The 144,179-nt window shown below is 39.1% G+C and overlaps 1 protein-coding gene across 1 annotated transcript; it reads left to right on the plus strand.

Moving 5' to 3' along the window:
- Nucleotides 1–201: 201 nt before the first annotated feature.
- On the plus strand, nt 202–78,967 carry PUDP (pseudouridine 5'-phosphatase; the record flags this gene model as incomplete). Its single annotated transcript, XM_084279693.1, has 4 exons — nt 202–274; nt 35,170–35,388; nt 49,111–49,340; nt 78,116–78,967. The coding sequence occupies 4 exons, from the start codon at nt 202–204 to the stop codon at nt 78,290–78,292; spliced, it is 699 nt and encodes a 232-aa protein (XP_084135819.1). The 3' UTR covers nt 78,293–78,967.
- Nucleotides 78,968–144,179: the final 65,212 nt, after the last annotated feature.

Here is a 144,179-nt window from a genome sequence, read left to right on the forward strand (position 1 = left end):
TAATAATAGCGCTCCTCAGCCCTGCTGGCTGCCGGCCAGCCCAACGGCGCTCCCTGCTCCGAATCCCCCCGCCCCTCCGTGCCCGGCCTCTCCCCGCGGCGGCCCCGCGGCCCCGGGCACCCTTGGCTCCGGCCTCCAGAGGAGCGCGCTTGCGCCGCCACCGCCGCCGCCACGCGAGCTGCCGGCTGCCGTGGCCTCGCCATGTCGGGTCCTTCCGCGGCCGCTCTGCGGCCGGTCACTCACCTCATCTTTGACATGGACGGCCTCCTGCTGGGTGTGTAGCCTTCGACCCTCTCCCCTAACGCGGCATGGCCCCCGCACGGCCCCGCTGCGCCGAGAGGCCCGTCCTGGCCGCTCGTGGTAATGAGGGGCCGTAGCTGGCGGCCGGTAGCCCCCCTCCCCCCCGGACGTTGAGACGCGCCGCCCCTCCGCCGAGACGCCTCCCGGGGCTGGGGGAAGCAGGCCGGGCTCGGCCGGAGCCGGCCTGCCCCCTGCGGCTGCTCACCCACAGCCTCCTCGCTCCGGGCGGGCAGCCGGCGTGCCCGTGGCGGCATTGCTTAAGCCCGGCTGAAGGGATTAAAGCAGCAGGAAACGATTGATTTCCTCCTCCGCCACCCCCTGCCTCTCGTGGGCAAGTTTCGCCCGAGTTACAAGACCGGGGGATGAGATGGGAACGGGAGCTCTCCCTTAATGGTGGCGGGCTGGGTGAGGTCGGGATGGCTGTGGGGCGAGAGGTGAGGTGAGGTGAGGTGAGGGGCGGGCAGGTGTCAAGAGCCAGGGGAAGCGCGTTCTGGAGAACGGGTTTGCAGCATAAACGGCTGGAGGAGCCCAGGGGCCGCGACAGCGTCCCGGCACCCGGAGGTCTGCGGGAGAGCGGCCGAGAACAGCGAGCCCCCCAGCCTGGGTGCTGCTTGTGGAGAGCAGGGTACGGGAGGGCGTTTTTAAGCGTTCGGAGTTGCGGTCTCCAGCTGCGGAGCCCGCCTGCAGTGGCTGGGCTGATCGGCTCTTGAGGTTTGGATAGGCAGCATTACAGGCGCAGTACGTGTGCCCGCCCTTAGCTACGGGATGAATCAGGGCCTTCAGCTGCACGCCTCCTGTAGAGTAGTGGAGTATTTTTGTATGTGATTTGCTTGGGTTTTTTTGAATAGTCAGCGTGGATTATCATACAGGAAGCAGCTCTGGATGTGGGTCAATCTTAAAAAGTGTAGGCTTTGAGGCATGTGCCATCCTTCTGCAAAGCCCCAATTGTTCTAGTCTCTGGAAAGACTGTGGTGAAGTCTGATGAGTTACTCTGTTCCCAAGAAATGGGCGCTTTTCCCCTCCTGTAACAGGTGAAGGCAACTTAGTTACCCTGACTTAAAGCAGAAGTGACTTTGCTCGCACTGTCAAAAAGTTTCAAGCCTTTTAGAACCTTTGGTTCCTGTTTGGCATGCGCTCACAGTATGCTATGCAAAACAGCGAGTTGTTTCAGTTTCAGTTTCACCAGGGGTAGTCTCAAATAGTCTGTGGATATGTTGTTGTTGGTTGTTTTGGGGGAGGGGGTGGGGGTGGTTTTTGTTTGTTTTAATCCATAAACAATTATTTTAATTTTGCTCTTATTTATTTAGAAGTTTTAGGGAAACTTTTTTAGTTACTACTGCATTCTAGCATGATTTTCAAATCAGCTTCACACAGAGTATTTGCCTGCACAGAACAGTCTAAGTAAGCAACATAAATATTTAGGCATTGATGTGGAAATACATAATATTTGTTATCAGTTTAAAGTTAATTTATTATGCACAGGTATTTACAGGATAAGTGCTCTAGCTTTGGACAGTATTCTAGGACCTAAATACATTTTCCTATATGCTATCCTGTGTATCTTTAGAAATTGCCTTTTTGTAACATTTCAAATAGGCAAAACCAATGCATTGAGGTTCTGACTTGTGTTCAGTTCTTCAAACCCCTGGGGTTCCTACAGTGAAGAAACATTAAAAATACTCTAGATTATGAGCTGTACCTCATACTGGGGAAGTAATTATAAAGGATCCATAATTCTTGGACCTAAGTTTGCCAAGATCGAGACACTCAATGTATAAACCTACTCCTTGCTGTTATTAAATTTATCTGTTGTGAAGTACAGCTCCAGAGAAATACTTTGTCACTTTCTGGATTCAAATAAAATAGCAGACATAAATTATGGCATTTCATATGTTTCTATATAAAATATTCTTACATGAAGTGTTTATGCATGCTGGTATAATTTATTTTTATCCCTATGTATGAGGCATCCTTTCAACTGATAAATATTTGTTGCATTTCCATTCCCCTAGTTACTGTTGTGCTACAACATAGATGCAATTTTATTTCAAAAAGTTGCATAGGAAGAATGTGTTGTGTTTCAGTAATTGTTCAGCTGTGATACAGTTATCTATAAAATTAAATGAAAATACTCTTCAATGTCTTTCAGTATGGAGACATAAAAGGCACACCACCTTGATGCTTTTCGTAATGTACAGTGTCTTTCAGAGGACTTAGTATGTTTCAGCCTCTAAATACTTTGAGTTCTGTGACAACTTTTACATAATTTTTGGTGAACCTGTTTGGTTCATAATGAGTTGTGACCCTGGGGAGGTGAAAAGGTAGTCAGGAGACTGCTTGGACTTACCCAAGATTCCTAAATTCTTGAAGAAATTTGGAACAGTTTCTGGGAAGCAAGGAAATAGGGGATTCACAAGTTAGGTTCTTTCTGCACAACTTGTCTGCTGGAAATCTGGGATAAATGGTTGTATTGATGTAAATCTACATGAAAAATAAGATACTTCTTTTGAATTTTCCTATGAATTTTTTAATGTCTCACAGAGTGCTTATTGAAGATGATAACATAAATTACCTATTTCTAGAAGCTCCTCTTTTGAAAGAGGACAACAAAAAAATTCTATACCTATAACTGCACTTTTCTAGCATTTGAAAGTACCTCCATAGCTGATTATATTTTTCAGATTTTGAAGCTTTAGGTATGGCAGTAATTTTCACACCAAGGTAGTATGTAAAGATGTATGTGACTGGTTTTGGAATTTTTCATCTAACCCTTGCTGATTTTATAGGAAAAAAAAATATTGACTGATCTATAAGTGATGAAAAATTGAACATTAAGTTGAATGAATGTAAAGTCCCATGAACTTGCTTTCTATAGCTGACATACCTGCTTCTGATTAAGGAAGGTACAATATCCTCTGACAGGAAGATACCCAAAATATTTGTCAATACTTTATGAATGTGAAATCCTTGAGGTCTGAGGCACTTACAAGGCTCTGGACTTTGGAAACAATCTAAGTGTTGCCCCATAGAACCCACATCCATATACTTCAGTGACTAACACTAGTCTATGTGAAAGTGTTGCCGAGTCTGATCCTCTTTGACTTTATCTCCCCCATCGCTTTAACATAATTGAGACTGATTAAGTTGTCCTTGAGTCCCACCTTGATATGTTAGCTTACCTTCAATATTGAAATTCTTGCCCCTGAACTGCCAGTGGAAGTACATCATCCCTTTCATTCTGAGTCCCATTATTTGAAGGGTTATCTAACACTCCTTTTTCAGCACTATATAATTAATGGGGTTTCAACCCTTCTGGAGTTTTCTCCTTTTTGGATTACCTTTTCTTTCCATTCCAGCTGCGGGGTGAAATCTAGGATTTATTTTTTTTTCTCTCTTGTTACAGTTGCCAGGAAATTAGCACACTGGTAAATAGTTCTCTAATTTAGTAAGTAAAATATGTACACAGCATTTCTAGACAGCTTGATATTTGATAGGTAAAAGTAATTGAAAGACATTTTTATTTTTGTAGAAAATTGCAACTGCAATAAAAAACCCACATCCTATGTGCTAGCATACTACTGGTACATCCTACTTTATTATACATACGTAGCAATATTTAGCTAAGGTGGTTTATAAGTGGTGTTCTGTTCACTGTGAAGTATAAACCCGGGGAAAATGAGTAACTACATTTTAATTTTTTGGTGTACTGTCTGTACTTAAAAGAAAATAAAACAAAACAACAACAACAACAAAAAATCCCAAAAAACAACACACACCAAAACAAACAAAAAAAACCCCAAACATTTTTGCTGTTAAATTGTTAAAGTGTTTTCCTACAGCAAATCCTAAAAATAAATGCTAAGAACTTCAACAGTAGTTTGCTTTTCCTTAAAATGCTTTAGTCTTTTCCTACACAAGACTACTGCTCTAGATTCTAGTGTGCAGTATAATTAAAACTATTAAACCTACTTATATGTGTGCTTATCTGACACATACAGTACAGGGTTAGTTGCTAAAATAAAATATAATGAAAAACCTTAACAAACCAAAAAGAACAGAAGTTAGAGATCTTTGATACCTAAATAAATAGGTTATTACAGTAGTACTGTTTAATAGCCGACACTAGCCTTTTAGCATATTGTAAAAACATTTAAAAAACAACACTAAAAATGCAGAAGGAAAAGTCTATTGAATCTGTACAAAATATACAACTAGAATAATGCCCCCTAGGATCTTTCTTCTCAACTTACTGCATAGGTTGTATTTTGAGCTATGGCAAGTGGATTTGTTATATAATTGTGGCCAATAGTTACCTCATCACCAGAACACAAATAGGATTGAATGTTGTCTTTGTTGATCTCTGTGTGAATTTTTAGAGGACCAAAACTATTTTAAATTAGAAATTATATTCTCTACAAGCTCCATTTATAATATTAAGCTTTTCTAACTGACAAATGAACTTAGGAAAACTTCTGCAAAGATAATATAATTCTTAACATTGTGCTTAAAGCTGAACTAAAGCTAAGTTAACATGCAGAGAACATGACACTGTAGTATAGAGATGTTAGTCGTATTTAATTTTGTTTAAATTTTTGTTAGGTGGAGTGACCACTTTATCTAAATCGCTACCCTTGCTGGTGTCCCTTAGTGCTGGGAAACAGCATCTTTACGTAAGACAGCATATACAACTAGATCTCAGAGAAATGGTTTCTAAAGCAGTTTACTTTTGCATGATACTTTAAAGTCATGTTGGGCTGTATGGGCACAGGCATGCCAGCTTGTTCTGACTGTTTTCAGAGGTGTGAGAAGTAGGTGAGGCAACGGCGATCAGAGCTTCTTGTCTTTGAAGACACTGTCTCCTCTGGAGAAGGCTGCTGGATTAATTTGTACCACTTCATCTTCTGCATGGCTGGTCATACAGGTAACCTCTTGTCTATGGTAGTCCTGGCTTTTACTGTGATAGAGGTAATTTTCTTCATAGCAGCTGGGATGGCACAATGGTTTGGATTTATGCTGAAAAGAATGTTGATAGCAAAGGGGATGCTTTTTGTCACTGCTGAGCAGGGCTCACACAGAGCCAAGGCCTTTGCTGCTCCTCACCCCACCCCACCAGGGAGGAGGCTGGGGGTGCACAAGGAGTTGGGAGGGGACACAGATGGGACAGCTGACCTCATCTGACCATATCAGGACATTATGCCCCATACATAAGGGGCTGAGGTAAAAAGGAGAAAGAGGGGGAGGCTTTGGAGAGATTATGTTTGTCTTCCCAAGTAACTGACGGAGCCCTGCTTTCCTGAGGATGGCTGAACACCTGCCTGCCCGTGGGCAGTGGTGAATGAATTCCTTGTTTTGCTTTGCTTGTGTGTGCAGCTCTTGCTTTTACTATTAAACTGCCTTTATCTCAATCCATGTGTTTTCTCACTTTTGGTCTTCTGAATCTTTCCCCAACCCAGCCAGGGGAAAGTGAGCGAGCAGCTGCCTGGTGCTTAGTTGCTGCCGGGGGTTAAACCACAACAACAGTATAGAAGAAATTAACTTGCAGTTAAATTCATTGCAGTGTTGTGAGATTCACAAGAGTTTTCTTTCTCTCCAGTGTTACTTACTGATTGTCAGAAGGTCAGAAGTCAAAAATGTACTCTTACTTTCATTTCATTGCACAAGTTGCCTAGGAGATTGCTGTTACAAGAAAACTGCTAAGAGTTCTATGCTGGAGTTTGCTTATGTACATGCTGTCTTTTATTTTACAGCGTGAATGGAAGGTTAAAACTGCTTCCTATTTCTTCTGCATCAGAGCAAATAGCACCAATTCAACTAAACATCAGTCCTCTCAAGATTGTCCTCTATTACAGTTTAAGTGGAGGAATTAATCTTCTTAGGCTATAAACTGGCAATCTTGTAAGCCTATTTTCTGCTTCTGGGTAGTCGAAACTTACTTTCTTGCCATTCTCCATTTCCATCTGATTTGGGGAACAAAGAAGTAAAAAAATTAGTGTATTGCCCCTGTGCTCTGTACTTACATCTTGTTGCAAAAACAAAGAGATTAAGGATATTATGACATTAAAATGCTTCATAGATGCTTCATAAGCAAATCTTGGAAATAAGTAAAACAGCTCCTTATTGAGAACTAACTAACCATAAATAGAGTAAATAAGATTTGTCATATGCTTGAAAGCTAACATTTTAATTTAACAGCAAGGAAAATTTTTTAAACATAATGAATTTGCTAACCTAGAGTCTAGTTTATATTGTTCCCTTGATTGATTTGAATATTGTCCATCCATGTGTTGTTTGTGGTTATAATAATCATAGAATCATAGAATGGTCTGTGTTGTAAGGGACCCCAAGGATCACAGAGTTCCAACTCCCCTGCCACAGGCAGGGCCACCAACCTCCAGGCCTGGATCTACACAACGCTGCCCAGGGCCCCATCCAACCTGGCCTTGAACACCTCCAGGGATGGGGGATCCACCACCTCTCTGGGCAGCCTGTTCCAGCACCTCACCACTCTCTCTGTAAAAAAACTTCCCCCTAATACCTAGTCTAAACCTTCCCTCCTTTAGCTTTAATCCATTCCCCCTTATCCTGCCATCATCTACCCTTTTAAAAAATTGATTCCCCTCCTGTTTGTATGTTCCCTTCAGGGATTGGAAGGCTGCAGTGAGGTCCCCCTACAGCCTTCTCTTCTCTAGGCTGAACAAGCCTAGAGAGGCTGAACAGCTTCTTCAGCCTCTCTTCATAGGGGAGGTGCTCCAGCCCTCTAATCATTTCCATGGCCCTCCTGTGAACCCTTTGGAATTGGAGCTTAATTCAGCATCTGTAGAACAGGTTGTTTGGGTTGTGAGGGGTTTTTTTAGCATTTCTGTAATGGTTACCCCATTTCAAAATGCCATAAGCAATATTAGCACTGGTCTTTTTCTTCTCCCTGGGGAACTGACAGAGGAGTGCTCCCAAGATGAAAAGATCCATGGTGTGATTTTGATATTACACATAAACTACACGCAAAAATGCAATTTTTGGTGCTTATTAATTTATTTGTTAATTGCACCAGACCAAAAACATTTGGTTTTGAAAGAAAACACCCAGCATGCTAAATAAATAAATAAATCCCATTTCGAATTTCCACTGTTGTTAATGTGGCTTTCGTTTTTGATTACACGTGTCCAATTGTGTAGAGGGCCTTTAGCAAGTGGAGACGTATGTTTTGAAGGTGCTGAGAGTCTACAGTTTCTGTTCAGTGGTTTTAAAGCTGCATGTAGCAGTTTGGCCATTTGTAAAAATTAGTCCCTTTCTGTGCCTAATGCAGATTTTCCAATATGTTTGTAGTTGATAAGGTTTTATATTTGTTGTCTACATACACTGTTTTGTATATAAAGTTCCAATTATTTTCCTTTGAATGTGAATAATAACATGCCATAAATGGAACAGAATTTCACACAAAGAAAAGGTGCATAGAGTTTTCCCTTATAATAACACTATTTCCAGCTGCTGCATTCCAATTTTCTTTTCACTTAAGAAGAAAAACTACATTAACAACCCTGGATTTATTATTCTGCATACTGGCAGTAGTTACAGTGTATGCCATCTTAGTCCCAACTCTGCAGCTGTTGTTCTGACTAGTTGTAACTCATTCATGTAGCCTTGTTGTGAGTTGGTTAATTGAACTCTTGAGATTGGAATTTTTAAGGACACCTTAATTTGTCTGGGTAGGACAGTTTACCAGCAAAATTCTGCTCAGTTCTACTGGTATATTTTCTCTGAGAGACAATCTTATTCTTGAAAACTTGGAACATAGAGGGATTGTCTTGGTGGTTATTGTTTTTAACTAAAATTTGATACTTTGTTTATTTTTGTTGGCAACAGACCTTAACGCTGATGATAATTTTCTCAGAGTGATCGTTGCTCTTTTAAAGACCAGGAGCTATATTAGCTAACAACAACCAACCAACCAACAAAAAACCCTCAAACACTACCAGCCCCCGCCCCCCCCCCCCCCCCCCCCAAAGAAACCCACCCAAAATAACCCCCCAAAAATCTAATTAAGCTAAGTATCTTCTCCATTTGTAATTGATATCTATTGCTTTCATTATGGACAATGGATTTCTTTTGCACAATGCAGAGATAGCTCATGATTGTTGCTACTTCTGTTACAAGGATCAACAGAGAGGTATACGCATTTCTTTCACAAGAGATTGTTTTTATATCTTATAATGTTTCTGAGAGTGACTCCTAACCTTGATTTATCCTTTCCCCTGATAGTAGTAATAATAATAATAATAATTAAGAGTGTTCCTATCCAATGTTCATTGATGTACTGCCGACCTTTATCAAGATTTTTCTTTGTACTTAGATGGGAGAAAGCCATCCTGTTTTATTTATTTCACTTTTGACTTCCTTTCCTTCAATAAGCAGTAAGGAGTGCTTGTGTCTGTGTCTCGTGGCTCTTTTTTGATGGCTGACAGCTTTTTTCATGTTTGCTCTATTTCTGCTTTCTACTCTTGTGCAACTTTTAATAATTTTCCATAGTGGTTTGGCAACGAATCTGATACTGTAATTTAGAAAAACTTGCATCTAACTGGATGCTGCTGCTTCCCACGTATGGATTTGCTGTTGTTAGATATAGTATCTGGTTCTTCTCTAAAATATTGTCTTGGTTTTCTTCTTCCTTCCCTTTTGAGGTATATGAAGTATTTTTTGTAAAAGTCAAGGAAGTCCTACTCCTAGTAGACTATGTGTCTGATGAAGCAGGTTTATTTCTGGTTCTTGAAAGCTTTCCTTTGGGCACCAGTTATGTATCAGCACTCCATATATTTTTTCATTCTGCTGTTAGTTTTCACATCTGCTGTGCCTGTGTTTGGTTCTTTTGGGCAAGTTTCGCACTTAGTTTGTCTCAAGATAATATAATACAACTGAGGGGAAAGCCCAGGTTATTATTTTTCAGCTCAGTCTTTCTATCTGACATCTGTAGGAATTTACTCATGACCTTTGCATAGTGTAGTATGTATGGCATTATACAGTGTCTCGTTCTCCTAGCTCATTAATATGTGTTCTCTGACCTGCTGTAATAGGTCCAGCAGCCCCTGCGTAACCTCCGCTCTCCAAAGGATAGATTCGTGCCAGTCCTCCGCAGCAGTCCTGTGCCTGTGGGTGCTGAACTGATTGGCTTTGCTGCCAAGCAGCTCAGCCCTCTTGTTCACTCCTGGGCACTGACTGTCTGCTGTGCATTCATATCAGTTCGCTTAGGTTCTCTTTTGCAAAATTGCCTGCTGATTTTAGGGCATCTTTTTGAACACAATGTCTTTAAAATTGTGTTCTGTTTAATGAGTCCATTTAGATACAATATAAACTGCCACAGAGTGTGTATTCAAGCTAACAGACCCTTATTTCATTACTGACCAGTCATGAGAGGAAGTGTCTTTGTTTTATGAGTTTGATGCTGGTACTGTTCCTTTGGGAACATTTCTAAGTAAGAGGAAAAACTTGCAGTAATACTAGAAGAATGGAATGAAAGATGATATTTTATGAAGTGTTTAATGAAGAAATTGGGATTATAGTGTATTGGAAGGTCTGAAGTGGGGAAAAATAATGGATTTAAGGTGGAGCAGGAATACACTGAGACAATATCATTTGAATGAATTGTTCAAAGGCTAAGGTTTTTATTTGTTTTTAATATAATTTACATAAAGAAAGCTCCTTTGACCTGTCTCTGTAAGGCAAAATAGTAGCTCCGTGCATGCCTGTAAAGTGTCATAACCTTTGATAATCTCATCATTCTGCTGCAAGACCATTACTGCAAAAAATTACACCATGTGAAATGGTGGATCTTTTTATTCTAGGACTGAATCTTCTCTCTAGCATTGTATTATTGGACTAGCAAAACGTTCCTTGCTTTGTGGCTCAGGGGAGATGGAGCCACAAAGAGCGTATCACAATGCAATAAATTTCTAGTCTTTAAAAATTAAAAACAGTGCTTCATAGGGAACATATCTCAGGAAAATGAAAATATTTGAGCCACTAAGGTATTGTAGCATATCTAATTGCTACTCTGCTGCCTAATAACTTGCGTTGTTATTATTATTGTAGATCATAGTTTTATGATACTTATCCCTCTGACATTTTTAATTTGAACATCGCCATTTTCCATGAATGAAGGCAACTAAGAGTAAAGAGCAAGAATTAGTGTTACTATTCTGGTTTTGTGTGCTCTAGAACTTTTAAATTTTTATGCAGCAGTTGACTGCAAATTGTACAGTATTATAAAACTTAGTTTCTTAGAATGTTTGAGTCACTCTTGACTTTGCATAGTTTTCAGTTTATCATGGCTTTGCCTTTTTTCAAAAAGGAAGTGAACTATTTCCCTTATCTCCTTTGGAACTTGTTACAGAGAGCAGGTAATTAGCATCTGCTCTTGAAAACACTGTGGAATAACAAAAGGAAACTTGAAGGTCTAGGTTCTGAGGGTTAGGGTAAAAACCATAAAAGTTTTCCATCTTTATACCAGTTGGTAAACAGTTTTACCATTTTTTCATTAAAATCCCCTAGAGTTCTTTATCTTAGAGGTTAAAAAAAAAGGTTTTAGTTTTACCTACTAATTGTGCTAGTCATAGATTTAAAGAACTTTTGGTGGTGGGTTTTTTTTAACTGCCTACTACCTGAGTCTTCATACCTTTATGAACAACATGCATATCCTAAAATTCTTGTACCACCAAAATTTCTGGGTGTCAGTTATCTGTCACATGAGACGTCCCCTGTCCAGGCTGGTCCCTGAACTGTCCTGAGAGAAGAACTTTCTGGTGTCTACTGTAGCACCGTTACTGCTGTTCAGACCTTTGTTCTCCTATGGAAAGCAAGATGGTGGAGAGAGGAAGCATTTGAAATAACATAGGGCTTGTGTGTTTCTAGGTTAATAGAGAAATGGCTATATGTTCTTAGAATTTACTACTAAGAGAGGAAAAAGAAAAGGCATATTTTAAGATTTATAGCAAAACTGTTATTCCCTTCTTCACCCATTCCCTTTTGTAATATTGTAGTTCAACATGTACTCAATTAATGTTGTTTGTTTTTTGTTTCTTCTTTCTGTTATAATTACAGCTTTCAGGGGACTAAAACAAGCATTCCTGTTTGACCCAAGTGTTTCTGTATTTGTACATAAAGAAGAGAAAGGCAGAATATTTTTTTCCTCTGTGTATTATTCAGTAGATATTCAGTTTGACTTTCTTTTCATAGGGTACGATGAAATACCTACTGAAATTGTGAGCTTCAGTTCTCTGCTTTATATTCTAATCATAGGTACTGCTTTATATTCTAATTGTATGAGCAAGAAATTATGTTTCATTGATGTTCTAACATTATTCCTGAGTATATCTCAAAAGAATTACAGTAAGAAAAATGCTTCTGTTATAAATTTGAGACATACTCCAGTTGATAAAGCCAAACAACAATTTATTAATTAAGCAAGCCCGCAAGATATAGGCAAATATCAGCGCTGGGCGTCCGGAGGAGACCCTTGCTCCTGCAAACGGCACGCACCTCACCCTTCTGGAGTCCCCTTTTTATAGTCCCGTAGTTCCGGGTACACGTGGCATATTCCGGTGTTTTTCTGTAGCTGTGTAAGCTGGTAGTGGGGGTCGTCCTGGTCCCCCGTAGTCTTCCTCTACGTTGTGTTCTGTGTCTTATTTGGTTAACTCATTTAATCCTATCAGGATGTTGCTAGTGATAAAACAATGGTTCCCCTTTTGACCTGGTTACCTATTCACAGCCATAGTCTACCACAGGCACCAACTCAGCAAGATCTGAAGTTCTTTCAGGGTGTTACTAGTGATGGAACAATGGTTCCCCTTTGCCCTAGTTGCTTATTTACAGTCATAGAAGGTTTGAGAACAATTACTTATTACAATCCCCCCTTTCAATTTTGACCAATTTGTTTCTCAAACCGACTAACAGCTTTTTGAGATAATAGCATCGATGCCTCTTCTTTTTCTAAATCGGTTTTAGGTCATCATTCAAGAAACATTAACGTGATTACCTTCGTTACATGGGTACTTGGCAGCATCTATGTATATACAATAGCTGGTATTCAAAGAATCCATTAATTCCAGTTCCTGTGGTTCTGGACCAATGGGGACTCTATCATCCCAAGAATCATACCTTGTCATGCCCTCACTGGCATTATAAATATAAGGACATCTTGCTATTTTACTCATTGCAACCTCAAAAACTTTCCAGGTGGAACTATTCAGTGGCACTCCTACCAAACACGTGATAAATGGAGTACTTGGTGTGGCAAGACTAGCACAAAAAGTAGTAGCATTCAAAGCTTGAGATAATGTAACCCAATACATTTTGCCTTGGATCTAATGCGGTCCCAGTCCCCAAATAACAAAATACAAAATTTAAATAAATCTATAAAAATACAATTATTAGCCCCCCTTTATTTAAGGCAATTGGTGGGTTCATAATAACTATTCTAGAGTGGTGACGCTTGGACTCAATCGTTTTTGTTTGGTATTTTCTGGTTCTTGGGTATCTGGTGCCTTTTTCAGCCTTGGTGTATGGAGCCACCTTGTGATAGGACTGGAGGGCTTAATACCCCACGATTTCCTTATGCCTCTGCCTCCTTTGCCTACTCCGTTGCTTGGAGCAGCAAGGTGTTCCATCTTCTCGGCAGCAGTCATAGTCTTCAGGGGTTCTTCCTGTCCTCAGCTTACAAGTGTTATAGGCTTCCCAATTTTTATGTTTCACTTCCAGGGCTGAACAATCCAAATGTTTCACCTGGGACCGGCACACTACCCGAATTATTTTTGGGCTACCTTGTTTATATTCATTAGGATATGTACAACCTAATTTGGGATTTATCCCTTTTGTATATATCCTCCACCACTCTTCAGACCCTTGGATAATCTCTCCGATTTTTACTGCTAATTTAAGGGTTAATTCGGTTAGTTTTCTTTCTGCCCAATAACATTTTTTTCACAAATGTCTGGGGTATATTCTCTTTCTCTATAATGTACCCACCAATTGTCTTTACGCACTCGACACTCAAAACAAAAGAAAGTATAACATATACATCCAACATTTGAACAAAATAAATTGTCATTCATAGACAGTTTTACTCGCTGGTTCTTCGAAAGGTGGCGTTTAAGTTGTCAGGATTGTTTGTAGTTTCCCACCGAGATTCTCGAACTGGTCTTTATTCTGCTCGTGCGTTCAACCTCTTTCGGCCGTTCAAACCGCAGTATCTGTGGTAAGCAACACAAGAGAGGGTCCCTCCCCCCCCGGTATCTTTTTTTCTGAGTTGTTGTTTATTGACCTTCTGGCATGTCAGGCACTTTCCCACCATCCTTTTGGTGATTTTATAAATTCCAGTACACATATACTTGGTTCCAAAGTGGTCCACTAGTGCCTGTACTACCCAGTGGGTAAATAAACGGAGACCTGTTGGCAAGGGTATGTCCCTCAAGTCAGGTCACACTTTAGTATGATATTGTATTATGTCTAAGCAGTTATGCTCAAGTTCTTGGTTATTAGTCTCCCCTTTTGATAAAAAGGTGGCAGGATTGAGGCATGATTCAGCAGTTATAACTAAATCATCTTTTTCCATTAAAATTGCCTCATACTTCAAAATCCTAGAATCAGTGAGACCTCTTCCTGCCTTTTGAGTCAGAATTGTCCTTACTTGATGTGGAGTGCTTACTATAAGTGCTCTTCCAAAAGTTAGCTTTCTGCTTTCTACCACCAAGAGGGCTGTGGCTGCTACTGCCTGTACACATTCAGGCCACCCTCGGGATATTGGGTCCAGCAGTTTAGATAAATAGGCAATTAGCTGTCGTTTGCCTCCCCACTTTTGAGTAACTCCCCCCCTCCAGGGCTGTTTCCTTATCTATGGTAGCAAACAAGTGGAATGGTTTGTTAAGGGAGGGCAGTGCCAACACAGCAGTAGTGATCAAGTTTTGTTTTAATCCTTGTATTAATTCTTTTTCTTCATTACTCCATACCAAGTCATTAGGCTCTTCTAACAATTTAAAATATAATCCCTTTGTTTTTAGTACAAATGATTCAATCCATAGGCGACAATAGTCTGTCAATCCCAAAAATTTTCACAGCTCTTTCTTAGTTTTCGGGAGAAGTAACTAAACTACTCATCTTCTCAGGGTTTATTTTCTGTCTCCCTTCACTGATTAGATGTCCTAAATATTTAACTTTCTTTTCCATGTACTGCAGTTTGTTTTTTTTGATACTTTTAGTCCCTGTTTCCCTAGGAAATTTAGCAAAGCATTTGTTGTTTCCTTTACGATTCTCTTATTTTTCCCTGAGATTAAAAGATCATCTACATATTGTAGAAGGGTGACTTCAGTTGGGACTTTAAACTTTTCTAATACTTGTTTCAATGCTTGTCCAAATAAATTTGGTGATTCAGTGAATCCCTGAGGTAAAACTGTCCATCTAAATAATTTGTTGCTTTTGTCCTGTGAAAGGATCTTCCCATTCAAAAGCAAACATGTCTCTACTATCAGGGTCCAGTGGACAGGTCCAGAAAGCATCCTTTAAATCAATCACACTAAACCATCTGTGGTCATCTGGTATTTTACTCAATAGAGTGTAAGGTTTAGGAACTACTGGGTGACGCACTTGAACTATTTGGTTTAACTGTCTTAAATCCTGTACCAAAGGATATGACCCATCGGGGGTTTTGTTTGTTTGTTTGTTTGTTGTCTTTTTTTTTTTTTTACTGATAAGATTGGGGTATTAAAAGGAGACATACATGGTTTCCAAAGCTTATCTTTAATTAAACTCTCTATAAATGGTTGGAGACTTTTACAGCCTTCCAATGAAATAGCATACTGTTTTTGGCAAATAATTTCATTGTCCCTTTTAAGTTTAATCTTTAAAGTGGTAATGTTTAATCCACCTCGATTACCCTCTCGCACCCACGCTATTGGATCAATTTGGTTTTCATCTTCCTCTGTTAGTAAAGCCATGGATACCACAATTTGGTCATCCTGGGTTTTCAATTCCAATCCTAATTGTATTATCGAATCTCTTCCCAATAAATTAGTTCCGGAATCAGGGATATATAAATTGCCCACAAATTTTCTCATCACCTAATCTTAAAGTGGTATTTTTCAAACATGGGGACTGGGAATCCTTTCCCTTTTACCCCGATACAGTTATACTTTGGTCTGATAGCTTCAGTCCTTGAGGTATAAAATTTAAGGAAGTCCTAGAAGCTCAACCAGGGAGACAACATCCTCCTCCTCCTGGGGTCCCACCTTCAATTTTATCAAGGGTTCTTGGTAGGACCTTAAATTAATAAACCCCTGACTTCCCTATTCATGTTCAAAGGACATGAAGGGAATTACCCTTTCTTCTTTTCTTAGCTCAGGACATTCTCACTTAAGATGTCCCTGTTTGCTACACCCGTAACATCCTGCTGAGAGAAAACCAGCCCATAGGGATTGCCAAAGTTTTCTCCTACCTCCGCCAATTCCTCCTTCATTCATGTTTCTCACACCCCTCCCACTTCCTTTTGTCCAGCTTTTCCCTCTGCCTCTCGGTGAGACTGGCTCTGTTCTTTTCTTTACTACCTCATCAACAGCAGATACCATAATTTTTGCTTTCTGCTTCCTCTTTTCTTACTCTTTCACAAACACTTTCTGAGCCTCTCTTAGTAAATCTTCCAAAGATCTTTCACTCCAACCATCTATCTTCTGTACCTTTCACCTAATATCAGGTCATGCTTTAGTCACAAAATAAACTTTCAGAAGACCTTGTGCTACAGGATCTTCAGGATTCATACCCGAATATTTTCTCGTTTGATCTCTCAGTCGCTGTAAAAACACTGAGGGTATCTCATCTTTTTCCTGCTCAATCTCAAAGGCTTTAGTAAAGTTTTGAGACTTAGGAGCAGCCTCCTTTATACCTTCTATGATTAGGTTTCTTAAATCTCCCATGTTAAAACAGGCTGTTTCTGCTAGTTGGGGTAGCAAGTATTGTGATCAATTGCTCGCAGAATCTTTTCCTTTAGGCTTTGCACATAGATTTTCAAGCTATCAGGAAGACCCCTAATCAGTGGTTTAAGGTGTGGCAAGGGGAATGCCTTGCCTCCATGGCTCATACATGCTTGAATACACACAGCCTTTTTGCACTGATTCTGCCAGCCCAGATAATTTAATGGAGCCAGCAGTTTTTCACCCAATCCTGTCCCTGGGGTAAGGGACAAGATCAGTGCATCTCAAGATTGCAAAACTTATCTATCCCCCAGGCCAGGGAAGAAGCATCATTAGAGATACTGACTGCCTTAGAGGCGGCCATCCTATAATTACGTACAAACTTCACAGGGGCAATACATCCTGAGAGGGCCACACTGTAGTATTCAAATTTCCCCTGTTCACTCTCAGGAGGTCACACTGTAGTTACACAGTTTACGTTACCCATATCATACACTCTTTATTCTTTCATCGCCTAGACAGCTAGTCCCCTCAGTGGACAATCATTAACCCCAAAGGACTGTCTGGCGGCTTACCGTGTAGCACCGTCCTTGGGCTACCCATGGGATCAGACAGCTTGCTCTTCTTCTGTCCCATCGTCTGGAGCGCACTCAGTCAACAATATATTCACTCGCTTCCCCTGGTTCGTGGCTCACGCCCTCGCGGGCAATGAGAACCGCACTACTGAGGGTCCGCACTCGCTTGGGGAATGCGAGCTGCCGGTCCCCCTCTCATGCACACACACACTCGCCGCGCTTCCAGGATCCCCGACCCAGACCGAACGGATTTCCCCCCCAGATACTCACGCGTCCTGCGTCTTCGTCCGGACCTTTGTGCACAAAGTTTATAGGGTCTGCCGGCCTCCCTTGCCTAATATCTTGGAATTTGGGTTCGTCGGTGCAATCGAGATGGGAAATGGGCTACCAAGGCCGCCAAACAACAGGCGGGGCGCCTCCCTGATAAGACCAAGAGTCCCATCTCGCGAGTTGCATCCGAGTCACGGCACCAAATTGTTATAAATTTGAGACATACTCCAGTTGATAAAGCCAAACAACAATTTATTAATTAAGCAAGCCCGCAAGATATAGGCAAATATCAGCGCTGGGCGTCCGGAGGAGACCCTTGCTCCTGCAAACGGCACGCACCTCACCCTTCTGGAGTCCCCTTTTTATAGTCCCGTAGTTCCGGGTACACGTGGCATATTCCGGTGTTTTTCTGTAGCTGTGTAAGCTGGTAGTGGGGGTCGTCCTGGTCCCCCGTAGTCTTCCTCTACGTTGTGTTCTGTGTCTTATTTGGTTAACTCATTTAATCCTATCAGGATGTTGCTAGTGATAAAACAATGGTTCCCCTTTTGACCTGGTTACCTATTCACAGCCATAGTCTACCACAGGCACCAACTCAGCAAGATCTGAAGTTCTTTCAGGGTGTTACTAGTGATGGAACAATGGTTCCCCTTTGCCCTAGTTGCTTATTTACAGTCATAGAAGGTTTGAGAACAATTACTTATTACACTTCCAGTGCCCATTCATTCTTTATACATTGAATACAACTTTTACTTCTCTTCTCCTGTTTCTTTAAAGTGGTTTTCTTGTGCTGCAAATTAATAACAAGCTTGCTTTTGAAATAAAAATGTGCTGTAAGTTTAGGGTCAACTGAGATTGTATGTGATTTTCCTATAAATTCTCACATAAAGTCTTGAAATCCTCATCTTATCTGAGCTTTCTTAACTGATTTGATAGTGCTTATCAATAACGTTTCCCCAAAACCTTGTTCTTTCATGCCATTCTTTTTTTATAGGGGAGGGCAGCATGGAAATACATAATTCAGAAATATTGTATTTGTACTTGTGTGCAAGGTGTCCCATACATAGATGTTCACAGAATCACAGAATCATAAGTTTGGAAGAGACCTTTGAAAATCAAGTCCAACCATTCCCATCCTATGCTAAACCATATCCCTCAGTACCTCATCTACCCTTTTTTTGAACACATCCAGGGAAGGTGACTCAACCACCTCCCTGGGCAGCCTGTTCCAGGCCCCAACAACTCTTTCAGTAAAAAAAAAAATTTTCTAATATCCAATCTAAACCTGCCCTGGCACAGCTTCATGCCATTGCCCCTTGTTCTATCTCCTGTCACCTGGCTGAAGAGACCATCACCCACCTCTCTACAACCTCCTTTCAGGTAGTTGTAGGTGGTGATAAGGTCTCCCCTCAGCCTCCTCTTCTCCAGGCTAAACATCCCTAGTTCCCTCAGCTGTTCCTCTTAGGATTTGCCCTCCAGCCCCTTCACCAGCCTGGTTGCCCTTCTCTGGACTCACTCAAGGACCTCAATGTCCTTTTTACGGTGGGGAGCCCAGAACTGCACACAGTACTCGAGGTGTGGCCTCACCAATGCCGAGTACAGGGGCACAATTACCTCCCTAGACCTACTGGCCACCCTGGTTTTGATACAAGCCAGGATGCCATTGGCCTTCTTGGCCACCCGGGCACACTGCTGGCTCATATTCAGCCTGCAGTCAACCAACACCCCCAGGTCCTTCTCTGCCTGACAGCTCTCCAGCCAACCTCCCCCAGGCCTGTAGTGTTGCATGGGGTTGTTATGTCCCATGTGCAGTACTCTACACTCTACTATGGCACACTGTTGTGCCATATCAGAGGTGTAATAAAGTGTACTTCACAGATAACTGCTCCTTACTTGGATAGACGTAAAGGACTTGACACAGATATTACAAAATCCCACAGTTCTGTTTAAATAACAATACTTCTTTCCTCCAACCTATGAAAAAAGTTGTTGATAACACAGGCCCAGAAGCTTAAATTAAATATTCAACTAAATAGTTTCAGAGATCAAGGATTAGAGGTATTGTATAACTGTATTTGATGGCAGTCTAAGTTTGAAAAATGTATTGCTCTCTTGAATTGTCTATAATGGAACATTTGAAACAGTTGCAGACTACCAAGGAAATTATTTTTTCACAGAGTCGTGATGATGATGCTGATACAGTCTAATGGCTTCAGTACTGACAGTGTAGCTGCTCCCCATTTCCACTTCAAGACCTACTTATGTTCCTCTGATAGTCCATGGGAGATAGTTAGATTCTCAGGAGACATGCTAGATATAATAACAATAATGATGATGATGTAGAATACATGGTCAGGAGAAATCCCTTTCCTGAAGAAAAAAGCATTAATGCTTGTTTTATTTCATTTTATTTATTTATTACAAGTTTTAAAGCTCTAGGAAATACAAGTTCATAACTGAAGTGATGACAGGCCGACAGCCCTGTAGTAATACCACCATGAACCGGGTCAACATAGCACAAGAATGAAACCTCCAACCTCTTTGCTTCTGACAAGTTCAGTGACTAAAGCTGCCCTTTACATTTTAGAGGGTAGATTGTAGCCGTGTTACACAGTGTTCACCTCTGTTTCCTTTGATTGCAACACTTCATACAATTGGATTCTTATATTAATAGTTAGATTTGCTCTACAGAAAACAGAAGCTATAAAAGGCTTTTCAGTTTGTTGATGGAATACCAGATTTGTGGTTTTGTGTTTTTGGTCTCTTTGAAAGCTACAATCCAGAGGCTATTAGAAAGATGTGGCCTACAGTGCATTTGCCTTTCTTCAGAAGAGAAAGGTCTTTGGTGTTTTATAATTATTGTAACTTGTATACCTTCTAGTTCTTTTTTCCTTACATTTAGGACACAAGTTACCTGTTTAACTGGATAGGCAAGTTTTAACTGTATGCCTAGGACAAGGTTGTCCTTCTAACAGATTGAGAATGTATTGGGTCAAAACATATAGCCTTAGGACTGTAACATTTTGTCTAGAATCATTTAAGTTCCAATGGCTCAGTTTGGTGTATTCAGCCCATGAAGGAGATACTTTTGGGTTTAGATCAAGCAAAAGGAAATTATCAGAAAGAGGTCAGGGAAGATGTTAATTGAACAGTGTCTGTTTCAAATAGCATTTTTCAGAGTTTTTTCATGTTTGCATGTTAGTAACTTTTACTTCATTGTGTGTTAGATCTGCTTGGATACTGCTGAATATAAATGTTCATAATCTTTCTTTTCATTGTTACTGTTTACAGTTGCATAACTGATATTTACATTAATTGTTTCTAGCTGTCCTTTTTGCCACATCTAGTCAGGCTTATCAGAGACACTATTTTTTTTTCATGATTTCTGTAAAATTCTTGTCCCTTTGTAACTATGAAGCTGCCTGCAATGCACCTTCAAAAACAACTTTCATATTTGCAAGCAGAATAATAGCAAATTGTTACTATGGAGTAAAGATTATTTTTTTTTTTGTAAATCTAATTTCAGGTTAGTTACTGTGGAATTGAATATTCGTACTTTATCTGACATGTTTACATTCAGAAATTGTAAGCTTGATTGTTTCCTGCTTGTACCATTGTGACTTAATTATTTCAGCAGGTTTGTACCTAATACTGAGTAGTGAGAGAAAAGCTACTGATTTTTTTTTTCCTAATTCAGTTTTTGGATGGAGGGAATGAAGTTGGGGCTATTTTTTGAACTAAAGTAAAAAAATCTCTTTTTATTTGCTTATTGAGTACATATTTTGTCAGCCTGTCTTTTACAAGCAATAAAACTAAATACACACCAGCAAAGTAAATCCTGTGTCAAGCTTATTAAATTCCAGCCACAAGAGAGTGAAGCTGCTTGAGTCAGAAGACATAAACTTTGACCCAGCTCGGAGAACTGAGGTAGAAGGGAAGAAAGATTGAGTGAAAGTGGAATGACTCCTAGTTTGGTTCATTTTGTTTTTTATTTCTAGTACATTAATCATATGGAAGAATCAAATGACAGACTAAAGTTTTTTGCACTCTTTGAGTCTCTGAACACGTATTTTTTTATTTCATTTAGTAGCATACACAGTACTGCTTCTAACCTGTCACACTCAAAACAGAGTCGTAACATTTCCATTATGCCCAGAACCACTCTCTAGCAAAATAAAATTCAGCCTCTCCCCTTTGAGGTAGCTGAAGATATAACCTTAATAGGTACTGTCAGAAAGTCTTCTTCCAGCTTTCTATTTCTCCTGCAGTTCTCATGTGAATTGGGTTCACTGATGTGTTAGTGAGATTCTATTTCTGAATCTTTTCGTAATCACTGTATTCTTCCAGGATAGTAGTGTAGGTAAGTTTTATGTCTTTTTATAAATTATCCTTGGTACTGTTTTGTTATTTTCTCTGTTTTAAAATACAGTTTAGTTTAAATGGATTTTTATCTTTGAAGACCTTAGGCTAGTTTAGAATTGTCATAATGTGCTAAAATAGTGCTAGGTCAGTTTGATACAGTGTGGGACATAAGAGGTGGATCTGTTCACAGTCACCCCCTCTCTGCCAGAAAATGTCACTCCTGGAAAATGCTTCTAATGCTGAAGTATTTCACTTGAGGGTTGGCACTAGGACCTGTCCGTCCACCTTTACATATTTGATGTGTGCCAAATTTTTAAGTGTTCTCTATAGCACTTCTACTAAAATAAAATAATTTTCAGTGAAGAAATTGATGCTTTTTTCTCCAGATGGAGGTCCCTGGCGTGGTTTCAAACTGAGGTTGTTTGAAACTTTTCCACAGGTATTTTGCATCAAATGTTTAATTTTGAAATGTTTTCTCCATATCTTGCAGGAACTGTAGTTGATCCTTGTATTTGCATTTGTTTTTAAGGCTTCGTAGTCAGTCTGTGTCTGTCACATTATGTAGAGATGTTATATGATATAGAGTTCTTGGGCACATCACACAACCTTGTACAACAAAGTTCACAACAGAAGCTCAAAATATGCTGATAAGATTTTCTAGTTAATAAAGGCTAACATTATCTATTTTTAGTGTGATTGTATATAATGATTACTAGGTTGACTACATCATCTATGCAGAGAGGCCAGAGATTTTGTGCAAAATTTCAGATATGTACTGGGAAGAAAAGTATATGGAGCTGCAGCAGCAAAATGGAGAATTAGTGTGTAAATACTTGTGAAGAAAATAAAACAACTGTTATTGCATACTTAACTCTATAAGTGGCAGTTTATTGGGGAATATTAATACAAAGATCTAGTTCTGTTACAGTCCAACTGCAGTTGAGTGGCAGACTGGCCTAATTTCCTTTTGCTGTACAATGTGTCCTCAGCACACAGCATCCGCTGGTCAGGTGCTGAAGTGCAAATGGTGTTGGAGCTCAGAAGCTCAAAAGCACCCTGGCTTGGATGGGGCTTTCAGCAATCTGACCTAGTGTAAGATGTCTCCACCTGTGATACGGTGGATGGATGTCGTGGTTTCACCCCGGCTGAGAGCCGAGATCCACGCAGCTGCCTGCTCCTTAAAGGAAAAGAGCAGGGAAAAGGGAAAGGGAGGGGTGAGAAGGAAGGGAAGGGAAAAGGAAGGGTCAAATAACCCCAAAACCAAGAAATAAGAGGCCCGTGGGTTGGGATAAGGATAGTTTACTAAGATAACAGAAAGATACAATATAGCAATACTAACAGGACTTTAAAGCAAAAATATATGAAGCTGTTGATACACAATGCAGTTTCTCACCAAACCATACAACTCCGGCCGTGCCACCCAGAGCCGTCCCGGAACCCGACCGTCCCCCAAGAACCGTGCGTCCCGGAGCCGCCCTCGGCCTTCCTCCCGTCAGCCCCCCGATATCCTGGGCAGGACATAATTGGCATGGAATACTCTCTTTGGTCAGTTAGGTCACCTGTCCTGGCTTCGCCCCTCCTTTCTCATGAAGAGCTGAGAAAGTCCTTGACTGTCTGACAGCAACTAGAAACATCAGGGTGTTATCAGCGCTGCTTTCATTTTAACTCTCAAACACAGCATTCATCCACTGTTACAAATGAAGTTAACTCCATCCTGACCAAAACCAGGACAATGGACTAAATCTTTAAAGGTCCCTTCCAAACCAAACCATTCTGTGATTTAGGTACCCAGTGGGGCTTAGAAAAAACTTCCTCTGTCTTTAGGACAAGAGGAAATAGTCTCAAGTTGGACCAGGGGAGGTTCAGATTGCATGTTAGGAAAGACTTCTTCACTGAAAGAGTGGTGGAGCATTGGAACAGGCTTCCCAGGGAGGTGGTGGAGTTGCCATCCCTGAGGGCATTTAAAAGATGGGTAGACTAGGTGCTTCGAGAGATGGTTTAGTGGTGTAGGTCTTGATCTCAAAGGTCTTTTCCAACCTTGATGATTCTTTGATTCTATGGCCAAGTATAAGTGTTGGTCACTGTGCCGGTAACAAGCAAACTGATTATAGTTTAAAACAAATTAGAGCCTTCCAGTAGTTCTGAGATTCTACCCATGGTGAAACATGGAAAATGAAAAAGAGCTTGTGTGCCATCAGTCATGACTGCCCACAATCTCTGAGTGGTCCCACTCTGGGCTGCAGGCTTCATTTGACCTAGGAGTCAGTTAGGGCTTGTCTCTGGCTTACTACCAAGTCTCAAGGTAGGACAACTCTTGCTGTCACCAGTGCTCTGTGAGAACAGCCCTCCACTCTTTTCCTCAGCCCAGGTGGGAGGTGAGGGTGGGGGCCATGTGAGTTCAGAGAAGCCTGTAGGTTGCTGTGATATACGCACTCCTCTGTTAACGGCAGGAAGTCTGACTACAAATCAACAACTTGACGCTGTAAATATCTGCAGCCAGCAGGGCCCCTTGAGCTTTCCCTCTGTAGCAGCTGGCTATGGAGGTCATCTCCCCCCTGAGTAGGGACACCTTTTAAGATCACCTCTGGGGGCTGAGAGATCCCTTACCTGACACCAGACATCAAAGGCAAGTGATGTTATTGCATAGGTGTAACATTTAAGTTACACATAGTAAATTCAAGCAATAATCTTTGTATCCCATACTAACTTCAAGTGTAGTTAATAGTATTGACTGCCAATCCATCTGTATTTATTAAATATTTTACAAACCTAAATGTACTAATTAAAGGTCAGTAAACTACTAGCTCAGATCTGAGTGATCTCTGACTCATCTCCGGTGACAGTCACCTAGGCAGAATTCCACACTTACCACGCAGTGTTGGAGGTCCCTTAAATTGGTATCAAAACCCATGGTTTTGAGGTTTCATCTACAGCTTTCAAACAAGCAGCGATTACAGCTCGTAAACCGTAATATTCAGTTTGCTGTATTGTGTCTGCTGTGTGAATCTCAAAGGTCTGATTCTTTCTGTATTCCGGATTCTAGTTAGGATTAGGACTTCTTGGAGTACAGATATTAAAGAGATATTGTGATCAGGTCATGCAGTATTTCTCACTCTTTTCTCTTGACTATAGGCCGTCAGCTTCCATGGAGAATCTCTCTGGAAAATCAAGTGTATTGATGATATTTGGTTTTCTCCTTTTAGTGTTACCATCACAGAGAAATTACTCCATCAGCAGATTTACTTTAAAAACTTCAGATGTTCTTGAGTGGATTTATTAATCTGTAATTCTTTACCATTCCTTTGAAGTAGTATGTTTGACACATTGCTGCAATTAAGTTTAGAACATTGTCCAAAGCCCCCTGGAAAAATGTTTTTCTTTTCTATTAAAGTCACTCTGTCTTTTGAAATGTTTCCACTGTTTAGGAAACTGACTCTTTGGAAGGTATTGCAGAAGGTAATTTAGAAACATGTAACACCAAGAGTCAAACAACTTGAATTCACAACTTGCCCAAGTGGTTATATGTATACATACACACACACACACATATATTCATACATAAATATGTATTTATGAACATATATATATATAGTCTCCTGGGCAGGCAAAAGCTTTCTGAGAATAAGGAAATAGATATTAGAAGAGAACTGTGCTATGCTGGAGAGATTTCTCTCTGGTCCCATTTTACTGTTTTTTCTTTTTGAGAAATACTTTTCTGATTCTTTCCCCTTCACTTGACTGTTCTTTTTCCCATTGCTGCGGTTTTAGGTTGTGGGTTAAGCAGAACAGCTCTGGGATGCCTGTACAGAGACATTGTTTCTTATAGCTTTCCCTGGAGAAAGCATATCTTAATTAAGAAGATATATTTAGCTATACTTTTGTTAACTTCGATAACATAGTGACCCTTTTGGTTTCATCTACTTTGTGTGGTAGTTTTATCCAAGTGCCTTGGAGAACCTCATTTCAAAACAACTTTTTAAATGCTGTTTGAATTTTCTTCAGGTCAGTGAACTGTTGCCATGTGTTGTCAGTGACACATCAAGAAGAAAAGAGATCCTCTTGGTGAAAGGCCAGCTTCCTTGTGAACATCCTATAGCTGTCCTTCCTAGAGCTAGTAATTGCTCCTCTGGATGAGAACAGTCCCTGTTGCTTTGTTGTAGCAGCCTGTATGCTAATGACAGTGTAACTATTACCTGATGTCATGCACCTTTTAAGAAGCTATGTCTCTGTTAACCACAGGTTTCAGCCAAACAAGTGGGATTGTGTAGGCACCGTATCAACTCAACAGCTGTTTGTTCTGTTTTGAAAGGTTAAGGGCCTGCATGAATATCCAAGACAGCATTTCAGGCAGTTCCTATGTATCAGTAGCTTTTCTAATTTTAAAATGATGAGACACTGTCCCATAGTTAATGTTTATTAAGTACAGTTTTAGAATGTTTTAAATTAAGTCTTATACACTGACCTCTATTTCAAAGTTGGGTTCCTTCATGCTCTGGAGTTGAAATATAGACTTCTCCTTACTTTTTCATGTGCTCTCTTTACTGTTTCATATTGGTGGTGGAATATTTGTTTATAACTTCACATCAGAAGAGTGTTTGTGTGGTTATTTGGGAACTGTTGCTTTCACTTCCCTGTGGCATTAAGAAGGAGGATAAAGTGTATATATGAATACAAGATAGCATTAAAATATGTCCACTGTGTTAATGTAAATTAAAAGCCTTTTGAATTTGTTCAGAAGCTTCTTCCCCTCCCTGTAGAAGCAACATGTTTCGTTGCATATAGAATGAGAAATTGGCTTCCTCTGTAGCTGCCATTGAAGAATATTCTCCCAGTAATATAAGCCCAGAGGGGCAAATACGTGATCCTCGTTTGGGAACAGTTCTGTGCAGCTATTATTTTTTGGGCACCAAACTTACTTTCTTTTTAAGCCTGTTAGCAATAACTTGAATTCACGGTAGGATGTCTCATATCAGAGAGGGGCAGACAGAGTGACAGCACTCTGAGTTAGCCAGTGGCAGTGTGTTTCTCTGGACTTAGTGAAGTAATCGCCATGTAGCATATTTGTATATCTTGGAGTGTACTTATATTAATATTCTAGTACAACAACAACAACAGCAACAAAAAGAAATAGATTAGCAAAAATTAAAGCTCCAGAACACACTTGTACCTGCTCCCTACTAAAATGAATAATGGATCATTTCAGTGAATTTTTCTAAGCACTAATCAAAAATATAATGATTTGCAAATCATTACTCAATTAAATTGGAAGCAATAATTTTCAGCAATTACAGTAATTTTTTTTCTTTATCTTTAGAATCTGTGCTTTATCAGTCACTTAAAATGGTTTACTGAACACCTTGCTCTTCATAACTAGCTTATGATTTTGAAGTAGCCGTTATTTGATGCTTGCTGTTTATTTTAATAGAGGCTTTGCCTGCCTTTAACTTCCAGGTAACAATAGAATGAACTTAAATGGCACTGATTTTGAGAGTAGATTTGTCAAAAGGTGCAAGATATGAATACTGCAGCAGAATTTCCTTTGACTGGTTTGATGGGCCAAACTGCCTTTAGGTTCAGCCTGCTTGGCAGGGTACATCAGCCACCACCACATGCCTTGAAATCTAGGCACAGCTCAGATATTTTGGTTGAGCAGGCATAAAAGCAATGCTTATTTCCTCCTGTGACAGTGACTGAAGTGGTTGTCTCTGTAAGGTGATAAATTTAGATTTCATTTTTCTTCATAAGCATGTTCATTTGGAAAGAATGGGGGGAATAGTAGGGTAAAGAACAGACCATTCCCGTTCCTCATCCCCTGATGAGTCCAAGGTGTTTGAACTGACATTCCTTTAATGAACCCTGAAGTTGACAGGCTTCAGGTTGATTTGTATGCACTGGCTAGCACTCACCTGAGTTTTATTCTTTAAAAGGAAGCTTTTCCCTTTAAAGCACAATAGCATATATACACACATACAATATATAAAAGTATAAAAACAGTTTATATGTATATGCATGTATATAACCTCATAAAAAAATCTCATAGGATGTTAGAGAAGTAAGGTCAGGCCCTAAGGGTACATTGAAAGGCTGAATTTCATTTTCTGGACTAATCCTGTAACACAGACTGTTCTACAAAAAGTACTTTCTGTTGCCTGCTTTCCTCATCCCCACTCTTACTAAGTGCTGCAAGTGATTTTGAGGGCAACTGTTAAACCAATGTTTTTTTTCTCTTCTTAGTCATCATGAGTAACCATAGTCATGTATTTTTAAATGAGTTTTCACAGTAGTGAAAGTGTAAATGGAAGTCTGTTGGGAGGGAAGTGTGGGACTGACCTTTTGCCATAAACATCAAGATAGTTGTCTACTGAAGATCATTTATTTAAAAAACAAAAATCCTCAAATTATCCTTTCCTTTTTCTTTTGTTTGTTTTATTTGGATTTGTGATTGTTTTGTTAAATCAGGAACCTTCAGCTCTAATTCTTCAGAGCATCTGGGTGGTTTAAACTAATATTTGCAATTTCAGACCTGTTCCACTGACAGTTGTGTAGTTGCTTGTCTTTTGCATTGCTTATACTGGGTTTGTCTATCTTGTTTGAATGCTGATCTCTTTCTTTAGTGAAAATCTCAGATTCCCGCTGAAATAAATGGCAAGGTTAGAAAAAGAATGGGGAATGAATATGCACCATGCTTTATTCAGTGGCTCCCTCAGTGACCAGTTTTTATAATGCTTTTGTATTTCTATTTTTCAGTAGTTTTTCATAATATATTATTTCATTTTTTTTTTTTTTTGGTTGAGATGGAGCTGTAATTGATAAACTGTGGATAGTAATACCTTGAAATATTCTTTGGGTTGAGAGGATGTTCCTTTTTCCATTCTAAGCTTGCTGTTCAGAGGCCTTTGGCTGCCCATGCTTTTCTTTTTCCCACTTCCTAAAACCACCAGCAGGATCTTGCTATATATAGCACATATAGTTATACATAGGAATATACAGGGTATATAAGTTATGTGAGTTTTATCTTGGCAGTGACATTTCCTAAACTCTGTGACAGTCCACATACCATTTGGAAATGTGGTGATTGTACTGCTGTTTGATATTCTTATCCTCAGTTATATGGATATTTCAAGAATTGGTTCACTTGTGTAATCAATCAAGATAAGAACATGTACTGCCTGTGGGAAGAGGAGTTGTAGAGCAGCAAGCTTGATGACGGATCTCTTCAGAGCACAGACCCTTACTGAGAGACATCCGTTCCTTGGCTTTCATGCAGTGCTGTAGCATTTGTTATATCCTGAGTCTTCACAGACTTGACACAACTGGTCAGAGAGCGGGTCAGCCTGTCTTTTGTCTGCTGGAGAGGGAGGGAAGGGAACTGTGAGTTCATGATTTTGCCGATGTCGAAGTAGGTGAGCATGAGGACCACTGACTGAGTTCTACATCGGATATTCAAGACTTCACATAACCTTTCTCATGGAAAAACTGTCACTATTCTGGCTTTAAATTTACTGTGTTTAAATCCTATGCTCTTTAACACTATTCAGTTGATGTGGTGGGAGAATAAACACAGGAAGACCCGTGTTACATTTAAATCCTAAATGAGAGAAAATTTAAATGTCATTACTGTCATTATAACTCCATGAGTAGAAGAAACATCTAATACTCTCTCTGCTGTTAATTGCCCCACACCATTTTAACAATCGTGTAAATTTGTTCTCAAGTTAACACATTATACTGTACTAAATGCCACCAATTGGATTGCAAAAAGCAAGGCAGAAATTCCCACTTCATAGAATTGTAGAATGGTCTGGGTTGGAAGGGACCCCAAGGATCATACAGTTCCAACCCCCCTGCCACAGGCAGAGACACCAACCTCCAGGCCTGGATCTACACAAGGCTGCCCAGCGCCCCATCCAACCTGGCCTTGAACACCTCCAGGGACGGGGCATCCACCACCTCTCTGGGCAGCCTGTTCCAGCACCTTACCTCTCTCGCTGTAAAAAACTTGCCCCTAATATCTAATCTAAATCTCCTCTCCTTTAGCTTTAATCCATTTTCCCTTGTGCTGCCATTGTCTACCCTTTTAAAAAGTTGATTCCTGTTTGTATGCTCCCTTCAGGTACTGGAAGGCTGCAATGAGGTCCCCCCACAGCCTTCTCTTCTCCAGGCTGAACAAGCCCAGCTCCCTCAGCCTCTCTTCGTAGGGGAGGTGCTCCAGCCCTCTCATCATCTTCATGGCCTCCTCTGAATCCTCTCCATCAGTGCCACATCTTTCTTGTATTGTAGGCCCCAGATTTGGACACAGGACTCCAGATGGGGCCTCACAAGGGCAGAGTAGAGAGCGACAATCACCTCCCTGTCCCTGCTGGCCACTCCTCTTCTGATGGAGCCCAGGGTACCATTGGCCTTGCGAGCTGCTGGCTCATGTTAAGTTTCTCATCCACCAAAAACCTCGTCTATAATCGTGTTCTGGTTTATAACTATATTTGCCTCTTGTACCCCAAATCATTATTTCACTGATTTGTATGGCTTCTTACGCTGTTGCATACCCTAAAGAGATTCAAGGAATACTGTGAAAGACTGTGTGTTCACTCAGTATTGATGGTGACAAAATCTAATCAGATTTTCCCAATCTTGGGCTAAAATCTTCTTTAAAAAAATTATTAATAGTGTTTCAATTTAGCTAAATTGAATACTGAAGGTAGTTCTCTTTTACATATGGACAGAAATTTGCCCCACCAGCATGGACACAAGAAATGTAGTGCTTGAATTATGTTTAGACTCCCAGCAGAAGGATAAATCATAGGTATATTCCATCTGGGAAATACAATGCAAAGATGGGATGGATTATTCAAACAAAGAACAACTCCGAACCGACGGCTAAGATGAGCTATGGCTACAATGAGCTTTCATGCCTACTGACCTCATCTGCTTGAGAAACTGGACATTACTTTACATTTACTATAATATAATTTTAATAAATTCAGAAGGTGTATATTCTTCTGAAAAAAGTAAGTTCCACATTCATTTATGAAGTTGTAATCATCTGTCTTTAGCTGTCTTCATGTATAAGTAAATGGTTGATAAAGCTGGGCTTTAGATACTGCATTGATGCTTGCTGTACCCCTAACCTAGGTAGATCTGCACTTCTAATTCTGACTCTGTAGTGATTTGAGCAGATTATACACTCCAGTTAATGCACTGTGGCCTGCTTCCAAGTGACCTCCAGGTTTTTCTGAGTGTGTGTCAGCATGTTTTTCTGCCAGATCATAAATTGAGTAACCCAGTGCCCCTGTCATTCTTGTCAGTTTATTTGTATTTATTGTGACTGTCTTTACACACTGTAAATGGCACTAGTGGAGCTGACTTATGGTTTTTTATATAGAAGAAGGGTTGTGATAAAAGTGACCAGAAGATGGTAATTAGCTAGGAAATGGATATTACTCACTTCCAGTGAAATTTAGAGATTAGATGGATAGTATGTCGTGCTGATAATGCCCATGTAAAAGATATATTATGGGATGAGAGTTAGGAAGATGAGTATTTTGAAAAGCAGAAGAGAATGAAGCTGAGATTATATATGTACTGCAACCTCCAGGAACTAAGAAACCTTGCTTTTTCTTCGGCCACTGCCTACTGAGACCTGCTGTGTTCTCATCTTGTATAACCAATGGGAGCTAGCAGACAGGGAAGGATTCACTTCCTTAAACATATGTGTTTATTGCCACATGGGATGCTGAAGGGCATCTGCCTACTCATGCAGTAAGATATAAGTCTCCCCCAGATTACTTAATGCAAGCTGTGTATGGCTATTTTGGATATACTACAGTGTCTGAGTTACTAGTATTTGCCTATAATTAGGCAGTTGAAATTAATTTCTAATCACTCTTGCTTGTTTTATTTCATTGATATATTAATTTGTGTGCATTAGATTTAATTTCTTAGTGTATTGCAGATTCACAGTACTCTGAAATTATGATTCTTTGCTATACTTAAACTCTGATCAATAAATTGTACTATTTTATTTCTTGTTACAGTGGTGGAAAATTTAGCCTGCCTCATATTTGTTAAGCACTTTAGGTTTCCTTCATTTCAATGGGAATATGAAATCTTGAAGTTGTATTGTTATTTAGTATTTGTTTACTGCTGCCTAAATACAAGTGGGACATACAGATTTCCCCTTGTCTTCTATCAAAAGGAACATGTCTTTATTTGTTCCACATCTATGTAGGAAGTGCAGCTTTTTCACCAGTGGTCTCCTCAGATTCTGATTTTGCAGTGTGTGTCTCTGTGTTTGCTCATATCTGTGTAATTTTTTCCCCCAGATTTCGGTTTTTATTCACAAGCAAGTAAAATGTCCACATCTATGCTCTTATCATCCAGTCATGAGAGTTAAAGTCACAGTATTTCTCAAAAAATACAAATATGTAGACTCTCACAAGAGCTCATTAATCTTGAGACGATTATAATTTTCATTGCAACTGAGTTAATGTCCAGGGTCCAAAAGCCGTGACTTCAGGCAGAGTGATCTCTTTGAAGAAAAGTTGGAGGTTTTGTAAGCTAATTCTTTTAAGGGATAATTGATGAGGGGAGGGAAGGAAAGAATGCTTTCTGACATCCTGCTTGCTAAGCGTTTATGTTTCTTTGACTACTTCAGTAAGGTGTGAGACTAGCTCACATGTAAATAAAATGTAGGCAGTGATCAGTGGTGGTATGTTGATAAGTGTTTTGGGTTTTTTTTATTTGCTTATTTTGTGGTTGTGGCTTTTTTCCTCAGCACTGAGAAAACTGATTTCTAATGCATTATGAATTGGATAACAATTAACTGTTAATAGATTTGACCCAAACATTTTTCTGAGTGCACTTCAGTTGGCAAACTGCAACATTACATAACAGATTATTTTTAGGTATGAAATCTGGATGTTACTAACCATTTCTTTAAGAAGAAAAAGAAAGTCCCATTCAGAAGTCTGATATGTGGTGCATAAAATGCAGGAGGCTGTTAAATTGGGTATCTTTAGCTATACAGTAGAGTCTTTCAACTAGATTGATACGTAAAAACATAGAGACCAGTAGGAAAATTTTTGTGTTCTACAATCATACTTTTTGATTCCTAGTTTTATTTTTGCTTAATTTGGTGTGTAGTTCTTAATACGATGAGGAGTCATTTCCAGTTTCAGTTTTAAATTTAGGGTAAGAATAATGTCCTCCACCTGGTGAGTCTGAGATACAGAAGAAAATTCAAGGTATGAGGGAAAAAAAAGGAAAGAACCACGGTGAAAATGTAACACTGTGTTCTTAGTGCACATTTTTAGCTCCTGGAGAGTACCACAGAATCACAAGGTTGGAAGAGACCTTTGAAGATCATCAAGTCCAACCATTCCCATCCTATGCTAAACCATATCCCTCAGTACCTCATCTACCTTTTTTTTGAACACATCCAGGGAAGGTGACTCAACCACTTCCCTGGGCAGCCTGTTCCAGGCCCTGACAACTCTTTCAGTAAAAAAAAAAAATTTTCTAATATCCAATCTAATCCTGCCCTGGCACAGCTTCATGCCATTTCCCCTGGTCCTATCTTCTGTCACCTGGCTGAAGAGACCATCGCCCACCTCTCTACAACCTCCCTTCAGGTAGTTGTAGGTGGTGATAAGGTCTTCCCTCAGCCTCCTCTTGTCCAGGCTAAACAGCCCCAGCTCCCTCAGCTGCTCCTCATATGATTTGCCCTCCAGCACCTTCACCAGCCTTGACAGGTGGACCCTCAGCTGGGTTAAAAACTGGCTGGATGGCCGGGCCCAAAGGGTGGTGGTGAATGGAACCAAATCCAGCTGGAGGCCGGTCACGAGTGGTGTCCCCCAGGGCTCAGTCCTGTGTCCAGTCTTATTCAACATCTTTATCAATGGGTGTCACATCTGCCAGCCTCCGGTTGAGTGGAACTTCCCCAGTCTGCCAGGATTTCTGGCAATATCACACAAAGAAGGAGATTTTTATATTGTTTGTTTGGGATTTTTTGTTTCCTGGTGTTATCCAGCTGAAGGCTTTTCAAAGATCAGTTGCTTGTGTTTCTGCTGTGATACTTTTCCTGTGTGTTTTGTGAGTGTCCAGGGTTATTTTTAACTTTTTTTCAATGTGTAGTATATTAAGAAGCATTTGCTAAATGTAGTAAGAGTTGCTAGGTTTTGGGGTTTTTTTCTTTCAGTTTTAAGTGAAGAGGTTTTTGTCAGCCTTTTGCTGCCCTGTTGAACAGTCCAGGCACATAAATTGGGTCTTTAGCTGATCTTTTGGCTCAACATCCCTTCTGATGTCTGAAGGTAAGCACGGAGAAGAGCACTCTCTCAGGTGGGAGAGCATCTTCAGCACTGCTGCGTGTTCACGTGGTGCTAGGTGTGATGACGGGAAATGGCCCCTGTGTTTTCTCATTTGACTTCAGATGGGAGTCATCTGCTGATCTCGGGACCGGCAGACAGCTGTGGTTAAGTGGCAAGCGTTTGTCAGACTGCAGGGAAGAGCTTTGCACAGTATGGTGCTGGGTTCTGCTTTTCTTTCTTCGGTCTGTCTTCTTCATAGTATCTATGTCACAGCTTAAAGGTTAAACTCTGTTGAATACTTCTTATACATTCAGAAAGTGAGGCAATGTCTGCACAAATTATTTCACTATTTCATAACCCTTACGGAAAATGCTTTTACATCACAGAAAACACGTTGATAATTCGAGTCCCCGGTTTCTCTAAATAAATATTGGAAGAGCAACTACTTCCCTTCCTGAAGGGGTTTTGCCTTTCATGTCTAAAGTGTTAATGATAAACATACCTTTTGAGATACAGATGTTAAAGACATGCATGAGAAGAAAATTAAAGCATGGTTAACAGCAGCAGCTGGCCTTTCAAAGGAGACTACTTAAGAGGATAAACAGACTTGTAGAAAAGTCACCGTTGAAGATCTTTGCTGAAATGAAGCCATTGAAGTTGAAAGGACCTTTCTTCACTATTTTAGTGTTAAATTAAACATTATTGACCTTTTTCAAAGATTTGTCTGGGAGGAAGGAAAGGAAGGATTGTTTGTTTGTATTTAAAATTTTAAAAAAAGTTTAAAACTTAAAAATGCCGTAAGTATAGAAGCTCACACTTCCACTGGCAAAATTCAGCCTGAAGTTTACTCTTGACAGAACCCCCTGGAAATACAAGTGGGTGTGTTCTGCTTGAGTAATCACATGTAAATGTAGAGGTGCCAGCAGCACTATAATAATGACTGTAGTGTCTTTGAAGGCACTCTGAAGCTTCCGTTCAAAGGCACTCTTAAATAATTAAATCCTTTTTTTTTTTTCAATTTGCATGGAATATGTAATTACATCCCCCAAGTACTAGATTTCCTTCCCTTCTTTCTCATGTGAAGAATAAATAAGAGTATTTTAATTAAGACACAGCTTGCTAACCTGTAAAGAAAGGTGATGAGAGAATAGGTCCAAATAGTTCTGTGTTGTGACCTTCAGTAACCTTTTCTTTACACAAAAGTGTTAGCTTAAAAAACCTAGGTACTTCTGAGGTGATTTTAGTAGTCTGGTTTTGCCTTCCTCTATTTACAGAGGGAATTTTGTCCACTTTGGTATGCCCTCTGGCTCCTAGCAGTTCACTCTGTGACCATTTATGTGATCCTCCTTGTGAGAGTGTCTGCTCAGCTGGCTGTACATGATTTTAATTTTGTTTGTTGTTGTTGGTTTTTTTTGGCAGATACTGAGCATCTCTATACAGTAGTGTTCGAAGAGATCTGTGGGCGTTTTGGAAAGACCTATACCTGGGACGTGAAATCCTTGGTCATGGGTAAAAAAGCCCTAGAAGGGGCACAGATTATTCGAGATGTTCTAGATCTTCCAATAACCAAAGAAGAGTTGTTACAAGAAAGTAAAATGAAGCAGGAAAAGATATTCCCTACTGCTGAATTGATGCCAGGTATGTTTTTCTTCACTATTTATAAACTGTTTATGGCATTACTTAAATGCTAACTAAGGTAGAGGTTTTTAATTTGCCTCCCACAAAACAATTTCTTGTGCAGATTTAGTTTCATCACTCTTGCTTTACCAATTTTTACTCTATTCTACCTGTTACTTATCTGTTAAAGGGATATTTTATCTGTTAAAGGGTACTGAAAACTTTTCTTTCTTGTTTACTTGGAGAACAGCTTTTTTCCCTCTTTGTTTTAAAAGAAGAAAAAACTAGATACATGTGCAAACATTATGTTTTGTAAACCAGATATTCTGTGTAATTGTTGGCAGGTGAGCTGGCTATGAAGTAGTCCAGCTTTGTTAAGCACAAAGCCATTTTTAAATGTGAACGTTTGAGCCCACACGTTCTTTCAGCTGGGATTCATCTTGCCTTACCTGAATTTGAGTGTGGCATCTGAGCCAGCTGTGTGTCAGCGGAGAGGGAGGGTTTGTCAAGTTATCCTACATATCTTTTACCAGTGATTGTGCAGGAAGCCCAAATTAGTAGCTTAAAGCAGACACCTCAAGATAAGCAAGAGAATGAAACTTATCTGTGATGTGAACTCATGCTTTTGTATTCCATTATGTTTATACCTGAAATGCTTAGAGAAAAATCCGCAACTGTGCAAGATAAGCAACACCTGAAGCTAGGATTGCAGTTAATTTTTTTTGTAAAATGTTAAAGTTCTTGGAACAAATGTCAGTAAATTATGAGAAAAAAAGAAAAGAGGAGAGAGTACTGAATGGGACTACATGTCACTATAACAAGTGCTAACTTATAATATTTTTCTCTTTGAATGTATGCTTGTTTGTTCTGACAATCTCTACAGTGAATTAACTATTTTACTTTTTAGACTTTTTTATGCTTGGTTTCATTATACATTAAGAGCTTGTAAGTTAAAAGTAGCAATATATGAGGAATAAATAACAAGCAGCAAAAGTGACGTAAATTTTTGGCATCTTAAAAACTGGAGTATGTTGTGCAGACAACCTATTTAGTAAACTCTCTGATGTCTTTTATATGCAAAATTCTTTAAATTGCATCTTTCTCATCTATAGATCCACCTAAAACTGTAAGCCTAGTTAAACTCTTCAGGAAAAGAAGAAGAATGGAGGGAGATGTTTTTAATGTTTTCATCTCATACTTCAGGACTAACTTTGCAGCTATACCTTCTGCAAGACAAACAAACAAACAAACAAAAAAACCTCATCTGGATTTAGAAAATGGCAAATGGCCAGACTGGGTGAAATATTTGGAGGCACAGAGTTGCTGCAATGTAACAGCAAAGGTAATAGATGCCATTAAGTGGATGCTCTCTGCCTGCTGAAGATTGTGATAATGTGGCTGAGCTGGCTTGAACAGAGCTGCAGAGAGGTGATGGAACAGATAAGGCGAAGGAAACAGGGCTGTTCCTGCCTCCAGTAAGTGAATTCTGGGTGTGTAGAAGCTGGGCTATTACAGATGAAACAAGCAAACTTCCTACTGGGACAAGCATTTTTATCATTGGCAGGATTGTTGACTGGTTATCTTCTTCAGTTCAACTGAATATATGTGATTGATAGCTGTCCTTGGGGTATTTCTTAAAGCAGAATTGATGTGAATTTAAATACTTTATGGTCCCTGGCCATTGTGGGGAACAAAGGCAGCCTTAGTCACTGAAGTAATGGAATCTATACTTGTAACACAAACTGAATTGTCGTGAATTCTGAGAAAACCAGGTTGATGTAAGCTAATGAACTTGAAGGAACTGGCTCCAGCTACTCACTATTTAGTTTATTCAAAGACTGACCTGTTCTTCCGTCAGATAACCAGATTTTTTAATCTGATACTTTTATTCTGTCCTTTTGTATCTTCTGAGTACTGATTAGTACAATCCTTCTGGATTTATTCTATGGTTTCTTAATATTCTTTAATTAAGAACGGGCTTCATGCAAGTGTTGTGTGAGATGTAAAAAAGACTGGTGAGGTTTTGAGTTTACAATGTTCTCTGACTAAACTGGTCTTTCAAATACTTACTGGTAAATACAGGAAAGTGAAAATTATTTGTCACGTATTAATGGCATGACCCTGACATGCTGAGTCTATGGCCATCTTTTTACAGTTAACAGGCAGGTGAGGTTCTATTTTTCAATCAATTTCTACTTTTTCTCCAAAAAATAAGATTCAAATTTAGTTTGATGGAGAGCAGTACTGAAGGATGACCAAGAGTGTTTGAAAAAGTGACTCTAGCACAGAAGCACTTGTTTCTGAACCTCTGTGGCTTAACCCCAACCAGCAACTAAGCTTCACAGCTTCTTGCTCACTCCCCTCACAGTGGGATGGGGGAGAGAATCAGAAGGCTAAAGGTGAGAAAACTCCTGTTTTGAGATAATGATGTTTTAATAGGTAAAGCAAAAGCCATGCACGCATGCCAAGCGAACTGAGGAATTAATTCATAACAGTTACTTGGGAGGTCAAATGCCCTCAGTCTATGGGCCACCTATGTGAAATATGTGTAAAATGTCCATAAGTGTCCACAAATGGTGACTGAATTAATTAAGCCCATGACTTTAGAATCCATCTGTTTAAGTGGAAACTCAGGACAGGAGGGGTGATGTGTTGTGTGGAGTTACTGGACACCAAACCCAGCTCAGGTCAGGTCACTGCTGCACTTGCAATGCTTCTTGTGAGTCTTGCCCTCCATTGGTTCAGGTGATTGCCACTGATTCAGCTTGGACTTATCCACAGACTGCAGTCCCCGGGAGTGTAACCTGTTCCAGGTGGAGCCTTATCCATGAGCCACAGTCTCTCCAGGGTACACTTGGTGCAGCATAGACTTATCCACAGCCATAGTCACTCTGAGGAAAACCTGTTCCAGCATGGCCTTATCCATGGACCACAGTGCCTTCAGAGGTGTAGCTGCTGCGGCACAGACATAACCACAGCCACATACACTTCAAGATATACCTTCTCTGGTGTGGTCTTACACATGGCCACAGATGCTTCAGGGTGTCCTGTTCTCTCGTGGACTCATTCACAGGTCACAATCCCTTTGATCTAAGTTCACATTGGGTTTCCAGCCTGCCCACTACAGAAGCAACAGTAGTGCCCTGGCCATCTGCCAGCCTGGGGGCATCACTAGTGCTGTTATCAGAATGCTCCCAGCACAGTAAAATGATAAGCAGTACAGCACTGCAGCAAGCAGTGAAAGCCAAAACCAGCCACTAACAAGCACTCGACTCCACAATAGAGCAAGGCAAGCAAGCCCCATGGCAAGACTTAATGTAAGTATTATAACTACCTAGCAACAACTGAGAACATCAGCGTGTTATCAATGTTATTCTCATACTGAATCCAAAACATGGCATTATACTAGGAAGAAAATTAACTCTGTCACAGCCAAAACCAGGACATTGGACATAAGAAGACCTATGCACGTGCTTGTGCCAGCGATGTTAACTCTTTTAATTCCCAAATCAAGTATGTCATGGATGAGTAGGGATGGTGTGTTGTATAAACATACAGTTGGCAAAGCAATTCTTTGTCTGACAGGCTACATCACAGCCATGCCAGTTAATGTACAACAGTTCTGAGACATTGGTGATTGAAGACAGAATTTTGATTATTTAGTGTGGCTGAACTGTCTGACAAGCTTCAATACATCAGGCTGTGGTCAAAATACAGATTTCATCTGTGAAGATGATCTATCCATTTCAAATATGGAATTTTCCAGTAACTAGGAGTTTTTCAGTTAGATTTATTTTTAGTTCTGAAAAGTATCTTAGGGAAGGCTAGTTTTGATTCAGTGGGGAAAGGAATTAATAGACAATGCTGACAAAATGACAGGGCTGCTCCTTGTGCTGTTCCTCTAAATATTACTGTCAGAGCACAGAAACTGTTATCTGCAAGTGTAACATAGCTGCCTTCCTGAAAATGCAGTGCCATGTTGTAGGGAAGTGGGTTGTCAGAATGAGGAGTGAGAAGCAGAGCAGAAGAAAACCATGCATATGTACATTTACCTATACCTGTGTACTTGTGCCTTTGCTTAACATAAATGCAGAATGTACAAAAAGACTTGAAAACATAACTCCAAGTCACACACCTACCAACAATTATATCATCATGTCAGGGTTATCAAATGAATGTCATTCTTTCATCACAGTTTCTGGGTTTTGGCTCTTCATCACCACAAAAGGACAGATCCTTAAGGATTATCTGGTGGTTTATACCTTTCAGACATTTCCCATTCCTGAGTCTTGTTCATGATAACTGCTATTTATTTGTTTCAGCTCCTGTTGAGGCAGCAAAGAATGGGATGTGCAAACTAAGTTCAGTTGACTGTCTCTTGCAGACATGAGGAGGTAATTTCATAGCTCAGTTTTAGTACCAAATGAAGCCAGTCAGAAATCACAAAAGGAAAAGAAAGAAAAGCAGTTCCAGTTCCAGTGTCAGCTGGTAGTGGGTGGACCCTAGCTGGAGGCTAGGTGCCCACCAAAACTGTTCTATCACTTCCCTCCTTGACTGACTGGACTGGGGAGAGAAAGTATAACAAAAGGCTCGTGGGCCAAAATAAGGACAGGGAGCAATCACTCACCGGTTACCATAGCAGGTAACACGGACTCAACTTGGGAAAAATTAATTTATTAACAAACACCACAGAGTAGAATAATGAGAAATAAAATCAAATCTTAAAAACACCTTCCCCTGCCATCCCTCAGTTCTTCCCAGAGTCAATTTCATTCCTGAATTCTCTACTTCCTCCCACCCAGCCGCACAGGGGGAGGTGGAATGGGGACCGAGGTCAGTTCATCACAAATTGTCTCTGTCACTTCTTCCTCCTCAGGGGAAGGACTCCTCATATGCTTCCCATGCTTCAGCATGGGGTCTCTCCCATGTTGCAATTCTCCACCAACTTCTCCAATGTGAATCCTTCCCTCAAGCTGCAGTTCTTCATGAACTGTTCAAGTGACGGTCCCTTCCATAGGGTGCAGTCTTTCAGGAACAGACTGCTCCAGCACGGGTCCTCCGTGGGGTCACAAGTCCTGCCAGCAAACCTTCTCCACCATGGGCTTCTTCCCACAGGGTCACAGACGCATTTGTGCATCCACCTTGCATGATGTCCTCCAAGGGCTACAAGTAGATATCTGCTCCACTGTGAACCTCCATGGGCTGCAGGGGGACAGCCTGACTCACCATGGCCTGCAGGAGAATTTCTGCTCTGGCACATGGAGCATTTCCTTCCCCTCCTTCTTCGTTGACCTTGGTATCTGCAGAGTTGTTCCTCTCACATCTTCTCACTCCTCTCTCTGACTATTAAAAACTGCTATTAGTTTTTTTCCCCTTCTGAACTATACTATTCCAGAGGTGCTACCACCATTACTGACAGGCTCAGCCTTGTCCAGCAGCGGGCCCATCTCGGAGTCAGCTGGCATTGGCTCTGTTGGATCTGGGGGAAGCTTCTAGCAGTTTCTCACAGAAGCCACGCCTGCAGCCCCCCACAGCCAAAGCCTTGCCATGCAAGCCCAATACACAGCTCACTCTTTTTTTTTTTTGTTTTGTTTAACAGTTCTATTCAACCAGCAGTCTAGTTTGCTTAGCTCTTGTTTCCTTGATTCATGTTGTGCCCTTAACAGTTAAACAGACTTCCTACAACGTTTTCTTTTCTTTTCTTTGCTATTATTGTTTTAATGGTAGGAAACTAGTGAGGCCATGCTGAGCTCAGTGAGCCTGTAACCCCTAGAGATCAGTCAATTAACTGCAAACTCAGAATGATGCTGTCTGTTTGGCTGATTTCAAACACTTGGGCTTTGCATTAAGTGCTAAAGGACTGCAACCCAAAAATGCTTGTTTGGAAGTCAGGAGCACAGTCGGTAGAGGTTCTGTGTTGTGTAAAATTCAGTACTTTTTTTTTTTTTTCGTGGCCATGAACGTGTCAGTCTGTCCAGACTACAAAGAGATTTTCAATTTAGTGAGTAGGGAGTGTCTGCCACCAGAAGGATCTTGGGTATTTTTTAGAGAGCAATAATATGAGAAGATAGAATTCTTTATTAATAGCCAATTATCTTCCAAATTGGGAAGTAGGTTATTAGTTTCCACCTCCACTCTTGTAGCTAAGAGAAAAAGTAACGTACCTTTGCATGCAGCATTTCTAATATCGCAGAACAAAAAAGAGGCAGGTGGATCTGAGAGTTACATTTCCATAGTTCGTGGCAATTACACCAGTGGCAGATAGTACTGTCTCTGTCACACTGTCACCTTCACAGTATCAATTCTGACTTCACTTGAGGATCAAGAGCAAGTGTAGGTAATGAACAGTGCTGTGCTGATGGACTTGCAAGTATTGTCACACACCAGGCTATGTAAAAAAAATATCTTTTAATCAATTTGTGTCTTAAGTGAACAGACAGCTGCTTCTAGTTCTCTGTGAGGTTGTTTTGGTGGTTTTTTTAGTTTGTTGTGTCCTTTTAGTGTTCAGAGGCTGCTGAGGTTTTTACTGTAGAATCATTTTTATGAACTTTAAAAATTATCGTTGAATTGGCTAGAAATCTGAGCAACTTGACAAAGCTCTGAGTGCTAATGTTAGCTTTTCTTTGATTAAAGACAGTGAATTCTTGAAAAGCTTTAAGTGCGGTCTGATACTGCATTCAGTGTAGGAACTGTAAATGATTTTGAAAAAGAGGAGCAGTCTTTTTGTACAGAGGCTATATTTATCCTTAAGTTTTCTATTTGTGCACAACTGATCATAAATCATACCAGACATGCATAATGCATGTACACATTTAATTCAAGCAATGCATGGAGCACTTTGGTTTCCTTTACTCTTTTTCTCAGCAGTAAATCTTTTTTTCCAAATACACACTGAACGCTCTCAGACAGCTTTTTTTTTTTTGTGTAGTGTTACAGCAAAATGAAGTGGACTTGAATATGGGTCTCTAAAGAGCCTTGATTTTGGTGCCCCAGAGGTCAGGTGTCCTGTGTTCTCATGCTGTTAGTGTGAGTAGAAAGCTAACTGCATCTACGTGGTGGTGAATGAGGAGCAACACTGTGATAGATGTATATGAAGATCTTAGACAGGGAGTGTTGAAAGTCTGCAATAAAGAGTAAGATGCATTTGGACTCATAATTTGTATGCACAAGCGATGTGAAGAATGTGTTCAAGTGACCAGTGTAGTTCTATCAACAAAAATTTCAGTGCACAGGGCAAAAGCCTACTGATCAAGACAGTCTTATCTGAAAAAGCCTGTAGCCAGCTTGTTTCTTCTGCGGAATATACTGCATGTCATCTCCAAGACTTAACAAGTATGGCTATATTAGCACAGGTTACAGAGCGTAGATGAGCTCCAAAAGTATAGCAGGGAAAGAGAAATGAAACAATCATCTACATCAGTGAAGGAAAAGGGAGACAGGGTAAAAAAGGTAGTAGATTAAACTGTTTGTCAAATGTGATGCAGAAAGTAAAACAAAAATTATTATTTTTTGAAAGAGTAAGTAGCTTACATGGAAAAAAAAAAGTCCAAGCAAACTAAGAATATATAATTACAGTACAATATGCAGGGGAAAATATTTGGTTGTCCATTAGATACATTTGGGTTTGTTGCAATTTTTTCTGTTAAAAAGAAATTTGAGACATGTTTCAAACTCCCTCTCCCCCCACACTTCAAAGAAGCACATTCCTTACAATTATGGGAGAGATTCATTCTTTTGACTTATGTTTGACAGTAAAATAAATACCTAAAAGTTCTCATGATTAACTTTTCAAATGACAGTGGCCTGTATGGCTTATTGAAGTAAGGACAGTGAGTCTCTTTTCATCGATGAAAATTAACTGAGGACCGAATTACATATTGCAATTACAAAATACAGTGGAAAAAATGAAAATAGCACACGAATTTAGCTGGATAATCAAATAACTGTGGAGGGGAATGAGATAATTCAGTAAGTAAAATGTTCTAAATAGCTTACTTTTTCTACACTACTTCTGTTATCCCCAAAACTATGTCAAAGGATACCCAGCAGTTGTGGAGAGCACTAATGTTGTTACTGTAATCATAATGATTTGAGGCCTGTGTGAGAGAAGATTTCAAATAAGAATTAATACTTTCCTTAAGGTAATTGTACTGTGGAGAAGGGTTTGGGCATAGAATGTTATCTTCATATCAGTTTTAAAACACCCATTTGGTGTTTGGGTTTAGTTTTTTTAGGAGTTCACATGTGTTTGCTTTCTGAAAAATGCAGCTTTGAAGAAGAAGACACAAAATAATAATTTTAAGGCCATCCAAAGCTTTTATCATTTTATCAGAAAGCCCTTAGCTTTCTGTCATACTTTAGCTTGAACTTTCACTTGAATCCGAGAATGAACAGGCAGAATGTATGAAAAGTCCACAGTATAACCTGATTTCGTTGGCTACTTGATGCTTGTCTTTAATTAGTATGCAGATTAAGCTGTATTTTTGGTATTTTGTTTTGAATTGGCTGTTGGTTGGGTTTTTTGGTTAGATTTGTTGGGGTTTTTTTTTTCCATTACCAGCCATCCTGGACTGTAGTAATCTTGTGTTAGTTTTTTTTCTGGTTATTACATGTCCAGCACTGTAATAGTTTGGATATGTACAAAACTCATTTTGAAGAATATAAAGTATTTATGCATATGATGGCTCAAAAAATTCTTGTACAAAATGTGCTTAAATTGGTTAGCACCATAGCTAAGTTAGAAACTCTAAAGGAATATTATCTATGATGGTTGATGCAGAACTGAAAACCCTGTCAGCAGCTTGAGTTTAATTTGAGGTTGAGAAAAATGGGGATGTGTCTGCTATAAGTCCTTCCTAGGAGAACATGGTAGCTTTCAAATAACAACTTTTAAAATAAGACATGACACTGACACACACACACAGTCTTGTCTGTTATCCACTGATTTCCTGTTTCTCCTCCTGGGGTTGTATAATATTTTAAATAGTATTAGTTAGAAAATAAAGATAATTAGTACCTAGGTGGCACTCAGGGACGGAGAAAGGAGATGCAGAAAAGGTATGGTACACTGATGTTCATGATAGGGTTTGCTACTGAAAATGCCTTTTTTTTTTTTTATTTGAGACCTTCTCAGCCAGGTAATGTTCCTGCAATTAAATTTTTAAGTTTAAATTTCATAAAAGCTACCTTGTAAAATTTAGGATATTGACTTCTTGTGGTCCTATTAACCATGTATTCTTTTGGTTAAGAGAAGGCCTTGGGGAGTCTGTTCATTTTTTAAGGGCTTTTTCTTACATAAGTTCTTTTTTAGGATTGAAACAGACTTTAGAAAAGACAGTGGGGCTGTCTATGGGTAGCTATGTGACCTTGTTCCTGCAGTCTGGGCTGGCAGTGCACAGCCAGCTCCATTCCACAAGCCGTAAGCGAGTAGGACTGTCTGTGCTTATAAGACCACCCAGCAGTGGATTTTCAGGTTAAGGTACTTCCAGAGCTTCATGTGTGATGATGGTGTAGTTTTGCCTTTCAAAGAAATATGAACACCAGAAGTCATTCACCTGGTGAAAAAAGGAAACTGAAATGATGGTTCAGGGCAGAAGTGGCATGAATAATCCTCTTCCCTATCTCATACATTTGCCCACTTTAGGATGGAGATTACTTCCTTTTCTATCTTAAAAAGAATTCTTGTACTCTACTTTAACATGTTCCTAGAAACTTCACATTAAAAAAGAGAAAAAGAAAAATGGCTTTGTAAGACAAAAGTTTGGTTGGAGACTTAGACTTAAAGAAAAAACAGGAAAAAAAAAGCAGAGCTTTATCTTATTTCTTGATTTGACTAAAGGCTTTTCACATGAAACAGATTTGATTCTGGAATTCCAGCAGTGATATAAATTAAGCAAAATGTTCTGTTCAGTAGTAGACAAACACAAGGGATAGTGCAAAAATTTGTAGGTATATCAAAATGTAGTAAAATGTACATGTTCACCATTCTGAAGTATTCTGTATGTCACAAAGCTCATGTTTGTATAAAGCTAAAAGGAAAATAAAAATACCCGTTATTTTCCATCAATTTGAATTCTGTCTCAGGAGTTATGGCTTATGAATTTTCCTTTATAATTAATAATCCCATTTGATTATAAAATGTGATAACTAAAAAAAAAAATCCTGTACAAACCAGTGTTGTAATTGCATATAAATAATTAGATTTCGACTATCATTAGATCATTTTAGCATAGCATTATTTGGTTTCCTGAACTCTTGCTGTACATATTTGTGTTAGTCAATGAAAAGGAAAATGCGACAGTTAACCCAAGGGTTTTGTTGTTTGGTATAAGTCTTAATTTTTGTTTGTCAGTTGATCCAGTGTATTTAGTCACCATGGTTTCTGCTGAATCCAAGGAGAACAAACAGCGCATTTGGAGTTTAATGAAGGAATAATACTTCCTTTTTTAAAAAAAAAAAATTCTGCAAATTTCAGAAGAGAAGTGCTGATCTCTTTCTTTAAAATATGTTTGTGGAAATCCTTACTGTTGGTTTAGTTTGCTGTGTTTTGGTTTGGTTGGTTGGGTTTTTTTTCCTTTTCCAAAAGTTAACTTCATTGACATTTTTGATTAATTGCTGTTTAAAGATGAAGGCATTTAAAGTTGATCCTTCCTCTTTTCAGCTTCTGCAACTAAATTCAGTTTACAATTTTTTCATCTATTTCTCTTTCCAATAGTCACCAGTGTTTAACTATTACATTTAGAAAATAATAGGCTTCTGCATGTATTGCAAAACTATATTTAAATAGGCAGAGAAAAGAAATACAATTCTCCTTTTCTATTATTTGAAATGAAAGACTACATTTGAAAATAAAGAATTGTCAGTGAAGAAAATTCTTGCCATATCTGCAACTTTCCTTCCCCACACAAAAATCATGGAATGTTTCTCAAGATGTATATTTTTTCTGTCATCAAGTTATGCTTTTCCCAAAATACGCCAAAAATGGGTTCAACATTATCACATAAATATACCCACTATAAGATCATTATGCAGTGTCCCCAGCACTATGTATGTTTATTATTTCAAACTCTGTAAATGAGAGAAAAAGCACACAGGGAAACATTTTATTTTATATAGTTATGATCCTGAAAAAAAAAAAAAAAAACAAAAAAGTTCAAAGTCAAAGAAATATCTTCTTACTGAATGGTATAGTCTTAATTTCTGAAGCTGGTATCCGACTGACATCAGCCCCTAAGAGAGCTCAGTTCCTCTCTTTTGCAATTACTAAAACAAGTAAAACTCGGCAGAGAAGAGGTGCTGTCAGTCACAGTTGTTAATACCAGAGCTTTATCTATTGATGCTGTGAACCCAGAGTAATGAACACCTCAAGCCTAATGGGTAGAAACTTCAATCCGATCCAGTCTTCTAGGGAAGGTTAATGCAGGGAACAGTGAAAACACAGTGGTCTCTGTAGGAGTGAAACATGCTTCATTATTCAGTGCAAGTTTTGAGTTTCCTAGGCAGGGATTGCAGTGCTTCTTCACTGCAGCATTCTAAATGCTGGCTGTCTCTCTCAGACAAAGCAATTAGCAGTGTCTAATGGTCTTTTTGGTGATTACGTGAAGAATTTGTGTCGTACTGCCTGAGATTGTTATTGCATGTGTGCGACATCAGAAGTGTATCCTTCTGCTGGAAAAAGAGAGATCCCTTTTCTTTTGATAGTTTTTTTAATCAAAGATGTTAAAAGAAAAAATAAAAGAACTTGCTAAGCTTTCAGTAGGAGGCATGGAGTATGGTCCTAGGAAACCTATCATACAGGTCCCACTGTGATGGATGGGCTTCAATCCCTTACATGGTAGCTACAAGTCAGTTAGGACTTAACCAGTTCACAGGAATTTTCACCATAATTCTTCATGATCACTGAGTTTTTAATTGGTTGCTTTTGATCGAAAAATCTGTACAGATATAGGGCTTAATGGCAAATGGCATATGCCAGGGGAATTTTCTTACAGATCTTTAAAGCAGTTCCCTGCTTTCCTGTCTGTTGACATTTTTTTGTAAAAATAGCACAAGAAAGATTCTAAGAAAGGTATTATCTTCCTAATGAAGAATTGTGTGCTGAATTAGTACAATAATTGTGTCAGCCATTTGATATGGTGGTAAAGTGTCTAGAACTATAGTGGTGGTAATTGATGCAAACAAAAAGGGATTTTGTTGATCTGTAGCTTTTACAAAGAAATAACAAACCTGTTATGAAAATATTTTTCAGCTCCTACTGTCTTGAGATTCTTAAGTTATGCAAGCTATTCTTCCATATGCTATTTAATTTTTTTCTGCAGCTCATTTTCCTCTTGTATTTTTTTCCTAATCTGTCTTCCTATGTTTACACATATGCAAATAAAGCATATGCAGTTTTTAAATAGCGTACTTTTATTAAAGTGCATTTTCTGAATAATGTAAATCTTTGTTTTCTGAAGCTATTAGGGACACATACATTTTAGCTCCCTTTTAGTGTGAGGACCCAAAATGAGAAAGTAAACACACACACAAACACATTTACACACCAAAATCATGATGTGGGCTGGGGGAATATAGGAGAAAACCCTGAAGAAATAACATTTCTGCAACAGTGCTTTTCTGTAGCTGGGTATCTCCAATAGAAACGTAGAATAAACATACCTGGTGATGGATGAACTGAAGCTGTGATGCAGTGGGACTGAAGAAAATTCACTCTTTGAAATAGCACAACTTTAGAGAAAACTACCTATATCAGGTCAAAGACATAGAAGATAGAAAAAGTCTTGCCTAATCTTTAGATCTCTTCTTTATATTGCTATATACACAATAGAATTTAGAATATATTCCTTTGAATTAACTTTATTTGAAAAAAAAGACACTTAGGCTACTGCTTTGCATTAAGAGATCTTAGTTCTGCCATCATGTTTCAGAATGATGACATAATCTGTATCTGGAAGGTAAAGTTAACTTCTATTTGTCATCGCATTTCTTCTACTCTAACTGATTTTTACTGTCAGTAAGACAACATTGTTGAAATATGCTAAATACATTGTAAGTAGCTGTCCTGGTTTGGGCTGAGAGGGAGGACTGTCGTGGTTCAAACCTGCCTGGCTACTAAACACCATGCCACCATTTGCTCATTCCCCCTGATGAGAAAAATTTATGTGTGGAGATAAAAGCAGTTTAATAGTAAAAGCAAAAGCTGTGCACACAAGTGAAACAAAACAAGGAATTCATTCCCCACTGCCCATGGGCAGGCAGGTGTTCAGCCATCCCCAGGAAAGCAGGGCTCCGTCATGTGGAACCGTTAATTGGGAAGACAAATACCATCACTCTGAACACCGCCACTGCACCCCCATCCATCCTCTTCCCACAGCCCCTTATATGCTGATCATGACATCACATGGTACGGGATATCCCTTGGGTCAGTTGGGGTCAGCTGTCCCAGCTGTGTTACCTCCCAACTCCTTGTGCACCCCCAGCCTCCTCACTGGGGGGGTGGGGTGAGGAGCAGCAAAGGCCTTGGCTCTGTGTGAGCCCTGCTCAGCAGTGACAGAAAACATCTCTATACAACAAAAACATCTCTACATTACCAACACTGTTTCCACCACAAATCAAAAGCATACCCTCATACTAGCTACTATGAAGAAAATTATCGCAGCTGAGATGAGGACAGTAGGTATAAATATCAATATGCTACATATATGCTTATATATAGAAAATAAAATGTATGTATTTGTCTTGCAGGGGTTGATAAGCTGATCCGTCACTTACACAAACACAACATACCAATAGCTGTTGCCACCAGCTCAGCTGAAGCAACATTTCAGATGAAAACTTCCAGACACAAAGACTTCTTTGGTCTTTTTCATCATATTGTGTTGGGAGATGACCCCGAAGTGAAGTGTGGCAAGCCACAGCCTGATGCATTTCTAGTTTGTGCAAAGAGATTTCACCCTCCTGCACCTCCAGAGAAGGTAAGAAGGGGAGGGAACAAATCAACTGATAAGTTAGGAATATTCTGTTTCATCTATATTTGGATATATTTTTTAATCTAATACTTAGATTGAGATTTAATATAAACATTCCAAAAATGAGAAACCTCTGTTTTCAAAGCCTTTTATGCTGTTGAAGCAAGAGACTGCTGGAAAGCATCGTTTCCACTGCTACGTATGATGGTTGTAATGCAGATTGCTCTGATTTACTACATGGTAATGTGCAGTAATAGGAGAGTGTAATGAATTTCCGCTCTATGCATAAATCTGCAAGTTTAACTTCACTACCCAAAGTTTGGAAACAGCTATTTAAACATAGATCAGGTTATTTTTCATACAGTCATGGCTGATTTACCTCTGAAGATTCTAAACATTAAAGATACTTCTTTGTAAAGAGAGCATGTGTTTTTCCTGAGCCATCTCTTTCCTCTTGCATCATAATTCTGGTTCTCTGACTTAAAACTACTACTTTTGAGCAATCGTTCTCAGATAGTGGAGGTGTTTAGTTTCTGCCTCTCATACATAACTTTCCAAAGTGTTCTGAAATATAAATCTGTACGGAGAATATTTGAAAGAGTTAGTTAAAATAATGTCTTTGCCTTAAATTTTTCCTTAAAATATTTTTCTCACTTGTTTATCCTGAATGGAATATAAGTTCTGAAGTTTTGGAGTTTCATTACTGCAGAAAAATGCATTACATTCTGATTTTTAAGGAACAACTTTATATGGACTGTAATTTCTGTTTTCTCAGTAGGATTATTGAGGAAAAAACGGTTACACTTATACATACAGAATTATTAGCTAAGATTCTTCAGCCTTTCAGACTTCAAGTTTCCACCCAGGTATTTGTGCTTCCTGGGAATAGAAAGTGAAGCAATTTTGATGCAATGTGGCATACTGTGAACAGAGTAATTCAAACTGGGTTTGTTTTGTTTAGTTTTTTGTGTTGTTTTGTTGGGTTTGTTTTTTCTTTTGCAAGTTCTCCTTACATTCTCTGTGTGTTATCAACTTCATGTGGAAACTTAGGTGTTTAGCTAACACCAGATGTGCATGATCGTGTTCACATGGAAGGCAGTTGCATGGTTAGGTACTTGTGTGAGTAGGCCTTGTATAGTAAATTCCAAATGTGGAAGAATCTACAGCAAGGCTGTAAATCTCACCCAAGAGTCAAGTAGTTATGAATATTGAACAAGTTAATACTCAGCTGAGAGCAAATATTGGAAAGCAGCCCAAGGTTTTGGAGGCGGTAAGAGAGGAGTTGAAAACAAGCTCAAAGCACAGAATAATTTTGCTTTCTTACAAAATTTTTCTTTCTTGCTTACCTGTATGTTGAAGGAACAAATAATCAGGGTGTATCCCTGTAATGTTCTATGTTGTGGGGTCTTTTGTGAAACAGGATGAGAGGTGTATAGTGTATATTTTTCAATTGGTTGGAAGTGCGGCTGTAATGTGTTCTGTAACTCTGAATATAAAAGGGCATCATGTATTGAGAATTTATATGAATCTGGGTCATAATTGGTATTGTTTCTGAAGGAGAGGTAAGGAAATTGAATGTCAGCTGTGTTAATGACAAATTAAACTATTATTTCATTTGAGGAGCCTAATAGTAATAATACAGAGGTACAGCTTTCCCAAAGCTCTTAATTTCTTTGGCTCTATTTCAGAAAAGTCACAAGGTAGTAATAATTTAAAAAGGCAGAAACATTAAAAAAGTCCAAGCCAAATCCAAACAACAACAAATAAAACAGTGACACCATGTTGCTGGTATTTTATTTATTCAGCAGTAAGCAGCCGTGGTAACAGTGAAAAGATATTTGAAGATAATCATAGCGTCTGTATCACACTTAATATTCTTAAACTTTAAAGAATTGCTAGAGAAAATTTCAGAGTGTTTGTTGCAGTTTTGCATAGTTATTCTTTTTAACCTTTCTTTGAAGTACAAAGATGTTGTGCCACTAAATTTATTTCAAATATGGCTCTAGCTCAGAGGTTTTAGGACATTCCCATGAAAACATTTATACATACTTCTAGTATACTCATGTCATTAAAAACACATGAATTAATTATTTATTTACTCGAGGATGTGGTGGCTCAAGGCCTTTCTTTCCAGTATTTTGGTTGTTTTGCCTAAAGCTTTTCTGTAAAATAAAGGACCTTACTAGTAGGGTAATCTTAAATAAAACAAATACCATTCATATCCATTGTTTAAAAAGAGGAAAAGGTTGTAATAAAAATGGTTATAACTCTCTTATCAAGAATCAATCTGTTCTATTTAAAAAGTTCCACGTGATGTAAATCATTGCCTTAATTTAAAACACTATTTTTTCAGTTTCTTCCATTTCTAATTAATTAATTGATCCCATAGTTATGAATAATCTCTGTACCAAATCTAGTGAGAGCTCATTAAAATTTTTCAGACTGATTAAATGGCATTAGAATTTATGAGTCTCAGTGGACTTTTTATGTCATAGAAAAGAGAAGTTCAAAGCGAAATTTTCGGAGACATTTTTGCTACAAAAAATGTAGTTGAAAGAATAAGAGAGATTCAGAACATTATTACCATTTTGTAATTTTAGTCTGTATTATACAAGGAAAACAGAGGGTGAGGAAGGCTGTTTTAGTACTTAGCACTTAATATGACCGTCATTATTATGAGCTTGTGTACAAAGGATGTCAAAACCTATTATTTATTTTCTATCACACCGTTTTTCTTTCCCCCCCTTCCACTTGCACCACTTTTAGTATATGCATGTAGTGTGTTTATTTCACTTACTATGTTTTTTAGATAAACAACTATTTTATTAGTGATGTTTCTGTCATTCTTTGAGTATACGTGGAGGTTGAATTTATTTGGAGTACTTTAAACGAGGTACAGAAATTACAGAGGCACAAACAGCTGTTCTAGGTGGTGTACTGAGCTGTAAATTGGAATCCCTGCTGTTGAAATCGTGTATTTTAGTCATCATAAATCTGCCCCTTTTCTGTTTTATAAATAAAGTGATTTGCATCCTTTCCTGAATGTTTTCAGTTCACAAATCAGACATTTTATTTTATAAATAACAAAAGCATTAAACATAAAAATGCACAGACAGTTTTCAACTTTGTTCAACCCTACATCAACCTCGGTCTCTGCAACCTTGGCTCTTTTCTGTCCTTTGAACAGCCCTATGTTACCAATTTGTCCTCATCTGGAACACTCTCCTAAACAGCTTTACATGGTATAAACTGGTTTACCTCTGTTCTGCTATCTTATCCCCTCAGATTCACAAATTTTACCGGTTATTTTAACATGTTGCTCAATGTTTGATTTATTTGTTTTCCCAGTGGTACAGGTTACCATCATAATAGTCACAAGGATTTTGAGGTAGAATTTGGGCTTTCTTTTCAGAAGCTTCTCAACTTTCTTGTCTATACTGATGCAATTACAGTTCATTAATGAATTCAGATTAGGCAGCTGATGGGTTAGAGCCAATATATAACTTCCTGTGTTTTTGGGTTTGTCAGTGCCAGCTCCTGTCTAGCCAGGCAGTTAGCACTCTGACAGAAGGGCTGGGATGCTTGAGTGTTTCTTGTGTCTGAGTGGTTTCTTATAAGGTGTTTTTAGAGATAATTTTTTCACTGCATGCACAGTGTGACCTTTTGGAGTCTGTTACCTGAAGGGTTGTGCTCCCTCAGTGTTTCAGTTAGCCCGACGTCTTGTGCAGCACAGTGTCCAGCTTTCAAACAGGGCAGAGAAGACTCTCCCTTGGCAGCAGTGTGTTGTGTGGTGGGCATGGTGCTCCTTGGGAGGCTGTGGGACTGCTGAGCAACTGGTTCATTGCCACCAGAGCCTGAAACCACTGCTCCTGCGTACACTTGGTGTGCCCAAGTTTGCATATGGCAAATTCAGTAGGAGCCTCCGTTTCTGACTTCATAGGTTTTTTGAAACTCTAGGTTTTTGTGTGTACATCCAAAATTGCTCAGTCTCAACAGCTTATATCTGTTTCTCAGGAACTAAACATCATTTGCAGTTAATCTTTTGTAAAGCTTAAATTGAAAAGTAGGCCCAGCATATTCCTAAAATGTCAAGAAAAATTACCTTCTCTATGGTGGTAACAGCAACCTGGGTCTTCTGTTTTCTTTTTAAAGTGGGTAAGAAGAGAGGATTGTCCTTATCTTGTCCACCGTGTGAAATATTTCCTCAAAAAATTGGGAAAGACAGCTTTGTGAGCACTCTTTGTCCTAAGGAATTCAGTCTTCCAGTTTTTGGGTTTCCTTGGAGATTGTCCTAGTTACCACAAATGGCACACCAGGTGTTTGCTCAGGAAGGTTCTTGACTAGAACTTTTTCCTGAATTCATAAGACCTTTACTTTTCTTGGTCCGCAGTGTTACTGAAAACTAGTGTCTAGATGGCAAGCTGTGATCTGAGTAGTTAGTATGTCTGGCTGGCTTTGTTGATAGATCTTGAATCCCTGCTACTGTGGGGTACTGCAGAATAATAAACCTTTTTTTTAACATGTCTTTCACCCCTCCCCCCACCCCCCCCAACTAGGGAAGCTATTGATTTAAGGCAAACACTAGAGAAATTTAGAGGAATAAAATATACCTTTAAAATTAAGTAGGTATTGAACAATGCAGAGTTTTATGTGTTAAGACTTCCATCTTGAAATGCTACTAGAAGCTGCAGCTTGGGATGCAAGATCACAGCACACTAGTGGAATGTACCTTTTATGTGGTATGCTGCTGGACAGATTGTTGTTTAAATCCTGCACCTTCCTCAACTTCTAAATAGTCCAGTCATGTAGCCCTTATTTGTGTCTCCCAGGCTGGATGATGAAGTCCCTGATTACGAAGCTCAGCTTCCAGCTTCCTAAGTGTCACTGGCATGGCTTTAGAGAGAATAATGTGAGGTATTTCACCACTTCTAAGAATCCAGGAGTTCTGAAGATCTGCTGAACACATCCACCTTTTTCCTAAATCCATAATAGGACACTATTTTATATTTACAAGACAATTAGAGAAAAGAGACAGTTATAAAGTTGTTTGGTTTGTTTTCAATTATCACACTCTCAGTTCACATGGTTGATTTTCTTCCTCCCTCTTCTCCTGAGGCATGTGTGCTTGTGTGTGCATACTCACCCCCCTCCCCACCCCACCCCCCCCCCCCATGCTGGCAGTCTTTATTATATATTTGTGGAAGAAAAATGAGATGTTGCATGGCTTGAAAGTAATTTAGCTCTTAAGTGTTCCAGACGTTGCCCTTGTTACTGCAGTGCATGTTTATTTATGGATGTATTTGTCTTATGGAGATGAAAAAAGTCATTGAAATTCCATGCAAAAAATAACCTGGTCAAGGTTTGCTTTCACTTAATGTATCTGATTGGAAGAGGAAAGAAGGATTATAATTGGTTCTTAGTCTTTGGGGTACCCTTCTTGGGGGGTGGGGAGGCAGGAATACTTTTTTTTCCTTGCATTTGTCTTGATAATGTATCAAGTAGCTGCTAAGGGACTTGATGAAATGTGATGCAGAATAATAAATTATGTTCTGCAGCCTTCTTTGTGACTACGTGAGGTGAGTGTATAAGCACAAAGAGACTGGTACACCTCCAAGTTCTAAAAGCATTATATTCAGATTAGCAGGTCACTGGAGATGCGTTGCTAATTGTTTTAGGGAACTCATTATGGGTATTATCACATATTAATTATGCATGGTAAGTAGTAAAAAAGAGGGGGGGAAATCCTTCTTTTATGATAAATTGCTCACTGAGTTATCTTTTCTTTCTTTCAAGACCTTGAGCATTTTTTGGAGATGCCAAACAGTGCAGTCATTGAATAATTAGATTTTAATTAACAAGAATTTTCACAAAAAAATGTTTTTTAATGTCTTTTGGGTTATAGAAGCATGAATAAATCCTCTTTTTAAAAGATCTGGTGTGCTGATCCTCTCAGTATCACAAGTTGCCTTCGTAATCACCCCAGAGCTTGTTGTAACAGTGCTTTTCAACAGTTTCAGGACAAAGAATGAAGACTGAAACAAGGAATTGCGTTGTTAGCAGTATATTTTTTGGTTGCTTCCTTGTAAATTGTTGTCATAGGGAGACCTCCAGACATCTTTGAAAGACTAAAGTTAACTGTGTGTTGTTTTAATTTGCTAAGGCAGAGGGAAGGAGAGTTCATTTGTTTTCTGGGGTTTTTTTTGTTTAAATTACTTGCTCTTTGGGCAGATGAGGTTGTAGGTAATTTTCAGAGATCTGGTATTCATGGCAGGGTTCTGCTTATTCTGTTGTGTGGTAAAGAATTTGTAAGACACATTTTTTTTGGCATGGTTGCAGAAAAGCTACATACAGGATCATCAATTAACACTGACAAATTATTTATAGTCTAAGCAGGGCAAAGCATTTTGCTCAGTCTGATTGCTGTATCACAAAATAAGTGCACTTACAAGATGATTACAAAGTATACTCCATAAAGCAATGTTTGAGGGTTTTTTTTCTTTTATTATTATTATTGTAATAGACTGGGATATAAAGATAAAAGACCTTGTAGCACACACAAGAGCTGAAGAAGTGACAGCTTTATCTGCTATAAAAAGGATGCCTAACATTTCCATTCCAGCATCTCTTCATCTCAGAATAATAGCATGATTCAAAGCCAAAAAGGAAATGGTTCCAGTTAAGCTTTAGTAAGACTGAAGTGATTCTGGCTTAAAGTAGAAAACAATTCCAAGCAGTGGTAGAAACCATCAAAGAAAGCTTTTCCTTTTTGTCCTGATGGTACTGAATATAGGTACCACACTGTTCATGTTCAGATTCATTGTCCCTCTTACTCGATACCATGTCTGTCAACACCTAATGCGAGAGGCTTAATAACCACCTTTTAGCTAGAGGGGGTTAATTTATCTACTTAAATTCTGTTGCCCGCCCTATCAAGGCACTTGAAGACACTTTCTTTTTCTTTTCTTTTTTTTTCTTAAAAAGGCTTTAATAACACTTCCATGGTATTTTTTTGTTGTGTTGTGGGTTTTTTTTTTTCTTGATGCTGATGACTACCTGGAACAATGAATTCTGTAAATCATTTGTATATGTTCTGAATTTCTAACCTTGATCTTCTTTGAATGTCAGCTTTTTTGTTTGAAGTCAGAAAGACAAGAACTAATTGATCTGCCACTCAGTATTTTAAGTAGTACTCATTTACTTCTTGCTCCATAAGTAAAACACTTCACAGCCTGTTCAGATTCTCACCATCTGCAAGGGTTGTGTTTGAGATTTTTATTGGGAGTGGTGGTGGGGGTGGTTTTGTTGTGGGTTTTTTCCTCATAAGCATTTCAGACCATTCCTCTCAAAAAAAAAAATAGTGAAGAATAATATCTGTGTCATACAGTACACGGAGTATTCCAGATGAGACAGCATTATGTATATCTATGCACATGTACAATATCACCAAGCTCTAGGTTTTCACAGAGCATTCTACAGTGGTGTCCAGTACTTCAACTGATTGTTACAAGATATACATGTCATTTTTTTTTCCAACTAATGTCTATTGCTTACATTTTTTGACCATTTTATTTCACTTGACAGTTGGCTTCCCAGTAGGCTAGCTTGTCACTCTGAGTTCCTTATCCCAATCAAACTACTTTGTGCCATCAGATTTTACTGAGTATAAGGCTTACTAGTCCATAACTGCCTAAGTAACACCAGAATTCTTTTTAAATGCATCTACTAAAACTTACTGTCTACAATAGCATGGTAAAGAGAAACAGTTTTTAATGTTGTTAACTCCTTCTGTTCATGGTTTAGTTGCTTCAAAGCCTCAGGGTCTTGCTGACTAGCAAAGACTAGCTGATGAGATTTCATCCATTACTGAAAATATCTTCTGTTACAGAGCGTGTTTTCCTCCATTAGGAAATTGTCCTCTTTCTCCTGAACAGATACCTGCTCACAGTGAACCATTCAGTTGCTGTCTGCAGAACACATTATTGCATCTCGCATCTTCAAACTAAAGAGTGGAGGCATTAGAGGTTGCAGCCTGTTGTCCTATGCTTCAAAGCTATTACAAAGTCAAAATACCACCGATTCAGAAAATGCCATGGGCAAAAAGCATAACGCTATGTAACTTATCCTACTGCCTTCCGCTCTCAGTAATGCAGTTATCCCAAGAGAATGCCAACAGCACCTTTTATTCTACAAAGAATTATCATGTATCTTAGGTAGAATGAATTTGCAGTTTTAAGAATAACAGTGATGTATCTTTTGAAGACTGCCTTCAGTTGTGGGATTTTAACTTTTCAGGCAGGAAATTTTCATTGAGAAGAATTTTTTCCTTAAACTTCATCAAAATATGTTTGCAGTTATTTTAATGGTTTCATCAGAGGTAGTAGTTTCTAATTCTAGTAATAGCTAGTACAATGGCCATATGATCGTTTCCATGAAAAGATACATTGTGTAGAGCAAATGTTTGAAGTTTGTGCAGCTGGGAGTCCTGCAATCAGGTGTTCTAGAAGCCAGGAATAATACTCTGACTCTACCATATGGTAACCATTCCTAGACCTGGGAATAGTCCTGAGTTCTCTGATGTTTGAGTATCATGGCTGCTGACTGTGTATATCTTATTTATATTTAAGTACATGTTAAACTCTGAGGTGAAATAAAGCATTGAATCCCTGTTTGCTGGATGACAGGCGTGGAGCCTTCTCTGGACAACTGTATGTATGATCTATGTAAACTTCTAAGACTATTGGAAGTACAGACATGGCTTTTAGAAATTAATCACACCCCACATACATGTTGGCATTTACTTAACAAATTTTATAGGAATTTTTTTTTAGTGAACAAGGTTCCAAGTTTCTATTTTAGATGGCAAGCAAGTATTGTCCCTCAGTTTTGTCCCTCTCTGGTTAAGGAGTTAACAGATGTCATTTCTGATAGAATTAAGAAGTGAATCAGCCAGCTCTGCATTAGATTTCAGCTGTATTCTCAGCTGCCCTGGTCCAGCAAGGAGCAAAAGGGGTTTAAGCAAGACAAATTTCAGTTAATAGCTCAGCAATAAGAAGTGGAGGAAGAAGAGAATGTACCAATGATTCCTGAAAGAATGTGCTTTTAAAGATACTGCTGAAGAAGGATGAAGACTGTAGGCATGGAGATTGTTCAAGGCGCAGAGGTCAGCATGATATAAGACATACAGCTGAAAGTGGGAGAAAGAGATAAAGAATGCAATTAAGGGAAAGGATAGAAGATGTCTAGGGAGTAGAAGGAAATAAAAGCAAGACATACAGTAATTGTGGGTAAGATAATACAGGGCCTTGAAGGTGAAAATGAAAACTTGAATTTGTGACTGCATTAAGTAATCTATATAGCTTCATTATAAATTATGAAGACTTAATAGTGTGCAGTAGCCCATTTGTCCTTAATGCTTTCCCAAACATTTTTTAGGGAGTGTAGATGAAGAGTCAGGAAACAGTAGATAAGTTAATGATGTATATATACTGAAACAGTAAAAGCATTTACTTTTTTGAGACTAAGCATTCTGTCTCTAGGGGATTGGTAGATGATGTGACAGGGCTAACATTACAGCCGAAACTCTTCAAACATTTAGGATGCTACATGTCTAAATTTAAAATCTCATGAAGATAGTGGAAAGAAGAATCAGCTGCAAATGTGTGCTTTGGCATTTCTCTCAAAGCAAAGGTTTTCTTTAGAAACACGGATGTCAGAGTTTCATCTTCTATTCTGTCTTGCATTAAATAGTAATTCTAAGGCATTTGGACAATTTATTACTGTCCCTTTCTCCTGACACTTGATTTTTTTTCTTATCCTAGCAATCAGTTGAAGAGCAAGTATGTTTGAAAGATGACGGTTGCCTTTGAGTAGGCTGTTTTATTGATATCTACTTGCAGCTCTTTACAGCTGTGATGTTAGTACATAAATTCACAGATTGTTTTGGGTTGAAAGGGACCTCAAAGATCATCTAGTTCCAACCCCCCTGTCATGAGCAGAGCAGGGGCACCCTCCACTAGACCAGGTTGACCAAAGCCCCATCCAACCCAGCCTTGAACACAGCATCTCTGGGCAACCTGTGCCAGTGTCTCACTACCCTCACAATAAAGATTTTCTTCATTATATGTAATCTAAATCTACCCTCTTTCAGATTAAATACATTTCCCCCCATCCTAGCACCAAACACCCTTGTAAACAATCCCTCTCCATCTTTCTTGTAGGCCCCCTTAGGTACTGGAAGGCCAGTAAGGTCAACCCAGAGCCTTCCTTTCTTCAGGGTGAACAAGCCCAACTCTCTCAGCCTGTCTTCAGAGGAGAGGTGCTCCAGCCCTCTGATCATCTCTGTGGCCTCCTCTGGACTTGCTCCAACTGCACACAGTCTTTCTTGTACTGGGGATCCCACAGTTCGACACACTACTCCAGGTGGAGTCTCATAAGAGTAAAGGGGGAAAATCATCTCCCTTGACTTGCTGGTCACACATTTTTTGATGCAGCCCAGGATTTGGTTGGCTTTCTGGGCTGCAGGCACACATTACCAGCTCAGATTGAGCTTGACATCAATCAACACCCCTCACATCCTTCTCTGCAGGGCTGATCTCAAAATGTTCTCCACCCATCCTGTAGCTGTGCTTAGGATTGCCCCCACCCATGTTCAGGACCTTGTACTTGGCCTAGTGGAACTTCATGTGGTTTACATAAGCCCACCTCTCAAGCTTGCCAATATCCTTCTGGATGACATCCCTTTCCTCCAGTATATCAGCTACACCACACAGCTTCGTGTTATTGGCAAACTGGCAGCCTCCTGAGGGTGCACTCAATCCCACTGTCTATGTCACCGATAAAAATGTTAGTCCTGGTCCCAGTACTGACTCATTACTGGTCTCCACTTGGGCCATTAACCAGCACTCTCTGAGTGTGACTATCCAGCCAATTGCTTATCCACTGTCCAGGTAGGTGACACCAGTTGCTCTGCCCAAATCATGGGATCATTTCTTTAAGATCATTAATATTCAGTGGAATATTTTTTTTCTTGTTTCTCTGGTGGTTTTGGGAACTGATTTGGCTTTACTAATACAGTGTAAATGAAGAATGAATGAAACGTTCCATAAGTCGATTATTCAGAAAAAGACTTTCAGGGTAGTTTCTCTCAGAAGTTTTGAAATGTGCCCATTCTTTTCAGTAACAATTCTGTCTCACCAGCTTTCACACCATTTTTTAAAATCTGGGAATTGAGTCCTTAGCTTCTCTGTCTGAGTCGGTATGTGATCTGGCTTTGTGTAAAGTGATTACTAGTAAGAGCTTCAGGCTCAATGTCAGTCCAAGGATGAAGAAATCCATCACAGAATGCTGTATTTTAATAAAAGGATTTCAGTTACTCGGCAGTATGAAGACATAATAATGCTTGTGACATGCTGTGCTGTATTGCTTTAGGATCAGACTGAACATTGGAATAATAGCAGCATCAAGAAGAACGAAAGAAAAAAAAGGATGTCTGATTTGAGCATCTCTTTTTCTCCTATTGATTCCTATATTTAGTATAGTGTATGGTATGCCAGCCCTAGTTACAAAGATCTGTGAAAGAAACTACTTGGATTGCTGGCCTTGCATGTTAGGAATCAAGCAGCATGTGGTACCTAAACTTGCATAGAATTGGATAGATGCTAAGGAAGATCCACCCCAGGATCCAGCTGTTCAGTTGTGAAATAAAAGCTTGTCTGCAGACCCATGAAAGGTCTTGAGGAGGCAATGGCAGGTGGAGGATCCACATTGCATCCTGCCTGTTTGCTCCCACAGGAGCCATCAGCACAGAAGGCCCATCTCCACAAGGCCAGGGGATCAGAGAGCCCTGAAGGCAGATGGGAACCCAGATGAAGTACTCGGAGTGTGAGATGGCCTGTTCTAGGGGAGCCTCAGCCACACTGCCCAGCTGTGAGACCCATCAAGGTAAATCATCTGGCCATGAGATCCATCAAGGTGAATCAATGCTGGACCCCTTTTTGTACTGAGGGGAGAGGTTGCCTGGAGCATGGAACACATACAGAATGTAGATGAAGAGAATTCAGGGATTGCTTAGGATTTATTAGGGAGAAATAGAGGAATAAGAGAAGAAAAAGGGCTGGATGTGTGTTTGTCCGGTGGTGTCCCTCTCTGACCAGCACAGTCTGTTTTATCTTACTAAACTCCACTTCTGACTCTTCCTGACCAAGGGACACCTGTGCTCTTTGTGTGTGAGCATGTGTGTGTATGGGAGCTTGTGAGCCAGCAGCCAGAGTCAGACTGCAGACAGAGGCCTGTGTGTCCATGGTGAGGGCGAGGGCTGGGGTGCTGGCAGCTGGGCTGGGATCATGGGCCAGGGGGTCTGTGCTGAGAGCCAATGCTGGAGGGACTGGAGCCAGTGACACCAAGGGCTGGCCCCTGGTGTGAGACTGCAGGTTGTAGGGACCCAGCCTGGGCATCTGCAGTGCCAGTGGCTGACCTGACTCTGTGTGTGTGCAAGGGTGTGAGCGCTAGTGAAGGGCCAGCTGAGCGAGCCCGTGTGAGTGCTGAGTGTGACTGCATTGATCTGTATGGCCAGCTGTGTGCGTGTGTATATGTGTGCTGGGGTGTGTGTGCCTGCTGGGAATGTATGCTCAGCCTCACTAGTGTTTAGATCAGGTGTCATGGAGCTGCAGCTGTCTCCCCTCTGTCAGGCTACCAGATTAGGCAGCAGTAGCCCATTCCCTGGGATCACATGCTTCTCTCCATAAAGGGAGACTCGACAACCACTTCAGATGTAGATGTTGCATGTAGGTACCTTAGTTCTCCTGTTTCGGTCTCCTAATAAACCGTCTCCTTTCCAACCATCTCTTGGAGCCATTTTAGCCCTTCCACCCTAGTTTCCAAGTTTCTACTGTAGGATCTACACTAGATCTACAGTATTTTCTCCCATATTTTCTATTGCAGTTCTGTTGGGACAAGTCTTGCCCCATTTTTTCACATCTGGGATCACCGTACTGTCACGACTTTCTTCAGCCCCCTGACTCATGGGATGTCCTCATTTTCTAGACAGAGGTTGAGATCAAAAGATGTCTATAAAGCTAATATTCATTATATTATCAGAGAATTGTCTTAGTTCGTGGTAGAAAACTCTTTCAGTTGTTCAAGTATCTATTGATGCTGCTTTCTATTGCAGAGATGTCATGAGGTGGAGTCTGTGAGAAAGAAAAATATTTCCTTTTGGTCTGGCAGGCAGGGCTTCTGTTAGGTAGTAATTGCTCTAACATGCAGTAGGTACAAAAGGTCAGTATCCAGTGTACTGGTAGTATTCAAGAAATTGTTCTTAATGCTTTAGAGGATGGAAAACTGTAGCAGAGAAATGCTTAAGGATACGTAATACACTGTTTTAACTCTTGTGTTGAGCTTTCTGGATGGAACAATCCTTGAAAAGTAACTAATCCAAGTTTCTGAGAGCAGGTCAATACTGAATTCAGACCAGGTTGCTCTGCGCTTATCTGGTAAGTTCTTAGAAGCGCCTAAGGGTGAAGACCATGAAGCTTCTCTGCACAACATTTTTCAGTGCTACATTCTTGATAGGATTTTATTTTCCTTGTAGGGTTGCTGTTTGGTTGTTTGCTTGTTTGGGTTTTTTTATTTCTCACCTTATACCTAGTCAGGCAGAACTCTTCTATTTCAATTTATGACCATCATCTCATATTCATACTGCCCACCTTGATAAAATGTCTGTCTCCATCTCATAAGTAATGTCTTTGGAGACACTGGGCAGATATTGTTTGTGCCTTATGAAGTCTTCTCTTCTCTGGCCTGAACAGACCAAGCTCTTTCAGCATTTCCTCATGTATCAAGTTGCTACATCCCCAGATATCTCAGTGGCCTGCTACTGTACTTCCTGAAGCGTATCATCATGATTCTGGTTTCTTCTTTCCTAATTTTAATGAGTAATGAACTTTTCAAATGTAATCCTTGCGTATCTGAGAATTGTGATACAAAATATTAACAGAATTTTCTAGCCAAGTTTCTTCTCAACAGACACTATTAACAGGTTGTGAGACAGATAGCCTACCACAATTTTTTACTTTTTCTGATGTCATTTTGTTCTGTGTTTAAAGATTTGCAGAGCATACAGAAACCTGACACTTCTTTTAGCTTTAACTCATGGCTAAGGAATTCCACAGCACAAAATGCACAAGTATGCAAGGAGCTGTGGCCATGTCCTGTTTTCCCTTCCCCTCCCATCCATATTGTTCAAATGGCAAGTGTGTTCTACATCGTCTTCTGGGCAGAGGCCATCCTCCTTTCAGTGTCGTGAACAACTTCAGTTTAAACCATTTCTCATTTCTGTGGCCCTGTTTGATTTGTTTGATGTAAGTTACTGGTACCAAAGATTTTGTTTCAATACAGTTAGTCACTGTAAAAGTCTGGTTTAATTTCTAACTTTATGTTTTTTATATCCTTGTGTATATCAATTCATAAATATTTCTTTCTGATGCACTTAGAATTTCTTTCTCTACCATGCCTTCCTTTTTGCTTGAAGGAGAAGAAAATGGACAGATTGTTTAAGAGGAATCTGTATTTTCTGTTTACAGAGCAATAAATGTTCTGAAATGAACTGCAATTGCATATGTTGTACAATTGCTTTTGTTTGACAGGTTAATAAATCTCAATTCAAGGTCTGAATGACTAGAGATATTAAAAGCTTCTGTTGCCTGACAAAAACAAACAAACCAACCTCCTTTTTGCATTTCTTTATAAATATAGCAAAGGGTTCAGTACTATTTCAGTTGACTGTGGCTCTCATTTTACTTGCAAATACCTTTATTTATGGGTCTTCTGCACAGTTTGCATTTTAGTATGGAGAATGACAATAAAAATCACCTTAATTGGCAAAAAGTTAAAAATGCTGTGATCTTTCAACAAGTACACATGTTCATGGTAGAGATGATGAAGTGCTAAACCTTCACAAGCTTTTGCTAGTATCAATAAACTCGAGAATTTTAGAGAACTTAAAATCTATGTTTTCAGACGTACATTTGTTTATCTTGTAGATTCATCAGTGTTTTGTCACTTTCATGCACAGATATATGAGACAAATCTACCCTATATTCAACAACAAAGTCAACTAGGATTTCTTTTGATAAAAGGCTTTAGAAGCAATGCTGTAAAATAGTGTGGCTCTAATCATTGATTTCACTATTAATAAAAAAAAATTGTTAGTTTTTTAGAAATCACCACTTTTTAGTGGAATGCAGAAAGGCACTCTGAGGAATATAAAAACTTGTATTTTCTGGTATACCTCAGATTCAGCAACAGTTTCTGGGAAGGGACCACTTGAAGAAAACATTGGGCAACTTGATATAGAACGGTACAGTTCACTGTGTCTGATAAATAAATTCAGTCAGATTGGAGATACTTCAGGGTAATGTCATGGAAGTGTAGGGCATGAATTACTGCTGATTTTGCTAAACCGATTAGGAAGTTTAGCAAGGACCTCACCCACTGCATTTTCCAATTAGAAATCATTCAGGCAAGCAAAGCATATTTGAATTAGGTTGAACATTTAATGACAGTCAAATATCAGATAATGTAGAATTTAAGATCGATAACTATGGTTTATCAATGCCTTCCCATGACATATTTGATGCTGTGCTGGTGGTATATTTATATTGAACTGAAAAACAGTTTTAGCTCCTGCCAAATCCCTGTTTTCTTGGGCTTGTGGTTCAGTCCTGATGAAGTATCACGGTAGTCACCTTTATATCCCAGCTTTTCCTGAGTTATTCTTGACATTTTTGTGCACTTGATGTTAGCTGCAAATGCACAAAGTTTTATATCTGTATATTTGGAGATATATATTTAATGACATACATGCAGAAGCATAGCTTAAACTCTATACTACATACATTTGTATATACTGAACATGTTGAAACCAGGAGCCTGACAGAAGCAAGGCTGCTGCAGATACATGGTCCCAAATCCAGTCAGCTGTGAGGCTGAGACTTTATTCGCAGGAGCACACACAGGGTATATGACTGTGGTAGTTTCACTCTATCATTCCCCTTTTCATCTGGACAGGGGAGAATATATGTATTGAGAGGCTCAGGAGTCAAGATAAGGACAGGGAGAGATCATCCCGCAATCAGTGTCACAGGCAAAACAGACCCAACACAGAATAAAGGAAAGAAACTCGAATTTATTACGCTGCACTGCACACCCAGTGACACCAGAGTTGGGTAATGAGAAGTGCAACCAGATCTTAAAGCACCTCCCCCCACCTCTCCCTTCTTTGCAGACTTCAGTCATTATTTCTCTCTCTTCTTTCCCCCTCATTGTGGCACAAGGAGGGGCAGGGACTGGGGGAATGGGGATTTTGTTCAGTTCCTCACAGGTTGGTTTCCTTCTTAGTTGAAGGGGCATTTCTCACACTCTTCCCCTGCTTCAGCATGGGGTCCCACCCATGGGGGACAGTCCTCTATGAACTTCTCCATGATTGGTTTCTGTCAGGGCATCATCTCCTCACCAATTGCCTCAGTGTGGCTCCCTTCCATGGAGTGCTGACCTTCAGGCCCAGACTGCCCCAGCCTGGCCCCCAACAGAGTCACAGGTCCCCCAGCAAACCTACCCCAGCTTGGGTCAGTCTCTCTATGAGCTGCAGGTTTTGCTGCCAGGAGCTTGCTCCAACGCAGGCTTCCCACAGGGTCACCACGTCCTTCAGGTGTCTCCACCTGCTCCAGCGTGGGGTCCTCCACAGGCTGTAGGTGGGATCTCTGTCCCCCATCATCATCCATTGGCTGCAGGGGGACAGCCTGCTTCACCATCATCTTCTCTGCAGGCTGCAGGGGAATCACTCTCTCCAGCACCTGGGGCGCCTGATTCCCCACCCCACCTCCTTCTTCCCTGGCCTTGGTGCCTGCAGAGTTTCTTACATCTTCTCACTCCCTTCACTGGTGGCAAAAAGCAGCTGCTTGCAGTTTTTTTCTCCTAAATGTGATTCCCAGAGGTGCTGTGACCATTGCAAATGGGTTCGGCCTTTCGGCCTTGGTCAGCAGTGACTCAAGTCTTGAGCTGGCTGGTGTTTGCTCTGTCGGACCTGCAGAGAGCTTCTGGCTGCTTTTTGCAGAAGCCACCCCCTGCAGCACTCCTTCTCCACCAGAACCCTGCCACGCAAAACTACGACAATGGTATGTACGTATGCACTTACACGGCACAGCAGACACTCAGCACTTGCACAAGCACAAAGACCACCAACGGCATCATCCTCCTCCCCTCACTGGCTGATCAGGATGAAGGTCTGTTAGTGCAAAATATATATGTGTGCACAGAGGATCCTTCCAGCAACTGGATTTAGTACTCAACTGGCCCTGGATCCCAGCCTCCCCAGGTGTTGGCACCTGGAGGCATAAGCACCCAAGGCCACAGCCCCAGTGTAGCCCTTGGTGCAGATCCTTCTCCCCTTCCTCTTGTCCACAGCCATGCAAGGGATGGCTTACACACTGATGCTCAGGGATCCTCGTGCTTTCCCCCATCACCTACAGTGAGCTGATGCACACACAGATAGGGCTCTCAGACAGGCCAGATGCCACAGCAGCTGGCCAGGGCTACCTTATGTCTACCCTGTCCTTCCGAAAGCCAGCACTGCCTGTGCTTTCCTATGTGGCTCCCAGGCCACTTCACCTACTTTCTAGTTCAGTGTGTCACTCACTAGCATTTGCATGTTCACTTGCTCACCCACATTCACTGTGGGCACATGGGATTCCTGGCCCCACGGCAGGACTGGCACTGAGACCTCCATTCATGCATGCACAACTGTCAGAAATAGGGTTTCATTACAGGAGACAGGACAGGCTGTGCTAAGTGGCACAAGCACAGCTGGGCACGTGGACTGATGGCCTCTGCTCACTAGTCCCTTCTGTCCCTCATTCCCATGGGGTGTCCCAACCCATGGAGCCTCTCCTGCTGGCATATCCTGGTGGGTCTGGCCCTGTGCTAGGGTTCCTGGTGGCTCCTCTGGGCACCAGGAGTGGCTGGGTCCTCACTGCCTTCACCAGGCTGCTGGGGCATGCCCTGCCCCATCGGGCAGCACATGGATGAGCTTCCAGTTGGAAGGAACAATTCTTATTAATTAAAAACTGTATACCTAAACTGTCCTCCTTTTCTCCAAGGAGGGTAGTTAGGAAGGCAGCCAATGCAGGGAAAATAACCCAACTTTTTTAGTTGATAGGAAAGTAGGAGAACATGTGGGAGTGAAGAAACTCAGCTCACAGCCTGCAGCCCTACCACTGCTGAGCACAAGAGTATCTGATTGAGGAAAGAGTTTAAAGTGGTATGAGCAATATCTTTGCTCTCTATCTAGATTCAAGATGCTGGTATTCTGAAGCAGCTCAAAATGACAATTGTCACTTGATTTTGTAAGATTTTCTTCCTCATTCTTTTGGTAACAAAGTTAAAACTTGACCTAGTTGAGATGATAACAACAGTCATTCTGGTTTTATCCCATTATGTCGTGCTATTCCATAGAACTACTCGTTAAATTGCTACTCTATTTGTCAGTGAGGAGGCTTTTCTCTGTGGCTTCAAAAGTCTTGAAATGTTTTATCTGGAGATGCAGGACCAATGGAGAAAATAGAAATTTTAGTGTCTTTTCTCACATTATGTTACTCACTAAGCCTAGAATTTACAAACCTTTGAAGAATGTAAACCAGATGTATTTAGCAACAACTTCAAGACCTGCCAAACCAGAAGATATATCCCCAAGACAATTTTTATGTATGGGTGACAAATTTTAATCCTCACTCTTTAGACATATTTGCCATCTGATTTATAAATTTTCTTTATTCAGTAATGAATCTTACCTGTATCTCACTAGAAATAGTTGAAATGAATTAGCAAAGTTTTTAAATACTACAACTTCTAGTCATAAGAAAACAGGGAAAAATTGCTTGAGATATTTCCTGTATACTGAACCATAGTGTTTGAGGTTCTCCTTAGCTTCTTCACCTGCTATCCTGTCCTTTTTATTTCTTCTTTTTTTTTCTTTTCTTTTCTTTTTTTTTTTTTTTCTGTAGTCAGAGCATATTTTACCTGGTAGCCAGAACATATCTTTCAGTGGATTGTGTGGCAGTGATACTTTGTCACCTTGACATACCTGCTGCAGTCTGGTTTCCCCAGGGAATCCTTATATACTGTCTGGGAGCTGAAGCTTCCAAGTTATCAGCAAAATGCTGCTCGTAGCACTCAGCTGCCTGTCAATTTATCCGGATTCTTGGCAATACCTGTGGCAGCGTCTATTTCTGAACCGGTCGTGTTGCTGTAATAGAGGTGGTTTCTTTTAGGTCGTGTGTTGTGAAGGTTAGAGTAATATAAAATAACTGTTTGTGGCATGCCACAGTAGTCTTACTACTATATAAATACACATAATTTAATTTTAAAAAGACAAAAAGCAGGGTAGTCTGTGCTTAGGCAGAGAGGACTATGTTTTTTCCCCAAATAAGTATGTGTTATAACCACTTTAATTCTCATTCAGCTGCTTGTTTATAAGTTGACTGCAAGCTTTTGTAGAGAAGGCAATTTGACTTTGACCTAACTGAAGAAATGTGTTTATATCAGTATTGGGGTGACCGAGACACTTCCTAATGGAGTGTTTTATATTCTCATCGTAGGTTCTCTAATGGCCACTTAGCAATGTTTTGGGGTTTGTTTTTTTTTCCCATTTGTCATTCAGACCTTTCCATGTAGAAGTTCCATTACAGTGCCACCTGACTCTGCATGAGTGAGTGTGGCTGCACACTTTTCAACAGGAAAAGCAAATTGATTTCATACTCTCAGGTAAAAAAGAAAATTATGATGGCTAATGGACACCAGGTTGACCATGAGTCAGCAATATGCCATTGTGGCAAAGGCGTCTGATGGTGAAGAGTGTTGCCAGCAGGTTGAGGAAGGCGATCCTGCCCCTCTAATCTGTCCTGCTGAGGCCATGCCTGGAGTACTGTGTCTGGTTCTGGGCTGCCCAGTAGCAGAGACATATGGAGCTAATGGAGGGAGACCAGCAAAGGGACAGAGACATGATGAAGGTAGTGGAGCATCTATCATATGAGGAAAGGTTAAGAGAGCTAGGACTATTTAGCTCAGAGAAGAGTTATTCTTCCTGTAAGCCTGCTTTTTGAGTCAAAATAAGAACTGATTTCCTTTGGGGACTAGTAGCATTCTCTTATCTGGTAGACCTGATCTAATAGAAAAATTGGCACAGCTTGAAAACTGTGGGTCATTGGTGCACTTAAAAAAGTGTTTCAGTGCAGTATTTTAAATAGCTAGATGATATTATTAGGGGAATTTAGACAGAAGTTTTTTGAAATATATTGCAACAGGAGATAAGGACTTAAATAACTTTCTACATATGAATTAATTTTAAGAGTGTGTTAATTTTCATATTTATAGAAACATTTTAACTTGGACTTGACAAGGAAAAGAAATTTTTTAGAGGAGTCATCTCTTTTAATGATTGATTCACATAAAACTGCTTGGTATTCACTGGCTTTCCATCTTACAGTTTTCATGGATTGAAATACCTGGAAAATTATTGCTTCTCTAAATTAAACAAAGCAAGCTGATAAAAACAAGCTAGAGATTAATGTGAAAGAGATTACTTCTCTACTGAACTCTTTAAAAAATAATTTTGACTGTTTCTAACTTTTCACTTATTCTTAATGCACCTTTTTACTACTAATAATTGTAAAAAAAAAAAAAGGATCTACTACATCTTGCTGTGCACTTAAAGTTAATCCCTCATTCAGGGTTAGGAGTGCTTTCTATTGAATGAATTATTTCTCATAATAAACAGTTCAAAAGGAGCAGTTATACATAGCATATGTAGCATATTTATTATTAATTGTTACTTTCAGTAGTAGTTTTCATGTTCTTTAGAAATACTGTGCTTAGCAGACAGCCATACTTTCCCAGGTAGAGAAAAACAAAGAAATTTTGAATTCTGAGCTCTGTTTGCCTGCACAGTCAAAGCAGCTTTGCCAACGAAACGGCTGAGAAATCATCTTCTGAAATCATGAGGGCAGTTACTTAAATAGATCTGATTATTGATGTAATGAGGCATTTCATTTCAGAGGTGATATTTTTAGACTGCGATGGCAGAATAAGTTTGGGGATTGTCAGGTTCCTAACCCATCACCTCATGCCCACAGTTGAAAGAGCCGGTTGTGCAAAACTCTGCACAGTCATTCTGTGGTTTTACTCATGCGGTCTGCTTTAGGCAGGCACAAGGTGTGCCAGAAATAAGAAATGGTTTGAAGGGATGATCCCCTCTATGATTTAAACACTGCCCAAAAAGGAGGATTTATAATCCTCTTCAGTCTTCCAGTTCAGTCCCAGCTGTTAAGCATTTTTTTCTCCAGTTTACGAGGCTAAAAGAGAATAGTTTCCGATTAGGGCACAGAGCTGATTCACAGAAGGCCACACGAACACACTACCCATCACTAGGAGACAGATGGAAGCATACAGCAGTTAAGAGGAGATTCAAGACAAGGAAGAAACAACCTTTCTTTGGCAGCAAACCATTAGTTTGGCTCAGCTACTTTTGAAACTCCCTCCTAGGAGCAGGTTAGGAGCCTGATTAGGAGCAAATTGGTCGCTTTTCCTGTCTTAAACATGCGCATGGAATTTAATCTAATGGCATACGATGGAAATATGTTCAGCATACACTGTCCTAGCATAGATATAACAATAGTACTATTCCTATTTTACAAGTACATAATTTAACAGAAATAACACTTTGAATATCAATGAGTTCAAAAGAAAGCACTGTAGTAATGCTGTTGTAGCACACATGCCCGAAGTAACCCAGAGACAAACCTTGGTACTATTGAGTTTAAAACTCTGAAGTTTTACAGGTTTGTATCTCTTTAAGTTGTTAATTTGTTTCCTTTTCCAAAATAACATGCTTATTTCATATTCTAATGGTTCTTCATAATGCTAATTATCTTAAATTTATTCCACCTCTTTGGCTCTTATATTTCTTTAACCCTCTGAGATGAGGTGTGACTCTCTCCAAGAGATTATGTTTTTTAAAAATTTTAGGAGGTTTTTTTGGTTTTGGTTGGTATTGGAATAAAACTAGCTTTTAATTTCCTGTTTTCATTCTTGTGGTTTTTTTTATGAAGCCAGTACTATTATGATTTTCTTCCAAGCAATATCATAAAAAATGTTTTGTTTTTTTTTTTTATAAAAGTTACAAAATCAAATTTTCACCAGGTCTATAAGATTCAGTTGAAATGTTTACCTAAATTTAAAAAAATGAATTAATTTTTTTACCTACTTTTGTATTTGGTTGCCAGTATTCCTCTTAGAAAATCTACCTTGAGAACAGAGAATTATGATTTTTAATAAAAGTATTTGTTTTCCATAGTTGAAATGTTTAGAAAATTGTAATCATGATGTCGTTAGTGCTTTATTTGTTTTAATTAAAGTTGCTGGTTTGTGACTTCATTTTTGGAATTTTGTGTTATTAATATTAAATATTCTCTAAAAGATAATTTTCAGCTGTTTGAAGTTGGAAAGAAAACTGCTTTTCTTCCTGATCATGAAGAGTTAGTGTAACACAACTACATCTCACCCAGTCACTCCAGACTGGTGACACTGTGTCATGTTCAGTTCAATGAAAAGCTTGTACTGAGTAGAAAAGACCTTTTCCATAACTTTTTTTTTTCCAGTGCCAGTGAAAACCTGTTTAAAGGTGAATGTCTTTTCTCACCCTTTCTTTCTTTACTGAAGGAATCAGGAAATTACTTTATTTCTGAAGCATATGTGGATTGTTATTAAGACTTCTGTCAAAGATAGATCATATAGATTATATGAGTAGATTATATGTATATAACTTCTGTCAAAGATGATTATACAATAATATTTAAGATGGTCTTTAGGTTAGATTAAAGCACATTTCAGTATGAGGGCTGGTCTTTCTGTGCAAGGAGACATTATAGAACAAGAAGAACCTATTGCCAAAAATTTAATCCACTTGAAAAATTGGATGGTTCCATGAGAGTCATCTGGCTCCTGCAGCAACCTGCTGGGTCAGTTGTAGGCCAATGGTAGTGTCCTCCACTGTTGCACAAAGCACACAGGGTATCTGCCGTCATCAGCCTGCCGTGCTCTGCCTGCAACTTGGTTGGCATTCCCTGTGGCAAAAATGTTGTTGCATTTATTCAGGAAATATTTTTGATGCCTGCTTCCACTTTCAGTTTGAAACTCAGAATTTGGATTAATCAATTCAGCTCTTCCTTTGGATGTATTTGGTTGACATTATTGATGGTTTTGCTCAGGAGATGTGACCAGCCTCTTCTCCAATGTGCAGTGATCCTGTAGTAGGTAACAGGCACAACCTGAACACGGGACACCCCTGCCTGATGCTCAGAAAACTGTTTTCACAGTAGAGTTGGTGAAATACAGGAACAGGTTCCCCAGGAAGCATGTGAAATCTCCATCCTTGAAGATACCCAAAGGTCATCTTGTCAGGGCCCTGAGCAACCAGCTCTGGCTGGACATGCATTGCAGAAGGGTGGTTCTAGATGACCTCCAGGGATCCCTTCCAGTGTAAATTACTCTGCGGTTCTGAGCTCTCCACACAAGGTGAAGTTACTTGAGTGTGTTGTGCATTGCATGCCAAGGAAGTCACTGGGTTTGGTAAAGGTACTGCTGTGTGGGAGGGAAAGCAGCAGAGATTAACTGGTTTATTGCACAGAATTCCTTTATAGGCCACGTTTAGAAATGTGGCATAAAAAACCCAGCATGTTACGCAGTACAAGTAGCCTCAGCAGAGAGCATCTTGAGTATTTGCTTTGTGTCCTCTGTAAAAGAACAATACACTGCTATGGCTAATCCAAGCTGCAGTTGATTGAGTTAGATTGCTGCTGCCGGGATAATTGGACACTGTTTCAGAAACGCCTGGGAATTTCTTGAGGGCTGTAACACAAGTTGCTGCACAAAGTTCCCAGTGTGCTGTCCTTTAAACACACAGTCCTCTGTGAAAAGAGTGCTCCAGCCATCCGGAATGATCAGAGTAACCCCGCATGTAAATGTGACCTTCTCCCTGCCGCACAGAGCCGCTGTGTCTGGGTCCGACTGTCACTCACAGAGGCACTTTCTTTCACTTGATCGAATCTTGAAAACAAGCGAGAAATTTGAAATTTCTCCTCCTTCTTCCCCATCCAAACTGTTTTACTTCTTCTGTCCCACCTTAAGGTAATGTCCTGTGAACTGGTCTGTGAGAGTGTTGCTGCTGGTGTGGGCTGAAATGTAAAGTGACATTTATGCAAGAGCTGGAAATGCAGAATGGTCTAATTATTTGCAGATGTAACACTTCCTTTTTTTCCTTCTTTTTTCTTTTTAATTATGCTAATGATTTTTAATTTTATCTTGTAAGTCTTCTGGTAAATAATGTGATTCTTGTACTGGTCTGCAATGCACTCCTAGTAGCAAGTTAACAAAAAAATTACTTAAAAAGCATGTGGGTGTGCAATTTCCGAACAATTCTTAATATAAGTCATCGAATCATAAAGCATGGTGGCTGTTAGTATTCTGGATATTCTGATGCTTAATTCATTTGATTATAAGTTTCCAGCTTGTTTGTTCATTTACTATAGCATTTAAAAGCATCTTGACTTACTCCTCATTTTCCTTAATGGAACAAAGTCATGGGACTGCAAGCTGCACAACTTTCTTAAACAGCATATTTAATATGATTGTATTATCCCTGACTAGATAGATTGACTTATGTCCTTAAAATAAAATTAAGTGTACTTCATTATTGCTAATGAGACTTTTCCCAACTATTTCTGAAAAAAGTGTAAGTCCAAAGATGAAGAGAGAAACAGTAATCAAGTTATTTCATTATTGGTTTTTGTTAATTCTTCAGAGAGTTAACACAGCGGGGGGCGAAAATTGCAAATACTGTAGCTGTTTAAAATGAATCTATTCAATAATATTTAAGTAATTCTGGTGGTAAACAGATCACCCAGAAATACATTTTCCCCTAGTTTCTAGATATTTTGTATAACAAAGCATAGGAAAAAAGAAGACACAATTTACCTAAAATATAGCCCAGCATCTGTATTATGGCATGTAAGTGAAGCTGATGACGTTACCTCTTTCTTTTTGTGAATTTCAACAACCTCCCATAAATGATAAACAGCATCTTTTCTGCATCTCAATATCAGCATCTCAATGTTTTGTAAAGGATACAGATGGGTCTGTGTTGTATACTGAATTATATTACAGTTTTTGAAAATTCCTGGTTCCCTCACACAAGTAACATAGTGGGTCGGTAATGATTTTTTTTTAATCTGTAAAAAATGAGTCATAAAGGAAAAAGAGATAAAAACAGGAGAAAAACGATGATTGCATTAGTAGTATCTTTCAAACTGATAATTTATTTCTTAGATACTGCTTAGTTTTGAATTATGACCACAGAATATGAACTTGTTTTTCACAATGAGAACAGTAAAAATACTTTTAGAAGTGAGTAGTCCACAAGTTACCTGTAGAAATCAAAAGTCTGACCACATTCTGGTTCACAGAGATGAACATTTTTCTTGAAGTCAACGTGAGCTGGCTGTACTTGGTAGATTTCTTCCTGCAGCCTGTTTTGAGGCTCACTTTGATGCCCACTGAAATCAAAGGTGTTTTTCTCACTGATACGATGGAATTAAAATTAGGCTTTAAATGCTTACAGAAATCTGAATTATTCTTGCATGTCTAAGTTAATGTATAAGTTTACCAAATGTTTCCAGAGTGCAGATTTTGCAAATAATACATCATGCTTTTGACCAGTTGTTTTGCTTACAGAAAATCAAAATAAAGGAGTTAGAGAAGTATAATATGCAACTGATAAAAAGCCCCAAACATAATAGGTCACATTCTTATACCAAATATTTCTGTATCATTTGAGGACAGAAGATAAAATAATGTTCTACTGTCCCTTCTCACAAAATACAGAAAAAGAACGGTTCCTGTTCAGAAGTTGGAGAATGATCACAGGGATAAACCTCTCACAGCTCATACCTCTGATATCTCAGAATTCCACTTTTTTGCCTTTTTGCTTTCATTCAGCAGGAGGAACGAACAAAAATTAATTATTAAGCTTTAACTTTTTGCCCACTTTTTTCCCCCAGAATGACTTTTGAATTTTTTGTTGTTCTTTCTTTTAAGTCAGAGTGCGTACATGCATAGGTTTGAAATGGGGTTTTATGCATGGTGGGAGAGTCAGCAATTCTGTCAGTAGTTCCTCAGAAGAAAGGGCAGTTTTAAGACCTAGTAAGGGGTTTTTTTAAGTATATTTTGGCCAGTGAAAGACTTAGCCATGTTGGCTTCAGGTTGAAAAGACCACAAGGTAAATGCAACAGTCACAGCAACAAAAACAAAACCCAAACCCGACCAACCAACCAAAAAAACCCCAAAAAAACCCCACCTGGATACTCTTACCAGTAGAACTCTTTCAAAGGGAAAGTGCTAAACTCTGTGGTGCAGTCCCCATGTCTGCAAATGTTTCCACTGAAGGCTGAAGCAGGCTGGGCCAGAAACAGTAAACAGAAGAATTTTCTAATGCAATGTAAAAGAATTTCAGGCTCTATGAACCCATCTTAAAGGTGATAAAAATCTTCATTCTGTCTTTATAGAACAATAGATGGTAGTGTTTAATTTGCATAGGAGTTCTGTGTGTTTAAATTACACCATCTTTAGTGTCACCATTCTGGTTTAGTATTGATATAATAGCGTCACATGTGGTCAGAGATATTTGTATGATAAACACTCACTGTGAATATGTATTATTTAGACAGGTATTTTCAAAACCTTAATTTCAAAACTTATTTTAATTCTTTCTCCTTCCAGGCTTCCTGGTTATCACTAATTGCAAATAATGCATATGGATATCCCAGCTAGTTACATAAATATCCTGTCCAGACATTTACAGTGTGTAAGGTAGAGGGTCTGCTGTATATGCCAAGGGTCTAACACTCTTTTCTTATATTCTTAACTTTCATATAGGAAGATGAGGTAATGATGTCTTGCAGTGGTTTTATTATTTCTTCCTTTGGTTAAGTCATTAATTTTTTTCTTTATATAGATTGATATAGTGAAATATAAATTAGTATGCTTTGCTACTTTACTTTTTTAAACATCTAGTTCATTCCAAAGTGAAAACTGTCCTATATTAGTGTGACCTTTTGTGAGATCTCATAGCAGTAGTATTGATCAGTGACACAAGTTCTAGAAATAATGCAGAGAAGCAGCCAGAATCTCAGCTGAAGTCTGTATAAATCTCACCTGTCTCTCAGTTGGAGTGATGCTGATGTTGCAATACTTATGCAAAATGGGGAATAACTTGGCTGCTTTCGTATCTCTAAATTTAGTATGTGGGTGGTCCAGGACAGTGAATAGTTTATAACATCTCTGTGCAGCAAAGTTAATAAATCCATTTTGTATGTGAACCTCAGTAAACCTTTCGTCGTCCATTATAAATGTTGCTGTGCTGTTGACAGTAAGTGTCAGTAGCGAGAAAGACTGGAGGAAGACCTAGTAAACTTATTTCCTCTAACATTAAAGCCACTGTAATTATGGGTCATTTGCCTGGTTTCTTTGGTAATTAAGAGTTTTAATTGCTTCTAGTTCCAGGGAATTAGTTAAGCTTTTCATTATGCATATTGCCTTCCATAATCATCAGCTCCTCTTGTACAGTAAGCTTAGTGACATCGTGGAAGTCAATTAGATCTTCCAGGGCAGAGCAGTGAAGTACTTTTCCTTGTGCAGGCTGGCTTAGCAGAGGTTTCTGAACAGCCTTGGTATTGCTGTTGTGTGCAACACTGAACTTTAGTTTTAAAAGACAAAGTCAGAGCTTCATGAACTACCCTCACAGTCCTTCAGGTCACAAACTAGGTATGGTTATAGAGAGCCTGAACAATGCAGTATGCTGTTGTGTGTTCTTCCAGTGTGTCATATCTGGATTCAAAAGTTAAACTAAATTTAGCAAGTTATTATTCTTATCTACTCAGTTGCCACAGTCTCTTCTGTTGTGAAGGAAAGGGTAAGAAAATACATCCTGCGCATGTAGGAAGGGATTTGGTAGATCGGTAATGACCGCAGAGAAGGGCCTAATGCATGAGAGAGGCATTTGAGGTAAGGCAGAATTGCACTGTATGAAGGGCGTGGGGGAAATTGCACTAACCATTCCAATGTCTGTGTTGAATGACTGAAACTACTTATGACAGTAGTTGTAGCAACACTAGTGGTGCTAATAATATTGGTAATAAATGCAGTCGGACTTGCAAAAGTCTGAGACAGCACTTGTCAGTATTTTTCAGACGGTTGGATGACAAAGGTTGCTTTGGATTGCAGATGACCAGAAATCCAAACTCTCTTTATATGCATTCTGGAATGAAGTCCTGAAGCGTTACAGTTGCTTTAAGTTTGTGCTTAAAACCATCCATATAAAACAAATCACTTAGGAACATCTGAATAACCAGCTGCTGGGATTTAAGTATGCATGTTGATGTTTTTTTGAATTGAAATGAATGTAAGGTTAATTACCAAGCAGGTGTTCGATTTGAGAGGTTTGCCCTTGTTCTAATTAGGAATGTCTAAACCAGGCATTGAATTTAGCTTTCCTACGAAGTTTTATTTCAGATATTTTTTTCTTAAAAAAAGAAAAGGCAATACATTAAAAATCCATTAGTTCATTAGCTCAAAATAACATTATTTTTTAATTTCTTTCCCCTCACCTTCTTGTTCCTCAGTGTCTTGTGTTTGAAGATTCACCACTTGGAGTCAAAGGAGCCCTGGCAGCAGGAATGCAAGTGGTTATGATTCCAGATGAAAAATTAAATCCAGATCTTAAAAAGGAGGCAACACTACTGCTGAATTCCATGGAAGATTTCAAACCAGAACTGTTTGGTTTACCAGCATATGATTAATACCTAATGTCTAGGAAGAGGCATTTGACTGGAGATTGGGAAGGTGGAAGGAAATTTTGTTTTAATTGTATGATTGTTTTGCTTCTTTTCCTCTGTTGTGGTTCAGGTGTAGAGGTGGGGGGGCTGCAGGGGTGGCTTCTGCAAGAAGCAGCTAGAAGCTTCCCCTAGGCCCAACAGAGTAAACACCAGCTGGGCTCAAGGCTGGACCCTCAAAACTAGAGCACAAAAATCCTGTTAACAGCAACTCTTCCACACAGTACCTTTGCAAGTTGCCTGGAATATTTATGATTTATCCTCCTGTTAAATGCTAAATTAAAGCAACACTTCTCTTGGGAGGTGAATCCAGCCTTGTTCTCTGCTGTGGTGGGCTGACCCTGGCCAGAGGCCAGGTACCCCCCCAAAGCCTCTCTGTCACTCCCCTCTACTGCACAGATGGCAGAACATGCAGCAAAAGACTCACGGGTCAGTATAAGGATGGGGGAAATCACTCACCAATTACCCAATTACTGTCTTGGAAAAACCAGACTCCACTCAGGAAAATTAATTTATTACCAATCAGAGTAGGATCAAATTTTAAACACCCACACACACACACACCTCCTTTCTTCTTTGTAGACTATTATTTCTGTTACTGTAGTCAGTTCATACCTCAAAAAATAAAGAAATTTTTCCACATGGTCAGTGAAATGTGACTTAAATGGTACCAGAAAATTTTTAGTACATGTAGCATAATGATTTGCAGTTAAATGCTTTTCATCTAAGGATCTAGAAACATCCATCTAAGGATCTGGGCAGGGAGGGGGGAAGGATAAATACTGTTTCATTGTAGGCATTTCATGTGCTATGTCATTTCCATAGGTCCATGGATACTGCAGTAAATAGTGTTTGTACAGTGATAACAACCCATCCCATCCAATATGAATTCCAATACTGGTCTTTCCAGACAAGATAACAGAAATATTGCTGTATAATTCCTCCTCAGACTTATGTTACATAACACAAACTGTTACTGTGGAGCAGTAATTTTGAGCTTTCAAGTGTAAAACAGGTGCCTGTTGGGATCCCCTTCGTTCATAATTACTGAATTCCAACAGGGAAGTTACTAGGTAGAACAAGCTTTAATAAGCTGTAATTAGTAACTTTTTCAAAGTTTTGCATATATTTAATTTAACTGGGGAGTTCTATGAAAAATAAAAATTAAGCATACCTCATTTACAATTTATTTTTAATGATCTAGTGACTTTAATATATATATCACTGACAAAATCAGAATCACTTCATGACCACCCTGCAATTCCATTTTAATAGATTTCTCTTTTCCTGAGAATTAATAGTCAGAAAGCTATCAGTTCTTGACAGCAAATACTATCCCATACAAATACACTCTCATGAATTGAGTATTCCACCCCACCTGACAGGTGTTGGTGAGATTATTGCCCCAAACTGAAATCTGTGAATCTGAGCCTTCAAGCAGAATTCCTTTCTTTGCCACTTGCTGTTGACCAACTTCCTGGTCCTGTTCTGAACCATTGGACTGTTAATAAAGCAAGTGTTGTGGTTAGTTTCCCTCTTCAACAAATGAGAAATAAAAAGAGTACATAAAATTAAATTCTTCATCCATGGTGAGTAAGTAAATAAAATCCTGTCATCTCCAATGTATGAGAGGTTATATTCATTTCAGCAGTCAATGACTGTAGCCTGCCTGATTAACCATATACCAAATATCTGCATATGCTTGCATGTATTTCTTTACCCACTTTTTGGTTAGATTTGTGGCTCTGTAGCTCGATCATCTCAACAACATCTGTTCAGGAAAGAAAAAAGAAGGATTAAAAACTTGGATCCCTTCCTTCCATCTGCTGTTTTCCAGATGAAGTCCTGTTCTGACTGAATGAAAAAAAAATCCATACCAGATCCTGGCTACAGATCATGAGGAGATGTGAGCAATCAGGACATTTGAATGCTCCATCTGTGTTTGTGTGAAGAGGACTGCTAAAAACTAATCCAAAAAATTCTATCCTCTAACTCAGCAAGCAGACTTCAATCCCAGCAAATACTTAAGTGCGTGCTTAATTCATTTTTATTAAGTGTAGAAAGTAAGCACCAGATTAATTTTAAGGATACATTTAGTTTTAGTTGGCTTAATATAGAACATGTGTTTCAAACATATTCTGAGAGGAATTCCTGCCTCCACAAAATAAAGGCAAACTTCATGACCAAGTTTTTTTTTTTTTTTTAAAGGCAAGTTAATGATGGGTTGTACTAGAAGTTAAACTCCAGTCCTGGTTCTGGTCAGGCCAGACTTAACCTCCCCTAGCAGTGATGGGGAGTGATGTCAGGTGGTGTGGAAAACGGCCCAGGCTAACTCAGCTCGCCTGGGTTGACTGCTTGGGGAGGTTAACTCTGGCCTGGCCAGAACCAGGACAACTCCTTTCTTCCTCATAAGTGAATTAGGTTTTACATTTTACAGAAACTCCAGTGGTATTAGTCTTGATAGAATTTCCAGGTTGCAAAGATACACATAAATAGTTGTTTTGATGAATATACTTACGTGAAAATTCATTGCATTTATACAGGGTTAATTCTGAAATGCAGTCTGATTTGTGTGAAGCTTAGCATTTGCCTTCTTCAAATAAGATCAGAAAAAGCTGAGATATTCATTCCTCATTTGGACTATATGTCTTTCTAAAGAAAGCTATAGTTAAACCATAGAAAACTCTGCCCAGAATCAAATTTATGCTGCATATATTTTTTTAAAAAATGCTTTCAGCGGAAGCTAAACTAGCTAAATCAGAAGAAGTTACAGGAAGCTTCATAGTAAGAAGAAATTATTTTCTACATTCACTGCATTAAAATTAATCTATATCTTTAACAACTAGAGAGTGGAGATTTACATTTTCTGCTTTATTACTAGCTCCAGGAATCAGTTATCCATACAGAAATCCACCTTTTATTTTTAATCTCAATAAATTTAGACACCAAAGCCACTGAATTCCATGATTCCATGGGCCATTAAAAAAAAAAAATGTTTCTAAATAATCCACAACTTTTTTTTCCTAATTATTTTTCTTCCATTGATTTTTTTAATAATTTACTGTTTTGTAACTTCACTGAACTTTCTGCATTTTAACATTGAGAAAGTAGATCTGTTTTTTCACCAAATTAGTGGAAATAAATGCAAAGACTAGAATAGAGGAAAAGAAACTCTCAGTACCCTTCTCCCCAAGAGAAACATGACTGTCATCAAGACTTCATGTTAACCTTCCCTTTGACTGACACCTGGGAAATTGTGGGCCTAATTGTCTCATTAAAGTGGAGAAAAGAAGGAAGAGAAGAACTCAAACCAAAGCCTGTACCAGAATTTCTGAGAACTGAGGAGCCTGACCCAGCTACAGGACTCACCAAGTGTAATTGTAGCCATACCAGATACCTCAGCACAACAGGAAAAGTAGGATTTAGAGGGCAGGGATGGTATGAGGAAGGTTGTTGGGCTCTTCTGTTCTTCAGCCCTGGGATCTATGTAGGGCATCAGCCACCATAATAAAAATTAAATGAAATGAAGGAAAACAAAACAGAGGAGTCAAATCTCCCACATCTCTTTAGCCAAAATGTAAAAACAGTAATTACAGAGGGAAAATCTTTTCATTGATAGAAGCATAATACAAGCCAAAAACATATGCACAAACACTGTGTTATGAAGCACTGAGTTTTATAGAAATGAGTCAACCTCCTGCAGCACATTTCTTAAAACCATAGTCCAAAGAAAATCACAGAATCACAAGGTTGGAAAAGACCTTTAAAGATCATCAAGTCCAACCATTCCCATCCTATGCTAAACCATATCCCTAAGAACCTCATCTACCCTTTTTTTGAACACATTCAGGGAAGGTGACTCAGCCCCCTCCCTGGGCAGCCTGTTCCAGGCCCCAACAACTCCTTCAGTAAAAAGGTTTTTTCTAATATCTAATACAAACCTGCCCTGGTGCAGCTTCTTGCCATTTCCCCTTGTCCTATCAATGAAGCAGTTGGAATCCAGAATCAAAGATGATATGCAAATACCTTTGACAAGCATAGTGAATAGAAGGAAGGTGTTCCACTCCCTTAATCGTCTTGGTGTTTCTGCTCTGGACTCTTTCACTGAGTTCTATGTCCTTCTTGAACTGAGGGGCCCAGAACTGGACACAATATTCCAAATGTGGTCTCACCAGGGCAGAGCAGAGCGGGAGAAGGACCTCTCAACCTACTAACTGTACCCCTTCAAATACACCCCAGGATGTCATTGGCCTTCTTTGCTATGAGAGCATATTGCTGGCTCATGGTCATCCTGCTGTCCACCAGGATCCCCAGGTCCTTCTCACTTATGCTGCTCTCCAATAGCCCAGTCCCCAACCTATACTGGTACCTGAGGTGGTTATTCTCTAGATTCTTGACCCTACACTTGCCCATGTTTAATCTCATTAAACTTCTTCCTGCCCAACTCTCCAGCCTGTCTAAGTCTTGCTGAAGGGCAGCACAGCCCTCTGGTGTGTCAGCCACCCCTACCAGTTTTGTGTCATCAGCAAACTTGCTGATGGTGCACTCTATTCCCTCATCCAGGTCACCAATGAATATATTGAGTAGTACAGGTCCCAGTACTGACCCCTGAGGGACCCCACTAGATACAGGCCTCCAGCTAGAATTTACTCCTCATTTCACAAAGAACAGTAACACTATAAAGCCAACAACTCCTCATTTAGACAACTTCAGAAGTTGGAGAACAGAGGTTTAATTAAATTCCTGTAGATTTGACGAAGTAGTTTCCACTGTATCATCTGGGTGTCTTGCTAATAATTTAATCGATTACTACTACCTGCATACCTGGGGTGTGGGTAATGGGGCTAATAGTAGCAGTATCCAGTCCAATTCACTGCAGGTATGACTGCGGTTTTACACTCAAATGCAATAAAAGAAAAAAAAAAAAAGAATTAGAAACTTCAAAATAGAGGTTCATTGTCCAGATTGTCCTCCTACTTTATTTGAAAAGGAAGTGTTGAGTAGGGGATCATGTAGGTCTTTTACTGATAAAAAAATGTACCTGCCACAGGCTTCTCATAAAAAAGATGCAGTTTGTTTGGGGAAAAATGTAAATATGGTAGTTCTACAAAATAGTTTTATTCCAAATAGCATTTTCCAAAGGTAGGGTAGAAGTGTGCTGTGGCAAGAGGAAGACACACACAGATCAGCCATTCTGAGCTTCCTTTGATTCCTCCCGAGGAGGTGTCGAAGAACAAGAGGAGTTCTAGATGCTAACAAAAGTATTGCTTTGACATGACAAACTCAGATACGGAAATTTTCTCTTTCCTTGCAGTTTTCTCTGTCACATGTGAACTTCAGAGGTAAAGAAAACTATGTGAAATGCAGTTAGGCTTCAGTTGCAGAAAATTCTCCATATAAATTGGCAGAAATGCAAACAAACTTTTCTGGCACACCAGTACAACTGCTCTTCTCAGGGGCTGCCCAAGCTACAGCATCACATGCTCTCTGTTTGGTCAGCTGAGACAATCAGCACCACAAGCATTGAACCATGGTAGGTAAGCTCAAGAAAGAGAAGCTAAAGGCTATGGGGGCAGGGGGGGACAACAAGCACCTTTTCAGAAAATTCTGAAAATCATCCAGTAGTGTGCTTTGTGAAATGTCTTTTGCTGTAGCAGAGAGTAATTTCAGCAAACAGTGGTTTTATCACACAAGAATATTTCACACATTTAACCTGCAGAATGTGCAGAATATGGATGTCATAAGCCACCTTTAAGTAGGGAGAACACATTTTCATTACAGGACCAAAAAAGGGGGAGGAATGGGGTATACAAGATGGGAGAAATCAAGTGTTAATCTTTGGTAAAATACCATCCTGATGTAAAAATTGTGAAGACTGTGCAAACTGTATCGAATAATTTTATTACCGTGTCTTCATTGCTTGGATGTAATCCAGAAGTGCTATATTTTACCTGAAAAAATTGGAAAGCTGATTAAGTAAAAATGGATTTCCTGGTGGCCTATGACTGCAGCCTTGTAAACTTATCGATTATGGCCCTCAACATTGTTTTTATTGATGGCTGCATCTGAAATCTCATAAAACCTATGGCATTCACTTTCTTCAGATCAAACACATTAGCAGAGGGACCTTTATGTTTCTAACTGCAACATGGGGAAGGAAAACTATCTATCTCCTATCTAAAGAAAATCTTACTCTAAGGGCATTTGTAATCACATAGTTTCATCCTGTCATATTTCCTTACCCGGTATTATGTAACTTTGCTTAGAAAATTACAGAGAATGTAACGTAACTGAAATTTGTGACTGGACATTAATTTGTTCAGAGTGTACTAACCACTTTCCATGGCTATCTTATCAAATTACTGTTATTTTTTTTGTGGGTATGGTTGAAGAAATGTGGCTTGTGAAATTCTATGTGGGGCATAGGTCCTTTCAGCTCTAATTTTCTAGTAAAGACTCAACTGTATTAGGAACACCTTGTAAACCTCTTCTTGTATGAAGGACTTTTTGTCATCTGCATGAAAGGAGCTGGTGTACAGCTGTCATCTGTGCAGTTCTTAAAACCATTGCTGCATCCAATACGAAATTAATACTCTTTATAAACTAAGCAGAGACTGCTTTATCTTTCATGAAGTTCACACCTGTGTTAAATTGTGCTGAAGAGACACAAATGGCCAAATCTAGCTCTATGAGGTAAGGGGAAGGGGAGAGAAGGCATGGGGAAGGGCAGAACCTTACACTTGGAGTTTTTTCTGAGCCTTCTCAGTCAACAGCATCATCAGTTTGGACATGTAATACATTTATGATTTTGAGATTTTTTTGTCCCTTCTTCTAAGGTGACACTCCATGGGTATTGTGGTTTAATTCCAGCCAGCAACTAAGCCCCACACAGCCAATCAGTCACGCCCCACTGGTGGGATGGGGGAGAGAATAGGAAGGGTAAATATGAAGAAACTCATGGGCTGAGATAAAGAGTTTCATACGTAAAGCAAAAGCCACGCACACAAGCAAAGCGAGGCAAAGAATTCATTCCCCACTTCCTATGGCAGACAGGTGTTCAGCCATCCCCAGGAAAGCAGAGGTCCATCATATATAACAGATACTTGGGAATACAAATGCCATCACTCCAAACATCACTCTCTGTTCTTCTTCCCCCATGCTGACCATGACGTCACATGGTACGGGATATCCCTTGGGTCAGTTGGGGTCAGCTGTCTCAGCTGTGTCCCCTCCAAACTCCTTATGCACCCCCAGCCTCCTCGCTGGTGAGGTGGAGTGAGAACCAACAAAGGCCTTGGCTCTGTGTGAGCCCTGCTCAGCAGTGACGGAAACGTCCTTCTGTTACCAACGCTGTTTGCAGCATAAATCCCAAACACATCCCCCTAATAACTACTGTGAAGAAAATGAACTATTCCAGCCAATGGGCTTTACAAGTACAGGATATTTCTCAATGGCATTACATTTCCAATCTTTCTCAGGAAATGAGAAGCAGCCTTCTTTTGAGTGCAAGTCAACCACATTAATATTTTCCTCACTTGTGGTCTAAGATTTACAGCTGCCTTTACCTCTGTGTTTCTAGGCTAGCATCAGTACCCAGTCTCACTATTCTGTTGATCATGTGGACATGTATCAGTTTCTAATTGCTATAATAGTCACACCAAGGATTGCACATTTAGGAGAGTACTTCTGTGAGTGACCAGATACTAAGTATGTGAGATTCCCTCTCACAAGTGTGACTGGGACAATCCATCAGGAGCTATCCTAGTTATTTGTTCTAATCTGCCTATAATTTTTATACAATTCCCTGCAATCTTAGTTCAATAATTTACAAACCTTTCCTGCTTCATAGAATCATAGAATCATAGAATGGTCTGGGTTGGAAGGGACCCCAAGAATCATAGAGCTCCAATCCCCCTGCCACAGGCAGGGACACCAACCTCCAGGCCTGGATCTACACAAGGCTGCCCAGGGCCCCATCCAACCTGGCCTTGAACACCTCCAGGGACGGGGAATCCACTACCTCTCTGGGCAGCCTGTTCCAGCACCTCACCACTCTTTCTGTAAAAAACTTCCCCCTAATATCTAATCTAAACCTTCCCTCCTTTAGCTTTAGTCCATTCCCCGTTGTCCTGCCATTATCTGCTCTTTTAAAAAGTCGAATCCCCTCCTGCCTATAAGCTCCCTTCAGGTACTGGAAGGCTGCAATGAGGTCCCCCCACAGCCTTCTCTTCTCCAGGCTGAACAAGCCCAGTTCCCTCAGCCTCTCTTTGTAGGGCAGGTGCTCCAGCCCTCTAATCATCCTTGTGGCCCTCCTCTTATACCCTTCATTCCATGTCTGTTGGTTTCACCCTGGATGGAATCCAGACACCCACCAAAGCCACTCTATCCCTCCCCTTTTCAGCTGGACATGGGAGAAAATATATATTGAGAGGCTTAGGAGTTGAGATAAGGACAGGAAGAGATCATTTTGCAGTGTCATGGGCAAAACAGACTCAACATGGAATAAAGAAAGAAAAATCTTTAATTTATTACACTGCACTGCACACCCATTGACACCAGAGTTGGGTAATGAGAAGTGTGACCAGATCTTAAAGCATCTCCTCCCACCCCTCCCTTCTTAGCAGACTCAACTTTATTCATGATTTCACTCCTTCCTCCCCCCCAGGTGGCACAGGGGGGAGACAGGGAATGGGGGTTTTGGTCAATTCCTCATGAGATATTTTCCTTCTTAGCTGGGAGGACATTCCTCACACCCTTCCCCTGCTCCAGCGTGAGGTCCCATGCAGAGGAGACAGTACTCCATACACTTCAACATGAGTTGTTGCCCATGTGGCTTCAGCTCTTCACCAGCTGCCCCAGAGTGTGTCACTTCTATGGGGAACAGTCATAAATCATAGATGTTTCACAGTCTCTCAATCCCAGATTGCTGCAGCCTGGTCCCTCATGGAGTTACAAGTCCTTCCAGCAAACCTGGTCCCATGTGGGCGTGTCTCTCACTCATCTATGTGTCTCTGCAGGTCTTGACAGGGGCTTGCTCCAACATGGGTCACAGCATCTTCCATATGTCTCCACCTGCTCCAGCATGGGGCCCCTCCATGGGCTGCAGGTGGGGTCTCTGCTCCCTTTCGTCTTCCATGGGCTGCAGAGGGACAACCTGCTCCACCATGGTCTTCATGGGTTGCAGGGGAATCTTTCCTGCAGCACCTCCTCCCCTCCTTCTTCACTGACCTTGGTGTCTGCACAGTTTCTTACATCTTCTCACTCCCTTCTCTAGTGGCAAAAAGTGTCTGCTTGTGGTTTTTTTTCTCCTAAATGTGATTCCCAGAGGTGCTGTGACCATCGCTGATGGGCTCGGCCTTGGTCAGCAACGACTCCGGCCTTAAGCCGGCTGGGGTTTGCTCTGTCAGGCCTGCAGAGAGCTTCTGGCTGCTGCTTGCAGAAGCCACTGGTGCAGCCCCACCCTTCTCCACCAGAACCCTGCCATGCATAACCACAGTACCCTCTGAAGTTAATACCACAGTATTGGCCTTATTAGTTCTTATTAAGATACCTTTTTCACAAGAGTATTATTTTTTGTTTGTTTTGTTTGATTTGTTTTTTTTTGCTTTAGTTGATTTTTTGGTTGGATTTATATATATATATATATATATGTATATGTAAGAGCTAAGTAGCTACAGAACAAAATAATCACTTCAGAGAAGTGCCCATGAAATTTATTTTCTCAGATATGTTGATTCCGTGGCTCTGTTGGGGTAACTGAACATTGGAGACTAGACAAACCTCTGACTCCAGGAGGGCTGGGTTTTAACGGAAGAGTTCCAACACTGCTTTGCACTTAAGTTTTTTCTGTGGCTCAATGTCCAATCCCCTTTGTGCCATGATGCTACTTGTACTGTAGGATTGTTCATATAATCGTACAGAAAATCTAGAGACAGTTTAAAATGGCAGACATTGATGATTTATGACAAATCATGATACCGTCTTCCTACCCGATTCAGTGGTAGTGATAAGGCTAAAAGGGTACCACACACATTTCTCGTTTGACAGCAATGACTAGAATGAAAGAAAAATGTCTTTTATGAGATGTACAGATAATTGCACCACATAAAATCTTGTTTAATGGTCTATACATCCATAAAGTATATGCAGACAATTTCCTTTTAGCCTATCTCCCTCTCTCCCATTACCTTCTTCTCCTCCTCCCCCTGCCACATAGAAACATTTGGGTTAAGTATGTGCTAAAAGTTAAATGCAAGGATTAAAATATGTTTTAAATTCCTAACAGTAGATCAATACTTCTGACATGATTGAATACTATGGTTTGTAGGAATTCATCTTTGAAGGTAAGAAGCCATCAACATATATGTGACTTTAAGACTACTGATTAAATGCCACCTTCCCTTCCAAGTTCCGCATCTGAGGTGTCATTTTTGGTATGGTATTTATCAGTTCTGTTACGTTTACATCAAAAGTATTAAGATAAATGCACTCTTCAAATGTATGGATGTTCATTGAGATGAATATCCTACCTGTCTTGACAATTAAAACAACCTTGCCAAATTATTTTTTTTTAGTATTTGTATAAAAATTAAAATGGTATTGCTCTCATCTGTTTTATTCAGTAACTCATCTCATTGTACGTAAAATATCCAAAGAAATGTCTCATAAAATTTTGGAAAATCCAATCAAAACTAAAGATTTCAAGATTTCAGCTGTAACCACAGTTGCTTGCCTTATGCATTAGACAGATACCTTGTTGATGATACTGGATTCTGACCTAAAAGGTACCCAGAGAAAACACAAGCCATTTCTAAATGAAAAGAGAAAGAGTGCCTTCTACTAATTAAATGAAAAACCACCTGAGATTTATTTGTCAGAGAGTAAAATTCGTCATCTCATCAAGGGGTCTTTCGGGGAAACACTTCCTAGATCTTTGTTCTGCAGTGAGTCTCATCCTCAGATTTCTTGGTTTACAGCCCAGCGTGCTGGCGTGTTTATCCCTGGTAATCTGAACACAAATCACTTTCGATGTTGAAGATTAAAACTAATACACTGTGACTCCTGGAAATACAAAGCCAACCCATTGCGTGAGCCACTCTTGCCCTGTGCAGACAGGGTGAATAACTAGGCTATCATATGCCAGAAGACCTTCTACATGATGAGAGAGATACCTTTAGTCATGTGCCCCAAAGGCAACGACAGGAAAAAGGTATCCACAATGTGCAAATGATCAGTGACCAGCTGGATTGCTGCCGAGTGGCCAGGTGGCCACACAGACCTTGCTGAGGTCCCCTCGGTATCATAGCCATCTTCAGTTCACACAGCAATTTGTGCCAGAAAAATAGAACTGTCTGTGTATCCAAAAGGCATGACGTAAGAATTGTCACCATGACAGAGTCACACCCCTTTCTAAAGTCCCTAGCACACCCCGTGAACTCTTTGATTATGGTTCCCTAATAATAGCACGAATCTTTTCCCCTCTTGTACTTTCAGGGTCTTTTTGGAAATGCATGTAAACTAGTTGAGTTATTAAACTCTTTTAGTTGTCTGATTGCACAGCTGATTGCAGATGTAAACAATCAGCAGACATGAGCTTTGCAGATGCAATTAGTCACAAAACACATACACAAAAAAAAAAAAAGAAAAAAAAGAAAAGAAAAATCTGCGTCATAGAAGTTAAAAAACTCGTGAGCCAGAATGCAAACAGGGATTTGGAGTATTGGGAAAATACAAGTGATGTCTTTGGATTTTTTGGATAGGAAATTTGCTTTAAGATTATATTAAGTAAATGTTTTTTAATTGCTTTTTTTATAAGACCATTGCTGTCAGGAATATTATAACTATAAATTCACAACTCAGTACCGAAAGGAAAAGGTCAGATTTACTGAAATGCTGTATTTCATCCATATTCCAAATCATTCCATTGTTTTAATTATAGCTGCAAATTTTACAAAGACAAACTTCTGATTAAGAATAAAAACTCATATAAAATAAAGGAAAACTTGTAATAGCAGACAAAAAATGGCTTCTAAATCTAGAATACATTAAATCCCTAGCTGTCCCATCTCTTTACAAAGAGAAGAGGCAGCTTTTTTATCCGTTTTTTTCTTTATCCCTCTTTCACTTTTATCCCTTCAAATATGGAGCTTAATCACCCAGGATTACTATGTGTACTTCCTCTGATCAACATAATAAGAAGTTAGCATCTCAGAATAATAAAAAGTATTAAAGACTGAGGAAAATTTAAAAAAAAAACAACAAACCAACCAAACCATCTCTGCCTACGTGACACCAGGGTAACTGGAAGCCATGTGGCTGAGCTGTTTTTCCACGCAGTGGGTAGGAGTAACACACACCTCAGGTCTAGGGTAGATGGAGGTTTAAGATCCCCATCAAGTGGATTTTGGTTAGGCTGTTGATTCATCCTCTTTTTCAGTTTTGTTCCAGTGCAAACGTGGCCAATGACAATGTAGAAGTAAAGACACCATGAAGCTGAATGCAATTGCAACCTTTCAGCTGCTCTGTGACATTAGTGTTTCTGTGCCTTTCCCTGCTATATGTTGGCTGTGGGCTAACGTGACTCTGGAGCTTCAGGAGGCCTCCTGGGAACACTCCCATCCAAGCTTGTTGTGGCAAAGATGTTTCAACACACTGTGGAACAAAAGCTTCCAGGGTAAGCTATAGGCAAAGACAAGAGCCGGCTAAATTTCTGTTTAGGGCATGGCTTCTTTGTGTTGGAACGTGGAAAAAAATATATATAATGAAACCACTATGATTACCACTGAACAAAGTAAAACATTTCCTTCAGTATTTCTGTTCTCTTTTGGGAAACATCCAGATAGTAGAGTCATAGTTGATGATAAAAAAAAATTAAAAATCCATTACAAAAGTCACTCTGAAGGATGTTAAGCTCTTTCTTCCTCTCACTCGGATGTACCATCAGCATGTCTGTGCAATTTGCATCACGGTGTTTTAACAGAAGTGTCAGAGGAGTTCTCTGCACTGTCAAGGTTGATTTTCAAAAGTATCGAAACATGAAGAACATTCAGGAAACATCTGGAAGAAAAATTAATGTTGTACCAAGACTTAAAAAAGAATAAATTGAATAACCTCTTTAGTTATAAGCTTGTCATCATCAAATCAGTTTGAGGGAAAAAAATTAAACACCTAATATGAGACTCAGTTTATAAAGAATTAAAAGGGAATAATTTAATTAATGCAAATCAACACAACTTCTGCAAAACAGATCTTGTAAAAGTAACTTGAAGCCTTTTTTTATGTATACAAATTTGACTTGTAAACGTACGGTTGCTATAATATTCCCAGATTTCTATTCAGACCTGATATGGCACAGTATCAAAATAATATAAAACAACTTAAAATCTTCATGCTATAAAATATATCAAAAATTATCTAAATAGTGTCTCAGTGTAATTATAAGTGAACACATTGTTAAGTGGCTCTCAAGATTGTTTCACAAGGGTCAAATTTTGTCTCTAAACTATTTAGAGTGGATATGTATATCATGGGGGAAAACAGTTACTGACATGGTCTTCAAATCATTATTCACCAGTTGCAGAAGGCGAGAATAGGTGGATGGAGGCAGAAGAATGGATATTGGTCAAAAAGATCTTCACAGGTTGCCAACTGTGCCTCTTAGGGAAGTGTTCATGAACACAGTCTGTTCCCACAGGATGGACAACACCATCTTGGTAAGCCACAGACAGTGACTGAAAACACCTGGGATCACACTTGGATGGGTTTGCAGGAAACGAGTCTCCAGTGCAGCAGCTGATTAGGGGCTGCCAAATCTGCCAGCGGGGAAGCAGCTGCAGCTCTGTGCCCCCAGGAACAACCAGCCCTGAGACCAAGGATGTATTCCCAGCAGGCACATGCACATACTGCACACGTATATGCCACATATGTAGTTCAGTACAGCCATAGGTCAGTAAGTTGCTAGCTGTACGTGTGACGTAGACAGACACACAGAATACTCGCATTAATACAGCATCAAGGGCCTCATCCTGTCCCCTTCTCTGCCTGAGCAGGTGCTGTGGTTCTGCCCCCAGCTAGGAGCTGAGCACCACACAGGCACTTGCACTGGGTTGGGGAGGGGAAGGGGAATAGGGAAAAGAAACCAAAGGCAAACCTCCTGGGTTAGGATAAGGACAGTTTACTAGGGCAGCAGAGAGAGAAATTACAATAACAGGGCTTTTATAACAAAAAACTCATGCAGCTTGTGATACACAGTGCAGTTTCCTGCTGAACCGCACAACTTGGGCCGTACAGCTCAGAGCCGTTGGAAGCCGGACTGTCCCCCAAAACTGCATGTTCTGGAGCTGTGCGCTCCTCCCCCCACCAGCCCCCCCCTTTATGTTGAGTATAAGGGGCTGTGTCCCAATCAGCAGGACAGTATGTACAACTGAAAAGTCCTTGACTGCTTGGCAACTGCTAGAAACCTCAGGGTACTGTCAGCACTGCTCTCATCCGAACTCCCAAACACCATTACAACAGCTGCTAGAATGAAAATTAACTCTATCCTAGCCAAAACCAGGACAGCAGGGAGGAAATCAACTTCTGAGAACATATATGTACCTGTGTCAGAGGTGGATCCCTCCAGCAGCTGGGCTCAGACAGGCTGTCTGCCCAGAGGAGTTTTTAGTCACACAACCAAGCAATATGCAGTCTGGGACCCAGCAGATCAAGCCAGAACTGGGAAGGCACCATCTACCCCACCCACCCCCATGTGCCCCCAATTCCATGCTGTCACACTCCTGCTTGATGGGCTACTTTGTGCACCCCTGCATTGCATGAGAGGCAGAGCTGCCATGAGCAGAATGGCACAGTTGCCTTTCTCCTTGTGCACATGCCTGGAGAAATGACAGGAGCAGAGTGGCCTCTGGGTTTGGCACTGGTGCCATCGCTATGAGAAAGGAAACTTTGAGAAACTCTTCAGGTTAGCAGTGGTTTTGTGAACTAGAAGTCTTAAATTTCAAACTATATAAATTAAGATTTGAAAGAAGGGATGTTTGGAACAAGATGTTGTTGCTAGGACAACTTGTGAATGGATGTATTGAATTCACTATTTCTCAAAGTGTTGAAATAAGAACTAGAAAATGGGGGCTTGGGGGGGAGGGTTAGGATTTTTTACTTTATGCTTTATTCATGCAAGACCTCATTCAGGGAAATATTTCATTGTCTGTCAAGGAGTAGGTCACATCTGAAAATGATAATCTTACTTTGCCTTCTAATCTTTGAAAATGGGTTTTAGGACCTGTTTAGTCCTTGCTGAAAATTGTTCCCAGTCATTCATCCCATTGAAAGATTGAGTTGAAACATCCTTTTACATCATGTTCAGGTCTGTTAAGTGAAGTATTTTTACTAACAAAAACCAGCCACACATAATCTTTCATGCATTTTAGTACCATATATATGAATCAATCTCAAATGCAATTCAGCAGTTTTTAAAAGGGTAGGATAGCTATCTGGACAGCCATCACTCTTTATGAGTATTAGAGATGCATGACTGTATTGTGAAATTTTGACTGCAAAATACAATCTCAGTTTTCCCAATTAGATTCTGCTTTAAATCTCATAAGATAAAAAGGTGTAATATGTAAAACATGTCATCTCAGAAAATGCGTTGTCAATGAATTTTCATGGATTTGGGGTTTGGGGAGGGATGTGTTGAGTTTTGTCAAATCATAATTTCAGAAATGTCCCTGCTCACAAGAATGCTGAGAACAGTGGTAGCAATATAGACATCAACTTTGCCTCCCTCGAGAAAGGACAAAACATCATTTTTTGACTTTGGAGAAAGAAATAACGTAAATGAAAGGGTCATCCCTGCAGTGATCTCGTGCAAGCACTGACATAAAAACTGTATGAAATTGCAAATCTTTTTGCAGTTGCTTTTAACAGGATACTAACAAAACCAAAAAAGTGTGACTGGGGAGGGGAAGGAGGATTCAAAGGATAACTTTCTTATTTTGCTTTAAAAAAAATCTCCTAAATCCATTTTTTATTTTTATTAATGTACATATAATATTTTTTAAAATGCATTAGATGTTCATGCCAGAGTTGATGAAAAGGGGAAAATATTTTGTCTATCTCATCTGTAATGATATTTAAAATTTGGTGACTGCAGACTACTGTTTCTAAATTTTACCAAATTCACCATATTTTATTCAAGCTAATCAAGCTAATATACCATTACTTGTTTTGCATGCTAGAGGCACCTTTAAGTATTTGTGGAGTGTAGCATCTGAAATTTTGAATGTTTTATTCTTGACAATTATGCAGATACTTCATGAAAGAAACAGTGCAGGTTTACAATTGATTATACTTTATTGTAATTATATGAGTTCGTTTTGCAGTATCCTTCCCATTAAGCAGTTAATTCAGTGTTGCCTTAGAAAAGACACTATATGTCCAAATATGGTTGCAGACACTGCAACAGGAATAAAAGCCCAACTGTGAAACTTTTTTTGATAAAGTAAAAAAGATAAACTGTGGTTTGAGGTTTTCTTAAGATAAAAATTTCCTTTCAGAATTTATGACAAAAACTTAACTAATGCATGAAACTTTAAAAAGTGATTTGGAAAGCTAAATTATATTAAATTTTCAATATGCCCAAGCTTAGAGAAGTAAAGAAAATGTGAATCTGAAATAAATTGTAAGCGCATATTTAATTTGGAAAAGATCTGGGGAAATATATTCTCCAGTGCATATAAGGGGTGACTTTTGTTAGTAGCTCTTGCTGGCAGAACATTTTGTTAGTCATGCAGATCAGGACACATGCATTTGTATACACACCACTTACCTATGATGAGTCTTTTAGTTTTCGTGGAGCTTTTTCCCTTCCCTGCATGTCTGGAGCTAAAGTCAGGCATTGGACAAATATGCAGCTCCACAGAGTTGCCCATAATATTTTCTGTCCTTAATGTTGTAAATTTTATACATTTGTGAATACAGTAGTTTTGAATTAGCTAACAAGTGCTTGAGCAGGCAAGAATCCTTCTCAAAGCATAGTTTATTCTTTTTGACCTGTAAATGAATGGAACTAATTCACTTAAGAATTTCATGCCTGCTACAGATTTTGTACCTGCAGGTTTCCAGACACTACTTAGAAATTTTTGTTGGGGTAATCTGTGGAACAGAAGATATATCTTCCTCTGAGGTTATAACGTGTCATTCCTAAGGGAGAGGGTTTTAATTGAATAGAGTAGAATGGTTTTGGTTTGAAAAGATGTTCAAGATCATCGAGTCCAATCATCTATTCAGCCCTACTAGGTCTAACACTAGACCATGTCACCAAACACAGCATCTACTCTTTTTTTAAACACCTGCAGGGCTGGTGACCCAACCACCTCCCTGGACAGCCTGTTCCAACATCTGACAACCCTTTCAGTAAAGAAATTTTTCCTACTATCAAACCTAAACTTCCCCTGATGCAACTTTAGGCCATTTCTCCTCATTGTAATACTAGTTACAAGGGAGGAAAGACCAACCCCCACCACACTACAGCCACCTTTTAGGTAGTTGTAGAGAGCAATGAGGTCTCCCCTCAGTCTCCTTTTCTCTAGACTGAACAATCCCAACTCCTTCAGCCACTCTTCATAAGATTTGTCTTCCAAACCCTTCACCAGCTCTGTAGTCTTTCTCTGGACATGCTTTTGGAAGGATCACTCTTCTCCCTGTCACTTCTTAGAGAAAGCAACTCATCTCTGTCTTTCTCTTTGCATTGCAGGGACTATGATTAGTGTAGTTCTAGTAACTGAGTGGCTCTGTTGTGGCCTACCTTAGCTGTTCATGAGATCTGGAATCACCTTCTTCATCAGAAGTTATTAAAAGTAACTTTGTAATAAAGCTGACAAAAATTATTTTGTGTATTTGATTTTTAAGTAGTGAGCAGAATTGAAGGATATGAGCCAACACACTTTGGAATATCACAGCAATATCCCCCTTGTGTATCTCAGAGCATTCTGCTCTGCAAAATGTATACAAGAAGCACATTCCATTGGTGGGAATGTGACAAAGCGCTCTCAAGTGTTGATACAATCTGAGTATGCTGTATAGGATGTACAAACTCTGAATTTAAACAATACACACTGAGGGAGCCAGAGCACACTTATAAATTAGGCTTATAAAGTATTCATCAGATCACTTTTGTGCATTGAACTGAGGCATATGCATTATACATTTGCTTTCCCTTCTACATCTCTCTCTCTCGATCCTTCCATGTGCAATTCATGCAAGCTTAGACTCTCCAGTTCAGTTAGAATTGGTGAACAAATCCAGAAGTGACAAGAAGGCTGCAAGCTACACATTTCTGTGTATGCCTGTGATATACGTGTATGCCTGCACCTTTGAAGGCTCAAAAATCTAATCATTTACAAACTTCATGCATCCACTATTGAGCTGTTGCAATTTACATTAGCTGAGGATAATGTTTGTGTGAGTCTACCTCACAAAGACCAATGCAGGCAAACTGAAAGGACTAAAAGTTTGCAAATTACAAAATTTAAATTTATTATATTTTTGTTCTTATGGTGATGAGGTTAAAAATATAAACTAAAACAGAAATATATGTATTTTTTCCTTATAGGCTTTTTTTTCCCCCCCTCCTTACTTCCTCCTCCTATTTGCTCATCCTCTCTGGAAAATGATTGGCAGATTTCACAACAAAGGGCAGATAAACCTGAAAATGTTTCCTTTCACTCTGTTTCAGAGACTTTCTTTCTTTGACAGAGAATTTAAGGCATCAATGTAATTGCTTCCACTCAAGAGATTCTAATCCAATTTAAGAAGAAAAATTGAATGAAGTGTGGGGGTTGAAAGTGGAACAAAACCCTTATCTTACATACTGTGACCAGGACTGAAATAATATTTAAAAAAAAAAAAAATAATTATGCTTACTATGGTAATGCTTATTTAATTATCCAAAGAAACCTGCCTTCTAGTTCAGTTCAATAATGACAGTTTTAAAGTAAGGTTTTCTCCATAAATATATCTCTCAAAAGAAAAGCAAAAAATACTTACTAGTGTAGCCATACATATAAAACAAACTGTATTTCCAATATATTGTCTTAGGAGTTGCCACTTTCCTGACCCTTATATGTATATACCACATTCATGTGCATGTGTGAGGGGAGCAAAAGCACCACTCTAAGTGCAAGAGGTGTTACCCTTATGATAACTGACAGTAATCGTGCACATATTTCAGTTCAAGGGAAATACAGAGAGATGCAACTGAATGAAATATCACTTGCATAGAAAACAAATGCACAATAGTACTAAAAACTTCACTGCTGTCGTAAAAATCATGAAAGAGAAAATCCTCAATGGAGACCTACAACAAACACAATGTCTATAAAGCAATGCATGGTCATGCACTGAATATTAACATCTCAGTCTGAGAAGCAGGGACAAATTATTTAAGAATAAATAAGTACACATTTAAATAAACAGTAAGGAACCCAACAGCTTTTGCATTAGTTAGCCCACAGGTTATAAAAGGAGTGTGAATCTAGTAAAGATTATCTCCATCGGGACCAAAAGGAAAATAAACCAAAACCAAACCCACCTGTAAAGGAGTCAAAAGTAGCTCTTGTTCACTGTGCACCTGTGATAAGAGTTCTGTTAGACAAAATAAATTACAAGACACCAGGAGAATGTCTTCCTGCTTTGAAGACACAAGGGACATTTCAGTTCTGCTTGTATGCTTGTATGGATGTGCGAAAGAGGTGTGCGTGACTCATCCTGACAAACAAAACCTATTCCCAGAATAAATGTGCCGACCCTAAAAATACCAAGGCAAGCAAACACATGTTTAAAAAAAAAAGGGGGCTGGGGGTGGGGAGTGAACGTCTTACACAAATAAAGAAGGTGAAAGATCAGATACCCATCTGAGGTACCAGTTAAATATCAAATAATGAATTGGTATGCAAGCAGGGAAAAGCAATCATTCACAGCTTAATGTCTTATGCCATTAATATCATGTATGCATAAGTTGTCTCTTACAATATTGCTTCTAAAAATATCACATTTTCATCTTCCACAATTTACAAAAAGAAGTGCACTTCACAACCATTAGCCACATCTCATTTTTATGATAGATTCTCAGTTGATATAAACCACTGTGACTTCATCCGTGACAATGGAGCTTTTATATTTGAATTTAAGCTCTTTGTATTTTCCTTAGGTGTTCTGCACAACATGAAATTCTGTGTAATTAACAAAATTATTGAACATAAAAAGTTTTTTAGTATTCATTAAAATCCAAATAATATTCAAAGCAAATAAGCTTCCACAGTCACAATATCTAAACACAGGTGTGCTGGTTTCAACAGAGATAGAGTTTTCCAGTAGCAGGTATGAAGCTATAGTTGGATTTAGGATGAGAATCATGATGATAACACATGGATGTGTTCAGTTGCTGCTGGGTAGCTGCAGTGCCTACACTAAGCCAGGGACTTGTAGGCTTCTCACACCCTGCCAGGTGTACAAGGAGCTGTGAGAGAATGGCCAGGACAGCTGGCCCAGGCTGGCCAAGGGATATTCCCTGATTTATAGTGTCAGGCTCCCTATGGAACTGGGGGAGTGAGCTGGAAGGGGAGATTGCTGCTCGGAAACAGTCTGGGCATCAGGTTGTTGATTTTTTTCCCTTTTTTATGTAGTGAGCAACTGAATTTGTGCATCATTTGTTTTATTGTTGTTTTTCATTTTAAATAGTTTATTACTATTTTATTTGTAGTTTTTATTTATTCTTATTGTTAATTTCCTTTGTTATTCTAGTAAAGTCTCTTTATCTAAAACCATGAAGTTTTTTTCTCATTCTTCTCCCCACCCTACTGGGGGATGGGGGAAGGAAGGGTTGAGCCAGCGGCTGCATGCTGCTTAAGTACTGTCTGGGGTTAAACCATGACATGACACACATGTCTATTTTACAGTTGTATGACTAGCCATGGAAAAGGTCCTCCTTCATTTCACTCTCTGGTATAATTCTTGTCAGGCAATGCATTACAAATATCTATTTTTCATCCAACAACATTCCTCAGTTCTTAGACTGGCCAGAGGATCATTAACGGAGAGAAAAAATTGTCTGTCACAGACATAATATAGCATTTATGTCTCATAAATCCATTACTATTTTAGAAGACCCAAAATCCTCTAGGGACTGTAGAAAATTCAAAAGCTGTTTCTAAATGATAGACTGGATACTTGAGTTTCTTACCTGCCCAGCTACCAGGTAATAATAAAAAAAAAACCAAAAACCCACAGGCAGACAACAATTTGTTTTATGGAATCTATTAACCTACTCAACATGAGGCCTAGAACACAACCAATCTTTGCACATATAGTTTGCACAATATAACTAAATCTCAGTTGGTGCAAATTGACACAATACTGCCAAATCAGCACCTAGATAATCTAGTTTGATGCTCCACCAGTATGTTGTTTGAGAACTGAGGTCTTGAAATCACTGAAAAATAGTGGTGGGTTTTTTTTTTATTAAGATATATAAGAGATCATTTGTCTTGTTCTTCAGTATTACTTTAAAAAATTTGAAAATAGCTGTGCCAATAAGAGATAATGGAAAGTGTAGATAAGTGGAGACAATACTAGTAGACAACAGCTTTATAAATTTATTATTATTTTTATTATGGCTTTATTAATATTTTTTCTCCTTTGAGAGTAATGATATTTCAACTTTTTGGAGACAAGTAGTAGTTGGCAGTTTACTGGAAGGTGACCAAGTATTTCAATTTGATTTATTATTTTAGAAGCAATGCATTGGGTACAACTCTGATTTGGCTCTCGCATTAGGAGAGTAGTACTACATGAAATATTAATTAGGCTCATAGTGGCCACTTAACATAGCAGTCCTTAGTTTCGAAGAGCAGTCCTTGATGTGCCACAAGGAGCTGCCCCATCTCACAGTGGTACCATTCCTCTGAGAGTTCCAGCAGCAAAATTGTACTAGAAGATGGCTAAAAATATGTTACTCTCCTAATATTAATTTTCCATGCAAGCTGGTGCTGTAGTTTCCATAGAAATGTTATATAATTTTATATTGATGGTGAGGTGGCTTATTTGATTATTGAAGAGAAAGAAGTCAATATTATGAAATATTCAGAGGGCCTTTGGCACACTTAAAGGAATTTTTCGAGCATGATATGGAACTGGTTAGAATGGAACAGACCAGAAATGGTTAGTAATGGTTTCAAAATTTAGTTATTGCACAGGTATATAGAACGCAGTCTCCTTATCTTAATGCATAATCTTATTTTCTCCTGAAAAAGGAATAATCACCTCCTTATAATTGCATCTAATAATCACTGACAACCTTGGGAATGCTGTTACGGTCACATTATAGGGATGGTATCTACCTTTTTGGCATGTAATTCAGGCAGTCAAGTTGTCCTGGGCTGTTTGCAAAATTCTGTGAATATGGAAACGTGACTGATTTTACAGATTTCAGAATGCACTTAAGGATTTGGGTTATGAGTGCAACATCACTTTTTTAACAAAATACCATGAAGACAGAGTCAATCAGCAAACACTTTCTGGACAGCATAGAGGAGAGTCCTGATACTCAGTTATTGGGGTAGAATTCCAAAAATACAGAATGAACTTCAGGTGCTACTTTGAACCTCCTTTTCTTTTGGTCTGAGTATTGAATGTTTTGTGGCTGCTGAATTCTATGATTCTGGAAATTTGCATTTGCAGATGGACAAGGACGTACTCTTGCTTCTACGACAGGAATTAGGGAAATCTGAGCCAAAACAAAGAAATTACTGACCCCAGACCACCAGTCATGAGAAAATTTGAAGGAAAATTAGATTTGTAGCTCATTTTCCTAGTGACTATAACAGTACTAATATTAAAAAAGGCTGGCCGCATCCTGTTCTGTTGCCCCAGTGCAGGACAGCTCATGGCTATGTGACTAAACTCTTTGTCTTTCCACAGGGTCTGCTGTTTGCACATGGGGAAGTGTCTCTGGCTGGTGCTGTCTCTTGAGCAGAGTCCAGAAGAGGGTTACTTGGCACGAGCCACAGCTGGGACTTGAAAGCAAGCTAACCGCTGGGTGGGAGGGATGCTCACGTGCCTGCAGTCCCTGCCTTAGCCAGACTTCATTTGCCAGCGTAGATGCAACTAGCAATGAACCGTGGTGACAGTGTGCATTTGTGATGAGGCCGTTTCGCCTCAGCCCCTCGTATCAGAGCAGATGCTGACATGTCAGGCTGACTGCAGCTCAGTTTGCCAATGTCAGCTCTGCCTGCTGAATCCCCTCAGTGGACCCTGCCTTTGTGCTGGGGAACGGGCTAGGTGACATCCAAATATCTTTATTTATATGTTTTCTTCAAATCTGAATGAACTATGGCTCCTGCCTGGGACAACTGGAGTGGACCCTGAGCAGCACTTTAGTTTGCTGCATAGTTACACGCAGTGTAACGGGATGTGGAAACGCAACAGAGACAGGAATGGACTTACTGCCAGGACTTTGGCATCTTTGTTCTTTTGAGCATCCCTCCTCCCCACCCCAGGGGAGTTTTCCACTGCCGCTGCTGTTGCATGGCATTGGGTTGCACGCTGGACCCACCAGAACTCCAGGTTAAAAGGAGATGTTCAGACTTAGCTGAATGAAAGCTTGGTTTTCAGTTTTGCCAGTGAATTCTATGGCTGTATGCTGAAAAATCCCCTTCCTCCCTCACATTCCCCAAGGAATTTGGGATGGAAAGTTATTGGGAGATGACCAGTATGCCTCCACTTTCTCGTATTGGGTTATCTGACCGGAACAACCAGTTCTGAGTACAAACAGGGTTACATTGCCAGGGTTACATTGCCTGTGTTGCTAGTGTAATAAATAGAGCAGAGACACGCTGGCACAATACACAGCACAGAACTGGAGCAAGGTTACTGCTAGCTAATGTCTCCAGAAATGGAAAATGTGTTAATAGTTTCTGGGTCTGTGGATTTTTCCACTGGCTTTGTTCCAAATGCTGGAATCCCAAGGATGGTACATGCAAGATTTCAATGGCTTTGTGATTAAAATTGCTCGGATTTTTTTTTAGTATTGGTTTCCCATAGATATGCTGTCTGACAATGTCTAATGGGTGTTGCTTATTTTAGATGGCATCTTTTGTATCTGTTTATCCATGCCTTACATGTATTTTAAAATGTGTTTTGCAGAATCATCCATACAGAATAAGTGCTGTAGTCTGAGAAAGTCAGTGTGGAAACAATGAAAGTAAAATCACCTTTAAAGGGTAAAAATGTCCAGTTTTTAATAGTCCCTGCAGTAAGACAGATGGCTACATGAGATCCCAAATGTGTCTCTTGAGCCTTAGTAAAACAGTATCCATATTCTCATGGTCTGTATATATATTTAAATAAACCTCTCTGAAGATGTCAGACAATAAAATATTTCTTAAATATTTCATTGCTTTGAAATAATGTTCTTAAAGTACCAAAAGTGGGGAAAAAAGCAAAACAGCAAGCATCACCTCCACAACAGAGATACACTGTACAGTTCTCTTATCTGAACTTATCACAAATCAGGAAAAAAAAATATCAGTGTTTCTCCCAATTTATAGCTTACAAATTCTAATGTCATCTTTCAGGTAAGAAAATGATTTGGAGCTTTGTCATACTAGCAGCATCAATAAGATATAAGCAAGTATGGGTTATATGATGTAAACAGGAAAGATTTTCCTCTAAATATTTTCATTTATTTGTTCTTTTGCTGTCTTCCAAGCTCTGAAGTTCAGTGTTGAGAAAGCGACAGAAATCTTACAAATAAATGACTTCACTTGCATGTAAAATATGACTCTGCTACAGTAGTAGGAGAGCTCAGTGTAGTATATCAGTACATTTTGCAGACAGAAATCTGACAGTGCTAAATATGAGATTTTAGAAACTTATAATTAGATTTTGATGTCTCAGAATGTAATATATTCACAAATAATTAACAATTTCAATTACTTCTATGGAGAAAGCTTACTTGCAAAGTGTCTTTATTTAGATTTTTCTTCTGCATTCAGATATAATTGTCACCTTTAAGATTAAAAGCATCATCACTGGAATTTATTTTATTTTTACCAAAAAAAATTAAAAAAATACTGAAGGCAAAATGCATCTGCTTTGCGTAATGAATTAAATTGAAAAGCTGAAAATGAAATTCTAAATTCATCATATTGTTCTGCTATGTAATCTGATATTTTTCTACAATGGAGATTAATTTTTCATTCTCTTGGGAAAGACAGATAATTAGCAGAGGAAAGAAACAATCCTGGAAAACGTGCATAGATATCTCCATATCTTGGAGACTTATTACAGAACATGAGACCTTCACCCTAAATTGAGCTATTGGAAATGCATAGAGATGTTGATCAACATGATTTATTATTGGTGTCTGATTTTTATCAGTTGTTCATATACTATCATTGGGGCTTTACAGAGTACTAACACTGCCCAGTACCTCTTTGAAGGTCCAAAATATACTGCATATTTGTGCCATGATTAAGACAGCCCTTAGGAGACAGATTATGAAGTACCAATGGAAGAAGCATACCAGACCAATTGGCAGCAATTAACCCTTTTACTGTCAAAAACATGAAGGAGCTTGAAAATTAATTACTTTAAAAAAAAAAAAAAGAAAAAAACAAAGAAGAGTGCTTGTCAGGGAAGAAGCCACCAGCGACGCCAGTAAGAAGGAATGTGCATGACTGACTTACGGTGTATTAGTCCGTTGAATCAGTTTGCAATGTTTCATTTGTGGGTGAACAAACATCAGATTATTACTCCATTTCGTTAAGTCCTCATCTATGTTTTTAAATCACATGTGGTAATAAGATTTTCCACATGGCTGCATTCTTCTCTTAATCAACTCTGACTTTTGCTAGGATATTCTGTCTTCCCTCATGTGTCTAAAAACTTCAGAAGCCAGATGTAAATTACATTTTTAAGCAGTATCCCGTACCATAAAGATTTCAAACCTCAAAGAAGGTGGTGGGAGAAGAGCTACCTCCTGTTAGACTATGCTTTCATTTTATTGAAAAATTTAACCTCACCTTATGCATGTGGCTTCGACAGACTTAAAAGTGATGTCTTCTCTGGTAGAATTTGAATCAACTATATAACTTTAACTTTGTATACATACAGGGAAAAAATATTCTTATTTACTTCCCTTCTGCCAGAAGGTAGTGCAATGTTCCTCACTCGTTAGTTACCAGTGGAATGAGAAAATAACAGATAAAATAAGATTTTCCCTATGGAAATGAACAGATGTTATTCTTAAAAGAATTATGAAGCTTTGCATTTCTCATTGAAAAAGAAAATTAGTGGGAAAAACTGATTAAAATAAAAAAGAAATGTTGCCACAGACTTCTAAAATAAAACAAACCAGTGGAAAATCACATTAAAATTCCAGTTAAAGTCTGCCTGAGGGAAGAGAGAAATTCTAAGAAATGTTTGAGAAATTATAGTCTTCAGCCTGCATAGCATCTGAGAAAGGCACAGTGCTCCACTTGTGTGATTTACAAGCTCACTACAGGGAACAAACAGGGTTGTTTGGAAGATGACTTAACAGTAATATTCGATTGAGGTCCAGTCAACAGACAGTTTTTTTTCCATTAATACAAACAAGTTGAATGAGAATGAAGGGACAGCCAGCATTAACAAAATACTTCCGATATAAGTATGACAATTTAAAAAAAAAGCAAACAAACACCAAAAACCAGAAAATGCCACCCCAATCCAACCTCATAATATTGCAGTTGGCTACTTTCTTCAGATTTGTTTATTTTATTTGGCTTTTATATCTTGTTACCTTCAAGTACTCTGGAACATTTTTTTTTCTTCCTGCTGCTTTTGCATTCCTGGAATATTTCCAATAAAAATTTTCTGTCCTACCCTCATGCTAATTAATACTTGGCAGAGTGCTGTATTGTGCAATCTATACACACATTAACACTACTAACATTTTGCTACTTCTCTCGGTAACTGACATGAGAAGATGATAGAATCATAGAGTCATAGAATGGTTTGTGTTGGAAGGGACCTTAACGATCAAGTTCCATTCCCTCTGCCATGGGCAAGGACACCTCTCACTAGCCAGGTTGCTCAAAGGCCCATCTCTGAACATGGCCAGGGAGAGGGCAGCCACCACCTCCCTGGGGAACCTGTTCCAGTGCCTCACCACCCTTGCAGTGAAGAATTTCTTTCTAATATCCAATCTAAATGTACCCCTTCCAATTTAAAACCATTCCCCCTTGTCCTATAACTACATGTCCTTCCTAACTTCCTTTTAGGCCCCCTTCAGGTACTGGAAGGCCACTCTAAGGTCTCCCCTGAGCCTTCTCTTCTCCAGACTGAACAAATCCAACTATCTCAGCCTGTCTTCATAGGATAGGTGCTTCAGCCCTCCAATTATCTTTGTGGTCCAGACCCATTCCAACAGTTCCATGTGCTTTTTATGTTGGTTACTCCAGAACTGGACACAGTAGTTGAGGTGGAGTCTTATGAGAGAGGAGTAGAGAGGCAGAATCACCTCCCTGGACCTGCTGGCCACGCTCCTTTGGATGCAGCCCAAGATGCAGCTCCTGTGGTTTAAACCTTTCATTTACGTATTGAATTTTGGTCATGTTAAATGATAAAGTGAGAAGACTGAGAATATGGAAAGCTTACAATTTTTATTTGCAGGATATGCTGATGTAAAACAGTAACAATGGGACTTATTTGCTATGACACATTCCCATTTTATACTAAAATAGCTTGTGAGGAGAGAAACAGTGATGATCTAATCCTAGTACTGGGTAGAATAAACCAAAACCACAAGTGTTTTAAGTATAATAAATACAATCATAATTATTTTAAGAAGGAAAAAAATACACTATTTCTGTTTGTTTCAAATGGATTTAAATTGCTGCCTGGTGTAATCTCATGATGCTCTTCTAACAAAAAAAAAGTTGAAGAACTCAGCTTGTGAGTTCTGTGCTGTGCTCCTTTGCAGATGCTCATCTGGATTTTTACAAGACTTGTTTGAATGTGATGGGGAAAGTGTGAGTTGTTTTGCAGAGAGTTTTGGGGTTTTTTTAATTCAAAAGCAGTTAAGATTTCTTGCTGTTCAGCTGAAGACATTTCATGTTCCAAGTGCTGAGCACTTTTCTTGTGTGAAAATATACAGTGATTTTCTCAGTTTGGACATTGAAAAGTAACTGTTTTTTGGGGTTTTTTTCTTAGTTTCCTTCTCTTCTGTAGTTTACAGTAGCAGTCTCAGAGGTTGTAATTTCTTTACTAAATTTGTCCTGTTATTTTTGGCTGAACTGAAAATTTATAATCTCTTTCCCAAAACAATAAAAGAATGATGAATGTTAAAACATAGGCACAGTTCTTTAAAATATAATAGTTGTGGCACAATAAAAACAAAGTTCGGTCTTTGATAGACAGAAACTTAAGTGTTTTTGTGTCTGAGAAGAAAATGTCACAGTAGTGGTATTTCAAGAAAATGTAGTTAGGTAAGTCAGTGCACTTTCACTTTTAAGAATTTTTATTGCAAATACAAAATTCAAGCATTTCAGCAGTATCCACCTGTGGAAAAAAACATCAAAAGGGATTTAAAAAATTCTTATTCCATGTTCCAATATTGTGATTTAAAATAAATAATTTATTCAGAATTGGGGTTTGGTACAGGACTATCTAATCCCTTATAGTTACACTGGCCAGTGTGGTAGGGTAAAACGTTTAAGGTACTCATAAGTCATTACAGCAATAACAGGTCCAGAGTTCTTTTGAACTCAAAATACTTCTGCTTGTCCATTTTCATAATTCTTTCACCAACTTCTCTAAGCACTGCTCTTCTCTGCAATGTTCCATGTGATGTAAACTTTCTGCCCAAATTTACTGACATCCTGACTTTCCCAATAGTTTTCTGTTCCTTACACAATGAAAAAAAAAAAAATTTTTAGATCATTTCTCAGTCTCGTAGAATTCCACTCTACACCTCTTCTGAACACTGAATGTGAGTAAGATCTTGGAATATCCAGCTAAATCAGGATGCTTTCACAAGAGACTATCTCTGTCATCTTTAATGCATGAAAGTGAAAATTGTACACAATATTCCACATAAAGTTTAAGTAGTCTTCTGTAAAAGGGGAAAGGAGAATTGATATTGACCAATTTTAGCATAGCTGAATAGTTTCATTTGTTTTCTGTCTTTTGCATATTTGGGGAGAAATGTCATAGCTCATATATCCAGGGAAAACAGCACTCTTCTATACATGTGTGGTGTTCTATGACACCAGGTTGTATGGGAGTGCTGATCTGCTTGAGGGTAGGAAGGCCCTACAGAGGGATCTGGACAGCCTGGATCAATGACCTGAGACCAGTTGCATGAGGTTCAAAAAGGCTCAATGCTGGGTCCTACATTCGGGTCACAGCAATGCCTTGCAGCACTACAGGCTTCTGGAAGAGTGGCTGGAAATCTACCTGGCAGAAAAGGAACTGGGTGTGTTGGTCAGTTGACAGCTGAGTATGAGCCAGCAGTGTGTGCCCATGTGGCATCCTGACCTGTATCAGAAATAGCATGGCCATCAGGACTAAGGAAGTGAACATTCACCTGTACTTGGCGCTTGTGAGGCCTCACCTCGAACGATGTGTTCAGTTTTGGGTGTCTCACAAGAAAGAATCAAGGTGCTGGAGCTTGTCCAAAGAAGGACAACAAAGCTGGGGAAGGATCTAGAGAATTGGTCTTATGTGGCACGGCTGAGAGAACCAGGGTGGTTTAGCCAGAGGGAAGGCGGTTGAGAGGAGACCTTATCACACTCTACAACTACCTGAAAAGAGGTCATCGTGAATTCAACCTCTTCTCCCAATTAACGTGCGGTAGAACAAAAGGAAACAGTCTCATGTTGTGCTGGGAAGGTTTAGATTGGGTATTAGGAAACAATTATTCACTGAAGGGGTTGTCATTCATTTGAACAGGCTGCCCAGGGCAGCTGTCCCTGGAGGTATTGAAAAGTTGCATAGATGTGGCACTTTAGGGACATGGTTTAGTGGTGGACTTGGCGGTGTTATCTTAATGGTTGGACTTGATGATCTTAAAGGTCTTTTCCAGCCAAAATGGTTTTATGATCCTTTCATTCTATAAATCCACTCACATTTGAGATACGTATTTTCTTTTCAAGTTGTTGCCTTGACATTTTTGTAATATTGACTTCCATAAGCCTCATACTTGGCAGTATCACCTGAATTTTGTCTCTTTCTTTCATTACATTTATTAAACTTCCTTTCCTGAGTATTCATTCCTATCTGAAGGAACTGAGATAGGAATATGAGAAGATTCTATCCTCGCTATTGTGACATTCTCCTGATCCATTTCCTACTCAGATTTTAAAATTTTGTTTTATTGTTTTCCCTGAATTTATGGTTATTTTTTTCAGCTTTTACCTCCTGATGGTTGTTTGACCAATCGTCTCATTCAGCAGCCTATATAACTAATATAAATAATATGAATTGTAGTATAGTTCTGGAATTCTGGAATAAGTCAGCATTATGTATAACAGCAGGGTGGATTGTAAACATTTTCATTGCACTTGTATTATAAATTTATTGGAATCTGCCTAAAAATAATACTGTAATCTCAATAGGCAATATTTTGTAAGTATTAGTAAAGTAGCTAATACTGTTTTTTCTTTGATTCATAGAAACTTAAAAAGGAGGCTACACCAACATTTTCAAGACATAATAACTCTTCCTCTGAACTAGCAAGAACAAGATCAGCTGAGTTCTCTCATTATATGACTAAGTTGATATAGGGAAGTTTTATTGCTTGATTCCTATTCCGTACAGTCTAACCAATGTAATAATAGAATATTTCCAAGGTTTACAAGTGGATATGGCAGGCTTTCTTTCTGTGATCATGAAGCTCAGGCAATCTTTCTAAGTCATTGTCTTCTGCTTGACACTTGAGTTTGTAAGAACCTCTGATTTTGCTGAAGCTGGATATGTTTGGTCCTTTCATTATGGAAGACTTAGGGTTCCTTCTTTGTCTGCATCTTCTTCCTCTGCCTATAACAGCTTCACCACGTCCCATTGTTTTAGTAAGAATTGCATGCAGTTCTAAAGCTTCTTTGTTTCCTTCTTGGATACGTCCTATAGGTTTTGTTCATTCCCCCTCTGGCTACCTAATTCCTCCTTAGTTAATGTTTCAAAGGCTGACATCTTTTATTCTGTAGTTTCCATAGGGTTTTTATATAGTTTTCTGAAGATTTTTCACTCAATCCCACATTATCTGTACATTGAAATTCACTGTGATGCTTCTAATATACTAGTTATTAGCAAATTCTGCCTTCATTTCTACAACCTATCTTTATCATCTCTTTGATTTATTTTAATTTTTTTATTTAGCATCTTACTATGTATTAGTGAATATCAGTAGCTGATCTAGCAGAAAACTTGTTTAACATATTGCCTTCATTATTACAGCTGCATCAAGAATAGCTAAGCGAGATAAAGGGAATTTTCTATAAGCCTAATAGCTCCCAGATTGCTTGATAAACTGGATGTGATGCTCTGAACCTGAAAAATCATTGTGGTCTTGTGTAAAAACCAACCTTAAGCAAAAAGTGAATTTTATCTAAGTACAAATTTCCCTAAACAGGAAAAGCATGTCATTGAAAAAAAAAACTACCACCAAAAAAAAAAAAAAACCCAACAAAAAAAACCCCAAAAAAACCCCAAAACATGAACAAAACCCCTAACAACCCTTACCTCAAAATATTTATCTCCTTGCTTTGAGACAATTTAAGAACAACCAGGCTGTCCTTGGTAGAAGCTCACATGACTTCTTTTAAAGCTTGAAATTATATTGTTGCTGCAAACAGGCTGTTCTGACTTTTAACTATCCTTATAGTTAGAAGCACATTTTCTGATCTATCAAAAAATTTCTTTACTGTAAATTAGGCTTAATACTTAATGTGCTGCACTCAGGGGACATAAAGAACTATTGATCATGCTCATTAATAGCAACGTTTTGTACTGGAAAATTCAGTCACAGTCTTTTCTTATCAAAGCAAATTCCTTTAAGCACTCTTAACGTTCAAATCTTCTAATTTAAAAAAAAAAAACCTTCCAATTTAGTGATTTCGAATATTTAGTGATTTTGAATACAATTGTGAAATAAATGTATAATCCCAGCAAAGGTCATTCTATTGTGACTAGTGCTCATCAGCTACCTCATGGTGCAACCTTGCTCTCCTTTGCTTGTCTACCTAGTGAGTACTCTCTGATTGATATTATTAGTGCCAGGACTTTTCAGCTCATGACCATGGCAAACTGCAGAGGTCATGGTGAACTCTGAGGTCCTGAGTCCCCTTCCTGATGAATGGAATTTTAACATTTTCATATAATTTTATTCCACTATGCTTGTTACTAATGAACATAGGGAGCACTACCAGACCTAGAAAAGAAAGTATATCCACAGTCCTGCAGTACCTAGATTCTGCTCTGCCACTTGGCTACTGGTATTTACCACTTTTACTAAATTCTGTGCTTGCTTTTAGTTACTTTAATCTGGGGTGTTACCTGGTCTGTGACCAAGACAAGCCATAATATTTGGTGCTTGTTTTGTGTCTTTCTTAGACCGCATTTCATCATGTAGGATCCTCACTGTTATGCTAGACATAAGCCAGTAAAAAAACTGTCTGCACTGTTTTGCATTCTTCTGTAATACTTAATAGTGAGAAAAAAATCCCTTTCCAGTGGTAACAAAGACACCTGGGATTATCACAATAATAGGCCCATTATCACAATAATAGGTCCATATTAACTTGTACAATGACTATAGAGAAAAGAACAAGCTGTTTAGAGGGAAGTGGTATCTTAGAATATTTACTAAAATAAATTGTTGTTGGATGGAGTGATGTCATTATCGTCTTCTAATTTTTTGTGAGAAGGACTGTCTTCTGTTGTGGCTTAGCCCCAGCTGGCAGCTAAGCACCACTCAGTCGCTCACTTCCCCCACAGCAGGGAGGAAGAAAAACAATGGGAAGACAAATGCAAACCTCCCAGGTTGGGATAAGGACAGTTTACTGGGACAGCAGAGAAAGAGAAACAATGGTAACAGGTCTTTGTAGCAAAATATACTAAACTGGTGACACACAATGCAGTTTCTCACTGAACTGCACAAGTTTGACCATACAGCTCAGAGCTGTCCCAAAGCTGGATAATCTGCAAACTGCATGTCCTGGAGCTGTGCGTTCCTCCCCCACCAGCTCCCCTTTATGCTGAGCATGACATCATCGGTATGGATTACCCTCTTTGATCATTTTGGGTCACCTATCCCGGTTGTGTCCCCTCACAGATTCCTGGGTGCCTCCGCCTTCTCCTTAGCAGGGCAACATGAGCAACTGAAAAGTTCTTGTCTGCTTGGCAGCAACTAAAATACCAGTGTGTTGTCAGCACTGCTCTCAACCTAACTCCCAAACATGGCATTCCACTGGCTTCTAGAAAGAAAATTAACTCTACCCTAGCCAAAACCAGAACACTATTGTGTAATAGGCCTCTGCACCTAGCTCAATAACTGCCCTACATCACACTTGATATGTAAGCAGAAACTGGTAACCACCTGGGTAATTCAGGTCCTTCCCAGGTGTTAAGCAGCTGTGGTGGTTCAGCCTATGGGTGGTTCACATCCCATTAAGGAATTAAAGTCTGGACCACAAAGGTACCATAAGGCACCCTTATGATGATAGTTTTGGGCTTATTTCTAAAAAGATGGTTTGATCATCATGCTCTTCCTAAATGAGATGCTGATCTTTTTTTTTTTTTTTTTTTTAGGTAGCTTCTACTTAAGCAGTGTATTTTATCACTAATTCTGACATACCAAACAACCCTATGGAAGTAAAGCAGAGGCTGCTTTCAAGCAAGACAAAATAAAATGAATTTTAATATCAGTTCATGGCTAGAAGTATCATTTAAAGATGTTCCTTTCATCAAGCCAGCTCCAGGAAGTTTTCCAATACATTTTAAGAGGTACCTTGTTCTGAATAAACATTTTTTTATGACTGCATTTAAATTAGCCACCTGGGTCAAACCTTTTTATAATAATGTGTGTGTATAAATATATGCATATATATATATACTTGCTGACTGAACAGGTAATAAGTGATTTACACATGTTGAGGATGCACTGGTTTAGAAGTTACTTAGCAAACCTAAAGAAAGTTGAAAGTAAAACGATATAGACCATAAAAACATAAGCCAAATGTTTACAGAACCATTTACTGCCAATGAAAAGAAAGTATGCAAAATACAATCCGAGTAAAGAAGGCACCATTAGCAGACACTGTGTGGGACCATAAATAACCATGCAAAAATGCAAAGTAATGATGAATCAGGATAGCCATGGTTAGCAACCAAACATGGAAGAAAGGAGCTGGCACTCATTCAATGGACTCTAGTACGTTGTTCAGATTACATTCAAATCTGTTTATTTGTCACAGTTTATGAGGGCTCCTGACTGGTCTGGTGTCTGGCTGAGCTCAGCACATAGCTGCCGAGGAGTTAATTGAAACTAAATACAGGTAAGAGAGAGGTTATGCCTGCAGGCAGAAGAAAACCCCTCGGGAGATTTCCATCATATTCGCTTCTCCATTTGAAGACATGTCGCACAAATCATCAAAACAGCCTTTGGTTTCTAGACTCCCCTCTGAACCTGGACTTATAAATAGCAACCTATACACGAACATCAGGACAAGGAGATTTCTTCTCACTTTGTGTTTGGTGATGAAATGACCTTAATCATATATACCTTCCTTATCTCATGAATTAATTATCATGATGAAGCTTACTGAAGCCTGAACACACTAAGTACCTACACCCACTGTTCTGCTCTTGGCACTAACTCCTTACAGAAAGAACACTGAGTCACATTTAATGTTTCATCTAGTGTTTTCCAGTCTCTGACTGAGCATGGCCAAGGTTACTCTGACCTTCGGAATTTAACTACCTAACTCTATGAGAAAGGAGGTGAGTCATTGTATTTTTGGAGCTTAGAATAAAATACTGGAATTCACTGCTTGGAGAAACTAAGAAAGACAGTAACATTAACCACTTTCTAGTCCAAATGGGAATCTCAGTACTTTGAGCTTCCCTACGATAAAACAAGTTGAAGGCATATCAATATTTAGGCAAAATTGACTTTATACTGTCAGATTTAAAATATGATAATTTTATACAGAAAAATAATGGACTTTTTTCCTCCTCTAGAAAATGAGAATGGTGACTATTGGTGCTTTAAGTTAGTTTTCTAGTAAAAATTTTCAGGAATATCTAAGAAGAATGAAAGAGGGGAAAAAAAATGGCCATTTCAGGTTGACTCCAAATTTTGTTTCTTGATCAGGACCTTTTGTTTCTTGATTTATGACCTCTGTTTTTACCCCTACTGTGTTGGGTTGACCCTGGCTGGAGGCCAGATGCCCACCAAATCCACTCTGTCACTCCCCCTTCTCAACTAGACAGGGGAGAAAAAATATAACAAAAAGCTTATGAGTCAAGATAAGGACAGGGAAAGATCACTCAGTGATTACCATCACAGGCCAAACAGATTCAGTTTAGAAAAAAGTAATATAATTTATTACCAAGCAAAATAGAGTAGTGTGAAATAAAACCAAACCTGAAACCACCTCCCTCCATCCCTCCCTTCTTGTTACTCCCAAATTCCCTACCTCCTACACACAAAGCAGCAATGGGGGCTCATAGTAGTCAGTTCAATGAACATGGGGTTCCTCCATGAGCTGCAGGTGGTTATCCTCTCCACAGTGGATCTCTTTGAGCTGCAATGGGACAACACAGCACCTTTTTTCCCCTTCTTAAATATGATATTGCATAGATGCTACCACTGTCACTGATGGGCTTTGCCTTGGCCAGCTGCCTGTCCGTCTTGGAGCTGACTAGCATTGGCTCTGGAGGACATGAAGAAGCTTAGACATGGATGAAATGTCAATGTCCCAAAGTAGAAAAGAAGCTTAACTTTAAAAGGGACAAAAAGAAATGCTTGTAAACTATCTTCACTGGAATCTGACTTTGGGCTGAAAAAAATAAAAGGAAAAAAAAAGAGAAAAACAAGAAGGAAAAAAAGTAGGTCTGGACCACTGCTGTAGACAAAAATTCTAACATTTCAGGGAAGGAGAATTCCCTGGTATGGGAAGGGCACTAAAAGCCATCACCTACAGGAAGCAGAGTTTTGCTGAAACAATTTGTATATAGTAGTTAGTGCTGTAAAGGTTAATCAGCTCCCCTTTAACCTCTCTCTCCAGGTATTGCAAGAGTCAGTGTTCAGGTCACCTTCTTCTATCTTAGTGTTGCTGAATCAGTGACCCACAAACCTAACACCTCCTCTGGGGTAAAAAATGCATGAGCTTGTTCTTTAATGCATATCCTTAGGGTACATGCTTATTTTAAGTGTCTCTACTGCCTATTAACATTAGCAAAGATTGCTATAACTTCCTCCATTAAAAGGAAAAGAAAAAAAAGGAACTAGAGTTGAGTGTAATGAAGACATTATTATTCTGACACACCAAAGTGTCTTTATTGCTATTTTGCTTTTAAGAGTATAATCATGAGCAAGCGAAAGCATACAGATAATTAGTACAGCTTTAATAATGTTTTAGTTTATTGAGAAGGTAAAGTCTCACTGGATACTCTGTGAATATCCACAACACACCTGGAATTTGAAAGCTTTTGGACAGTTCTTGTCTTGGAATGATTTCCTTTGATTTAATAATGTCAAGCATCCAAATAATCCTGTCTTATTTTTTAAAAAAAAAATAACCAAACAACTCAAAAAGCACCAAAAACCACCAAATCCCTCACAATTTATTTTATTAATTGCCCATTTTTAATGTCTTAAATATCCTACATGACTCTATGGTACTATGAAGCATGCCAAATATCTTTCAAGTCAATTTTAGATGTTCTTCCATGGAACTTTCATGACTTTCTGACATTATCAGTCTATTTAGTGAGTCTACTCTTCCATTCACCAAATAATTCTTTTGAGTCATCATATCAAGTATATAACTGCAGTGAACAGTCATTAAAGAATTCTGTGCAGTGCTTGAAGATGACTGTCTGTCTTTAGAGACTTATATGTCCCCCGGTCCTGTCATTTTCAGGAGAGACTGCTGCTGTTTCAAAGTCACTGATTTGTACTTTCTGCCTGACTTAATTCATATGGATACGCTCACACATACAATAAAACTTTTTCTGAGGTCACAACAAAATCAGGAAAAAAGGCTCATGTCCAAATTCCTTAAAATCCAAGTAGCTCACAAAGCTCATTTCATTTTGACACAAAGAAAGGCATCATGCTAAGTCAACTGAACTAGAAGATTTATTGATACCATTTTCTGACAGCTCCAGGTAAATAGTATGGATCTACTTTGGAATATAGGCTTCGTACTGTTTATATTTGTTGACATTAAAGATCACAACAGACTTAACAGGTAGACTTTTTGGTTGCTAGAATTTAATAGCTGAGAGTGTTGTTAAGCACTGAGTCAACAAAGTCACTCCTCCACTCCCTCTTCTGAGATTGTCTGTCCCTTTAAAACAATATATTTTCATCCAGTTTTGAGGCAAGTTTTTTTCAATTTGTTCCAAATAATTTTATACTAAATATGGGCCACAAAGTTGCCAAACAGCATAAAACAACAACAGTAATTTTCAGGTATTTAGTAAATTGAGTGTTTTCTAATGTGTAATTCCAGCAGTTCCCAGCTGAAAAAAAGAAACAGATTCCCAAAAGAGTTTTAAATATACAGGATTCATTGAGGACTTTTGGTAAGTTAAGATTATTTTAAAACACGCTTAAAGAACAGCAGTTTTTTCTCATCCAAATCTCTTCTGAAAACTTGTATGTCCTAAAATGTTTCCTGGTTTTTACGTTGAGGCTTGACGTGATTTATCTACTTATTGGCCAGCAGTTTCTGAATTTCATCAAGGAGAAATGAATTAAAATGTAAGGTTTAAATGGAAAGAGAGATTTAGTAACTTGCAAGTTTCTGCCACATCTGGATTCTTCATTTGGTGTATTGGAACCAATGCCCAGAACAGAGTACAAAAGATGTATGATTGTAATTTCTTTTACAAAGGACAAACCTTTCTTTTAAACAAACTAAGCCCCCTAAAACTGCAGATCTGTCAGAAAACAAGGTTCATTGCTTTCTCTATTGCCTGTAAAATGCCAGGAGAGTTTCAAACAAATAGCAATAAATGTGAAAAAGGGCCGCTCTGTTCTCTTCACCTAACTGGAGTGCCACTATAGCCTGCAGTATATTTTTGCATCAGAATATAAAAGTTTTCTTTTTGAGTAGTGGGGGAGTACTGTTGAACCAGAACATCTGTAGACCTAACTTAATTGCAGAAAAAAGTAGAATGATAGAGCCTTTTAAAATATTTCAAATAAGTAGCTATTCTCTTTGTCAGACAGGATGCAATTTATGACCGACAGAGGTCACAGAGCATATTTCTGAACTACATTTTGGTCCATATTGTAACAAAGGTCTCAGGCATCTGAAACATCAACAGACATAGTAATATTCCATGCTCACAGATGAAGCTCAGAAATCCCCTGAAACACATATCTGAAGAAAACAAGAAAGCTAGGGGAAATAATATTGTAGGTTGAGGTCCCCTGAGGCATTTTGGTTTTGCGATGTCCAGATCCTGGCTGTCTTGTTGCCACAAGGTACATGCCTTAGTCAAGGATTTTCAGAAGACAACTTCCTTAGGCAAGCAAGGGTTGAGTTGTAGGGAAGGGACAGGCCTGTTGTTGTCTACCTCTGGTTAGGCACGTATCCTCCCTTGTTTTCACAATTACAGTGCTATGTTTTAGATACATAACGTTTCTGTGCTGACACAGTCAGATATTCAGTAGTGCTTTAGGAAGATTCTAACTTTAAGTGTATTCAATATTTCCTATATATATTTCATGAAATATATTCTTAGCAAATCAAGATAGTGAAACCCATTTAGTATGCCAAAAATAATCCTTCTATTGCCACACAAAAAAAAAGGGAAAGGGAAGGGGAAGGGCAAATGGAAGGAGCAGGGTAAATGGAAGGGAAAATGGAAGGGGAAGGTGAGAGAAGGGAATAAATCTTCATTAAGAAAGTGAAAGACACAACTCTCAATTAAGGTTATAGGATATACATGTAGGAGTACAGAAAAGGCTGGCAGCTCCCTGAAAAACTGGGAGCTGGGGGCCAATGTTAACATCACAGGCTGTGCCTTCTCCAGGGCCTGAAAAGGCTGGGAACCAGTGAGTGCTAGTAGTAGGGTTTATAAGCAATGAGGTAGGGCCAGAGGCCAGCCAGGAGCACCAGCAACAGGCAAATGAAGATGGGGACCTGAGGGTCCATCCAGGCGATGGGCTACCTGCAGAGAAGAGCCAGAGAGAGGGCTGGTCTGGCACTCCAGCCACATGGCTGGGGCAGAGACTCATAACCCTGGTGCAAAAACAGGGATCCTTGGTTCCTGGGCCTGTGGGTAGTGGGGAAGGAAACACGTGGCACTAGGCAACAGCAATAAGGCCTGGTAATGACCTTAGGGACCCAATTACATATATAACGATATATGTACAAGGTCCATAAATATATAGGGATACATACTTTATGATCAGAGCAAGATGCAAACGTCAAGATACAAAACTCAGGTAAAACCCTATGCTCCCTCGGGAGTCTTCTGTGTTGCTAGTTAGTACCATGGACAGAGTCTGCTCCAAAACTAGACTTCTAACTTCGAGGGAGAAGTCTTTCTGGCTGCCAGAGAGTATTCCCACTTTGGACCCTGGATAGTCTTGACTAATTAAAAATTTGGGAACCCATATTCTTTTAATTTTAATCTTCATATCAGCCATGTGAAACATGCTTTTATGCATGAGCTGCCTCTGTAGGTCTCTTTGAGGTATATTATGGTGTGGCGAAGTCTCTCTTGTTAAACTTCACTGCAGTGAGGAGGATGTTAATGAGGATCTGGAGCCCTGGTGATTGTGCTAATCATCTGTCCGCAGAGTCATTGTTATTTTCTGGCAAAGCAAATGTTTTAGCATGCATAAAGCAGACTAGAGTAAGAATATATAAGTTGCTGCCTGTGTTGCCTTACCTACAAGGAAGAGGGATATGAGAAACTGCAGTACAAATTCATACTCCAGATCAAAGATTAACAGAAGGAGTTTCATCTGATCTTCAATATTTCATATAAAAACCCTAATTACTTATTGAGAAGTAGTTTCTTGGCATTATTTATGCAGTCTGAAGCTCTGAGCATGCTTACTGATCCAGAGTATGCAGGTAAGTGAAATAATAAGAATGGTTGTCTTGCAAATCAGTCTCAAACTTAGCTGTAAGCTAAGCATAAAATCTGTTCAATCATTCACTGCACAGACAGAAATTTAGGATGGTAGGTGGCAAATAAGTCAGATTTAGTAATTTCCAGTGCCACCTTACAAGGTAAATACACATCCAAGTCCACTTTGCAAAGCTTGCCCTTTGTGTCTTTCTAGTGCTTCAGCACTGCCAGCAAAACAGTAGCTACTGTCACCAATCCAATTTATAATCAATCTAGTGTTGTAGATTTGCTTGAATGAACAAGAAGGTTAGTTTTAATCTAAAGTGAGACTAAAAATAGCAGTGTAAGGTTGCTGCTAAATTGCCTCTACAACTCCAACTCCAATCAAATAAATGCAGTTTAAAAAAACCCCAACTTCTTTGAAAATGCATTTGGAACCAGTTGGAGTGCACAGATGTTGAAGTCATACAATGCTGATCAGCTAGAACTTAAGCATTGAGGTTTAAAAGTGTAAAACCCTTTTGCTCTCAGTGATTATTGAACACTTCATCTGGCTCCTGAAAGAAAAGTTAACTTCTATATAGTATAAATGACATAATGGATTGCTATTAATTAGCTGCATTATTACTGAAGAGGCTGTAGTTATAGACTAGAGTTCCTCTGTGCACTCTTTCAGACACAGAAAAAATACAGAACAAATGCTGCCATCTCTTCCCAAAGAGCTGACTCTCTGCATATACCTCAGCAAAAACAACTTCCTCACCTTGTCTGGAATTAGGAACTGATCCTATTTGACACACGGTTGAACAGAAAACTGATATGACTTTTCTTTAGGTTTTCAAGGTCAATTACTTCAGCTCTTCACCTCTAAAATCAGTCTGAAGTGCACCATCAGGCACAGGAGGAGACAGAAAGGTGAATTCTTTTGTGTTTGTAATTTTTACACTCTTCTTCCGTCAGTCTCGGCTTTTCTGTTCCTTTTGCACAGCTTTTCCTCCTTCCTATTCCAGAGAACAGTGTTATTTTTGGAGTCATTCTTTACTGAAATTAATTTTATTAATTGCAAAAAATGCAAAACAGTGCATACCTGAATTGAGTCTTACAAAGTTGGGGTACTTTAGGAGCTATTAGTGTCAAAGGAATAAAAAAGCCTACAATAGGCACTCTGCATTTTCTGTTTAGTCCTAACATATTAATTATTCTTGTACTTAGAAAAAAAAGGACGTAATTGCTATTAGAATTATGTTATCTGCTGATAAAGCCAGAGTGGAAACCTTGCTTCTAACGGCAACTAATGACTCCTTTTTCTAAAAATACATTTTAAAAAAAAATTATATACAGTTTTGACATCCACATATTCCAATGGTTATGAGCTGCATGCTTCTTGTGCCTTATAGGTATGTCCTACAGCTATTTCTGTTTGTTACTGTTCCAGTGATTTTTTATATCTAATTAGGGAAACAAACCACCAAAAATCCCTTTCTTTTGTTAATGAATCATACACCACTTCAGCCACATTAGAAACATTTGCATAGGGAGTTTGAAGCCATAATTTTATGGTTCTTTTAATCAAAGGCAGGAGAAAAATATGCTTTTTCTTTGGCAAATGGAAAAAGAAGAAAGCAATCTTGTGAGCAATAAAATGCAAGAAGGAGGAGAAAGTTTTGCTGTGGTATAAAAACAGCGCACTCGTTTCTGGGAAGCTTTTACTGAAGAAGTGAAAATGCTAACTGAAAACTTTTTGTATTTTTCAGGGAAGAGGTGTCAGACTTTTTTTAACTCTATTGAGCGTAGGTGTCCAGGTGTAGGTAGTAGAAGGAGGACTTCAGGGCTGGGTCTGTGAGCAAAGGCCAGGGATTGCTGCATGCTGGTCTGCTGCATGCAGTTCCATCAGCAACACCAGTGATGCCTCCAGGAAAACATATTTAAGAAAGGGTAAAATGCTGCATGGCAGTCTGTGACAAAAAAGAGTGCAGAAAAAATATATGAGAAACACTGCAGACACCAAGGTCTGTAAAGAAGGAGAGCGAGGAGGTGCTCCAGGAGCCAGAGCTGAGGTTTTCCTCCAGCCCATGGCAAGCCTGAGGCGGAGCAGGCTGTCCTCCTGCAGCCCATGGACAGCCAACCCCACACTGCAGCATATGGATATTCTCTGAAGGAAAGTGCAGACAGTGGAGAGCCCACACTGGAGTAGGCTCCTGGCAGGAGCAACAGCTTGTGGAGAGCAGGAGAAAGTGAGGAAGGAGCAGAGAGAAGAATTGTTATAAACTGACAGTAGCTCCATTCACCATCCACCTTGTCCTGCTCAGATTGGGATGAGGTTGAATTGTTTAGAATGAAGGAATGGAGTTAAGCCTGGGATGAAGGGGTGAAGGGGATTTTTCTTTGTATCTCACCATCTATATCTATTTTGACAATAAATTAATTTTCCCTAAGTCAATTCTGTTTTCTCTGTGACAGTAATTGATACAGGATCTACCTGGTTTTGTCTCAACCTATGAACTGTTTCATCTTGTTTTCTCCCCCACCCTGTTGAGTGGGGGAGTCTGAGAGTAGCTAGATGAGTATCTGGCAGATGGCCAAGGTCAACAAATGACACTAACAAAACTTAGTTTTTCAAGACTATGCTACGGAATTCTTGAAACAAAAATGCCTCCATTTAGTTGAAAGCATAATTTTACGTGAAGATGAGTTCTATTAATATTATGGGACATGGTATTGTATATGATGTTTTACATATAAAATTCTCAACTGATTCGAATTCCCAATTGAGAGAGTGCTATCTCCATGACTGTGATCAAATCACAGGCACAAAATTCTGCAGCAATTATTTCTGGACGTATATTTAAGCTTATGCTCTGTGAGTCTGCAGTTGTATTCATACAACTTTGTTCTCCTCTCTACATCCTCTGTGATATGGAGAGCTGCATGTAATAGCTGCTAACCCTGCTTAATCAACTAATTTGGTTAGTATATGTTACCCTTTTGAGAACTTTCTAAGATTGCTAGTGACACTTAAAAGCTGGTTTTTTTGGAAGCCACCCAAAAATATACCAAGAATATGCAATATATTTAAGTTATATATTTAAAAAAATATATATAATTGTATTCCCACTGTACATTTTCTTTGTATTACTTTTGTTCTGTAAAATGTGAAAAAGCTAAATAGCACATAGCAAATCATGTACCTTCAGAAATGCCTGTCCTGACCAAAATTCCCTCATGTCATTGCTGCCAAGGATAGCCTGCAGTTTGGTGCCTTTGGGACTAAACACTCCTCAGGCTGAACAAAACCTTGTGCTCACATTTTCCATGTCCTATGTGGGAAACATCTAACCACATTTAACCTCTCAGGGATCTCTCACAGGCTTCAACAAAACAGACCTATCTGCGTACAGCAATATGGAGGTAAAGGCTTTTCATCTCAGAGCAGGGACAATCTGGTGAGACTGCCTGGATCACTGACCCAGGGAACTTAAAGTTAACTTGTGGTGCCTAATGAAATTAAGACCCACAACATGTGAACAGTCCTGGAAAATGGGGATAAATGGGGCCTAAGCACTCATATAGCATAAGCACGCACTAGGTTTGGAGGTGTTGCCTCACCCTTCAAACACTTATCTGTGTCACTTGAAATCCAAGAGGCAATTTCAGCTTCATTTTATTTTACAGTGTTCTCAGAAATTTCCCTTATAATTTTAATACTACATTTAATTTTGTCTCAAATGCTTTCTACTTTAAATACCTTAAGTGCTTTCAGAAAAGTCTTCAAATAATATTAGGTAATCATATGTTTGTCAATACAGCCTCTCTTCTTTTACAAGAAAATCTATACAACAGATTTTTATCCTAAGTGTGAAACATAAGCAAAATTGTTTTAATCAATGTTTCCACCAGGGTAGAGTGGGAGCTGTTTGTCATTATAATTCATGAAGGGGCAGATTGTTTCCTAGTCTTGAATGTCTGTCAATGTTTTCCATGAGAAGTCAGTGAGCCTTTAATGCTGTAAAAATGGTTAGCATTGTGGCTGGGACTTAAGAACTGTGTAGAAAGAAGGGCAAAATTCATTTGCACACAGCTCAGTTTGGTTTGGTTTACACTCATCTATGTAAAAAACACTCATCTATGTAAAAAACAAACAAACAAAAAAGTACTTTTATTGTTTGTTCTAAGTAAGATTCCGCAACAACCCGTGTACGGGTCAGACTCTGAGTGTGAAAATACCAGGTTGGCCACCTGGAATCTATTTGTTAAACACCTGGAGAGCACTGGGACAAGGCTGTAATTCCCTCCTCAGACCTGTGTGGCAAAGAGGCTGAGGGATCTTGCTCTCCTCCTGCCAGAACGGCCTTACTGCAGTGGCAGCACAGAAAGCTGCTCCCTGGGGCCCGTATCGAGACACGTAACCCTGTAGTTCCTCACAGGTTCCATGGGAAGTAAGTGGTATCAGGTTTACTCCTGCTGAAACAGGAATAACTGGAAACTAAACTGTGATTTTGGTCACAAACTCTGTGCAGTTTGTTACAAACTGAAAATTGAGCCCTAAGCATTTAAAGAGTCAAATACCAACTTTGAAGGTAAAAATCCTATTCAGATGAAAGACATCCACACCTCTGCAGGTGTTATATTGTTCAGTCTGTCTTGACTGCAGAGTGAACAAGACAGAAATCTATTGATTTAGGGAATGAAGGCTATTTCTGCAGCCAAAGGGTGTGAGAATTTATTTTTACATGAAAGCTTGCATTCTGAGGAAAACAGCAAAATCTGTAAAAAGAGGTATATGGAGTACATTTCTGTTGCCTTCAGTGAATATTGACTTGGCATTCAGTGCTTCAAAACATAGGGTTCGTGTAGGCTGTTTCAAAGAGTTCCGTGAAAGGTGATTGAGAAAACTAAATTTATAAATGTGATACGATTTATGGACAGAACTTCTGAAATGGTCTACAACTGCACTGAGGGAGAAGAAAAAAGTAGGGTGAACCAGAAATCAATAGGGTTGAAAAACAGTTAATGGATCTTGAAGCTCTGTTTAATTACCAGAATGAAGAGCAATACAGTAGTTCCCTGTGCTGTATTTTTATATGATTCTTACTTGAAGTCTAAGAGGTAAATTAATTTACCTCTTAACTAAGACATAAGGTTTACTTAATGTAACTTTATCTCTATTAACTAAGAGAGAAAATATTTTGGGTGTGTCAGTTGTGGGGGTCCTGGAGACATTTGCAAATCACACACTAAAGAGAAATCCTGGTGTACATAGCCCACCACTGGCACTTTCAAAGCTAAATGAAACACTCAAAACCATTAATCAACTTAAACAATTGTGGTCCTACTATTCCTTTCTTGAAGTCGGGTTTTTTTTCTTTTAGCTATAGTTTTGCAAAGCATAGAAGAATATTTCTCAAAGTCCAATGCTTCTAATATTTGACAACTGCATTTTCTGAACCAAAAGTAATCGCAAATATAGAATTCTGGAGAATGGAAAAGATTCCACTTAGGTATATTTAAAATAAGTTTGTTTTGCTAAAGCTGAAATGTTTTGATTTAGTACTAGTGACACAGTGATTGTATTGTATTAATATGTAAGTCAAAAATGACCTTATTGAAATGAGTAATTTATGCAATTCTTCAACAGAAGTGTCAACGAAATGGGTATTATTGTGGAAAGACTTGATTTTGCTGATGTGATATTTTCAAGTGGAAAAAAATACAGCAGGAAAAAATATAAGCTATCACTTACTTCTGACACATGCTCTTTGTAAAACTCTGTCATGTCAATTTAGTGCACTGGTATCTCAGCAGAAGTTTTATGCATTCCTGGTGACTGCCAGTATCTCCCAACTGACTGAACCCCACAATGCAATAGAGATGTGAAATATTATTTATACTGAAATCTCTCTTCTCCAAAAATCCACATTATTCCCACTGTATCAAAACTTTTGTCAAAATTGTGTACTGACTTGTGAGATAAACACCTTAATTTCAGATGTGCTTAGTATATTATGACTCCTTATATGAGCAGAATCTTAGTTTATTCAGGTATAAAAGTGTACAGCATTAGTTTTGAGGTAGCATCCACCACGACTTTTTACTTATTATTATTATTACACTTGAGACAGTATTAGACATTTCCTTTTTTATTGTAGCTGGAATTAGGTAAATGTGGCTTTTATAATGCTATTTTGAATAATGGTTGCCTTCCACCAACTGTTTAAAAATGGCATTTCAATTAGATTACTGTTATTAAAGTATTACTTACAAGCCAATTAGAAAGTTCATAGTTAAATCAATTAGCAATTTTTGCACTGCAAAATCAAACACATTCAAAAATAGCAATAAAATGTTATTTCTATACATTCTATAAGCTAAACGCTGTATAATGCAAATAACCTCAAAGTTATGCAATGGAATCAGAGAATCATAGAATATCTCAAAGTGACCCATAAGTATCATCAAACCCAACTCCCAGTGTTTTCTTTCTACTATGTTTTTTGGGAAGCAAAAACAGATTTTGGATTTTAAAAGTTATATTTTGAGTACAAGTAGCTGTTGAACGGTTTTTGTCCATTTTCAATTTGTTTTTTCTTGTTGATTTTCAAATGAAAAATATTATTTTCTGAATAAAAAATGCCTATTAACTAAAAAGAAAACTATCTTACTAAAAAATCTCTCTAATTTTAGTTAGAAATGCTGGGATAATGTTTTCTAAATAATTCATTCTAAGAATAAATTAATTTTTATTTAGGAAAAAATATCGTCCTCTATTATATATTTATTCCAATTTCAACTACAATAGAGTGAAACCCAATTTATCTAGTAATCAGATATGGTAGGATTTAGTGAGCAATGACATTCATCCAGCACTTTGCTCTATCCAAGCCGCCTTCTGTATAAGGAAGGACTCAGTGGGAAGTTTACAGAGTGTTCTAAGTCCATTCAAGGCTCTTCAGGCTCCTCACTAAATGTCAGCACCAACAAAGGAAAAGAGCATTTTTGGAGCCACAGGTCACCCAGAAAGACTCAAACCTTGAATCCAGGCCCACAGAATGACCTTAGTGAATTATTACCTCAGGTTTATTACCTTAGTCACAAAAATTAGAAACCCAAACAACCCTAATTCAGATTGGAGCTCTCATTGCTTCTGCATTGTTTTCTGTACATCCAGGAATTGATACATAGAAAATGCCAGAAAGAGCCAGGACTGGCTACATCCTAACCTCACATTAATATGAGTGTATTTGGTCTACATGGCAAGGTTTTGTTAGTGGGGTTTCTATGGGGCTGTTTTCTGTAAGAAGCTGCTAGAAGCTTCCGCCATGTCCAACAAGGCCAATGCCAGCCAGCTCCAAGGCAAATGTTGGGCCAAGGCCAAGCCCATCAGTAATGTGGCAGTGCCTCTAGGATAACATAGTTAAGAAGGGAGTAAAAAAAAGGGGGCAATAGCAACAACAGCCAAAGAGAGCAGGAATAGTTTCTGAGATGAAGACCTTTGCAGATACCAAGGTCAGTGAAGAAGGAGGGGGAGGAGGCACTCCAGGCACTGGAGAGAGATTCCCCTGCAGCCCATGGAGAAGACCATGGTGAGTCAGGCTGTTCCTCTGCAGTCCCTGAAGGTCCATGGTGGAGCAGATATCCATTTGCAGCCCATGGAGGAGTCCACATCAGAGCCAGTGGAGGCACCCAAAGGAGGCTGTGACCCCATGGGAAGCTTGTGGTGGAGGAGGCTTATGGCAGGACCTGTGGACCAATGGACAGAGTAGCCCATGCTAGAGCAGGTGGATGCACCCAAAGGAGGTTGACAGCCCCCGGGAAGCCTGCACTCATGCAGGCTCATAGCTTAACCTGTAGACCTGTAGAGAGAGAATCCCACATTGGAGCAGTTTTTCTGGCTCTGGTCCTGAAGGTGTGCACCCCAGGTAAGGGACCATGTTGAAGCAGTTTGTGAAAAACTGCAGCCTGTGGGAAGGACTCACATTGGAGAAGTTCACAGAGAGCTGTCTCCTGTGGAGGGACCCCACACTGGGGCAGGAGAAGAGTGTGAAAACTCCTCCACCTGAGGAGAAAGGAGTATAAGAGACAATGATTGATGACCAGACCACAACCCCCATTCCTTTTTCCCCTGCACTGCTATGAGGAGAGAAGGAAGAGAATTCAGGAGTCTGAAGTTGAGCCCAGGAAGAAGGAACGGGTGGGGGTAGGTGTTTTAAGATTTAGTTTTATTTCTCATTATCTTACTCTAATTTGATTGGTAATAAATTAAATTAATTTCCCTGAATGGAGTCTGTTCTGCCTGTGATGGTAATTTCTGAGTGATCTCTCCCTGTCCTTACCTTGACCCATGAGCCTTTTATAATATTTTCTCTTCACTTTCCAAATGAGAAGGGGGAGTAATAGAGTGGCTTCAGGGGGCACCTGTCCTCCTTTCTTTCTGTGATCTGATTTCCTCAGAAAATATGCTGTGGACATGATCTGCCACATTAGGGCTAGGTCTCTGCTTCAGAGGTCTGGGGGCATTCTCTGGAGGGACACTTTCCCTGTGTCTGTGCAAAGCACAGGCTCACCGTTTCTAGGCTATCTGCTGTCAACATGGAAATAGAGGATACAGCCAGCACAGTGAGGGTTTTCCAGCTGCTAGGCTCCCAGCTGTGCAGCCTTGAAAGGGCTCTGCACCGTGAAGCAAGGCAAAATCACAGACCAGAGGGGTTTGCTACAGAAAAGGGGGAGAGGGAATAAGCTTGAGCACAGGCGCACTGGTTGCCCACACAGCTCAGCTGTTTGTTTCCTGTTTCCTTGTAGGTTTCCTCAGACTCTGCTTCTCTCATGGGATTCCTAGCTGCATTCCTGTGGGGCTGCGCTCTGGGGACCTTCTGTCAGGCTGCAGTGGGAACTGGCTGCTCTGCCAGAGCGAGAGAAAGGGGAGCCGAGGGTGACAGCAGATGGGGCACCGACCTCGCCAACTAGAGTAAGAAAAATGCAAGCAAAATAGGGCAAATCGTGGCTAGCTACTATTCAGTGACTGCTGGAGAGGTCTGTAGCAACTAGAGCAGGTCCAAAACCTAAAGGAATGTTGAGTTAGTGAGTCAGACCAGGATTGGCGAGGTACAACATGGTGAAGGCAGGCACCAATGGCATAGAGTGCAAATGCATCTCCTGAGTCGAGGTCCAGGGTCAGGCCCTGTGGAGTTGTCTCCAAGGTCTTCCTGCCCTGCCCTATTTCCATCCATCTCAGCAGGATGGAAGTCCCAGGTTACCCATCCAGTCTGCAGAAGAGTGGGCCTGAGCACAGGAAGACAGAGACTAAGGAGGGGGCAGGGGAGTGGGGGGTGTGTGGGCATAGTCAGGTGCTGCACCCATGGCCCTGACACAGATCTCAGTACTGGCAAATCACCACCAGTCTTGGCTCTTTGTTCCTTAAGCACACAGAGCTGTCGAGAGGGAGCTGAAGGGATGTCTAAGTAACCCACGGACACTCAGGCCCCACATTTCCAGAAAAAATGGCAATTTTGTCAAATAGGCTACAATGGACCCAGGGGAGATTCAAGGCAGAGTGCTCTTCGTACACACATGGGCAATTTTCTTTACACAAGAGTAGCTTTAATGAATGCAGATGGGAATCAGTTCTTGCCACTAGATTTCAGGGTCATGGATCAGTCCTATTTAGCAGATTTGACTAGGTCTAGTGCTTTGTTGGCATGGCATGTAAACTGGCAAGGAAAACCTTGAAATTAATTCATATTGATTATGAAAACCTTCAGGTGGTGTTCATAATTGATAGCTAGTTAAGATGTTTAAAAAAAAAAAAAATCTGAATCATTATAAAAAAATTCAGACCAGCTGAAATTTATACTCTTATAATAGCAGTGAAATCTGAAATCAGTTGTTTATTTATCATTACATCAGCATAGTATAACTTTGCAGAGAATACGCTTTAATTCATTTGCCTCTGAATTCAACAGGCTTTTTTGCATGCATCTCCTGATAAGAGCACATCTAAAAATGTGGATCTTAAAGTGAAAACATGAATTACTTCATGTGTATTACAAGACAATAGCCATTTTAATTACATTATTACTACACTTCTAGAACATCTTTCCGAGGGATGGGTACCCTTAAAATTGAAATAGAAAGTTCAGTTTTCCAGGCCAGAAGAATGGAATCTCTTCCATTCCAGAAGAGATTGTCTTGAAGTGAATGCAATAAGGTCATGTTTCTTTTTTTATTATTATTTTTCCTGTTTTCTAGCAATATTATGGGCATATAGAGAAGCAGTTTCTTCATGTTTCTGATTGCAAGAACTCAAATTATCTTTGATTCTCAGTTTGCAGTTGGTACGAATATGATTTGAAGTAATTTGATAAATGTTTTGAGTTGCCTTAGCACACTAAAACAGCAAAATAAATTTCTAAGATACCTTCCTTCCTGATCACTTTTAATTAAACATTTTTTCATCGGAGAATCATGTCAAGTTCAGGTACACATATTTATTTATTTTCAGAAACATATGACAGTTGCATAAATCAGGCTGAAATTTGTTATTCTCAGGCCCTTGACTCCAAAAATGGCCATACTAAATACTGGGAGAACAGTATAGTGAGAGAAATATAAGATCAGGGTAATCAGATGATAATATTTTACTGAGATATTCTCCAGGATTTCAGCAATTGGTAACAGGGGTGACAATGAGAGCTTGAAGTGAGAGGTATTGTTTCTGTGCTTAATAGTACTGATGGATTTTCTGCCATGACTTTGTTCAGTGATAAAGATTTCGCTTTTGCAACACCCTGTAGTAAAAAATATAACTTAACTATTCATTGTGTGAAGAAATCATACTTTTTCTTGTTTTAAATCTGAAATAAATTGGTTTAATTTGGTATTTCTGGATCTTTTATTAGAAAAGGCAGAGAACAATTTTTCACTGTTTACTGCTTGCTCTATGCCATTCGCTGTCCTATCCTTTAAGTGCTCATTCTTGGTTTATTTCTATGCCTATTGAGACTACCAACAAAGGATTTGATGGAAATAGAGTTAGGTCAAAATCAGGAACTTACGAAATCTGAGTTTTATTCTTAATTCTTTTTTCTTCCCACTTTTGAAGGATGTATACCTTCAAAATTCTTTTTCATTCTGTCATCTTGCACACTAGCTCACCTTCTGCCCCATTTTTTCTTCTTTAATGTTATGAATTATGTCATGATGCATGCCATAAACATGCACTGAAGTCTGGCAGAAACAACCAGGGACCTCTTCTTCCATTTCCCAGGAGAAAGTTGTACTGAGAATGCAATAACTATGACAATCAAAACTCTGCAGTCATTCCTTCTTATAAAGAACTCTATATGTTTGCCAGGTAACTTGGGACATATATAAAAGAAACACACAAAGTTTTTCTTTGTATCTGCAGTGACCAATGATTTTCAAGATGATGGACATTGTTCATTTCTGTCTAGTAGCAAAAAAAAAGCAACACTTAGGTAAACTTTAAATTCCTGCTCCTTTTCATAAAACATTACAGCTAGCAGGACAATCTCTAATTTAGTATATTAGATTTTCTCAGAAAAAAAAAGATAAGGTATGTATTTAAACCAAAACCAAAACCATTAATGAAATCCTTTTTATAATGACCATTAAGGCAATTCATTTTCCTCTGAGATCATTCAATTTACTTTCTAGTGATTTGGCTAGCCCCTGGTTAAAAGTTTTTTTCTAATTATCCCAGATTTAATCCAGCACTTCAGTGTTAGTTTAATCATTTATCAGTTCAAAATTAGGAGCTACCTCCCCATTTAATGAATATCAAACACCACTTAGTCATTGAGTGATACTGCTTAAAGATTAGCATGTTTTTTTCTCTTGCAGCTCCTCTAGAATGGTACTTTTTTGTGTTATCGCCATTAACTGTAAAATCTTCAGTAATTAGTTGTCCTTTTAAATAATTTTGATTCAACTTTGCCTAACTTTTTCAGCTAGCTTTAAAAAAAATTAAAGGAAACTTTTCCTTCTTTGAGCAACTTGTCTAGTGGAGGGTGTCCCTGTCCATGCCAGGGGGGTTGGAACTAGACAATCTTTGAGGTCCCTTCCAACCCAAAACATTCTGCCATTCTATGATTCTATGGTTCTGTGATTCTGTGATTCTATGAATCTATGATTCTTTGATTCTTGTGAGCAAATAATTTATTAAATAAATAATTTTAAAATTTCTTTTAAAATGAATAATCAATATATATGAGGGACATAGAAAAAAAGGAAATAGAAATACAAGCCAATCCTATGATAAGGTTAATGATGCTGTAGGGATAGACTGTTCCTAGGTGCCTGAAGTAATGTTTGGGTTTGTATTCCCTTGCATGTTGATGAATTAGTTGAGTAAGTATGCAGCTATGATAAGCATATAGAATAGCACTTTAACTAAGTGTGTGGGCAAAGCAAATAAGGCTACATACCTTTAACAGTTAATGTGGGAAAAGGGAAAGAGATTTGCTCTTGGATAGGGTTTAGTACATTAAAAGGGAGATCTTTGGAGTACAGATAGCAGACAGCTGTCATAGTGAACCATTTACAAATGCTGATTTGTACTTCAGCAGTGATGAGCAGCTCCTGCTTTCACTATTGCATTGTAATTAGCACTCCCTGAAATAGATCACCAGAGATTTGAAGACTGCCAAGCTCTATACTTCTTGCCCTGGCCTAGTTTAGATAGCTTTTCAAGCCAATGATGGGGAAAGGTTAATGCAGAAGATTCTGATCCTTAGGAATCTAGAAATATTAAGGGACTTCTTTTTTTTTTGTATTACCCACAGTCTCTAGGAAGCAACACATTTAGACTCCTCTTTTTCAAATAATGAACAATTTATGATGCTGAAAGCAGAAAAGACTGAACTGAAAAAAGTGTTCTCCTAACAGCTCTTTTATTTTTCTGTTGAATGTTTGGTTGTTTTAGAGGCAGGGTTTATATATGAATTCCGTGTCTTTATGTTGAATGTGGCATACATCCTTTCTCCAAAATTGACTCCCACTGAATTCTTTTAAAAAATTCAAATTATTCAAATGATCTGTGTACTTAAATAAAAGTAAATGACGGCTTTCAGCAAAAGATGTCAGCTAAACTCAAAGAATAAACTGCTGGGATCTGCTAGGGACAAAATTAGAAGCTAAAGAGGCCTATGTTCTTTTCCTTGGTGTGTGGCTCTTTGGAGGAATGGAGGTTTTTCTGGAGGTTTCATTTCTCTTAAAAATATTGAGAAAATTTATCTAGTCAGTTGGGAAGATTACTTACAAATGTAAGAAAGTTATCTGGGCATATCCAGAATAACCATACCTCACTGCCCTGGCACTGCCAGGGCTGGTGGCTCCCTGGGGACCAGTACCAGTACCAGTACCAGTACCATGGGCAAACCCCATGGTGGCTCAGGGCAGGACTTAGCAGTCAGGACCCATCTCACACCCCTAGCCAGGCACAGTGCAGCCAGAGGCACTGGGGGAGCCCCATCTCAGACAGCGGGCACCTCCCTGGGGACAGGGACTGTGTGAGGCCGGGCTGGGATGTGGGCCCCTGGCCAGGCAGGATAGGGATTAGAGGAGCTGGAGACCCACCCTGCCATGGTGTTACTGGAGCAGGGGCTGATGGCCAGAGGGGTCTGAGATGCAGCCTTGGGCCCTGGGCAGCTTGGGGGCAGCCCTGTGGGGGATGGACTTGACTCATCTAAGCTTGTGGTACCCTTAGGGACGTGACAGACTCCTTTCAATGTACATACAGGTTGAAAACAGTTGAAAGAAGCAAAAAATTATAATGAACTGTAAGAATCTGCTACAGAATGAAGCTGCAGTTGAATAAATGGCTACTTGGTGTCAGTGCTCTGTGCCATAATGAGGACTTTAAAGTCTAACTTCCATGACTGTTTCTGTTTGATATAAACTATTAAGGTTATACAGCAATGCAAGTTTTGGGTCTGTTAAAATACACTAATAAATATTCAAAACACTATATAATGGGGAACACAACCATGCATTTTTGCCTGACAAAACTCGTAACTAACTTTTATTACATTTATCACTGTTGTCCTCAAAACAAAGAGGCTTCTTGAGCTCCCAGACATATAATCTTTCCCTCTCCCCTGCTCTGCCATCTAAAGCAGTGATAAGTGCTAATTGGGAAGACTTTCTTATCTGTTCTCAGGGAAGCATATTAATACTTGTCCTACTTAGGAAGTAGATTATACCCATAAGTAGAGGAAGTGAGTGGGGGCCTTCCCCATCAGCCCTGAAGGACAGATAGCTCTAGCTCTGGCACAGCCATGGGGTAAGGCTGCAATTTAGCTGGAAGAATCCAGATGATTAGTCTCTGGGTAGCACTGGGTGAATGAGCTGGTTGGTAATCATCTTACATGATGAGCTCTTTTCTCTTGCATGAAGTGTATGAAGGCTAAGTACTGTGTGTTCCTGCATTATTTTGAAAAATCAGTTTGTATAAATGTCTGCAGCTCTGTGCTGCTTTTGGCTGCAATGGAGTTAATTTTCTTCATATTAGTTATGAAACACATGGGTCTGTGTTTTAGATCTGTGCTGGAAACAGCCAAGGCTTTTTCTGCTTTTCACCCCACCCCACCAGCAAGGAAACAGGGGGTGTACAAGGAGTTGGAAGGGGATACAGCTGGGACAGCTGACCCCAACTGACCTAAGGGATATTGCATACTATATAATGCCATGTTCAGCATATAAAGCTGGGGGGTAATATTCAGAGTGATAGCGTTTGTCTTTCCAAGTACCTGTTGCAAATGACAGAGCCCTGCTAACCTGGAGATGGCTGAACACCTGCCTGCCCATGAGCAGTGGTAAATTAATTCCTTGTTTTGGTTTGTACTACCTATGAAACTCTCTTTATCTGAACCCTTTGTTTAGATTTTTGCATGTTTTTCTCTCTCTCCTTTTGTACTGTATCCCACAAGAGGACAAACAAGCAAACCTTTATCAAAATTTTAAGTCACCTTTACAACTCAGCTTTTTTTTTTTCATGAGTTTAGATAAAAGGGGTGGGATCAGAAGTGATTTGTCTCCTTTTCTCTTTTTCTTCTGTGAGAGTCATGCAATTGACTTATCAACCATTAGCAACCAAGATAACAGTTTTACTCAATGGCCACTAATCAGACAGTGATTGACAAAGGTGATCTATCTCCCCACTGTACCTCTTTCCTAAAGGGCTTCTGCTATTTATCTGGGGAAAAAAAATAGAAAAAAAAAAATCAGTTTAGTTCCTAGCTGATTTGTTGGGAAGAAAAAACTACTGCTTTTGTATGAGAGAACAGTAGGAAGCATTTTTCTTTCTCTCTGGAACAAGTTCACTTTTTTTTTTTATTTGCAGCAGCATTAAATCCTGGGAAAAGGTCAGAAGCTACATCTTTGGTGCTTTTTTTCTTTTTTTTCATTCCTTCATAGTGCTTGAATATTGTATATATAAGATGGTAATACCTGAAAAATCTTCTAAAACAAAGATGTCGGGAGCAAGAAGCAAAACTAAACACAAGGGGAAAAAAAATAATCTATGTTTTTGTCACATCTCTTCCTGTGTTAGCTTTTTCTTTAGTAGAGCCCTGATGACTGACCTTGCAAAGCCTCCACTGCTCCACAAAGCCACTCTTCATGCATGTCCAGATCAACCCAGGTGTAGGTCTCAAAACCTTGGGATTATGTCGTAGGTAAGCATGATTCTCAGTGGGAGAATTTTAATGGGGTCTAACCAAGTCAAATGGCAGTGATTATTTCTGACTTCTCCAAACGTCATTGCAGGCTAATACTTAAGTGTCCCTAGTTAGTGGAATGTAGTGCAGGCAGAACAGCTCGGCACATTCGATATTTGCCTGATTTTGAGCTTTTTGACCAAAGGACCTGTCCTATTTATATTTCTGGTAAGTAGGATACAAGGCTATCTAAGTGACAGAGCTTATTAAATGATGTGTGTGTTCTTAATTCTGAAACCTTAGCTCACTAAGAAATGGAAAAGGGAGAGAGTCATGTATTCATTTCTAGTTTATTGATTTAAATTTTTCCTTCCTCTTTCTTTTGCGCTACTTGCATACGTACATTAATAAAATGGAGAAAAATTGAGAAGATTAAGAAATATCGAGTATCTGTATTGAAAACAATTTTTCAGATAATATAATGCAGAATTTTCTGCAATGTTAAAAAATAGCTGCATAAGTTTTGTTTGTTGTTGTTGGTGGTGGTGGTGTTGTTGTTAGGGGTTTCCCTAAAATATTTAAATACAAAATAGCAATTGTGAATCATCAAAATAATGCCTAAGAAGGCAAAAAACCTAAAAATATCGATATACCTGCTTTTATGGTACAGTTGTAAAGCATTCAAAGTATTTTAGCCATAAAGCAAAAGGGTTTCTCTGCACTGAGTTTTTTCAGTGTATACTGAGCTCTTATGTTACATGAGGGAAGACCTTTAGCAGTGAGGATAAATAATTTTCTCTACAGTTGTAACTTCCCTGTCCTGGATTGTTCTTGGTTTTGTCTATGGATTTCAAGATGTCAGTTTAAAAACACTACAAAGAATATAGAAGATACTGTACTATTTACAAAAAAAAAATCAAATTCTGTCTGTACCTACATGGTATTTCATGAGGAGTAGCAGAGGGAAAAGAACAGAATCATTCCAAGAGCTGGACAGAAGGCATTATGCTGTGGAGACTGAATGGCATAGTGGTATCATGAAAGTTGTGTGATTTGGACTTGACCTAGTTAATATTCTCTCTTGTGGATAATTAAGAGGTTTGCAGTAGAATGTCAATGAGCGAGTGTTCTTCATCACCACTTAGTCACAAATTAAACCCACTTTGTCAAGACATAGTGACAGCTATTTTTTTTTTTTATTTTGTGTTCTGTTTTGAGGGGTTCTAAGTTTAGATTTACTAGGAAATATTAATTTTAACTTTGGACTGGTGCAAACTGAAGTTGTTTCATGTGTCACCATGTCTATCATGGAATAATAGAATCACAGAATGGAAGGGGCCTGAAAGACCGTCTAGTCCCAGCTCCCCTGCCATTGGCAGGGACACCCTCCACTAGACCAGGTTGATAAAATACCCAACAAGCCTGGCTTTGAACACTTCCAGGAAGGGGACATCTACAGCTTCTCTAAAAACCTTTTCCAATGCCTCCCCACCGTCATCATGAACAATTTTTTCGCCAGTATCTAATCTAAATATACCCTCCTTCAGCTTAGGTCCATTACCCCTTGTCCTATCACTCCATGCCCTTGTAAAACAGTCCCTCTCCATCTTACCTGTAGGCTTCTTCAGGTACTGGAAGGCTGCAATTAGGTCTCTCGGGAGCCTTCTCTTCTCCAGACTGAGCAAGCCAAACTCCCTTAACCTCCCAGTCAAACTTCTTTTGATGTGGCCCAGAATACAGTTGGCTTTCTGGACTGCAAGTGCACATTGACAGGTCATGTTAAGCTGTTTGTCCATCAATACCCTAAGTCTCATGATTACTCTCAATCTACCCAGCCTGTATTTGTGTTTGGGACTCTGCTGACCCATGTGCAGGACCTTGTACTTGTCCTTGTTGAACATCATGTCATCCACATGGGCGCATCTCTCTAGCCTGTCAGTGTCCCCTTGAATGCCATCCATTCTGTCCAGCATGTCAACATCACCACACAGCTTGACATCAATAGCAAAAATGCCTAGGGTGCACTTGTCCCACTGAAGAACACCACTTGTCACTGATCTCCACTTGGACATCAAATTTGTAACTGCAACTCTTTGAGTGTGACCATCACGTAATTCAGTGTGCACCAAGTGGTACATCTGTTGAATCCACCTTTCTCCAGTTTAGAGACAAGGATGTCATGTGGGACAGTATCAAATGGTTTGTGCAAGTCCAGGTTAATGATGTCAGTTGCACATCTCGTATCCACCAATTCTGTAACCTTGTTGTAGAATGCCAGCAAATTTTTCAGGTACAATTTGCCCTTAATGAAGCCATATTGGCTGTCACCAATCATCTTATTTTCCATGTTCTTTAGCATAATTTCCAGAAGGATCTGTGCCATGATCTTTCTGGGAACAGAGGTGAGACTGACCAGCCTGTAGGTCATGGTGTCTTCCTTTTTTCTCCTTTGACAATCAACAGGAATTTCCCAGATTGCCACAACTTCTCAAATATGATGGAAACATCAGTCACTCATCTGCAAGTTCAATTAGGAACTGCAGATACATCTCATCAGGTCCCAAGGAATTTTGCACCTTCACTTTCTTGATGGTCTTGAACCTAATCTTCCTGTGCAGTGGGTGGTTCTTCATCCTTGCAGTCCCTGTCCTTGTGTTCTGCAATTTGGGTGGTGTAAGTAGAGTACTTGATGATGAAGGCTAAAGCAAAAAAATTCATTGAGTAATCAGGTGTCCCATTTCCTTCCAGAGAGGACCTTCATTTTTGCTACTCTTCCTTTATGACAGATGTACCTATAGAAGTTTTTCCTGTTGCCTTTGATGTCCCTAGCCAAATTTCATTCTATTAGGGCTTTAGCTAGTGACCTAGAATCACTGAAAATTACTGCTTTTACTTTTCTTCATGAAAATGTTTTGGCATTTGTGGGTTATAATGCCCTTCATGAATGGAAAGGCTACTACAAAATTATATGATTAATAAAATAATTATTGTTTTAATTATAGTTAAGGAGGGTGGATAAGAATTCCTTCCTTCCTTCCTTCCTTCCTTCCTTCCTTCCTTCCTTCCTTCCTTCCTTCCTTCCTTCCTTCCTTCCTTCCTTCCTTCCTTCCTTCCTTCCTTCCTTCCTTCCTTCCTTCCTTCCTTCCTTCCTTCCTTCCTTCCTTCCTTCCTTCCTTCCTTCCTTCCTTCCTTCCTTCCTTCCTTCCTTCCTTCCTTCCTTCCTTCCTTCCTTCCTTCCTTCCTTCCTTCCTTCCTTCCTTCCTTCCTTCCTTCCTTCCTTCCTTCCTTCCTTCCTTCCTTCCTTCCTTCCTTCCTTCCTTCCTTCCCTCCCACTACTGGTGACCCCAAAGAAAATAGACTGTCAGAGAAAACAATGATTTCTTTTTAATTTTGTTTTCATCTGTAACATCTTTGCTTATGGTGAATCCTCACATAATCTGGCAGTTTCATGAATTAAACAAGTTGCAGGGACTGCTGCAGTAATAAGTGCTGATGCAGCAGGCAGAATGTGATGTAGGAATGAGATATTGAGAAATTACTATCTATCTACGATTGAAAGGTATTGAAAAAAGACCCAGAGAGCCCTCTTTTCTGCATTTTCTTTTAAGTCACACTCTTAGGAAGTGTTATAGGTGGTCATAAAGTACAGACAAGCAAGGATTTTCTTGCTAATGCTGAGTAAGATATCTGAATAAAAACACTTGTCCCCATTATCTGTTAGGTTCTACTTAATGAAATACAGATGACATAAATCCACCTTGATTTGATTGATGTGGAATGTGTTTTCATGGGTTTTTTTTATAGGAATCAGTTGAAAGATCTATGCAGTAAGTGTTATTTCTAATTTTTTAAAATGCAATATACATAAAGGGGAAACATAAATTCTTTAATACCTTATAAGATATTCTTATAGTTCTGTGGACAGGCATATTTGCAAAGATCTGTGGAAGTCATGCTTTGTATGGCCAGGTCTTTTAAACTTGATCATAGCACAGGCTTCTGACCTCAGCATTGGATTGCACACAGTTATAATCTGATATGGTTCTGTAAGTTCTGTACCAGCTGCTTGTGTTCTGTACGTGTTTGTAACAACAGGTTTTGAGAGCTGCTATTCATCCTTTCAGCAAAAAACTTCCCTTTATCTGTCTCCTCCTCATTTCAGAGAAGCATCACAATTTTGCTAGATAGTTTTGGTATGTTGTGTTGCAGATACAATCTTTGCATCAGAGGAAAATACAAACAGTTATTGCCTATACCTTTAATGAGAAACTTCTTGTATAACATCAAAACTAATTTGGACAAACACTGCAGGTATCCACAGAGCACAAGCTATATCTTTTCCAAAGAACTACCATAAAAAAGTCTTTGGGGAAGATGATACAATCTGCCTTCTGCAGAAATAAAGCCAATTCTATTTCCCACTCTCTGTTAAATGTAAGCTGCTTAGTGGGATATCTCAAAAAAAGGATAAAATCTAGAGATTAAAAAGTCATATGACACATAAATCAAAAGAACAGAAGGGGTTGAGAATGAGTTTGTAAAGAAGTAATTTTTAGCATTCACTATAATTGGTCTGCTACAGTACTTATCCATTATCTGCTTTTTTTAGTTATCACCATTTTTCTGGAACATGATGGATAATTGTACTTAGAAATTTGAAAGTAAAATGTGGCATTTGCATAAAAAATTCATTTTTAACTCAATTTCACCTTTACACTTTTTAGCCTCATCTTGTTAGAAGAAGGCACCTGAAAAGCAAAGTTAGTTTCCGTAGGGCATATCTTATATTGCTATAAATCACAGGACCTTTTGACTTCTGGAAGATAGCTTCCTACTCTTTACAAGGTTTCTGTCCTCTGTGTCACTGTGACAGCAACCTCAATTTGATACAATAATGTAGCAGACTAGAGAAGCTGGCACAGTGTCTTTGAGGATTCAAAATGAAGGTACAAAAATATCACTTCAATAATATATTCATTATTTTAAAGAATGAAGAAAGGAAACAGAAAGCATGTACAAAAAAATCAGCCTTTAAATACTACAAACTGCTCAAATATGCACATCATGCATTTAATCAAGAGCAAAGGCCCTTTCAGCAATTTATCATCAGATAGACATGGATTATGGATGATGGGACACAGGAGAGCCTGTTTCTCTGCATGAGTCTGAAGAGCTATCTGCTCTCGTGAAACATTAAGATTGCTCTACCTGGGAGAGTTAATAAGGGATTTATTAGGTCACGCCCAATTTTGGATTATGCTTCTGCTTCAAACACTTATATAAACAAGCACTCACAAATGTGTGCTGGCTGAATGATCTTGTTTGTACTCTTCCAATAAAGGTAGATGCCTTTTTGGGCTAGTCCAGTTTCCTTCCATGCACCATTCTGCTTCCCATGGTGCACCTTCATATGCATCATTGTAGTATGTGCAGATTCTTCAAAGGCAGTAAGAATTATTCAATTCCAATTTAACCTTAGAAAAGTAGTCCTTCCGTGAAAGTGTTACAGCAACAGCTTATTAAATAAAAATAAAATTAAAATTTTAGTAAATAGTTGCCTTTCCAGATCTCAAGTTGATTTCCTTTTTGTTGCTAGATTAATTTCTTAAAAGTCCCTTTCTTATTGTGCTTTGATTATGAAACATTTTTACACTTAATCTTGCATTTGAATATTGTCTTTTTTTCCTTACACTTCTGTGGTGTTTCCAGCTGTCATCATTCCTCCTATGTTAAAGGTGTAGAGAGATCCTTAGCAGAATTATGTTGGAATAACCTGGCTGATCATAGAAAAAGTACACACACAGAAAAAAGCAAAACTTTGTTTCATTTTGCACCTGAACACAAGAATTGGCTTAACACATAACAAATCATGTCTCAAACTTAAAAAAAAAACCCAAAACAAAACAACAACAGCAAATCCGCAGAGAGAAATTGCTATAAGCTTTTCCTCAGCAGTGAGATATTCAACCAAGAATACATCTAGGCTAAATTTGTTATGTTTCAACTAACTTTCTCTAAATTCACTGATTTCTTGTTTGTATGCTCCTCCTATTAAGTACCTTGTTTCAGGTTTGTGTCTTCAGCTTTGCCTCTCATCCATGTTTTCATAGTTTTCAGAATGTTTTGTTCACTGCTGCTGCAGTTATCAAGGTCTTTTTCTTCAGGTGAATTTAAAGATGCAAGGTAGGATTAATCTTTGCCTAGCCTGGGTGCCTCAAGCTGAGATGGGTAAGTCGAGTGAATATATAGAAAGAATCATAGAATAATAGAATAGTTTTGGTTGGAAAAGATCTTCAAGATCATCAAGTCCAACAGTCTATCCAGACCTACTAGGTCTAACGCTAGACCATGTCATCAAGCACATCTACTTTTCTTTTAAATACCTCCGAGGATGGTGACTCAACCACCTCCCTGGACAGCCTGTTCCAATATCTGACAACCCTTTCAGTAAAGAAATTTTTCCTACTATCCAAACTAAACTTCCCCTTACACAATTTCAGACCATTTCCCCTTGTCCTGTCACTAGCTATCAGGGAGAAGAGACTGACCCCTAACTCACTACAACCACCTTTTAGGTAGTTGTATAGAGCAATGACTTCTCCCCTCAGTCTCCTTTTCTCTACATTAAACAATCCCAGCTCTCTCAGTCACTCCTCTATATATATTCAGGCACATGTAGAATGTCTTTAGCAGTAATAATTTTGTGGAGGGATTTCCAGCTGACTACTCTGCCTTTCAAAAGGACTTGTCATGTAGATCCTCAGTCATTTGGAATGCTTTTGAAAACACTTCATATTTTTCCCCTGAAGCTTGCTCCAAAGCTTTCTTTCATCAGGGACTTGTGGCATAAGCCTGAGTTGTGTCCACTTAACCTACACAGACAGAAAACTTAATGCTTATCAGGAGCATTTAGGAAATTGTCTAGTCTCCTTTTCCTAGAAGAGTCAGTCTTTTACCTGTTTAGCTGCCACATTCAGAAGTTGAATTTCTTTATTATGATCATTCATTGCCAGCAATGTACTCTGTGCCATCCAATGTATGACACTTCAGGCAGGTCTTCTCCTGGGACAAAGAATATTCCTCTCTAGCTAATGGCAGGCAGTGAGACTTTAAGGATTTTGAAGGCAAAATATCTTCTTGGGCTTTAGAAATACAACAAGAAAAAGATCAAAGTATTTTGAAACAGGCAGTTAAATCCTTGCAGCACTCCATTAGAGCAGGGGTTTTATCTGTTTTGGATGTTCTTGTGTTGTGGATGCAGTTCTAGACACTTTCTCAAAATACGTCAATACCTCCATTACACTTTGTCAGTGTTTGCCTTGTTAACAGAGGAAGCCACTGTCTCTCTGTATATCTTAAGATGGGAAGTGGAAGAGGAGTAACACATCTTTTATCATACAGTATGCCAGTAACAGAAACTGAACCTGCACTTTTCAACAACACACTGTCTGTTTCCAGAAGCATACCCTTTCAAATTATGATTATTTGGAATCAATGCAAATAAAAGTAAGTTGTATATAGTGGTGGAGGTTCATATTAAAGATGTACTGTGCACATATTTATGCAACTGCAGCATCCCAGTCAACTCGGAAAGTCTACTGAACTCTGTGCCAAAAGACAGAAGTTTTAGTCCATTATCAAGTTTTTTGTAGAAGGCTTTTGGAAGTACTGGCAAGAGTTTGAGATTCCCAGTGCTACTTCTCCTTTTGGCTCTTCTGTTACTATAGATTGACACACCACCTATCTGTAAAATACTTTATCCTGTTGTTCTTAATAGCTGATGTACTGAGCTTTTGCACACTTGTTTCTCAGTGTGGTCTTCTTCATTTCACCGTAAGATATATGACCACATTCTGGAATGGCCACTGAGGAAGGTTGGATTTTACAGATCTAACAGAGCTACTGTAATGTCAGCTGGCGGGAAACATACATCTCCTAGCAGATGAAAGTAACAATATCTAAAGGTGTTATTTTCCAACAACATGAATGAAAAGGAAACTAAGAAATAGCTATTATTAATCCATTTAGCAATGGATGCTACTATTTTACAGCAGTGTTAAGTTATTTTATAAGAGACCATGGCTTCATAACAGTGAATTGCTACTTACCTGAGCAGCTCTAGTCACTCTGCAGAGAAGAAACTCAAAGTAATTGCTGTATTTTTTAAGAATGAAATGTTATCTAACACAGTGTACCATTTACAAATGCAGCCAGCACCAAATACTTCTTATAAAGATTTGGGAGATTCTCTATCTCAGAACAGAAACAGCCTCCCTGTATATTTTAGAAGAGGTATTTGTTAGTTCTGATTCAGTTTTAAGACTCTTAAATCATCTGATTTGAGGTTTATGTAATTACTTTCTAGAGCATTCCAATGCAATACTTCTCTATTTATTTCTTTCCCATTTGAACAGACATATTTCTAGAGCAATCCATCTGCACTGGGGAAACTTTAACTAGTAAGAATTTGAAGTGAACTACCAACAATATTGATTGACATTAGAGGTGTATGTGTGTTTCCCCCCTGCTTTTCTTTCTATATATTTGTTCTTCACATTTGCAAAATTTAAGCTTTGCATAGCAGTACTGTGATATCTGTACATCATATACTTGTAAAGATATGATTGGTCTCAATAATTAAGTTTTCATTACATTGTCCAGTTATCATGGTTTAACCCCAGCCAGTAACTTGCTCTCTCGCTCCCCACTGGTGGGATGGGGTAGAGAATCAGAAAGGTAAAAGTGAGAAAACTCGTGGGTTGAGACAAAGACAATTTCATCGGAAAAATAAAAGTCACACAAGCAAAGCAGGACAAGGATTTAATTCACCACTGCTCATGGGCAGGTGTTCAGTCATCCCCAGAAAAGCAGGGCTCTGTCACATGTAACAGTTAGTTGGGAAGACAAATGTCATAACTCCAAACATCCTTCCCTCCCATCTTCACTCCAGCTTTATATGCTGAGCATGATGTCATATGGTATCTCATGGGTCAGTTGGGGTCAGCTGTCCCAACTGTATCCCCTCCCAACTCCTTGTGTACCCACAGCCTCCTCACTGGTGGGGTGGGGTGAGGAGCAGCAAAGGCCTTGGCTCTGTGTGAGCCCTGCTCAGCAGTGATGAAAACATCACTGTGTTATCAACACAGTTTTCATCACAAACCCAAAACAGAGTCCCCATAGTAGCTACTATGAAGAAAATGAACTCTATTCCAGGCAAAACCAGCACACCAGTCCCTATTTTTAAGCAAATAATATATTAATTCATAAATAATGTTTCCTGTACAAGACATCAACTTGTTTCCTATCATTAATTTTGGTGAAATGTGTGAATGTAAGGCTGAAGTTCTGAGGGAATTGGTACTCCTAGGGATGAAATTTGCTATGTAGCAGTGCCTGTAAGGAGAGATAGGACAGGAAAATCTTCTTCTAATGAGGCCCTATTATTATTCTTTTTGGTCTCAGATAGGTTAATTCCTTGTCAACTTCCCCAAAATCCTGTTGAACCTTTGAGCACAAGAGAGCTTTTCTGTGCTATTTTCACTCAATGTCTGCAATTTATGAGTGTTTTGCCAGGGTTTTAAAATGCATATGTGCAGCTTGAGGAATGAATTTTTTTTCAACTATGTTTTAGATTAAATAGTCAAAGAGAAGAGCTTTTTTTTTACACACTATCCACAAATTTCTGTCTAGTTTCTAAAGCAGAATGACATAATTTCTAATCTACTCAATTAGGCAGAGCCTTCACCAAACTGTAGAAACATGTCTCTCTTCTCTCATTGATCACAGCTTAACTTTTTTTTTCAACAGTATTTTGAACACCAATGTTGTTT

The sequence above is a fragment of the Gallinula chloropus genome (assembly GCF_964237585.1).
Source record: "Gallinula chloropus genome assembly, chromosome: 1".
Lineage (NCBI taxonomy): Eukaryota > Metazoa > Chordata > Aves > Gruiformes > Rallidae > Gallinula > Gallinula chloropus.